Genomic DNA, 144,179 nt, shown 5'->3' on the forward strand with positions numbered 1-144,179 from the left:
TCACTAGGAAAAGATATAGGAAAACGTTACTGGTTTGTAGTAAAAAAGCTTGTCACCTTTTAGTTGGACCATACTATTCAGAAAATGCCTTATTTATATTCCTCTACGGCCTAAGCATGTTTATCTTTGTGTGTGTGACACTGATTTCAAACAAACAAACATATGAAATATTGTTTGCAAATAAAAGTTCCTTTCAAGTTTTATGTAACCAATGAATTAGTTATCATGAGGATTAGGCAATAATGCTCTTATAAATTCAGAGGTGGGAAGGGAAATCTAGTGAACCAAACACACCCTAATCATATTAGTTATTAATACTAGGGAAAATGATGCCAATCTTCCCTCACATTTTACCAATGTTAAATTTTAGTCTCTCACGTATAAATTAAATACAGCATTTTAGTCCCTTACAAACCCAAAATTTATACTTTTTTGTCCCTCCTCAACCATGCATACACCTCTCTCCAATCCCGTTTATAGAAATCCCTCCACCACTCTACCCTCCCCTTCCCTCTTTGTACCACTTCCAACCCTTTCCTAAACACCCCTTCTCCTCCTCCTCTTTCTTTCGAGATTTTAGGGAAAAAGATGAGGAAAGATGAAGAAGATTTTCAAAAAATATATATATAAGCAAATATGAAGAAGATTTGTAAATAAAGAATTTTTTTATTTATCAAACTTGTCATTACTATTCATTTTGAATTTTGATTGATAAGTTAAAAGCTCTTCAATATGGGCTTGTTTAGATTAAATAAATTTATGAGGAGCTTTATTAGTTTCATGAGACTTTTTGTGATCATGGTTTTGATTTGTTTTCTTAGGTTTTGTTAAGAAAGGTATTAAAAATATTTGTGGAGCATTTCTAAATTTTTATGAAGAAAAAACTGTGATAAACACAGTTGAAAGGAGCTGTGGAATAATAAAGACAAAGTGGATAATGAGATAAAATACCAATTTTGTCCTTTAAATTTTTGGAGTCTGGTTTGCGAGCACCATTTTCTGCTTTGTTCGGTTAATCAAATCATCTATTTATAAATTAAGCTTCAACTGCACCATAATCACCCAAAAAATATCATCTTGATTCTTATACTGCTTTTTTTTTTTTTTTTCTCTTAGCAGCCGGAGCTTCAATTAGGCATCAACATGAATCTGTCTCCATGCATGTGGACAATTACGTATACATAGCCGGACAAATTTTTTTACCAAAGCTTTCTTATCTCAAAACCATTATTCTATCTGAGGAATATAATGAAAATAAAAAAGCCGCCATCAGACGTTAATCCTGATTAGAGTTCATTGTTTTTTCAGTTTCTTTTAATTAAAAGAACACCAGATCTCAATGTCGCTTTTGAAACTTTGTTTTGTTCCTTAGTCAAATATCGTCTATTTGATGGCCAAATTTAATATGCAAAATGGAACTATTAATTACTTTGAACAATAAAAAATCAACCCAAGAAATTCCCCTCAAAGTTGAAATTCAAGGTCAACGCAGCATACCACAGGATAGTCTCGAGGGTGTGTAGAAAAACAATTAGCTGCTAATTTGTTAGTTTAAGAAAGAACCGACAGATGCTTTCGACCCTTCCAAGTTTGTGTGACATATGAGGCTGCGCTAGACGATTTTGATCAGGGTTCACTGGTTCAGTATTCATTTGATCGTTGGACAAGGAGGGAGAATATATACAAGGATGTCAAGAAGAAAGTAAATCTATGTTGAACCACAAATACATGTTTGCTATGGTCGAGGAGTCGAATCCCACCTCAACATGAAATTTGTGCCGGTCCAAGTATGAGGATATATTCAAATGAATGGCCCTTTAACTGATTCTAGATTTAGATTCTAGTAATGGATTTTAAATGATAAACTGATTTTGCTACTAACCAATGCTATATAAGTTCAATTTCACCATTAAATGAATGACAAAGTATGCCGAACATCTGAGTTTCCCTTTTGGCTTCCTTGTACATTGAACTATTGGTTTTGCTCGCATATCTGACAATTTGCTCGCATACTACAAATCTGTACATTTGCGTGACAAATCGAATTAATATCTGAACAGATGTTTTCCATCGGACGGTAAATACTACCTGTCCACATTAATTTTGTGTCATTATACTTGGACAATCAGAATCAAATCAAGGGTCCAAGGTTCGCCAAGTGTATGTTAAACAGGGAGGTTTGAATTACAGCTCATTCTACCTCTAATGTATGATACATTTTAGCAATGAATTTTAATTTTTAGACAAAACCCTGATCACATATTATATAAATACTAGTGGAGTTGACAATAATGTAATGATTAAACAAGGGTTTAGAGATAGCAGCTTTATTTGAGTATAATATTCTTTCTTAATCCTCAAAATGTGCCTAGAAATCAGAAGTGTCTGATCGATCCCAAGTCGTACAAAGGCATTAAATGTGAAAAAAAGAAAGGTTAAAAGGGCTGCTACAGGATAGATAAATAGGGGTAGTCAACGTTGAATTATAGTAGTGGGTAGAGGATTCTATGAGAAGTAGTAAAATTACAATGCATGCATGCAGCATGTAAGTGAAGTGACAACTATTGTTGGGATGGAAACCGTGTTGCATTTTGGATTAGTGTGGGATTGCCGGTTAAAATTGGCTGGCAACCAACAAGCATTCAACCCATTCACTTGCACTTAACCCTAGAAGCAGGAAATAAGAAAAAAAAAAAAAAAAAGTGGGGGGGGGGGGGGTAGGGTAGGGGGTATTTGTGTTTGTGCTTGAAGAATTTCAATTGGACAGATGAATTTGGATTCGAGAAAGGATTTTAAATGAATAAATTTGAATAAGTTTTATTTTTAGAATTAGGAATGTAACTAAGCCTAATCAAGTAAAATACTCTAATTTTTAGGTTTATTTGTTTACAATACGGGCTTGAAATTGCATTCAATTTATAATTTGGTTGTTTACTAAGCTGAACTTTTAGACAAGTTATCAAATCGCGCAGTTAAAATTATTACGTATCTGTATGTTTGAGATTTTTACATATACGTATTACATTTTATCCTTATTGAGTCAAACTCCAGTCTAGTTAAAATTATTACAAATACTAAATATTTTTTATGTTTGAGTTGATTGTTTGTTAACTAAAATCGATTGAGCTTTTAACAAATCAAATTCGTTTGAATATCAAATAGTTTGATTTCAACCCTACACAAAAGCACATGTACTTTAATGTATTCAATTTGATAAAGATATCAAATTTTATATTAATGTAGGTAAACACTACCAAATTTTGCTTGTCTCTAAACAATATGGATTGTTAGTAGGTGATTAAGTTAATCTTTATATTCCTTATTGGAAATGACAGATACCCTTGATGTCTAGTCTCCACATAATATTTGGCCAGTAATGTTTGCAAGGAATAGTGTGAGACAGTGCAAGGAAGTTAGTCATCCCTTCAAATATGCATGATTGTCAAGAAAGTTTGAAAGTTCTCTTCACCTTTCAGCAACTTCTGTCCAACAACATTTGCATGTTCCATAGGAAAATAATTGATCAGATACAAAAATGTTAACCATAGACTACAAATTTTCTTTTATGGATACAAAAATTTTAGTTCCCATTTTATTTCAACTCTTTCTTGGAAAACAAACATGCACGACAAATGATTTTGACTTCCTTTTATCTCACTTTCTTGCACGAAACTTTCTCATACAACTTTCCTTCCCTATTCAGACAAAGAGGCAGAATCATAAATGGGACAAACAAAAGATTGTATTCAAGAGACAAAGAGGCAGAATTGTAAAAGAGCCAAACAAAAGATTGTACTTAAGATACAAAGAAACCCTTCAAATCCTTTTGACACACTTAAAATTGCTTCATATATTATCCATTTTGATATGCTTCATATATGATCCAAATAATTTTGATACTGTGAAAAATTAAGGTCTCATACAATTTTCTAAAGCAGCTACAAAAGAACACAATTTTCTAGTTTCCCTTATTCATACAATTGTCAGAGTCATAGCTAGCAGTTAGTCAATTTCTCTTAACACTTTGCAGAAATTAAGAGACCCTCAGTTATGCTTTCCTTAGTCATTGCAATATTGCCAAGTGTCAAACAAGTTCAAGCATCATGTAATGCAAGTGACTAAGTAACCAATAATTGAGTTTAAGACATGCAATCACCTAAGGGAGAATGCTTCTGTTGTGGGCTAGCCATAATACCTCATGAAACATTGACCTCAATTAATAATTCTAAAAAGAAAATATTGTGTCACCGTCCATTACCTTATTCTAACATCCACACGATCATGAAGTTATAAACAAGTAATTATAGTTATCAAGAGTTTTTTTTTTAAGGCATAGTTATCAAGAGTTGACATCCAAGATGGTGGAAAGAATTGAAGTTTCTATAAATAGCTAGCTTAATGCAACACTTTTATCACAAAACAGCGTGAACTCTGATTACCAATAGCCAAAAAAGGGTCACTATTATACCTTTCATCTTTTGTCACTCCTTTGCTTCTTCTTTGCAATGGCTATCCCTGTAATTGATTTCTCAAAGCTTAGTGGAGAGGAAAGAGCCAAAATTATGGCACAAATTGCTAATGGATGTGAAGAATGGGGTTTTTTTCAGGTACTTTTTTTTTCTTGTTTAACATTACTTCTTTGATTATTTTTTGCTTTCATAGAATAAAGTTAAAGTGTATCAGAACAAGATTAATTTCTTCAGCAAAACCATCTCTCCTACTCTGTCAATCAACATCTTCATCGACTGAGTGACATTTTTTCTTATTTATACAACAGGTTTCTAGATTAATGGTTGATTATCACATTTATAATTGTTTGAAAATATTAACATTTACTTTCTGTACCTTTTGTTTTCGGCCATAGTTGGTGAACCATGGGATTTCTGAGGAGCTTCTTGAGAAGGTAAAGAGGGTGGCATCTGAATGCTATAAGCTGGAAAGAGAAGATGGTTTCAGGAATTCAGCTAAAGTTAAGATGCTGAACGAATTAGTGGAGAAGAAGAGCAGTGATAGACTGGAGAATGTGGACTGGGAGGATGTCTTCCTTCTCTCCGATGACAATGAAAATGAATGGCCATCCAAAACAGCCCAATTCAAGTAAGGATAAGAAATTCACCAGAATCACCACTACATACATATTCTGTTAAAAGATGTAAACCAAAGTCGGCATTTTCCTTTCTCCAATATTTCTTGTATACACAGGTGCTGCAAATTGATGAAAGCGTGAAAACGAGTTAATGGCTGTGGAATTGGACAATTGAAGCTAGAAATTAAAGTTCTATCCAAGGAAAATAGAAGTATTGTAGTTTATACTTCAAGTTATGTGTTATGGATAGTCAATTGTTTCACTCACGACATGACCTATAAATTTGAGACATTTACAATGATATATAATTTTCACTTAGCACTTGGCAATCACCTCTTTGGTCCGATTACGATTCTTGAGATGGGCTAGCAGAATTAATTTCAATAAATTTAGAAGAAAAAAAAAAGATAAGAATTTTTTCCCCCTTTTTCTGGGTTTATCTGACTTAGTGTTGATTCAAATCCACAGGGAAACCATGAAGGAATATAGGACAGAACTAAAGAAACTGGCAGAGAAACTCATGGAAATAATGGATGAAAATTTAGGCTTACCAAAAGGATACATCAAAAAGGCTTTCAGAGGTGGAGAGGACGAAAATGCATTTTTCGGCACTAAGGTCAGCCATTATCCACCATGCCCAAATCCTGAAAAAGTCATTGGCCTCCGAGCTCACACTGATGCTGGAGGTGTCATCTTGCTCTTCCAAGATGATAAAGTTGGAGGCCTGCAAATCCTGAAAGATGGTGAATGGATCGATGTTCAACCTCTTCCAAATTCTATTGTCATCAATACTGGAGATCAAATCGAAGTCCTGAGCAACGGGCGATATAAGAGCGTTTGGCACCGTGTCTTGGCCATGCCAGATGGAAATAGAAGATCCATTGCTTCATTTTACAATCCATCACTCAAGGCAACAATATATCCTGCTCCTGAGTTGGTGGAAAAAGCTGTGGATAAAGAAGTCAATCAAGAAAGTGCTTATCCTAAGTTCGTGTTTGGTGATTACATGTCCGTTTATGTTCAGCAGAAGTTTCTTCCTAAACAACCAAGATTTCAAGCTGTGAAAGCTCTGTGATTGCTCAGGCAATGAAGCTGAACTCTATAAGAACTGATCAAGAAGTAAATTCTTGTTTCTTCTTTTTTTTTTTTTTTTGGGTCTTTTCTTCTCTTGGTTATGGTAAAGCTGATAATCAAAGCCAACTAGTGCATCGGCTTCTGATAATCAGTGCATATGCGTGCTTCTGATTCCTGCTCTTTTGCTATAATTTAATTTGGTCGTTAACGTATTTGTTGAAAAAGAACTGTAAATTAATTATTGTTCCATTTCCACCTTCTTATTTGCAACGTTATTTCTTTAGCTTATAAATGCAAGTTCATTTTTCAAAAAAAGAAGGGCAAACTCCACTTTACCCCTGTGGTTTAGCATTTTTTCACATAACCTCCTGTGGTTTCAAAAGCTATACATAACCCCCTCATGGTTTGGATTAAAGTGTCAAAGTAACGGAAATGGTCACTCGTAACGGCGTCACCTAAAATGTCAAAAATACCCTTATGTAAGGTTGAAATTTATGTATTAACCAAGGGGGGTTATGTGTATATTTTGAAAAGCATAAGGGGGTTATATGGTAAAGTATTAAACCATAAGGGGGTTATATGGTAAAATATAAAAATCATAGGGGGTTAATGTGTCATGTATTTATAAGGGTAATTTCGACATTTTTAGAAGTTCCGTTACGAGTGACTATTTCTGTTACTTTGACACTGTAATCCAAACCATGAGGGGGTTATGTATAGCTTTTGAAACCATAGGGGGGTTATGTGAAAAAACGCTAAACTACAGGGGGGTAAAGTGGAATTTACCCAAAAAAGAAAAGAAAGGAAAAGTATCTATGAATGGTTTTTTCTCCTTTAATTGGTGAAGACACTTGCTGCCTTGAATTTCAGACAATTAATCTCTCAAGGAATCCAATAGAAGCAAGCTTAGAATAGATTTTTAGAGTTAAATGAGAAAATTAGATTTGAAAATATAAATATATCGAGCACAGTGATCTTTCATAATAGCCATACTTCTATCACTAATTATGACTTCTTTTTTTTTTTTTTTTTCCATTAGCTATGACTTTATGTGGCAAACTATATATGGTTTCCAGCCAACAATTTTATTTTTGTAAGTTACAGAAGAATTATATACTCTACCGTTGAGTCCAAGATTGATGTGGAAAATGTTCTAGGGCTATGCATGAACTCCAATTGCCAACTTCTAAGGGTTTCATTGTCTTAAGAAGTGAGTAATGTATTTTATGCAAAATTATGGGTAGAATTTCCATTTGCTGTTTGTTTTATATATGCTAGCTCTTTTTAATTGAAGATGATGGAGAGCCAAATTCTTGCTATTTTATAATTCTACCATGAAGTCAAATCTTGTTTTTTTTTCTTTGTTTGATTCCTTTTTTTTTTTTTCTGTTGGTTTTGGTGATGGTTACAATCAAAGTTAGGCCAACAAATGCAAAATAGTGTGTCGGGTTCAGGTTATTAGCTGCACTAGTAAAAGAAAGACAGCAGAAAGATTTAATTGCAGACTATCAATTCCTGCTTTTCTTGTTTTCTTTAGATCTAATTTAATTGGCTGTTGATCTCTGTAAATTACAATTGCCTTGCAATTCTAACAAAGTGCAGGACTTCTAAATCCATCAAAAGAACATTCGAAATGTAACTAACTGCTCTGCTCTGCTCTGCTCTGCTCGTGTGTTTCCAATTGAAGTTGAATCTAATAAATTTGAGTGCATATCAATTCAGTGATAAACGAAAGCATATCACTTAATTTTGGAAGCAAGTTTTGCCTAGAAAATTCAGTACCACTTAATTAATTCAGATGTTCAATGTTTGGTTATCAAACAATCTAAATATATTGAGATCTAAATCTATTAAGTTTAAATGCTGAATTGAGTTATCAAACAAAGCCTAAGTTATTGAATTTGTTCTGGCAACCATTTTTCTTAATTCTTTCCTTTATTTTTTTTTTTTGGCTAAACTATTCAACTACATCTCAATTCTCACTTTGACTCTTAAATCATAAATATGGATACTCTAGTCCTTAAACTAGTAAGACCATTCCATTTAAGTACTTGCGTTAATGGAATCTCCAAAATTAAAGGCAAGAAAGGATTTTGGGACTCCAAAATAGGAGTCGAGTATAATTTAGGGATTGAAATAATTCGTTTTAGAGTTTAGTGACCAAAGTGGGAATCAGAATATAGTTTCTGAACTAAAGTGCTTGAATTTAGAGTTCAGAGATCAAAATAAAAATCAAAGTATACTTGAAAGCTGCGAGGTTCTTTAAGAAAGCAAGAGGATGATTTATTATTGGGTTAGCAGTTAGCAGTGACAATGCACAATCTACTTCTGGAACCTGACTCTAATGACTCTGTATAATTGAAAATGACTCTGTATAAGCTTTCACTGGACTGTACTAGTATACATATATATACAGTCCTGTTACCTTCTAATATGTACAGTGATTTACAAAAAAACACAGGAACAGCAGAGGATTCAAAGAGCCTTCTGGTCAAGTCTCTCATTCCAGTTCAAGCAACGAATTAAGCTATGAAACCAGTCACCAGTCTGGTCACACTTGTTCACAGTTGGAAGTGGATGCTGGCTCATTGATATTCGGACAGAATCTCCTCTTGATAATTGTTGCCTTCTCTTTCCATCAAAAGAAACCCAAGCATTACTACGTGCATCCTCAGGAATCTGCAAGATGGAAAGAAGATTTTAAAGGAATTGTTCAGAAACCGAAACCAGAATCAAGTTTCACAAAGAAGGGCTATCCCAAACATCTGGTAACTTCTACACTTTGTTCTTCCTAACAAGTGACACTCTTCAATTCTTTTTTTTTTTTTTTATTTGGGCCTCTGACAGTTGCTGGATTTGAAGATTTTGCTGACTGGTACTCCCTAATAACTACAGGAATTCAAGCGAAGCATCCCAGTTCAAGAAGGTGACTGTGTTACATGTCAGATCTAAAGGACCACTTACTGCTGTCCATTTACCAGACTTTACATTTCTGATGACACATAGACTTGCAGCTGAAATTTCAAATGTACAATGAACACACTAAGACAGTCCCCTTTTTGTAGCACTTCTAAAGCTCTTAAAGACCAAAGAAGCTATTCAAGCCAACATCATCAGATCTGTTTTGGAAGAATATAATGTCAAAGCAATTGATACAACTCCTTTGGCACATTGAACGTTGATAATGTCGCTAAAACTCCCTTCTCTAAAACTTATTTCTAGAGCTCCCAGACCAACAAACATGAAGACCCAAGAGAGCCGAACTATTATAATTGCATTCCATCATCCAAACTAGGAATTAACCACATTCAACAGAGAATCAATAAAGAATAAATCTGTTTTCCACCAGCTATTGAATTTTTCATAAAAACTAAAAGTTATAAATATCACCTTTAGTTCAAGCCGGGCAGAGTCTGGAAGTATGACAGGTCTAAATGAGAGGGAGTGGGGGCAAATTGGAGTGAAAAGCATGCATGGAACATTTGGATGCACCTGCAATGGAAGCACCATTTGTTACAGGCAATGGTCTATCATGTGTTGAGCAGAATAATCAAAATTAGGAAACAGCATGAGATTAAAAAATCTCAGTTTCATCACTTGTGGTTTATCTTTCCATCATTGATTGTATGATTATCACTCACACATCACAAATCGGATGACATAAAAACCAAGGAAAATATACAAGACCATTAATAGATATCCTCAAAGAAAGTAGATCAAAGAAAACTTGGAAGAATAGACATCAGCATATGAGGAAAAAACCATAGGTTATGATTACAAGGTAAAATCACAGTCGACCATGGAGACTGAGTGTTCACTGGTAGTTACTCTTTTACTGCTCGCCGCTGTGGTCTAAGCTCTCATCTCTCATGTTCATTGTTTGTGATGATGCAATTAGCCAGCCTTCCTAAGAAGATGTTAGAAGTCTAACTTGTTGACATCAACCCAAAAGAAAACTATATATTCTGATATTTCGAATATATTTCTCTGCTTCTTGCTTCAAGTTTCTTGTAGCAGGGAAATCTATTCACACGTACTGTGTCCTTGAGATATTGAAGCATTCCATATTCTGTCTGTTTCTAGTGTCTTTTTGTTGATTTGTCATTTAAAGCTCTGCATTTTTTTTCCCAAACATAAAGTTAAGAAATTTGTTTGACACTCATGCTTCTGCTAAGAATTGTGCCTCTCAGAATGTAATTATCTCACATGCCAAAAAATGAAAAAGGAATTTGGATGATGAAAATCCTACTCTGCTTCTAAGGAAGATGCACACATACACTGATATTACAATCATTGAACATAAACAACATAGTCAAGTAAAGACAACTTGACAAAGGCTAGGGAATACGAAAACTAGTACAAATTTGATGCTCAAATTGATTGGCCTTGCAGGTCATAGACAGCATAATTTGTGAACTCCATGCAAAGTATGATTCCAGTCACAACAATCTAATCATTTGAACAACTGATACAAGCAGACTGCTCAAATTGGCCCCTTAATTCAACTTTACATATCAAAGCCAACTTGCAGTTTTTGACGTTATTGCAGATCTCAAAAAGTTTCCACAGCAACCCCCTCCCCCCCCCCCCCCCTCTCTAAAGCCCAAAATAAAAGGTGAAGACCCCTGCTCTAGGTAATGGCCTGAATAAGATAAGAACCTTAAAAGTCTGTAGGGTTACCGCTCCTGCACTTGCTCTTAGTCTGCAAACTGTTTCCCAGGAAGAATAGCAAATTTGAGCAAATCAGCTAGCTAAGAAATCCTTGCATTTTCAACTTTCATACAAAACCTAGTAATCATCAAACCTTCTAAGATCCCTTCCAATCGTCAGATTAACCTCAAACATCTAGTAAAACCTTTCAGAAACCCCATCCCTTGGAAAATTCTTACAGAAAGTCTGTCCTCAAGTGTAATTTTGTTAATCTTGTATTAGCTCATTTGTAATTTCCCAGAATTGTAAACCAGCATCAGTTGATCATTCAAATCAAAATAGGCTGTCCAAACACACCAGAAGTTAACATACAACATGTAAGAAAGGACCCCGAGTGTAGGGAGGCAACTGCTTTGGTAGGTTAGGGGCAGCAGTAAGCGCTTTAACGTTATTTTACTCAGCTTCAAAGCCCTTGAAACTCTTTTTCAAAATTTTTTTTTTTAAGTTTCTCAATTAGTTTAGTGGAAAAAAATTGTATTTATTTAAACCAAGGAATTGAGGGAAATTTAAAACATTTGTGGGTTCTGGCTCCACCCTCCTTCAGACTAACAATCAGCATTGTAATTCTTTGACTTGAAGATGATGTGCACCGGTACAATAATTGTCATTTTCAAATATCCTAAGTTTAACGACAATTGCACCCGCAAAACTTTCACATTACAAAGTTTGACCTTGATTTCAACCATTGGGGACATATATTTACTCATTCTGTACCGACATATATGCACTCATTCTGTACCTAGATGATTTTAAGTTCTCAAGCAAATCTCCCTTGGTGTTCCCCCCTCCCCCCCAAAGGGCCATCTTCCAGTCCCACCTCTGAAACCATTTCTTTTGAATTTCTACATCAACAGGTTCATATCTTTGCATTCAAGTACAAGCAAGCCTTACCATTGAACCCCCAGCAGCTGTAGAGTAAGCAGTACTTCCTGTCGGTGTGGCCACTATAACCCCATCACCTTGCACCTATCGAATTAGTAGACAACATCAAAGTTTTCAAGAATTTCTGGCCTCAAAAATCACTCAGTACTGAAGTTCTTAGAAAATGTACCTTTGTTATAAGCCGGTCATGTTCATAGCATTCAATTTTTGATAGATATGGATTAGAACCACGATCAACTACCACTTCATTGAGGACATCGAACAGTTTTCCTGGCATTGCTTTTCCATTTCGAAAAATCTCACAGCGAAGACGCATTCGAAGAGTTATATAAACACCATCCACTGTGTTGTTACCATTAATGACTTGTCTTAGGTCCTTCTTACAATCTTCAAACTGAATAAAATGAATAAGGAATCACATAAAAGCTCCCATGCAGAAGATTATATTGAAAAGATAAGTCAAGAGACGTACAGTATGAGAAGTAAGAAATCCAAGAGACCCAAGATTAAATGAGACGACAGGAGGAACGGCATCTCTGAATATATTTGATGCATGAAGAATAACACCATCTCCTCCCAAACAGGCAACAAAATCAACCCTCTCATGAAGATCACTGAAAGAAAAATTCCATGTAAGGATAGCACACCTCTAAATGTAGAATTTGATTGCATTTATTGAAAACATATGCATCTCTACTAAACATAAATAAATGCACAAAATAAAAGCCATAGCATCAATAGTCAGTTCTTGTACCTTGTATCTTGGCTATAGAAAGTCTGAACAAACCCAAAACCAGGGATTCGAGCGAAAATGTCATGCACCTCAGGTTCAACAAGAACATTCATTTCTTCTTGGTAATACAAGAAACGGGCAACCTGCAGTAAAAACATATAATACTGCTGAAAAGGCTGCAGACTAAAGAAATGAAATTACACACGTGCAAGTAAACCCTCCCCCCCCCCCTCTTCTTCCGATAGAGGAGTGGAAGGAAAAAAGAAAATGTGACCCTCGGTTGCCAAAGGAAGTCAGATGTGTAATATTCAATATGCAAAACCATGTTTTGACGTTTTAGTACATCCAACAAGAAATCATTCTCTGCAATCTGCAAGGGCAACACGCATGCATACATGCAGCAAATATGAAGAATCATGTATGATATCAGAAGCAGTCAAGCTAGAATCAAGGCCAGTAGAAGAGAAACAAAAATGCACTTGGGTCTCACTATCTTTGCTGCAGATGGTAGACAGAGAATTGAATTTCTCATGACTACTTTCTATAAAGCTAACAACCCAAGAGATGTGGAAAAGCTAACAACCCAAGAGATGTGGAACAGTAAGAATCCACAAATTTGATGTATAAAATCTCACGGCAATATTAGGAGCAAAAGTAGCATAAACAAATAATTAAATCAGTTTTAGCTACATAATCCATATTGAATGTGGTAACGAGTACCTAAAAATGCTTACTGCAATTATGCTCTCCTGAGACTTACGAAATACCCAAGAATTGTAAGACTAAAAGACTCTAAAGACCTGATACTCCTCAAATTACTGAAAAGACCTAAAAGAAAATATTAATGCATATACAAATTATAACAAGACGATTGAAATTCTTGATGACCTGACAACCATAAGTTTAGCACACCGATATAAGAGTTACTATTGAAAATCATGGTACTAACAGAAACTCATCACAAAGCTTTACTAATTTTTATTCCAGAATTTGAAGTGAATTTGGGACAAACTGCAGAGCAGGCATGAGATTTCCTCTCTCTTTACTACCTTGTACAGTGATCTTGACCTCTACAAGCATCAAGGAGGTCTCAAAGACAATGAACAACTATTAAAATCATTGTACCTACATGAAGACTAAAAGATGAGCATCAGACCACCCTCAAGTATAAGAAGCAGGCTCAGAGCTGAAAGTAATGAATATGCACGTTAACGGACCCTAAACTTAGAATTGATCAGTATTGCAGCTTGCTAAATCTAGCTAGATGACAAAACTTACAATAACAGAGAAGATACTAATCCAAAGTAAAACTAGCCCATACAAATATTTCATTTTACCATATATGTGACACTAAAATTAACCAAAGCATGCATGATGCCCCCTTTAAGGTATCTACCGCACTAACAGCTGCACCAAAGATAAACTATTAGAAGATACACATTGTAAAAGGAGGAAGATGGATAGGACAACATAATCCACATACCTACTATCATAAACTTTTAAGCTATTAAATAAGACTAAGGCAGACTACCTCTTTAGCTTCTTCCATGAGTTCTTGTCCCAGCTTCTTCAACAATAATACAGTCTTTGGGGGAGATTTCCACAATAGCATCTGCTGTTGCGTGCTAGGGTGAGTGAAGGCCAATGAAGATTCTGTAACCTTCTCTCTGGCACAAGAGAATCCATCTGTGCGTACCAAGAACATCTCTGCTTTTTTCCTAGATTGCACTCTCACAACACCAGTTGCAGAAGCACACATGTTTCCTTCAATGACCTCCAAACCATCATCACCCACAGATACAGAAGCAACAGGATTGCTCCTCTGCTCTGTAACGTTTGCTGATGGAACCTTCTTATCCAACTCATATCTTGAATTCACAAACCCATTTTTTTGACTAGCAGAAGACCCATTATCATTGCTCAATTCATTCATAAAGGAGGAGGAGGAAGAATTATTACCATTGAGATATGTTCCATCACTACCAGCGGAAGCCGCAATCTCTGCAGATGAATTATTGCTTCGAAATGAACCATTTGAAGTTTGGGCTTCAGAAAGTCTGATTCCAGAGTATCCAGCATAATTTTCATTATTTTCATTTCTCCAAGATGTCTTATTCAAGTTATACATTGAAGAAGACAGCTTCTCAAGTCTATTCCTTTCATAATTAAAATATGTCAATGGTGCAAGTTTCCTATTTATAAAGAATCCAGACATCTCTTTTTTGGAGAAGATGTTAGAAGGAGGCAGCTGAGACTCAAGAGGGTTCACATTACTATCAAAGTCCATTGGTAACTCAGCTCCTTGTTCATTTATAGAAAACTCCAAATCTCGATGGGATACTATTGTACTATTATTTCCATTGTTGCTGGAGTGTTGCTTATCCGTAGTAAGATATTCCCCTGAAGAACTACTAGTCTCATTCAATTTACTGGGTCTAGAACCATTTTGATCGTCATACTCCATTCCTCCTTCAGACTTTTGAGAAATGCAATATTTTTCCATGCCTTTAGTATCAAGGGACTGGACATCCATGGAAGTAACTGCTATACGCGGAACAGTTTGAGATCTACTGCGAGCCATGTAATGTCTCCACCTTGACACCAAAGCTGATGTTCTCCATACTCCTTCCTTACTGTGGAGATATATGGGCCTTTTGCTTGAATCTGACAGCAAAGCTGCAAACTCTTCGACCTGCTTCATTGAAGGAGCGGTACCAACTTCAACAGGAAGTTTGACAAATTCAATCCTCCCAGACAAGGTAGCCTCATGTAGCTTTGTTTCATAAAAGATGTCCTTCACCGTCTCTGCTCTAAGATCCACAATGGTTTTGAATCCTCTCTCCAGAAGCCATTCTAGACCTTCTTCTGTTACCTGGCCACCCCTCCAAAAAGCAACCTCAGAATCTGACGCTGTATCTTCTTTTGAAGTCGACAAATAAACAGGATTCCAGTTTGCAAATAATGTCTGGCAGGGATCATCACCCCGACGGGGAAATCCAGAGTCATAACATGCATTTTTCAGTTTTTGCAATTTCCGCCATACATCCACACTTCGAGCATCATCAGGTGTTAAATAGCCTTCAAGAGCAACATGCAAGCTCTCACAGTACCTTTTCATTTCACCCCTAAAACTGGCAAGGGGTGGAAGTGTACCTTCCATTAGATTTACATCTGATTCACGAAATGAATTCACGGCTGATGCTCTTCCAGATAGAACATCCTCTCTTCCTTTATTTAAGAGACATACCATGCAACCAAGAACAGAAACCATTTTCTCTTCCAGTAAGGATTTATCCTCTGATGGTATATCATATGAAATGTTGCATTCTCCAGTCAATGGGTTGCATAATGTGTCCATTAATGCGTTATGAAACAATTCAGCAGCTCTAAAGATCCTGCAATAAGCTTCCACTTCAGCAATATCCCCAGGAAGTGGGCCAACCAAACGTGATAGTGATAACTCACGGGTCTGGATAGCCTGCAAGTCCAAAAAATTGTTAGTCCTCAATATAAATTGATGACTCTCACTCTGTTTTGCAAAAAATATTAAGCAGTATTAACAGAAACTAGACAGCTAAGGAAGGAAAACAATATTTAGCAAAGCTTTCGGTATATCAAGTACAGAATCTAATAAAATCAATAATACCATCACAGGTTAAAAGCTCGAGCAACTCAAATACGTTTCTGAGATGATACAAATTGCTGAAGTAGCACATTGCTGACACAACTCATTTCAAACAGGGTAGAGACTTTAGGAAACTAAGCTCAACAGATAGTATTTTGGCGAGATTAAAGATTAACTGTCGTAATCATGTGAATTTTCAACGAGATAAGGAAAGTCATGTTGTTGTATAACAAGGAACTCTACCATTGAGAAGGATCATGTTCCACTTTTGTGTATTAATCGACTACGTTAACCAATATATCTTTAGATCTACGAGAATAAACTAAAGCTCAAAACCCATCATTGCAAATGATTTAGTACATAAACAATCTTAAAGAATACTTAAGCGAATTTACAGCGAACTCTCATTTAATCCATGATCCTCAAATTCGCAAACTCAGCTGGTCATCCAAATGGCCACAAAATTAAGCCTGTAAAAAGATTTAAAAAGCATGGCTTGCCTCCTCCAATCTTCTCACCCGTCTTTTACTTTTCTGGGATGCTAAAATTTCAACCTTTCACTTATTTTGCATGAACAGAAAAACAAGGAAAAAAAAAGTGACTGCTTTTGACTTAATTTAAGCACAGAAAATAAACCATCGCGTTAATCAGAAACTTACTAATCTTTTCCAAGCCACTTGATCATCAATTCCAATAACCAAGCTCTATCATTTTCACTAACACTCCAAAAGAATATTTTAAAACAAAATTTAAATCATGAAACCTCTTGTTCTATCACTCATTTTACCCGAACCCATTTTTTCACAACTATAAATATATATATATATATCATAATTCGATATTGTGGCAAAATATATACAATTGAAAAAAAAGAGCTATGAAAACATATAGGCTAAATAAAAATAACCCAGATGAAGATTTCAAAAACTAAAGAAAATGGCAAAAGTTCACCTGAGAATTGAAGCCACTGTTGAGAGAAAAGGAATTGGAGAGCTGGGAAGCTGCTAAGACCCTCAAACGGCGTCGTCCAGCTGCACCCTTGTTCTTCCTCTGCAACAGAAACCCAAACCCAAACCCGGAAATCTTGGTCCATTTCAGCTGCTGGTAGTGAAACAGAGGATGGTTATGAATATGGGTTCGGGTTGGCCCGCCAACAATGACCCGATTCATGTGCAAGTGAAGAATCAACAGATGTTGCTGCTGCTGCCATACCACCATTAAACTGAGGAGGAAATGTTTTTTTTTATAGTCTGAATATTTTTTGTTATTTGGGTGTGAATGTGCATGTGTTGAGTGCGTGAAGTGCGTGTGTATATTTTTTAATATTTAATGGATGGTTATGAGAAGTGTTTGGATTTTGGATATTGGAAGAGAGGGAAAGGGAATAAGACTCTGGATAATATGGATAGGGATTGTGGTGGGGCTAACTACAATAATGTGGTATGTTCTGTTCCAATAATTTTGAGTTGGATGAAATTTTTGTGTACCAGGATGGGGTTTGAATTGAATTTTGTGGTTGTGCATATCCATTTTTTGGATTTGATTTTGTTATTGTTATGGAAGTTTGGGGAACTTTGGGTATTGACAATTTTGATGTGATGTTGGTGCAAATGCATGGTGGAAAAATAGTTTTGAGGATGAGGAGGAGCGTGCTTCTAATGTTTATTTTGGATAATGATGCAAAGTCACAAAATGAATTTTTGAATATGATGTACACATAAGTATTTAATAATGAAAATATATATCTAGACTCAGTTTAGCGATGACAATGGATAGGATAAAATATGGATACTCGATTTAATGATTAATCTATGACGAATGGGTAATTCATTAAGAATTTGGTATTTGATGGGAAGTTATGGATGAATAATCCGACAAGATTTGGTGAGAGAACCTTAAAAACTTGATACTCCATACCTTTTATGTATATAAATTCTCTTTAGTTTGTATTCAGCTTGCACACATATTTGTCTTGTAGACTATTATTTATTATATTTTATGTACAACCCCTTGTTAGAAAAATATGGAATTCAAACAATTCAAACAACTATTACTTATCATGTTTTACGTATAAATCTTCGTTGAAAAATATGAGATAGTTGTTTGAATCTTCTTTTGGAAGATTATTAAATTTATCTTTCAATAACTGTTAAATTTTTCTATATCGCTATCCAACTTTAAAATTCAATGTAGTATGTTAATTTAACATGATATGTATTGATTTTAGTTTGATAAAAATTAATTCCTTTTTTTTTTTGAACCATTTAAAGGCATGCCATGAATGCATGTAATGTTCTTTTAATTACTTTTAATTTATAGTACATACCAATTAAGTACATAATAATCCCTACTCTAAAATGGTTTTTTTGCTAAGAACGCGATTCTAGAGTCAAGAATTTTAACTAAGTGGAAACCACCCTAATGAATGGTTGATTTCCAAGAACATTCATCTTTCTAAAATCAATGCAAATAAGTGGAAAAATACATCAAACTTTATTTACTTGATAGGTGATGGAAATCTATTTTACAGATTAAACATGGAATTGTTAGAAAAGAACCCGAATCAAAAGCAAGAAATCCCAAAATTACACTAGTGAGGCATCACGTCTCTTAGCTCAAACTCACAATTAAATTGTACACCAAATTGATTTTTGCCACATGGAAACACTAAATACCTTTGAAGCTTAATCTTTTTATGAAAAAGTGTTGAGAAGTGGGCTAATCAAAGGGCATGTGTTGTAGAAATAGATCTACCCCGTTTGGATTGCTATTTTTAAAAGTTCCTGTAGAAAAATATACTATAACGATTTGATGTATATGAAATTAAAAAGTAATTGAAAAATCTGTTCATGTAAAACGTAAAAAATATTTTTTTTAACAGAAAATCACAATCCAAACAACGCAACGCAACAGAAAATGTAAATTAAACAATAAAATTAGCTATAATCATGGGAGTGAAACTCCCCTAAAATCCTAAAAATAAACACTATAACAACTTGAGGGATTTGATTATACAACATGTAGACCCTCTCCTTTGCCAAAACATTCACGTACTTCTTGCAATCTTGCCCGTAACTCCCACCAATCATTGATGACAAATTGATAATTGATAGGACAAGAAGTATGAGATTTTATTTTATTTTTTTTGAAGCATGAAAATTAGGACAACCATGCATAAGTAGGTGTAAAATGGCTTTTGCATCAACAGCCTGAATTATAAAATGACAAATATTATTATGCAATGGAAATTAAAATCCATCCCTTATCGCCCAAGCATCTGCCACTGAATTTGAGGCTCATCTTAAATTCCTACCAAAAAATCTCCAGCATTGGCTTTTTAGTGACACCAAGTGAAGCCCCGTGTTTCTGTTGAGTTTGGCAACTGGGGCTATAGGATAGGAACAATTGACTAGAATTCCTATTTTTTTTCAAAGTTCTTAGCAGATTAGCAAGTCCAACATAGCAAAATTCACAAGCAAACAAATGAAGAAGGATACATCACCTCCTTAGGCCTTGATGTATATTGGCAAAAGGAAAACGATGGATCAAGGAACTTGATGCAGATTAGCACAAAAAGATGTCCAAAATACTTTAAGCCAATAACGAAGATAAACGTTAGCCATATCAGGATGGTTACATGAAAAAAAGACAGAAAACTCTAGAACTGAAGTGCTTGAGGAGATTTCAATAACTAGAAAACTACACATTGATCTTTTTTGTAGAGCTTTCAGAAGAATGGCCCTCTGGTCTTGGCAAACAAACAATCCCCTAATAAAACCTTTGTGTGGCAAACACTAGCGAAAATATACCACCCATAGAACAATGAAGCAGTAAGATGCTATTGCTTTACTTAAGTTCATGTATAACTGATAAGATATCTATAGGTGACAATCATTTAATTTGGTTTACAAATATTTTTGCTCAAATTTTCAAACTATTTATGTAGTACCAACTTTCCTCTCAGGCACAAGTATCTTTCCTAAATCTTATGCAACACCTAAAAGGGCACTTGGTTTATGCTTTGGAATTGGAATTGGATACAAAATGGCATAATGCATATAAATCTTAAGGCATGAGAAATTAAGAATGAATAATATAAAAAATAAATATGCAAAAAAGATGGAAATTGGTTAAAATTGCAATTGAATATTGAAGATCAAAATAGAATTGATATTGTTTTAACCAAAATTTAATTGAAATCAAATTCACAAAAATTGATGGAGCAAATTTGCTTTAATTCGGTCAAAAGTTTGATTAAATCAAAATTGAAATTTTTCTTAACTTAAAGGATGCTAAGTGATATTGTCAATAACTTTAGAAGAGGTTTCTGAAATTATCCCTTATACTGTTTGAATGGTAAGCTTTTTTAGTATTTGTATAAAATTTTACTGTAACTTATTATAAAATTTGTAGAAAAACTTTTGTGGAGATATTGAAAAACTTTTTTATTTTTTCTTTTCCTTTTATGTTTCTTTCTTTTTTCTTTTCTTTTCTCTTTTTTCCTTCGTCCCTCCCACCACCCATTAGGAGTGGGCAAAATTATCCGCTAACCCGAAAACCCGTCATATTCGGTCCAATCCGAAAATTAGGATATCCGATTTTTATTATTTGATCGGGTCAAAAGAGGGTCGGGTACCCGTTAAGATGCGGGGTGAGTTAGAGTCACATAATTAAAAACCCGCGAATACCCAATCCACCCCGCATATATATTTTTTATTTTTATTTTTATACACACTATAAAATAATAAGTTAAAACTAAATAAGTAATTTTATTGAACAAATTGCATTACAAATATGGGAGACTATAGTTTATTTACAAGATTCATTTGTAGAGGTCATGATCTTATATTTTATAGAAAAAAGTTTAATTAATGTGGAACATATATATTAAAAATTATGCTACTTATTTCAAACTTTTATTGATTTTCAATTCTTTTAATTTTTTTTCCTTTATCTTATATTCTCTTCACATGCTTATTTCTTGGTGGGAAACCATTTTTTAGAAAAAAAAATTATTAAATCTTAGATGAATGTGTAAAATATAAAATTAAATTGGTATAAATCATTTTTTTTTAAAATTAAATGATAAATGGGACGAGACAGGTACTTACTGACCCGACCCTATCTCAACGAGTACCCGATTATCAGTACCCGCTGATATGCGAAGTGGGTAAGGGTCAAAAAATGGCTAACCCGCAAGGTGTGGGTCGGGTCAACCAAATGATGAATGGGGCAGATACCCGACCCGCGCCCACCCTTACCACCTGTACTCCAACCGCCAAGGGCCTAACACCTCTTCCAGTGCCAGTGCCATTACTACTTCTCCTCTTCTCTCTCTCTTCCTTCTTTTTCCCCCCTTCCTTTGGATTTGGTCTGGATTCGGCAGGGGAGGGGAAACGGGAGTCGCGGAGGATGAGGAAGAAGAAGGGGGAGGGAGCGGCAAGGGCCCAACACCCATATTCCAGCCACCAATGGCCCAACACCTCTCCCAGTGCCAGTGCCATCACCACTTCTCCTCTTTTTGTGTGTGTGTGTGTATGTCTCTCTCTCTCTCTCTCTCCCTTCCTTTGGATTTGGTAGGAGAAGGGAAACGGGAGTCACAGAAGATGAGGAAGAAGAAGGGGGAGAGAGAGAGGGAGTGGCAAGGGAAGGGGGAAATGGAAGGAGGGGAAAGAAAGGCAATGATGTTAAACATGGATCTCATAATGATTCAGCTAAACTATTGAATCAGGAGTTAACTGGTCGGATTAGGCGAACCATATTTTTAAACTCATTGACATTGGCATAACATCACAATGATTTTATATTTTTATAAGTTTCAGAAATATTGAAATTAAGTTCTTGGTTATATTCGATCAACCATACAAAATGTTACAAAAATGTTACGCTTGCAATCAAATATACACCTAAAAATTATATATAAAATTGTGAAATTATGTCTAAAATATGTTCATTCTCCAAAATTACTTTAAAAACTAAATTAAAAAAAACTATATCTAATTCGAGATCTTTTTGGTGGGAATATGGCTTTTATAACGCAAGTTGAAATCACTGATGATAAATTGATAAGATAATAGGGATGAAAATTCTTGATTTAGAGATTATTTATGGAAATGAGTGATTTTGATGTTTTTACAAAGTAGTTGGCATTTTTTTTATTCCTATTAATAAATAAAAATTTTACAATTTAGATAACCCAAATTATGTTTCGGGAAAACAAGAAAGAAATACTTGAGAACCGGGTCACTTGTATGCCCGATTTTTTACATTTTTTACTGATTTTTTTTTATCAAAATGATTACGCGTTACTAATCAATTCAGAAAGAAAACCGGTTCACAGTCGGACAAATCGAACTAGCCAGTCTGGTCCAGATCTAACAACACTAGAGAAAGGAAAATAGGAGAAAGGAAGAAAGAGAGTGTGTGTGTGTGTGAGAAAAATAGAGGAATTGAAGCGGCGGGGGCAAAAAACTGAGGCAAGAGGGTTGAGGAGGGAGGGTAGTGATAGAAGAGAGGGATGGGTGTATATTTTTTAGTATTATGGGATGTGTACTTCGAAAATTTTGTGGCTCTTTGAGGTTACTATAGACAAAATTAGAAAATTTTTGGCTCCATATGAATTAGATGTTTTTTAGTGTGTTCTTCAAAAGCTTTACTATAGTAGTATTTATGAAAAACTTTTATATAATAAACTGGGGAATGGGATGGGACAGGGGAAGAGGAGAAAGGAGGGGAATGAAAAGGGAGAGGGAGAGGCAATAGTGGTAGTGACAATGGAGGAGAGAGGAGGAGAGGAGCGGTGGCAATGGTGGATGAGGTAGTATGTGATGAATGGAAACAAAATGTGATAGTATTTATGAAAAACTTTTATATAATAAACTGGGGAATGGGATGGGACAGGGGAAGAGGAGAAAGGAGGGGAATGAAAAGGGAGAGGGACAATGGAGGAGAGAGGAGGAGAGGAGCGGTGGCAATGGTGGATGAGGTAGTATGTGATGAATGGAAACAAAATGTGATAGGATTTTTAAAAGTATTTTTATAAATTGTATTTGAAATTGTGTACATTTTTTGAGTTTTTTTGGGAATTATTTTTGGAGTTATTACTGTAGACTTTACAAACAAAAACAGTTTTTTTAAGGAAAAATTGCAAAAACCTCCCCTGAGATTTCTGACATTTGCACTGACCTCCCCTATCAATTTTGAAATAGCATTAACCTCTCCTAGAAAAAGTTGGAGCCAATTTAAAAGGTAAAAGTGTGTGAATTTACTAGAGTACCCCTAATTGTATTTGACTTTACCAGATTAAAGGTTTGAGTACTTTCATCAAAACCAACGTTTAATTTATTAAACAAATTAAACTAATCAAACTATTTCTGCATAGTTAAATTAATTAACTAATTAACTAATTAAATAATTTCTATTTATCTAATTAACTAATTAACTAATTATCTAATTAACTAATTAACTAATCAAACTATTTCTGCATAGTTAAACTAATTAACTATTAACTAATTATCTAATTAACTATTAACTAATTAACTAATTATCTAATTAATTAATTAACTAATTAACTAATTTCTGTTTATCTAATTATCTAATTAACTAAAGCTGTTGTCTGTCCGAAACTAACAAATTATTTGCATGTTAAACTAATAAACTAAATAACTACTTAACTAATTAACTAATTAACTAATTTCTATTTATGTAATTATGTAATTAACTAATCAAACTATTTCTGCATAGTTAAACTAATTAACTAATTATCTAATTAACTATTAACTAATTAACTAATTATCTAATTAATTAATTAACTAATTAACTAATTTTTGTTTATCTAATTAACTAATTAACTAATTAGTTAATGCGCTAATTGGTTAATTAGGTCCACAGGCCAACGAAATTGGTTAAATAGCGCATGAAATATAAAACCTGCCAGTTTCCCATAAAGAGCTGGTATGTTATGGGCAAATTTTTTTTTTAACTTTCACATATTTAATTTATGTTAAATACAAAACATACTAGTTTTCCTTTGGGCGCTATTTAACCAATTTTTCCCATAAAGAGCTGGTATGTTTTTCATAAAGAGCTGGTATAAAACATATTACAAAACCTGCCAGTTTCCCATAAAGAGCTGGTATGTTATGCGTTATTTAACAAATTTTTCATATTTAAACAAATTTATGAAAATTAAAATAACGTATTTGAAAGTTGTATTTTTATTTGGAAGAATGCATTCCTTCGATGCGTTTTTCACCCTTTGGGAAGAGACTAAAAAATCGCCACCCTTTAGAAAGTTAGTTTAAAAACTCTCTTTTTTTTTGGAAATTTACTCCTTATTAATACAGCCACTATATTTATTTTCTAGTATTAATTTTTGTTGTGGTTTATAATTTTCTTATATTTTATCAAAAAAGGTAATAACTATTGTAGTTACAATTATGGAGATATTAATTTGTCGTATGTGTAATTCTTTTGTTTTTATAAGAATTGTTATATCATGGGTAAATTTGAAATTTAATTGCATTTAATTTCGAAACACTCATCAAACCAAGTTAGGTATTGGAATGAAAAATATGTTACATTTATACCCCCTGAACTTGCTTGATCCTTAATGCCTATGCCTCTCCCTTGTTAATACTAATTGTCAAGCAAGATCAGGGCAAAATTGGAAGAAACTTCTTATCTCACTTCTACAAATAATTTTTTAATGGGATATCAAGCCTCAGGGGAGGTTTCTGCAACGAATTGTTCCTGTTCAGGGGTGCTGAATGCCATTTCTAAACCTAGAGGGGAGGTCAGTGCAAGTGTCAGAAACCTCAGGGGAGGTTTCTGCAATTATCCCTTTTTTTAATCTATTAAAAGCTAGCAAAAACTCAAGGATCCAAATAGACTCCTAAGGTGGTTTTCGAAGTTGGACATTAAAAAGTGAGATCATCTAAGAATGTTGGGCTGGCTCATTGAAGATCACATCACAAACTCGCGACCAATAAATCATTAAAGTCCACTTACGGTCCATTTAGGCCCATTTCTTCACATGCCCATATAAATGCTCTCATTCTCGGCAGCTCTTCAGTGGAAGCCCTAAAACCCTAGAGGGAGAGAGATCCGTGTCCGCCATCAACGCAACCATGGGTACGGCGCCGTTTCACCATTTCTCTCTTGCATTCAAGAAATCGTCCATTTTCCGGATTATTTCTGATTAATTAACATATATTTCTGTGTAAAATCAGGGGCTTATACCTACGTTTCGGAGCTATGGAGGAAGAAGCAATCGGATGTGATGAGGTTTCTGCTGAGGGTTCGTTGCTGGGAGTATCGTCAGCTTCCTTCCATTGTCCGGGTTACCAGGCCTACCCGACCCGACAAGGCCCGCCGCCTCGGGTACAAGGCCAAGCAGGTCCGTGGAATAGTCATTTTTTTTTTATAAAAAGTTTCTGTGATGTGAATTTTTTGTTGCTAGGATTTTAGTTTGCAATTGTTGTTTAGATTTTGTACTAATGCAGCTGATTTTGATTTATTATTGATCCTCATAGACTTACTGCTTATGTTACAAGATGTTTGGAAATGGTTGGCTAATTATGATTTTTCGTTGGGTTTTGTACGTAATTATCTGCTTAAGCATTATTTTGTTGGGATTCATTTTGAAAGATTATAAGATGCTCATTTGCATTTTTTCTTGCACCATTTCTTGGTTTAAGTGATAATCTCTGTGTTTTCTTTAAAGTTGATTAGTATTTTAAGAATTGAGGGCTTACTTGTAGGAACTAAGGGATGAAATTGTAATTGGTCCAACTTTTCGGAATTGCATAAATAGCTGTAGCTATATGATATTACGACTGTATATAGAATGTGGTTAATTTTTTGTGGGATACTTTCGAGAAAGGAATCTCTACAGTTGACATCTCCTTACCGAGCTCGTTGCGTTATTTTAGTTCAAGTAGATAGACTGGAACTACTACAAAAGTTGATCTGTTTGAGAATGTATCTTATCCTGCTACCTTGATGCTTTGCATTTCTTTTCTATTCCTTCTTTTGTGCTTGGAACAATATGACTGTAGATTCATCTCTTTTGGGGCTAAAATTCCTTAAAGTTGCAATTTTGGTTTATATGAATTGTGTGATGTGTGGAAATGATCTTAATGATTTTGAATAATAGACGAAATTGTGATGTGCTCGTATGTTTCTTCTGTTGTGCTTACCATCATTACTCAATTTGTTAAGGGTTTCAGTCTATCCCAACTTTTAATATGCAGTAAGTGATTGATTTACTTTTCAGGGTTATGTGGTTTACCGTGTACGGGTGAGACGCGGTGGAAGGAAGAGGCCAGTTCCCAAGGGTATTGTTTATGGGAAACCCACAAACCAGGGTGTTACTCAGCTGAAGTTTCAGAGAAGCAAGCGCTCAGTTGCAGAGGAGCGAGCTGGAAGAAAACTGGGTGGTCTCAGGGTTCTCAATTCTTATTGGATCAATGAGGTGTGTCCTGAGAGTTTGTTCATTAATTCACTTAATCAAGAATACCTTCTATTAGGACTTCAATGAATTCGATGTATATGAGTAGTTGAAGTAGACTTGTCAGAGCTTTTTTCTCAAGTATATGAAGATAAGGCTTCAAATTTTCCGTGCCTTGCACTCTCAATTGCAGGACTCTACCTACAAATACTATGAGGTAATCTTGGTTGATCCTGCCCATGCTGCCATCCGCAATGACCCTAGGATCAACTGGTTGTGCCAGCCAGTCCACAAGCACAGAGAACTTCGTGGACTTACTTCAGCAGGGAAGAAATACAGGGGTCTTCGTGGAAGGGGGCACTTGCACCACAAAGCACGACCATCAAGAAGGGCTACTTGGAAGAGAAACCAGACTCTCTCCCTTCGTCGTTATCGCTAATCATAGTTGTGTTTTCTTGGTGTGTTCCCTAATTCTGGTCAGCAATTGTTTGCTGAACATGCTTATTAGTTTGTCCGCGATCGGAATGTTGAGTTGTTATGTTTAGCACCTTGGGAAAGATCACAATTTTGTTATGGCTGACGTTTTAAAATATACTTCTCTTGCATATTGATGGTTTAAAGTTCTTCAGTCCTATTTTGAGCCTTTGTGGCTGAATTCTTTTCTTAAATCGACCTTTCTGATAGAGCAAGTTAATTTTGAATGGTATCTTCTGTTTTAGTGTCAGCGTTTTTTAATGAGCTTCTGTAGGATTATGTTATGTCCTATTCCAGCTCAGTCGTGCACAACATCCAGTAGTTGGAATTTTTAGGGGATAGAACGCAATGAAGTGTATTGCGTATGAATTTTTAGGGGATTCATGTAATCTAAGCTAACTAGGATAGAATGCAAACTTAAATTTTAAGTAAAAATTCCTCACTGACTTGTGTCTGAAAAGTTCTTTTGCATCACTAGTACACAGCCGAACATGATGTTCAACAGTTCAAGTGACTAATCTGGGATGTAGAACGCGGAATGGACCAGCAAGATGGATAGAAATCTTGGCTTTCACAGGTCCTAATATGGAGAGGAATTCAGAGAAGTAAAAGCAGCACATCATAATGTCTTGGTAATTATAAGCACCCTATCATTTGTGCATAACCTGTGAATCAAGTCTAACTGATATATGATATACCTCAACCACACTAGGAATCCAGGACATCCAAGAGCAAGTAAAATGAACATTTGCTCTACTATAAAACACAAACTTAGAACTACTACTGATTTATCCACAACTTTCCGCTTCTTTGGGTGGAGGTCTCCAGAGCTTCGACAAAGGAGTTGAGGAAGCCTAGCTAGTTTCCTGAAAAGGATGAAGCATCAGTATGACCTGTCTCATCGACAACAATACATATTTAATACTCCGTTTAGAACGATTGACTAATTTCAGACAGTAATTAACGTATAATTAAGAATTCTTCATGACTGTTGGCCAGCTTCATAATGAACCACAAATTGCAAAAATAGCATGGCAGTCAAGAACAAGTTATCAGAGTGGCAAAACAGAGGCTATTAGTCAGTTTAGCTTCTATTTAAGACGCCAAAGACAATTTTTTCAACAAAAGTTATATTTGACTGAAGTATCCCATCATCCATGACAAGTTTGCCATGAAGTTGCTATGAATAATCTGCCAAAAATGATAGCAAAATTCTTTGGAAGAGAGACACACACCCTATATAATTGACAGTATGGCTACTCAGGCATTTCTGTCACACTGCAACATAATGCTAAACATCCTAGTAAAAATTTAACACTCAGCACGCAGCAGGTAAGTTATTAGTGATAAGCAAACAGGAGTATTACGCCCCAGAACGGTAACGCAATCTTAAGTTAAAACATGAACTTTTGTATATGGATGATGGCGGCGATGGGTACCATAGCTGCAGCCTGGTTGACCATAATCCTGGAGATTAGGCTGAATAGGCTGGAGGCGATATTGGTGAATGTTTAGAGGTAGGTTAGCAAGTTGAAGCACTTCACTTGGCTGCTCTTCTCCAGAAAATGGGAATTGATCCAGTATAGCATGCTGTCCTACTAGCTTCAATTCAGTCATTGCCTGTTGATGGCTATGCTCTAGTTCCACACGTTGCTTCTGATAGTAATTACTCATCAACTGCTCAAGAAACACACGTTTAATGAAGTAAAAATTGACCAAGAATGAAACAGGTGCTCCTGCTAAGATTTAATTAATTTCTTAATTGAAAATTGAGATGTGAAACTTTGTATAGACTATTGATCAAAAGCCATCATGATAAAATAGAAAGATAAGCATTTCTCTAATTGCTTTTGTTGATAAAAGCCGTCATGAATAACTTTTGTTGAGAATTTCTCGAAGAAAAGGACTGATGTTAAAACATTTTATAGAACTGATGATCATTCAGATAAGCAGGTAGCATTTTAGTGACAGTAGGCTTCCTTCTGTATTAAAAACTTACCCAGGTGCACATTTCTTGGTTTTCTTTCTCCAGAAGCTTTTCCTAAAAAATCGAAAAGAAAGAGGGATTTAATTCAGCGCTGGTTCCTAAACGCATACATAGTAGCTGAAACTGATAAAAGAAAGAAACATTGAGAGAAGTAGGATTAGAATGCCACATCTATTACCGTTCGCTTCAGATTTTCCAGTTGCTGATCTAAGAGTTCAAACTGCAAAAGTAGATAATATTAGCTGCTGTAAGTGCTATAGTGACTTGCCTCCATCTAATAGCAGTTCAACAGCACAACAACAAGAATAGAAAACTATGCAAAGAGTGCACGATCTCATGATAAGAAAATGAAGATGGAAATTTTAACAAGAAAATCAAGATTCCTTGTTTATGTATTATGAAAATTGAAGAAACAAAAATACCTTTCTTGCTCGGACTTTGGTCACGGAGAGTTCAAGCTGCTGCTCGAGTTGATTGAGCTCATCATAGTGAGCAGAACTCAAGTCATCACCTTTGTAGCGCTGGAGGCTTAACTGAAGATTAAGGGTCTCACTTTTCATCCTTTTCAGCTCACCAAAAACCCTTTCCTGCAAGTTGTAAGGCCAAAGGAATAGGATCATCATGGAGGGCTACTGAGATTTGAGGAGCAGCACAAAGCAAAAAGCATGATATAGTACTTACATTGTGTGATTTTGCAAGGTCTTCGTGGTCTGGAATGGATGTTCCTTTAGTCTTCAAGTACCTTTCTATGATTTGGTCAATACTGAGCAATATAACAAGTGTTCCAAGTCATTCCTGGAAATGTGTTATCAATCCAATGCGTTTTGCATATCTAGATCCTAGAAAGAGTTTGCAGAAGACTAAAGATTTGAATTTTATATTTCCATTTGAAATTTTTGATAGCATTATTTCTAATATTTGGCTGATTTTATACCCGACATAAGTAAAGTAAATCAAAATGAACTGGTCTTTCTGATCCTGCTGACACTAAACCCACCCTCAAGAGAAAATATTAACTCACAAAATAAAACTGGACATAAGCTATACAAGCAGAAAAACTTTACCCAAGAACACAAAAAAAAAAAAAAATTATCCAAGAAAATGGGAATATTTCTGTTTCCGAATTTTAGCCTAAAATGAAGTGAAAAAAAAATGAATTGCTTTCCATGAAAACAAGAAAGAAAAGAAAAATCTCAAGAAAATTTACCTTAGTATGTCAAGTGCATCTTCCAGCATGCGAAAAACAAAATAAGAGTTAAATTTTTGGTCAAATTTTTGAAGTGTTTTCCCAAGAATGATGTATAGTTTGAAGGATTTGGTACAAGAGCAAAGTAATTTATTCTCAATTATCAAATCACAAATAGTTTAATCATGCATCTTGGTGAGATTATAGTGTTAAGATGTTCATCAGGTATAAGAATTGAAGTGGCCAACCAAAATTCACATCTTGATAACAAAACCCTAACTTTTTCCAGAAGTTGGAAACATGTTAGTCAAACCAGTCAAGGTTCTCAACTTAGTCTCTTTTAGCCCTTTTGGTAGTGTTTGTTGGAGAAGCATGAAAGCCATCATTATTAAGCAGAAGAGCAGGGGGTGCATGTGTTGCATGTACTCCAACATAAGTAAAAGCTGAGATCTTTGCACATGGAGAGAGCAGTTTTCGAGTTTAGACCACCAAAAATAGGGGTCAAATTACCTTGTTCATGCATTATATTTTGATACATGCAAAAATTATTCTTTAACTCCAAGAAATAATAAGAAGATTAGATGCCCAGAAAAGAAGCTTTAACCACTTGGAAAACAAAAAGGTTGTTTTCTTGCATGCAAACCTGAAAAATTAAGCTACAGAAAAAGAAAAAGCTAGGGATTGCCTAAAGATGCAAGAAATATCATGGGATCACCTCAGGGGGTGAGAGCAGTACTCAAACAACTTTCCTTTGTTTGAAAAGATGATGAGGCCGATCTGAGCATCACAAAGCACTGAAAGTTCATGGGTTTTCTTGAGCAGCCCGGATCTTCGCTTGGAGAAGGTGACTTGCCTGCTAGTGTTGTTTTCAATCCTCTTCAGCTCTATTTTACCTCTACCCATCCTTACCAATCTTTAAGGAGTAATATTATTGTCTTCCCTCTAATTGGAGTTATTAAAAAAAACCCCCACTTCACCTGTTGAATTTTCTGGATTAGGGAAAACAAAATTATGAAAAGGATTGACTCAAAAAGAAATTGGAGAATGACAAGGATGCATATAGTTCAAATTAGATGTTAAAAAATTTAAAATATGTCTTAATAAAGACTATGCTGAAGATGAAAAAGATTGGGAGATCAAGAAAATTTCAGCTTAATCGGAAACATATACAAGTTCAAAAATGATGACTTACTTTGTTATTTGTCTATAATTCTCAAACAGGAGATGGATGAAGAAGGGGATATGGTTGAGAGAGAAGATATTGATAAGAAAGAAGGTTAAGCTTCTAAGATGAACTTACCTAGGTATTATTATTATTATTATTTTTTTGCTTTCTTGTTGGATCTTTTTGAAGTTTTTGGTAGACTCGTGAAATAGAAGCAAACCCACTTTTGTAGTTATATAAACATACTAGTTTTAGATCATAGCTCCTATTTTTTCCCAAAACCACAATTTGGTGAGGACACGAGGGATTAAATGTTGATCTTGGTCTTCCTTTTACTATCTCCCCCCCCCCTCCCCTCAATTTGTTTCTTTAGAACGTGATAAAAAACAATTATACACACACATATATAGCAGAAACAATTATGAAGAGTTATAATGTACCCAAAAAAGAAAAAAAAATGATGAAGAGTTATATTCGAAAATTGACATGCATGAAGTGTTTGGCAAAGTTGTAATGCATTGGAAGGACAATGAGGTTATGTTCCAATCCTTTTGAGGTGCATGGCAAACTTGTAGCAAAAGTCCATGTGCTACTTTCATTTTTTTCATTCACATTTTGAGGCTTGTTACTATTTTCATTTACCATCTCAATGCAATCCGGACATTGAATTCTTAGTTGATTATCAAGGAAAAGAAGAAAATGATTACCATTCATTGTTGAAAATACTCCTAGGAAGATGAGGACCGCCATGATTTAGGTAATCAAAATTTGTGGTATGATATGAATTCTTTTCAATAGGATAATATAGAGCCTATAATTGTAAAATGAAGATAAAAATCTTATGATTAATCAAGATTATAACTAATCGATGCTTGATCAGGTAAATACTAAGCTGAAGCTAAAAGAAGGTCATACTTACATGTGTTGCCAATAGATTGACAGAAATGAAACTTCTTTAACATACACCACTAATATCAAATAGCTTAAAACTTATGCATCCATCCTGTGGTCCAAGCTAGATCAGAAAATAAATGTTCATTGTTTCGTTTGTTTGCCTAACTGCAATGAATGTAAAATTTCTATATGTTCTTGGAGTTTTTGCTGCAAATTCATTCAGCAGCTTGTGTTGCAATCTCCTCTAACAAAAATGTCGTTGTTGACATATAACCACCAATATTGTTTCATAATAACATGTACCAATTCTGGCATCTTTGTAAAATGACCAAGTGATTCGACTCCTATATATGTTTTCCAATCACTCTTTGACCAACACAAAAAAACTCCAAATTACTCTCCAAGGACTAGCTATATAGTATTACTTTCCACATGAATTTTCCCCACCCAACCATAAAAATGCATGCATGGTGAGTTCATAAAAGAGAGAAAGAAAAAAAGAAGAATGACAATTATATATCACAAGAGTAGCTCAACAATTCCTCGTTAATCATAAGGCAATTAACCATGATTACAAATCCTTGGAGACTGAACAACTCTCTTTGACAAGTTAATTATTAGCATCATCCCACATGGATATAGACAGGAGGAGTTTCTACTTGGGGAGGATGCACTTGCATGCATGCTCGACATGAATAGGGATATGACAAAGTTGAACGTTATGTCATTGATCAATTCAAGAGAAAGAATTTTAGTGGACAGGGATTGAATAATGAGATCATGATTTTTCCCAAAAAGAGAAACTGCCATCTAGATAGGAATTTTGACCCCTTTTCCATCCTCCTCCTAACCACTCCACAAGGACCACTTTCAGTTTCACATGGCATTTCCAGGCCTTCTTCAATAGTTTGATAAGCAAGATTCCCCAAATGTATTAATTGCAATTTGTTGTTTTAGAACACTAATTTCCTAGTCTATCATCATCAAACCAAGAGATTTATAATAGTTTCTATCATAATTCGCCAACAATCAGCTTTCTCATAAGTGCATATTAGAAGAAAAACCCTTCAGCATTGGATTAAATTTGTTGTGACTAAGCTCTCTTATCCTTCCCAATACAAAGATTGTCACCAACTCCTCCCCATGCATATAGTTTTAGAAAGAAAAACTTGACAGACACCAGGCCGTAGTACAAGCAGGGTCGGAACTAGGGGTCGGCGGGGAGGGCCCCGCCCCAAGCTTCGGAAAATTATTCCTTCTTGTTTGGATTGTGATTTTTTGTAAAAAAAAATTTTACGTTTTCACGAACACATTTTTCAATCACCTTTTTATCTCATACATATCAAAATCGTTACAATTTTTTACAAAAACTCTTAAAGAAAGCAATCCTTAAAAGTTTTATAAATTTAACTTTTTCCCATTCAAAAAATTAAAAATATTTTAAACTACATACTAATGATTTAATTGAATCAAAGTTTGCTCCCTCAAAAGAAATTTTCTGGTTCCATTTACTGAGCACAAGAATGATTTTGTGTTGAGTTGCAGAACGGTTTGTTTAACGAGTGTCCTATTAAAATATATTTTAGGTGTCACATTTTAAAAAATATGAGATTAATTAGGGAAAGTAAATAAATATAAGGAAGTGTATATAAGATTAAATAAGGAAGTATATAAATGCAAGAGAGAATAATAATTGTTAGTATGTGTATAAATATATTAGATTAGGTGAATGTTAAGTGTATTAATGAATATGCTATGGACACCTGGTAGAAAAATCCGTTACAGAATGATATAACGAATAGATAGCCTATGGATATTTGAAATTTTGGTGAAGCAATTTTACAAACTGTTACTACAGTGGTTTTAATCTCGTGTCAAGAGCATCTCACATAAGACAAAATTTCAACATCGACATCAATGGATGGGGTGCCTTTTCCAGAAATAAAACATGGGAAAGATTTGTAGGTTCTTTAGATCTATTATGCAGAATCTAAACTCGGACATCTTTAAGACATAAGAAGCATTTGTAGGTACTTTTAGATCTGTTATTTTTAGGCACCAGCCCTAAACTTTCATCATTCAAATTCATATAGGTTGCATTTGGATTGAAGGATTTGAAGTCCCTTCAAATTGCTCTAATTGTTTAGATTATTTAGGAGATATTTGAATTTGTAAATCACACATTGTTACAATATTTTAAATGTATTTTGATAACTGGTGAATTGTGAATTCAAACGCTTCTTAAATAATCCAGACGCCTCGAGCTATTTGGACGAATTTCAAATTTTTCATCAAATTCCTCAATCCAAATAAGGATTTTTCTAACCATCGCCTAGTAGGTAGGTAATAAGTAGTACAACTTAATTAACATTTAAACACATTCAAATTTATTACCTTTCACATTCCAAATAATTTTTTAATTTAACTTGCATTTTGTTTACCCAAAAAAGAAAAAAGAAAAAGAAATAGCAACAACAACCACCAACACTAGTGGCCATCGGGTGCCAATTTGTGACCCGTTGTACAAAGCTATTCTTCCCTTGGGTCACTTTCTACTGATTCACTTAGGAAGTGTGGAATCAATTCAAGACACCAATGCACACTTAGGAAGAGTCGAATTAATGCAAGACACTGATGAATAAGTTTGCACTCCTTCTGTTCTAATGTTAGAGTCGTTGCTTGAAAAATTAAACTTTTTATGGAGACATAGTTAATTGTTATATTTAGATGAGATGGCACTGATAAACTTATGTATATATTATTTGAATTCAAAATATTCTTTTATTAAATGCGTATTGAGACTTTAAAAAATATATTGTTTTTTCTAATAATAAGATTAGAAAACATGTGTTAAATTTAAAATAATAATTTTTATTTTGAGACATTAATAAAGTGAAACATAGCATTAACAATGAGACGAAAGGATTACTCGATCAAATATTAGATACTATTAGATGTTTGATATACACCATTTGGTACTACTGCACATATTGCATTAGTACTAATAATCTAGTCAAACAATAGTTGTAGATCATTTCTTATCTACTGTCAACTTAAAAAAAATATATGGTCAGGTTCACCACACAATTGATACTAATGACCCAGGTGGGGCATACAATATCTTCTCGTCCCCACACTCCTGCTCTGTGCAACTACCGCTGTAAACATGGTCAAAATTAGAATTATGGACTATAGCTATTTGGCAGAGCGATGAGTTTCCTGAGTAACTTTTGTATAAATAAGATACCTAATTTAGTGCTTGTTGAGTATTGTCTCAGAAGCATATTCTCATAAACTTTGGGTTGGAATACACAAGAATGCTCTGTCATCCTAGCATTGTTGCCAACGTAGTCTCAAAAGTTTCTCTGCAAAATTTCCATAATCCTCACATTTCATAGAACTTCAAATAACCCCTCTCCTCCATTGAAAAGATAGGAAAGTAGGCACGAATGTTCAAAGCTAAAGTGGTCTCTTTTACATACTAAATTAAAGAAACACTATATTAAGAGGCAAGCTCCAAACCAAGTCCAGAACACATGATATTCTCAAGCGTGTTCAGTCAGCATCACCGAGTCCATCACTTCCATCACCTCTCTTGGATATAGGAGCAAAATTAGAACTAGGCTTTTTCTTTTGTGAAGCAATTTCAGCATTTTTCCGCAGGACTGCTCCAGGAGATGGGTAAGGACGTTGCTGAAAGAGAGGACCCTGAATTCAAAAAGTACCAGAAAAAATTCATTGGAATGAAGCGAGAGACAAACAATAACAGGTGAGCTGTGAAGTTTTGCATGAGAGACTGTATAAACCTGACAAATATAACTACCTACCATTGATGTGATGAAAACAAGCAACTGACTAAATGAAACAAACATACTCGCACACAAGTTCGACCGCACCAATTCTTACAGTTGTACTAATAATACCTTACTTTATCCTCGACTGCTTAAAGCAATCAGAGAAATACTTACTAAATCAGATATGTATATTCCTTTAAACATTTACGACAAGATATTTCCAAATGACACTAACAATTTCATTCTAACAAAAGAGTGAACAAAATCTAGGAATTTTTTTCCTCCCACCTCCACCCATCTGATTTCCAATCCCACCAAAGGACAAGTCATTCATGTCAAAAGCCAGGCTACTGTTTAGCAGGAATACCCACTGCTTCCCCATAAAAGAAACAGGCAAGTATGAAAAATATAATTCCGGAATTAAATACACAATGTATACCGTGGCAGTGGTGTCTGCAGCCCGTGGTTGTACTCCTTTCAGGCCTACAACCCTGCATAGGAGCAATAACTAAAGTTGGTAATAACTTCTTGCAAGTTTTGATTTGTCTAAATAAACTAACTAGTAAGATAATAAGTAACAGAGAAATGTCCATGAAGGAAAGAACAGACAGAGCAGAGAAAGAGTTTACAGGGTCAATTACTTGAATTAAACAAGGAAAAAAACATACCAACCACCACGCGGAGCATCAGAATACGAGCTTGGATCCATGGGATCCAACTCATCATCCTCAGAATATGAACGTTTTTTAGTATCTCTTTTATGTCCTCTTCCCATTGGTGGTTTCATGTTAGACCTGCAACCCAGAAGGTCAGTTAATTCTGCAGGGATGGACTCTAAACAACTTTCCATGTTTCATATTAAACTAACTGTGGACAGGTGAATACTCTGCTTAATATGGAGCCAATTACAGAAACATCAACTATATTCATTTTTTTGCATGAGAACACCACCCTTGTGCCTTCCCACAAATTGGTATATAAATGTGACAAAAATCACTGTTCCAATTCAAAATATCCTTTCACAAATGCCTATTGGACCAAGCAAATAAGCAAGTAAAACCAATTCCAAAGCCCTAAGACACTCCAATGCACCTGTGCAGTCTATTCCAAGGAGAACACTGCTTTAACTACCTAAACGTAATTAACCAAGGACATTTGATTATAATAATCTACAAGTGTGTTTGCTTATATGGCACACGCATTAAGCAACAAAGGTATTTCAAGTGCCGTACCTGTATGGCAACATAAAATCATAATTTCAAGGTGAACAATTACAAGTCGATGGTACAGTTACAATCATCTCCAGATCAGTGATTCAAGTTTCCAGATATAGTAGCCTACCTTGGCTTGGAAAATCCCTTGTCTGAAATTTCTCCAGTTTTCACAGCATTGGAGCCATGCTGCCTGGTTTCCGGCTGTGTCGACAAGTATTGGCTTTGAGGAAGATTCAGAACCCTAAGTAAAGACAGCAGTTTATATTTGTAGAACAGAAAAATACTTGCAAGAAGCTAATCACTATAATTTTCATTAGTTGAAAAGAAAATCATAAAAAGCTGTAGTGGACTTCTATGAAAAGCCGAAGCTCAACTGTCACACATGAGCTATATCTATAGTTAGCATTTTCAAATGAATAAGCATCCATCTATGATCACCTACTGAAATATATTTCAAATAAAACCTTCCACAAATATTGTCTTTACTCCACAGTTTTTTCAGGGATCATGCATAATCACCAGGGCATCAAATTCATTACAACATGAACATGACGAAAGCGATGTGAGTGAATATGAAATATAGGATGAAAAAAGGGTATTATGTATCAGCAGAAGCAATTTGTAGAACAAATATATCTAGCCAATACCAATGAAAAAAATTTCAAGTCTTTAATCACAGGGTAGACATGATAAATGGACACTTGAAAACAGCATTAACAAAAGAAACCAATTCTTGGCACTACTCCCGATTCTTAAATCCCATCCCTCCCATGCCTTTTTTTTTTTTTCTTGTTTTTAAGGGCACATTTTACTATCAAAAATCTGTCTAGTATACTTGGCAGGTCACACCTTGCCACTCATACAGATTTGAATTATTTTCCCTCCATATATGCAATTAGTTTTACTATCAAAGAACCTGAATTAATGGGTCTCAACACCCCAGCTATTGAAGCTGCATGAAAGGCCCTTTTAAGTAGTAACACTCAAATACACGAGTGTAAAAATTAAATAAAGCAACAAAGGAAAGGAACATTACAAATATTAAACAGAAACAGAACCTAATATTAGTCATTTTCTTCTGTCAAACATTTACATCACCTAAAACAAATTATGTAAGTAGCAGTACAACAAAAAAACAATGAGCTCAACCAATGACCATACCGAGTGCAATGATTGCAATAACCCCATGTCTGTACGAGGCCTACACCCCATCCACCACATCCCATGCATTTATTTGATATTGATGATTTATCACCCTGAGGATGAGAGGAGATTTTAGGTGATGTTCCTGGGCGCTCCCACTGTGATGCATTGGTCATCCTGTTGTAATAATAAGTTTGACCTGTGAAGACACATGAATCATGAAAAGGATAAGTGAGAGTGTTATGTCATCCTCAAAGGTTCCAGTAAGCATTACCTAAGTGAAAACTAAAACTATTAGAACTTCAGCATAATTTGAGAAGAATCATCCCGAAACTAATGTAACCAAAAGAGGAATCTACAGGTGAGCAGCCATCACATAGACCATACCAGTCGTTTCATCCACCGCCTCTTGCCAATCTTCTGGAAGTTCTGAATGTGATGCTGCTGGAAACATGGGTGCAGCATCTGTTGGTCTTTCCCACTGACTTGTCCCAGAATTTTCATTATAATAATATAAAGAGCCACTTGCAGGATCGCTTGCCTCAATCTGATGGATATTTCACTAAGTTAAACATCAAATAAGAAAATGGAATATATCTTAATTTAGTAGGGAGAAACAGAGCATAACTTTGTATGAACCGCATGAGGAGTTCCTAAGAATTTTAAAGAAACCTCAAATGACGAACTGAGCTTCATTTAAGAAGAGATAATCAATGGGAAAGACTTTGCAGTATTGGCCTCCCAAGCAGACTTCCACTCAAGTAACCTTTCAAATTTCCTAGTTTGAACTTTGCCCAACTCCAAGAGAGTTGGGATGGGTATTTACAAACAATTAGGGCAATGTGAAGCCAGAAAATACTTTTCTATTCTAAACCAGTGGAGACTATATTGTCAGTTGGATCATTCTCAGTCCTTGTTTTACCAAAATGACTTAAGACGAACCATTTTGTTACAGACATTAAGCATATGTTTAGGCCATGTTTCCTGACATTATTCCCCATGTAAAATAGCTGGTTCTTAGTTACAAAGAACATAGCATAACCACATAGAACAGCTGTTTAACTGTATGTCATCCTCCACCATCCATTAAAATCCAATTTCATTCAATCCATAAATCAGGGATGCATATAGAAATTACTCAGAAATACATTAAGAAAAAGAATTTAAAAAAATCGGGAAAAGGAATTAATGCTCACCCATCCTGGAGGAAGCTTCCCAATTGCCATGTTCTGAGATGACACAGCTTCTGTACTCTAGAAAGAAAAGTACAAAGGAACATTTAACTGGACGAGCAAATAAAAGGTAAAACCAAATATACCAAGATAAGAAAACACATTTGACACCTTTGAGAGAACCATACAAAAAGATATATAGACACATATGACAGGTATATCACTTAATGGCAAAACTATTAACAAATGTTATTGTTGCATCCTCAAGATTTATCGCTTCCATAAGAGCATGTTACATCTTACAAGGTGTACATATCCAAAAAAAAAAGAAAAAGAAAAAAAAAAGACGAGGGGAAGATGCACTTGCATTATCAGGTAGGGCTTGATTATTAATTTTTGGATCATCTTTCAATATGCCTCTGGCTCTCAATTTCTGCTTGAGGTATTCAGGCAACTCCTTACCCACAGGCTTCAACCTGGATTCAGCACCATGCTCTGTATTTCTTTGGCTTGTTTGATGATCATCAACATTATTGACTTCAGATACATACACGGATATTAGACTTTGACCAGCTTCATAAGATAAAAATTAATGACCAAGGAAGATAATTTTACCGGTGGCAGTGATATTGGCCTTTGAAGTAACATGATAAGCACCTCCACCCGGAACACCGTATCCATTTCCAATTTCCAAGTTACCTAACACAAAGATCAACATTCATTAGCTGTTCACCCAAATTTTGCTAAATTGCATTTTCTAATAGTCAACCCTTTCTTTAAACTAGAGAATATCTGACTGCAATAAAAACTGGCATTTTGATACTTTTCAGGAAAAAAAATTGTCTTCCTCTTACATTGCTTACCACACCCGAAGGTAGAGGAGAGGGCAGCGTACGTAATGTAAATAAATTATAATTAATCTCTCATGTAAACCAAGTAACTAGATAAAAACACCTTAAAAAATCCAAATTAATATTTACATAGAAAAAAAGGAACAAAATGACCTTATGCAGTTGAAAGGAAAAACAGAGCAAATAATTGCAGTATTAAAATAAATCGTTCTATGGTACAAAATCATGAGTGTAACCTTTATAAGGTGGAAAACATAGCTAAGGGATCATACAATAACAAATGTGGAAGAATTAGATGCACTTCAATCAACTTTATCCTCAAGTCTTTTTTATCTGAATTCCTTAAAGTAGTTTCAATTCATTAAAGTAGTTTTATCTGAATTCCTTAACGTAGTTTCATTCTAGACTGCAACTGAGCCTCCATGTTAGCAAGGTTAAGTATGCCAAAAAGAAGGGTCATAAAACATTCTTGGTGGCAAAACAATGTGAAGGAAAGATCTCGCTATTTGATGTGTTTGTAAGTCTAAGAAATCATGCGCATTCTAAACCACTTCATTAGCTCTCGATTTAACTAGCAAAACCTTCAACCATGATAGCAGAAAAATGAACATTTGCATGTTTAATTCCAAAAAAGTGAGTGACTCAACTAAGATAGACAAGTGGACCAACCTTCCTCAGCTAAGGTAGATTTTCCACGCTTTAGAGCCATTTGAGTACGATGCTCATTAGTCATTTTAAGTAGATGCTCCTGTAGATTCAGAGTTCAAAATGAACCTTAGAACATCCAAATGGAATATAGAAGGCTGTGATTCACATGAAATGCCAAAATAAATAAAAGGAAAAGAAGGGAAAAGACATAGCAGAACATAGCAGACTCAAGACCTAAGACACCTTTATAGCATTTGGGTCATGACGTCCTGAGAGAATGTCTCTCTGCTCTTCCGAAGTTCCATTTCCATACCCTGCATCTCTGAACTTACAAAATAACATGAAATTATTCATCATGTTTCCACCTCTATTTGCACAGCTTCTAGGGTAAGTAAAAAATGAAACAAAAACAAAACAAACCTCTGACTCTGTATAATTTGTTGAGTGGCAATTTCCTGGAACAATACAGGCAACCATGTGATTAATCAACAAGTGAAAAAGAATGGTCACTTCAATGCCTGTCTTAAGACGAGAACATACTTGCTCATGTAGCACAGCATTCTGAGCAGCAATTTCAATATCATTTTGATTTTCTGCTTGCAGTTGAGAAGAGCTAAATTCCAGATAAGTCTGCATCCTCGAGGTCGGCTATTCCAAGCCCACTTCACTAAAGTCAAATGCAAAAGTTCTTGAATTTTAGTTAAGAGGCATATTAAGTAAACATTCAAAAACAAAAAGGTACAGGAAAGGAGGCAGAAAGAGCAATCTCTATATGTTTTCATGATAATCACATTTTCTGATTTACGTAATCCATCCCTTCCCCTTCCAAGAACTTCAATAGGTGGTATCGTTAAAAAATTAAAAACAAAAAAAAACACACACACACACACAAACATACACACATCTGAAATTTGAAATTGGTCCATTCTTCGTTCCTCTTGAAAACTCATCCGCTCTACTGCTACACATAAACCTTCAGAACTTACAATAATCTCATTCTGATTCAGTAAGTTGTTACAGATATCTTCTACATCTATTTTCAACAAATTGAAAATCATATTATCCTTACATCATCAAGTGTTTCAAAATTGCCAGACTACCTGTATGACCTGTCCATTGTACTGTCTCCTGAAGCTTTTTAGCCCACATTCGCATTATATACAGGTCAAACTTTAATCAACACTAGAGTATTTACATTCTTCAGCCAATCTTTGTGACTAACTGAACCTTAAGAGAGAATATTAACTAAAAAATGCACACCGTTAGTGCCAATCACTTATGCTTCAACCTGAATAGCAAGCACAGAAGCCAATCTAAAGCCAATCCAGTGACAGGATTTAGACGGAAGGTACATTTAACCACGACAAACTATCTTTAAGTCTCTAAAATGCACAACATTTGATCCTTTATGAACTCAAAAATACTTTTTTCCCAAAACCCTTTACTAATTTGATTGCACAATGCAGATAAACTAACTAAAATTCCTAATAACACACTCCCTGTTTAACCCTTAACAACTTGTTCATAACCTAGCTAATTTTTGGACCATTATCATTTACATATTCTTAACTTTTCCTAAATTCCAAGTTTCTATAGCATAACCTTTGGTGAAATTTCCAACATATTGTTCAATCATATTTTTCAAAACTAAATAAATCAATAAAACTTACCGAGTCTAAACCAGCAAGGCCTGACATGAGTAAGTAAAACTAGTAAAATTTAATTGAGTTTCAATGGAAATAAAGATTTTATCCAAGTTATTTAACATCATCTTTTCATTCTAAAATTTATGATTTTCAATACAAACCCCCACCTATACCCACGAAAGAAAAAGGAAAACAAGAAATCCACACAACACTTATTTTCAATTGAACCAGCTAGCAAAATCTGGTAATATCCAATTACTTCCAATTTTCCCAAAATTCAAAAAAAAAAAAAGTAGCAAATTTACCAAAGCCGTATGAACAATTTCGAATTTCCCAGCTCAAGTCACTGCATACGAAATTTAATAACAAAATTGTATCAATATTAGCTAAGTATACATAGAATCATATTACAGGTAATTTAAGAAAATCATTGAAATCTGCACTAAAATTAAACGAACCCGGAATTCGGAATTGTTTAGCGAAATTTTTATGGTCATCTGTTGGAAGATTCTTCCGTTTACAGGAGTCGGTCGATGGTTTTAAACGTTGTCACCGAAGATAGAAAACTCCAGGCAAAACGACGTCGGAGTAAGGGAAGTAAAGCAAGTGTATATTGCCGAAATAGTCCAAAAGTTTCCGAGAATTGAGTGTTTGACCATTTAAACTTGAAAAGGGATCAATTTCATTGTTAATCAATTGTCCTACGGTGCGCAAGTAGTCATTCAAAATTCTGTAGATGCTACCCTTCCATTGCTAGGATACAGCCTTGTTGTCGGTTGATTACTTGATTATAAATTTGACTAAGAATATATAATCAGTTTCTTTATTGTTTTCGTTTGTTTTTTATTTTAGATTACAAATTTTTTTTTAATAGCTAAATAAGATAAAATAAGTAATCTATCAAAAATGTAATTTTACTAATTCTGATTATTCTTTATAACCACTTTCTGTAATTAACTTATACAAGATCTAAATCAAACGAGAAAAAAAATATTAAAATTGATTTTATAAGATATTAATTTATAGTTAAAAATTGATGATTAATTTATAGTTAATAAGAAAGGGATTTAGGGATAGAACAGCAAGTCACTAACGTAGCATAAAGTTGGAAAACTTTTATTTGAAAATCAATTAAACGATCACCAAGTACACTCAATATATGAAAAAATTGATTTTTGTATGCAGATAATGAAAGGTAGAAATGCAATTTTAGTCCTTGATGTTTGGTATGTGCCCTAAACTGGTCTCTAATCTTTGTATCAAAACAAAATGATTTTCAATGTTTTTGGTTTTAGCACATTTAGGACTAATAATCATAATTAAATTAGCGTTAGTCAACAATTACAATTTTGCATTGTCATCCCCAATGTTTAGAGTTTGAATCACTATGGTCCATTAAGTTTTAAATAAGGATATTGTTTCATGATGAAATGAGATGCAAATTAGATCAGCATTGTGTTAGATTCTATTATTTAAAAATGTGGAAAAGCTAACTAAACTTCATTTTATCCTTTTTTTATTTTAATTTCATTCATGCATGCCACTAACTTCTTGTAAGCTTATTCTTTTTTGGCATTATTGGTTTCGAAATTCGTTTTGCACCATGAATAATTAATTGATGATGATTTTAATCGTTTGTTCTCTTATATTGACAATTAAACACTCCATCAAAAATTTCAACGTTTTAAATTAAATTGATCATCTTCTTTTTTTTCTTTTGCATTACAACAAGTTATCAATTGAGTTTAATATAAAGTACATATCTAAAACATACATTTTAGCCACAAAAAATAAATCAAATCTACTCACACACACACACACTCTTGTCTAATTGTTCTCAATCCTAAGATATATATATATATATATATATATATATATATATATATATATATATATATATATATATATATGTATATACAATGTTCAATTTGATTTCAATAAGATGGACTAAGTTTGAATTGAAAAGGGGAATTTAGTGGAAAAAATCTTGAAAAAAATAAGTGTTGAAAAAGAACGGTATAAAGTGCCAAAACTTTATTTAGGAGAATACACCAAGATATGCTGAGTTTAGTGACATAATTAAATTCCTTCAGACTACAATTTTACAACATATGTTAAATTAAAGGCTATTGGTGACAAAACTTGGCAAGAAAAATATAACAAATTGTTTAGTAGTTACAACTTACAACTTCAAACATTTTGCTAGGGAAAAGTATAAACATGTCACGGAGTTCATAGCAAAATAAGAGTAAAAGAGAAGGAAAGAAAATACAAACAAGGGCTTCGTTTGGCAAATGAATTTTTTGGATGTTTGTATAAAACTTTACTGTAACTTACTGTAGAAGTTGTAGGAAAAATTTTTGAAGTTTATAAATTTTTAAATATTTTGAAATATATAATTTTAAAATTTTAAATTTTTTTTTGAAATTACTATAATTAAAGTTGTTAAAAAATTTGTAACAGATAAACTTGACATAGTTTGCCAAATAGGCCCAAGCTCCGAGGTTAATCATGATTGGTCAGATTTGTTATTCACCACCTGGCAGCATACTACACACTCTTTTGAGATTTACTGGAGTTAAAAACAGAAGGACAAAGGTCACATTTTTGTTCCCGAAGATAATAGGAGAAATTAATTATCCTAGAATCAAGAGTTCTTCGTTTCCTAATATCAACAAAGGTTATCTTTTTGTGTTTTTTCCCACTAAACATATGCAGCAAATATTCACATAGTTTATAATTGTCTAATAACTAAGTTAAACCAATTTACTTTTTGGGTTTGGGACAAAAAAATCTTATTATAATTTTGTATGTAATTATATCCTTAAATAAGTCCACCTGAGAAAGCGAAAGTCTTAAGTAAAACATGTTAATTTCCTGTTAATAAGACACTAAAATGTTAAATGTATATTGAGACAGTAAAATGACACTCTAATAGTGTAACTTGTGTTGAATTATATCCCAAATTAATTTTCCAAAATTCCAAAGTCATGGATCCAACTAGTACTGACGAATTATGCTAAAATGACAAAACTACCTGCCCAAGTCCAAATGCAATTTGGACTTGGAAAAAGTAATTTTGGCATTTTATTCAAAAAAATGGCTCTAGAAGTAAAATATAGATTGTGACATTAATAGTACAATAATTAATTTCCAAATTATCTTCATTCTTTAGCAGATAATTAAGTAGATGATAATTAAGTTGAAAACAAAATCTCCCACTTACCAAAAAATTTTTTTTTTAAAAGTTGAAAACTTTCCTTATCTAGTCTCCCATGTCACTACGTTTTATCTGTCTTCTCTCTAAACCCTACTACCCACCAAACTCATCTACCGGCTATAAATATCAAAAAAGCTCTAACTACCCAGAGTTCCAAACCCTAATCTAGTCGCATTAAAAAAAAAAAAAAGAGGAAAGCTAAGCTTCACTTGTCTTCTTCAACGAGGCCATGAAACGTTGTCAAAACAAAGCTGACAAGAAAATTCTTCAGACCGTCAAGAAAGGATTCAAGAAAAGTCACCCCAACCCCATCAAGGAACGTTGTTCTGGGTCTAAGAAACCGCGGATGCGAGTGATAATGCCAAGGGAAAAGTTCCAGTTCTCCGTTGTAGATTGGGCTCTTGTAAATTGGGATAATTTAGAGGAGACTTTTGTCAATATGGATTCCCTCTATGAAACCGATGCCCCATGCATGATACTGCTACTATGATAGATTCCGATTCCGATTCCGATTCTGATTCCGGCACTGGTGTTAGTCATGGAAAAGAATGTAAGTTTGTTCGTGTCCAAATTCAATCCAGTTGTTCTGGGAATACCACAAAAGTACATAATATTGGTTACTTTGGTTTAGTAATTCGAACGTTAATTTCTAGTAGATGTTAGTAGTATTTGTGAGCCTTTTGTAAGTATCTGTGAGTAGTATTTCGAACGTCAATTGAATTGTCCATCGAATCTTGGTACATCTACGGAAGTTTTTTGGTGGATCTTTTTTTTTTTGGTTTTTATTTTACTTGATCATTATTTTTATTTTGCCAATTTTGTTTTGGTTGTGTGATTTGGAAACCTAAAAATTGGGTTCCCAAAACTGAAGCTAGATGTAATGTGTAAAGCTTTCAGATTTTAGTTAGCAGTTCGAGATGATGTTGATCCATGGAGTTTTTTTTTTTTTTTTTTAAATATATACATCCCATAATTGGGTATAAATTTGGACCAAAATTCATAATTGGGTTTTTTTTTTATTGTACTTAAAGAAGATAAGCAGTTTCAATTTAAGCCATTGTTTTGATTTCTATGTCCTGCTCGTGTTTTTAAGGAAAACTTGTAATTAAATGGCTTCTTATTTGTACAAGAATTGACAAAATTAAAATCCTATGTAGTTTAAAGTAATTGAAAATTACTGAGGAGCTTGGCTAAAATTGGTTTGTAAAGGCAAATTAGTTCATTGTTGAAGTATTTGGCAGAAATTATTTGCACAATAAGAACTTGCAATATATATATATATATATATATATATATATATATATATATATATATATATATATATATATCCAAGTTTCACATGTTAATTTTCATCCCATTATGGGTGAGTTATCAGTTGTAATATTGTTCAATTATTCAGTATGCTTTGATTCCAACAATTTCTTTTACTTGTATTCCAAAATGCCCTCAAAATGACATTTTGTTTCTTTTTCCACAAAATTCAAAAAAGACTGTGGCAAAATTTTCTTTTCTTTTCTTTTCTTTGCACTTGTGGTAGTATCAAAGATATATCCGGACATATTTGGGCTTTCATTTTGAACGAAAATATTAATTCTTTTAAACCTACAAATACGTATTTATACTTTTGAGATTGAATAATATCTTGTACTGATGCAATACGAAATGCATATATATGTTAAATGGAACTCCATTTGGAATTATTTTGATGGATTCATAGCTATAAATCGTCTATCAATAAATTATACCAACTAAGCTTGTTTGAATAAACCATGCAACTAAACTGCTTTTATATATTACACACAAAACTAAACTTAACAGTCACGTACAGATACAAAATTCATAATTTTGAACATCATGCAAAAGCCATAGGATAAACTTCATGTCTTGAAACTCACGAAGAAATGACATTTACTTTTTTTCTTTTTTTTTTATTTTACAAGTAAGAAACAAGCTTTTATCTAAGTTGCTTCATGCCATGACTAAAAACAAAAGTTGATCAAGTTCAAAAGATAATATGATTTTTTATGTTAGCCAACTAAATGATTGGTTCTTGCTAAAGGTAAAAAATGTAAATAACCACCATATTAACGCTGTTGGGTGAAAAAAATTTACCTCTATGGGAGGTCACAGCAATTTACCCAAAATATAATAAAGGGTTGTTAGCATGTAACACTTTTAGTAAACACACTCCTAATTTAAGGACGAAGAAATTACTTTTTTTTCTATTTCAAAGTTCACATTGGTGTTTCTTCGAAAGGCAATTCACATGTACCAAAAGGGATTTTATCAACCCTAGATAAGATAACAAATTTAATATAATTTTTCTCATGATAAAAAACAGCCACCAGTAAGGTACTTGTAGTACTCTATGCTTGCTCAGTTAGGCTCAATATACCTTTTTATTTATGTTCAAGCTGGCTCAATTAGGCTTAATAGACCATTATATGTATGAATATGAAGTGTACGTACTATTGGATCTTTAGCAGGGTGGTTTGCTATGTTGCAGCCCATTGAAAAAACTATTCGAACCACCCACCTGTTTGGCCAGACGATTTAATCCTACCCCTTAATGGTGTCAAAAGTATTCATAATAGTATAACTTGCTCGAAATTATATCCCAAATTAATTTTCCAAAATTCCAAAGTGATGGATCCGACTAGTACTGGCGTATTATGCTAAAATGATAAAAACTACCCCGCCTAAGTCCAAATTGCATTTGGACTTGGAAAAAGTAATTTTGGCATTTTATTCCAAAATGGCTCTAGAGCAAAAAAATAGATTGTGACATTAATACTACAATAATTAATTTCCAAATTATCTTCGTTCTTTAGTAGATAATTTAAGTTGAAAACAAAACCTCTCACTTAGCAAAAATATATTTTAAAAAAAAAGTTGAAAACTTTACTTATTTAGTCTCCCATGTCACTCCATTTTATACTTTTATCTATCTTCTCCCTAAATCCTAGTACCCACCAAAATCATCCACCGACTATAAAGATCAAAAAATCTCTACCACCCAGAGTTTCAAACCCTAATCCAATCGCTTTAAAAAAAGAAAGCTAAGCTTCACTTGTCTTCTTCAACGAAGCCATGAAACGTTGTCAAAACAAAGATGACAAGAAAGTTCTTCAAACCGTTAAGAAAGGGTTCAAGAAAAATCACCCCAACCCCATCAAGGAACGTTGTTTTTGGTCTAAGAAACCGCGGATGCGAGTGATAATGCCAAGGAAAAAGTTCCAATTCTCCGTTGTAGATTGGGATAATTTAGAGCAGACTTTTGTCCATATGGATTCCCTCTATGAAACCAATACCCATGCATGATACTGCTATATGATAGATTCCGATTCATTTTGCTATTTTCAGCTTCATTTTGCCTTCGTGTAATATAACTAGCCTTTAGATAGGCAGTTGATTTAGATCTGGAATTTGAAATGGTGTGCTTGATTTTTTTTCAAATTTTTAGAATTTGCAAACTGTTTTAATATTCCATATGCAACTGGCTTCACTTTCTCTTTGAAATGATAGATGCACCGCCAGCAGCTCATTTGGATCAGCACTACTGGAGACATTCTATTTCTACGAAACCTTTCAGATCACCGCACCCCTCTCCCCAAAAAAAACATCCATCTTCTCTGTCATGGCAGCCATTGCTCACAATAATCTCAATGCCAAACTCACAAGGCCAAAACCCAAATAATCCATTTCCATAGTTTATAACCGATTTCTTTCTTACCACTATTTATTTGAAATTTTTTGTTTTTGGAATATGTGGAAATAAGTATATTCTATAAAACTTTCTACATGCCAACTACATAGTTTGTAATATTATTTACTATACTATAAATGTTCCTAGCATTGTACACTTAATTTCCAATGAAAGTTATCAAAAATAAGATAAATGGTTTAGATTGATTAAAAAAATCTAAAACTGAAATCATTGAAATATCCTCTAATTTTATTAAATATAAACATAAATCACAAATTTTAGAACTCCAATTAACATTCTAGAAAGATTAGTACTAGTAATTTTGGCAAATTCCTCCAACATTTCTTCTGGTGACCCTCAGCAAATCTATGGCAAATTTTTTGTGAAAATTTTTCCCCAAGCAACTATTGTTCTACTATAGCAATACCTGTGAAATCATATTTCTTCTCTTCCTTGTAAATACATTTGTTCAATTGCTGATTTTTTTCATCTTTTACCCCATGTATCTGAAGATATTTGTTAGTTTTTCCGACCCATTCCTCAAGAATAGTACTGTTAATCGAGCCGAGTCGAGTCAAGTATTTGGCTGTTGAGCGAGCAGACGAGCTTTGAAATGTGTTCGAACTCGACTCGCCAAATGGAACATATGGCTCGAGCTCGACTTGTTTATCACAAACGAGCCGAACTTACACGAGTTCGAGCTCAAACTCGTGCAAATTGACCCCAATAAAAGTCTATAATTTTCAATTTTTATACTTTTGAATTGTAAAATGACATGTATACCCTTCCTTATCGAGCCTAATCGAGCTACTCGAATAACAAACGAGTCAAGCTTACTCGACTTGTTAATTAAACGAGCATATCTCGAGTTCGAGCTCGACTCATTTACCACAATTAATGAGTCAAGCGCGAGCCTTATCGAGTCAAGCTCAATCGAGCTTTCGAGCTGTTCGTTCCATTTAACAGCTCTACACAGGACCATCACCTTCAATCAAAGAGCAATTAGCTTTTGGAATTTGATTAGTTATTTTCTTTTCATATTTACCCTCTTGTTCTTTTCAATTGTCTCCTTCATTCTTCATGAGTATGAGCTATGAATTCTCCATTCTAGCAAAACTCTACACCTTCATTTTTTGTCAAGCCAGTTGTGTCACTACCACATTGAGCTATTCTAACCTTGATACTTTGACATTTAAGATCCTGATTCTTCATAGATTTCTCCACACATTCATGCCTATTCTTTGACACTCTTAGAGTTCGTTCAAGCCCTTTAGTTCATTTAGTTAATTGTAATACCCCACAAATTATCACAGACAAATAATAATTGTAGACGGTAGGATATAATTTTTGTACTTCATCAAATAGAGTTTCTAGAAATATTAGATAAAAATATCATAATTATTATTAAATAGTTACAAAGGAAGTTAGACAAAATATTGACAATTAACGAATGAAAGAACTAACTATTAGAACTTAGAAGCACATTTAATATGTTTTATCTACTACATCATAAAATTGGACACTTGTTATATTCTATGTAATCGATAACTTGAAGTTAAAACTTTGAGCATGTTTTAGATTAAGTAATAACTAGAATTTTGCCCATGCCTTAGCACGGTCTATTTTTATTTATTATGAATTTATACAAATAAGAAAATTTAAATACAAAAATTAACAACAATCCTTCATATTCATTCACTTTAACTTTAAAAAATTAATGTATTCTAAATGTTCAATTATTTACTAATTTTTAAAAATTTGTTTACATACTTTTACTATAATATGATAGTATATATCAAATAATGTATCCCATATCCAAAACTTGATAGATATTCTTTTTTTTTTATAAATATTATTTTAGATAATTTAAATTTTTATAATGACCATAAACCTAGAACTATATATTCACATTTAATTAAATAGAAAAAATCTAGCAATCCACTTTTTTCCACTAATAAATATTTAGTTTCCAACAATATTGGTAATTTTATCTTTGTAACAGTTAATTCTCTTTTTTTTGCATTGAGTTAATTCAAAATTAAGGGAAGAGATGATGAACAATTTGAATACTAATCAATGATATGGTGATGAAAGGAACTAATTTATGAAATATGTAAGATTTTGATAATTGTAATTTTAAAAAGGTTTTACTATAGTTCCATGTAATAATTTGATAGAAGTTAGATATCATTAAGATAAGATTAGTTTTTTTTTAAAGTTATTTTAGATATTATTAAGATAAGATTAGTTATTTTTTAAATTTATTTTAAAATTAGGGATAATTTTTAAATATATAATATAATATTCAATATGGATGAAACCCAAATAATCCATAATCCGTTAATTCTCTTCAATTAGACATGCCATATAGGAGTGAGAAACATAATGGCTTCTAATTCTAGATGATTTAACTAATGAGTCACTATCAAAATTAAGTGATAAATTATACTCCCCTCACTTCTACCTTTATGCCACTCCAAGCTCCCTCCTGCCACTCCAACTCTCCTTTACCGCCTCCTTCCCTCTCTTTCCTGCTCTTGTCCCTTCCCACCCCATTGCCACCCCTTCTCATTTTCCTTTGCCCTCAACAACCTCCTGTTTTGCTTTAGCTAACAACCCCATCACCCCTCCTTTCACCTTCAACCTAATTTTCCCTCCCTTTTTGATGATTAGATTTAGTCAAAATGAACATAAGTTATGGCTATTAATTAATAAATTAAAGAAATATGTTGATCTATACGTATTCATGCCTTTTTTTAAATTAACCTAATCCCTATGTCATCTTCAAAGCTTAATTCAATTGGCATAAATATTAAGCATATAACCAAAAAATTCCTGTTCTAGTAATGTGGAGTTTAGAAGTAAAAACTATGATAGAAAAAGTGAGGAGCAAAATAGTAAATTTGTTAATGTATCAAATTGAATATTATTTGCTTCAGAAAAGATAAGAATTTAGATGTATTTGATAAGTTTTTCTTTTCCTTTTATGAAATAAATATAGTGTATGAAAACTTAATCCAGTGATTTTTCTTGGTTAAAAGTTTATATTAGGTAATATGATCACATTTAAGTAGGATTACCATATGACGGGTAGGATTATTCTTTTTCTATTTTAAAGTTGAAAACTTTCCAATTTTAAGTGATTTATTTATGTTATTATCCATTCAAAGTGCTTAAAAGCACTTATTATGAATAAAATAATTCAAAATTCTACAAAGAGCTTTGATGAGAGTTCTAGTCTAAAAATCCCTCCTGCAATACACGTATATATAGATTGTATGTGGAGTATTTTTGACGGCAACATATTATAGCACTCAAAGATTGAAGACGTAGAGCAGCCTCAGCTTCCCGAAGTACCACAGAGGCGTCTAGGGTTTTAGAGAGAAAGAGAGGTCGGCGAAATGGTTGAGACGGGAAATAAGCCCAGGAAGGAGGAGGTTGTCACCAGGGAGTACACCATCAACCTCCACAAACGCCTCCATGGATGCACATTTAAGAAGAAAGCTCCAAAAGCCATCAAGGAAATCAGGAAGTTTGCCCAGAAGGCCATGGGAACAACTGATGTTAGAGTTGATGTGAAGCTGAACAAGTTCGTTTGGAGCCGTGGGATCCGCGGTGTGCCAAGAAGAGTCCGAGTCCGTTGCAAGAGAAATGCAGATGAAGATGCCAAGGAGGAGCTTTACTCCTTGGTTACTGTAACTGAAGTTCCCGAGGGATTCAAGGGGTTGGGTACTAAAGTTATTGATGATGATGATGAGTGATAATTTTCTCAGTTTCTATGCCATTGCAATTTTGGCTGTATTATTACATCATTTTGATGTTAGTTCAGTTTTGACTCCCTTACTACAGGAGAATGACTTGAATAGGCAAAACTGATCCACCAAACTTGGATCTGAGATAGCCAATATTGCTCAAGGATCAAAGGCTAATTGCTTAGATTATAGGTAAAAAAAAAAAACATCCGTCAAATGCACCTCTGACACGGAGTTGTTCTTGTTCTATACGTGCCGTGCTGACTCAGCACGGCCCAAAATAAATTTCGCAGAAGTCAGAAAAATGTCAGTCTGTGCAGGCTTGTGTCAGTCCGGGCCGCGCTGACTGTGCACGGCCCGGAATGACTAAAGACTGACAGATACTGCTTTTGTCAGTATGGGCCGTGCACATTCAGCACGGCTCCTTTGAAAAAAATTTAAACCATTGGTCTTGTAGCAGGTGAGAATGCCGTAGGAGTGATCCTTTGTGGAATCTTGTAAGTTTCCTCGCTCCTCGTTCTTTCTTGGGAAGGGGGATGTTTTTGTTGGTTAAGCAAAATATTTATAGGGCTAATGCTTAATGACACCTCAAGTGCCAAAAGAAAAATCAAGTCTTGGGATTCTATTATCTTTATAAATTATGCATTTATAATAATATACACTTATACATTTAAATATTGTATTTATAATACATTTATAAATATTTATAAATAAATGTATTTATATATTTATATGAAAATATATAAATGTATTATATTATATATAATACATAATATAAATATATTTTTAAATGTATAAGTGTATATTATTATAAATGCATAATTTATAAATGAATATTATATAAATGTATAAATTAATATATATTAATATTATGTGTAAATGTATTAATATAATTAATATAAATGCAAAAATGTATTAATATTATGTATAAATGTAAAATTAATATTATGTATATTAATATAATTTATATAATATATAATATTTATATAAATATATTATAAATATATAAAAATATTTTTTAAATAAAATAAAATATTTATAATATGTATAAATAAATATTGTACATATTAAATAAATAAATAAATATACATTAATATTAATTATAAATATTGTAATATTATAAATATGGTGTTTATATAATATTTCAATTTGTAATATTTATTGTACATTTCATTATATAAATATTTGTATAATACATAATATATAATTTTCAATAATACATAAAATTGTGTTGAAATATCAACAATGCATATTCGGTCAACATTCAAATTCAAAAAATAATTTCAAAGTTGACAAAATATTGATAGACCGTACAATTGTCTGTAGCTAGCACCATGATCCCATTTGTGTCATGAGCAGTCGAAGACTAGGAATTCTAAACGGCTTCACAATTAACTCCAATCAGGGCCCCATTAGTTTATCATTTCTTTACTTTGCATTATTGGCATATGTAGTCCTCAGAAGCTGCTGCGAGCCAAATTGGAAATGGCAAGGAGAAATCCCGTGCTTAATTTTTTTCAAAGGAGCCGTGCTGAATGTGTACGGCCCGGACTGACAAAAGCAGTATCTGTCAGTCTTTAGTCATTCCGGGCCGTGCACAGTCGGCACGGCTTGGACTGACACAAACCTGCACAGGCTGACATTTTTCTGACTTCTGCGAAATTTATTTTGGGGCCGTGCTGAGTCAGCACGGCACGTATAGAACAAGAACGATCCCGTGTCAGAGGTGCATTTGACGGATATTTTTTTTTTTACCTATAATCTAAGCAATTAGCCAGGATCAAAGAAGTTGGGAAAACATGGCCATCAATCAAACAAGCAAGATAACAATTTCACATTTTTGCCACAGTTAATTAATTGTTAACTTTCATCAATAAAGTACCTTAAGTCGAGTTTTGTTTTTTTTGTTAGAATTGCTATTTCTAATTGATCATTCGAATCAATTCTAGATGTATAGGATCTTTTTTTTTTTTTGCTACCTGTAGAGGTTCTTATTTTAATTAGTGGAAGTTTCAAGCGAATGCTTACCAAAATGGTTCGACAATTCAGTTACATTTTGTATATTTAATTGCCATTTAAAAATATTTTCTTTTTAAGTTTGTTTATCACATTAATTCATTTTCTTGTCTTCTTCCGGTCCGTTCATTTTCACTTAGTGTAGTAGTTGGTCGAAAAGCAATTTCAGTCCTCTTAGGTGAGGCTTGGGCACATCTGTAAGAACTTCTGATCACTATATTTATTTTCTTGTCTACGTTATGATTGTAATTCTTTTAGGCATAATTTAGAACAAATAAATTTGGCGACTACAGTGGGAGGCTTACAGGATATACTTTATGGAATTGAAAAAAAAAAATAAAAGAGACATTGTAGAACATCGAGAAAGATTTCTATGAAAGTTAGTGAAAGAGATGAAAGATCAAATTATACTGAAGTTAGAAAAGAAGTGAGAACAAACGAATTAGATCAGTAAAGAGATTCGATGTGGTGTAATGGCATGGCCAAGTATTAAATTCTTCCATGCATCAAGAAACATTCAACTATGTGATGAACTGATTATGTTATTTTTAGTCACTTTGGCTATATTATTGGAAGAAAATAGATCATTTTGGCTATAATTGGTGTGAAATGATCTTAAGTGATTAAATGATTAAATGAGATTTATGTCACTTTTTACTTGCATTTTGTTCATAATTTGTATAGGAGTTGGAAATATATTTCATTTGGATGACAAAATGAAATTGACAGCTTTGACACATCTTCGTATCTCGGCTATAACTTAAGCTACAATGATAGGATTGAGATGATTCTTGAACCACTTTGAAGATAAGAGATAGATCTACAATTCATGTGAAGACATCAAAATCCATTTTGAAGGTTTTCCAGGTCAAAAAGCTGAATTACAGTAGCTAATTTTCTATTGTCGAAGCTGAGACAAAGCAGTGAGCAGTCAAGGGTATTTCAGTCATTTCTCGGCCTACACAAATCCAAATGAGGTCATTCTTGATGCATTTGAAAGCTAACTCAAACGGCTACGAGTTTCATGTTTTGGTCAAGAGTTAATTCAGCTTCCATCATCAAGAAAAGTTCAATTGAATTTGAAGTAGAATTGGAGCAACATTGAAGACTTGACAGAAATTGCAAAGAATGGCAGGGGAGTAATCCCGCCGGATTATGGCCGGATTCTGGTCAGAAAAGGCTGCTCCCCACTTGCATAACTTGTTTCCTCCTCCAATAATTCATAGCTACTGATGGACGTGTGACACCAACTTTGCAGCTGTAAAAGTGATGTTTGAAGCCTCATTTCTTGACTAGAGTCCTCTATATATAGCCATGGACTTGCAAGATTCAAGAGAGCTTGGCGAGTACAAGAAACACCACAAAATGTAGTTTCTTGGTTCTTTAGTGTAAAGTAGTATAGGATAGTTTAGTTTTAGATAATTTATCCTTTCTTGTATGTTAGCTACATGAAGATGAAGATGGAGATGAAGAAGGCAAGGAAAGAGCTCATGTGACAAGGGTTACTTTACCTTTCCAACTCTTATCTTTTGTATTGGAATCTAAGTTTAATTAATATACAAGTTTTGGATTTTATGTTTATTATGTGTCTTTAAAAGTTTATGCCTTGGATTTAGTTGAACTTTCTATGATTGTTAGCATTTATTCTTTGGCTATTTGATGCTATTATTTTGAGCAAGTTATTTAGCACTTTAGCTCTTTAAATCATGATTAATTTGGCACCATTAATTGTGATTATCTAAAGGTGTTGCTTCTTCAATGAAAATTGAGATTTAACACTAGTTCAAGAAATGCTAAACCTAGGGAGTACACTCATGAGAGTAGAGGTGCACCTATGTGGTTTTAGTGATTCATTTCATGTAATTTCATAGAATAAATGAACTTGTAGCTAATTTCATAACCATGAGAGTAGGTATGGATTAGTTATAAGTATAGTTGATTCACTACAAAAGTAGGTTTCACAAACCTAAGGAAATTACGCATAACTAGCCAAAATAGTAGTACTCATTGATCCAAATATAGCACTTGCATGAGTAGTTAGGGACACCATAACCTAAGGAGCTTTTATTTACCATTTCCTTGCATAAGTTTAGCATAGTTTTATTTCTTTAATTTATTGATCGTCTAAATAATAGAGAAGGTTTAGTAGTGCCAGTAATTGTCCAATCTTTCTCGTGGATCGACCGATATAGGCCCTAAACTACTAGTTGACCTGTATACTTGCAGTCAAAACGGGTATAAATTGGATTTAAACTTGTACTCATATCAAAATTCCGCCATATTTATTTTTGATGATGTTCTGCAAATCTATGTATAAATTACATGTTATAAAATAGGAATATTTTTTCTTTTTAGACTTCTATCTTTTATAATTTTAAGCAGCATATTAATTTTACTTAAATTTTTAAGCGGATGTAAATGTATACCATGTAATATAAATTTAAATTTGAAATTCATTTTTCGCTTAGAAGACATACATCTACACTTGTTAGTGTAAAATATCATCTACATCAACTGTGTATGAAAACTTAATCCATTGAAAACTCATAAGCGTTAATCACTTATAAAGGAAACTCAATTTAATCCTAGATACAATGTCTAATCTTGAATTTAATGAGTCAAAATAAATCATTTTAGTGATTGTGGCATTATGCTAAATTCATGCTAAAGGAAGATAGTGCAAATCTCAACTTACGGATCTTAAAAAGTGCTTGAACTGGCAGGGCCTCAAATCTTGTCCATCTTCTCTAACAGACTAGCTATAAAGAACTTTTCACTAATGCGGTAGAGTCAATAAATTAATATATATATGCGGGCGGCATTAATGTTTTGTCTCCCGGAAACATTAGTTACCACCTTTTTTTGAACCCCAAAAAGAAAAAAAGACAATGGAATTGCTTTTTCTTTTGTTTTTTTTTTTTGTGTATATATAAAATTCACAAGAAGCCTTTTCTCAAGTAGTCTTCCACTCTTCCCTGTTTGGGAACTGCACACAAATAGAGCTAGCTTTAAGTTTCTTTAAACGAAGTCGATTTGTAATACATATTTTTAGCATTATTTGCAGAAACCACTTATGAAAAGTTGCAACAGGATTGGGACGCAGACGAGAAGTTATACAAATACTGGGAACAAATCAAAAGGGTGATAAAATATCACCACGTAGACAATAGGGAGTTCATGTTGATTGATACTTGATGGTGATCATTGGGGACTCTTCCTGGGACACCTATCAATCAAGCGGCAAGGCCTGCCTGGACGCCCACCAGGAATGCAATTCGCGTACCTTAACAGATTGCAAATTGGCTTTGTCGTCCCTGATGCACGGTAAACAATAGGTCTGCGGCCTGGGGGATCGGCGAGAACATTGCCAAACTGAGAATCCATAAGGAATTCTTGGTCGCCCGCTACAACAGTACTGCCGACCGTGGAATCGCCCCACTCCCAGCTAATGCTGCCATTAACACTTTGAATACTTGTTGCGCTGATGAGAACTATCGTAGTAAGCAGCAGCCATGCCACCACTGGGAAGATGCACAGGCTCTTTGATGCTGATTTCTCCATCTCTCCCTGCTATCTCTTGCTCTCTTGGAGACCTGAATAGCTTTCTCTATTTGTACTAATAGACCTCGTACCTAGTTTACTTGATAATCGTATTAATGAACGTATGGTTGTAGTTGGGACTGAGTTAATTACTTTAATTAGAGCTCCTCCATGTTAGGTGGCCGTCAGCTTTGTTATCTTCCTAGTTTCTCAAGATTCTTTACTTTTTTTTTCGTTTCTTTCTTTAAAAAACAAAAAAAAAAAAAGGTGTTACATGAAGCTATTATATTTTAATTATATTTCAGCCATGCCATGTTACGTGGGACACTTTCTTCTGCCGACGATCGTGATCAGGACCCCAACATTTACGTCCTATTTCTGTTCGGAATGATACTCTCTGTGACTGATAAAGACAGTGGTAAGGAGGGAAAGCATTAAAGTTAAAGGGGATGAAGAAGAATGTACAACTTCTACTGCTACAGCAACGTAGTTGATTGCAGAATCCATGGCACAAAAAAAAAAGTGATAGAATATGCCTAAAAGAATTACAATCATAAGGTAGACAAGAAAATAAATATAGAGATTGAAAGCTCGTACAGATGTGCCCAAGCTCGACTTGAACCGATTTTGACCAACTACACTGTCCTCTCGTTTGGTACATACATCGGAATGTCTCGAATGAAAAGGTCGTTCCACCTAGAATGCCTTTCCAGTCAAAACAATATATATGAAAAAAAAAAAAATTTCATTCCAATATTTGGTATTGCATTTCAAAATAGAATTATGTCTATCCCATTTCCAGTACAATCAATTTTTACATGTCAGAATGGAATAAAAATGCGTATAAAATAGACTTAATTACCTTGAAATCTATTATTTAGCATTACATATTTTTACATTTTTTTATTTATTTGTGCTATGCTATTTGTTACCTCATACGAGGAATTTTGACTTTTTTTCTTGGTACATTATGAATAACTTATGTACTTATTGAAAAAATTCCATTGTAATATTTATTATTTTGGAAATATCAATATTTATTTTAATTTGTTTTTATTTTAGATAATATTATAATTACTAGCTTACACCCAAAAAAAAATCACATGAAGCTAAACATTCATATTCTCTCTTTATTATTTTTTTCATTATCTATGTCAAGTGCAAAAAAAAACTTATACATTTGCACAGAAGTTTAAATGAACAACATCTTAAAATTAGCAAAGAAAAAATATCTTAAAAATAACTAGAATAGTTTGTTAAAAAAATTTATGGTCAATTATTGGTTATACTACCGAAAAGCCTACTAATTGGTAAAAGAATGAAGAGATTTATGAGGATAAATTTGACCCAATAATTTTGTACATTGCAAAATAAAAGTGGAAAAAACTTTCCTTAGAATTTTGCGAGGGATGAGTCTCTAGGAAAAACAAAAAAAGTTGGAATGACATTTCAAGGGGAAAAGGCCTTTTCAACTTAAAAGCTCTATACCAAACATTAAAATTGAATGGACAAGTTGGAAAGACCTTTCCATTCTAAACGATTCCTATGCACTAAATAAAGGATAAGCGAACATGAACAGAAGAAAAAAAGGAAAATGAATTAAGGTGATAAAAAAACTTAAAAATAAATAATTTTGAATGACAATTAAATACATAAAATGTAACAGACTTGTCGAACCATTTTGGCAAGCAATATCTTGAAATTTTCAGTAATTAAAATAAGTTCCTATGCATCTAGAATTGATTCCAGTGATCAATTAGAAGTAACAAGGCTAACAAAAATCAGAACTCGATTGAAGGTACTTTATTGACAAGTGAGCTATGAACTATGACAAAAATATGATTTATGGCCATGCTTTCTGAAGAAGCGCTGAGATTCCCCGGACTGAACTGAACTGATGAGCTCGGGGTGCTGATGGAAGAGCTGGCTCCAAGCCTGCAAAACAGATAAGAATGAACTAACAACGGGGGGCCCGAGGTTGGTCCCCGAGGGCGCTCCGACGACCAAGTTAGTTTTCCGGTGAGAGGAGTTCACGGGAAGTATAAACAGCCGGGAGCAATTTGCCAATAGTGAGCGTATCTTGTACAGTCGACGTGTGCTACTACTTATACCTGTGAGAAAGGCCGACCTCCGTACGTTTCGGGACCTGCCCAGAATAGTCCCTATCCCGCACTCAGGGGGATCGTCCCCGACCTCTTCGGGATGGATGTTCGCCCCCTCCAGGAGCCCTAGCAGCGCGGCCCAGGACGGCTGCCAGAGGCCTGGGGCCAAGGCCCAGTTCGGCCGCACCTGGGCTGCCACGTGTCCAGGCCCAGGACGGGACCTCTGCACTAGCCCCCTAGATTAGGTAAGGTTGTCAGGCAGACCTAATCTACCTCTTCCACGTGGGAGGTCAAGGCCGCGCACTACCCTGCCAAGGTCACCTCTGGTACAGTGCTGTCACAGGGACGCTGCGCCCGCGTCCTTTCAGTTGTCACGCCTCTTCGGTTTTCGTACCAGCATTAAATGCGTTCACATGAGGGTCGGTTCAAATCCACGCAACCGTTTTTCCCCCATTTCTCCTCTTATAAATGGGAGTTATCAGTTTAATGGACTCCATTTGCCATTTTATCCTCCCTTTGTGCATTTCGCATCCCCATCTTGTGCATTTGCATTTCCATTTTCCAGCAACCTCCGGTGTCCCGCGCCCAGATTCCGGCGAGTCTTCCATCCTCTCTCTGCCTTGACCGTCATCAGTAAGTCCCTTTGTGATTCCCTTTTCCTTTCCCTTTCCTTCAGTGTTCCCTCCTCCTCCTGCTATCTCCTGACTTTTATGTCGGGTCACTCCGACGTTACCTCCACCGCATCCCCGTCTCCGGCCCGTCGCAGAGCCACCAGAATCTTCATTTCTTCCTCATCTTCGTCCTCACCCTCGCCGTCGCCTTCCCCTCCTCCTCCTTACTCTTCCTCCGCTTCTAACCCTGACCTGCTTGACCCCATAGTCATTATGAGTTCTCCCTCCAACCATTCTCCCTCCGCTTATTCCCCTTCAGCCCGGGAGCTGGAGGAGACAGCCAAGCTCGATGCCTACCTCGAGCGGCAGTCTGACTCCATCCCTTCCCCCAGGTCTCCCCTTGACTCACCTGGCGGAGTCCAGGAAGGAGTTGGGGAGGACAGGGACCCCTCCGAGGGGACCCCTGACAATCCGCAGGGGGACGCTCCTGAATTCAGTTTCGGCTACCCTGACCACGAGGAGGTCACCATCTCCCCCGAGGCGGTGGCCGGACTGGTCAGGACCTACTCCATTCCTCCAGGCTTTGAGCCAAGGGCTGCCGGGTCCGACGACCGAGCCTGCCGACCTCCCCCTGGCTTCGTAGCCATCTACAAGGAGCAACTGATCGGGGGGCTCCGCCTTCCGGTTCCTCCAGCCTGGCCGAGGTCCTGAGCTACTTTGGGCTCAGGATCACCCAAGCTCATCCCAACTCGATCAGGATCGTCATAGGATTCCTGATCTACTGCCAGCTCTGCTCCATTCCCTACTCCCTCTCCCTCTTCCGAGCTGCTTTCGTCCTCAAGGCAGCCCTTCCTGGTTGGTATTACTTCTGCCGCCGGACCGGGAACCAAGGTCGGGGGGACAAGGGCTGCCAGGACTTGTTCTCTAAGTACCCCTCTTCCGTCAAGAATTGGAAAGGGGACTTCTTCTTTATCAAATCCATCGGCCTTGACGCCACTGTGTGGAGGGTCGGGGAGGTCAAGACTGACCCCTACCCGAAGGACCTGGACTCTGAAACCCTCTTCCAGCTGCTGAACTCTAAGGTGAAGCTCACTGCCACCAAGTTCTCCAGCGAGCAGATCTCTGCGGCCGGACTGATGGGAACATTGTCCGGGTCCGCTGGCGAGGTAGAGGCCTCCCCTGTCGACCTCGACGCCTGTAACGCTGGCCCTAACCCTGTAGCCCGTTGCCTTTGCATATATGTATACCTTCTTTCCGCCCGACTTTGACTGATCCCGCGATTTTTCTTGCAGTGAGGAAGCTGTCCAAGCTGCTAGGCGCGTCCACTGAAGCGGCCACCGCCACTCCCCAGCCGAAAGCTGCCCAGGAGGTCCCTGGGGCGACCCCAACCGTGGGGGGCGACCAAGCCCCCCAGAAGGAAACGCAGGGAACCCCCTCCCCCACCAAGAAGGCTGCCAACAACAAGAAAAAGGCGGCCGGACAGAAGAGGGGTCGAGGGGACGAACCCTCCCAGCCCGCGAAGAAACTCGCGCTGGTCCCCGTACAGCCTCCTCCTCTCACGCTGGTCTCCGGGGGGCCAGTCCACCTGGGCGTGGGCTCTACCGAGGAGCATGCCCAGGAGTCAACTCCCCCGAGCTTGTGGCACTTCCGCCACGTAACTCCCCTGAAGCCGGGCCAAACCCCCACGATGCACGACTCCCGCCACTTCTGCCCGTCCTGGGCGCTCTCCATCAATGACCGAGCCCAGTTTCCCGAGGTGGCTCGCGAGCTGATGGTGGGCTCGATCCTTCCTCGCGACAGGAGGTGGATGAAGCTGGCTGACCCTTCCGAGCTCTTGGACGCGTATTACACCGCCCAGGTTCAAGTAAGTCTAACCCGTGGGTTAGTTTTGCCTCCGTGTCTCGGTTAAGTAGTGTGACGTGCTGACCTGTTCTCTTTCCCCTCCAGGCCAACGCCGCTGGTGCCGCCCTGGCGACCCGCTTTTCCGAGCTGTCTCCCGACCTGGAGAAATTGCGGAAGAAGAGTCTGGAGGCAGAGAAGAAGCTTTTCCAGGCCCTTAAGGAGACCAGCTCCCTCAAGGCCAAACTGGGCAAGGCCGAAAAGGAGCTGGACACCGCTCAGGTTCAGTTCGCCTCCACCAGGTCGGAGCTCGACCAGGAGAGGGCCGGCGTGGCCAAGCTGAAGGAGGAGCATGCCATCGAGCTCTCCGGCACCGTCAGTCGGGAGCGGAAGAAGGCTGTTCGGGAGTTCTTTACTTCCGAGCAGTTTGAGGAGGACATCGCTCACCTCAACCTGCCCATCGTCCAGGTCGGCTGCACACGGGCCCTGGATCAGGTGAAGAAACTCGATCCTCCCGGCCTCGACTTGGCGAGATTCAAAGACTACAACCCCGCGGCCGAGGAGAGACTGGACTGGCTCTTTGACGGGTACCGCAAGGGGCATGCCCTGAAGGAGTTGGTAGGCCGAACCGACGTTGGGGCCGATCTGGCGGAGGTCCCCTTGGAGGAGAGCGAGTCCCCCGGCAGAGCTGCCGGGAAGGAGCCGGTGGTCTAGGGCGGCGGCCACCCCAGAAACCCTTTCCATTTTCTTATAAGGATGTGACCATGCTCCAGTTGAAAATGCTCTTGGAGGTCCATCTGAGACGGAAAGGTTCCCCCGCCTGGAAAGCCTTCACCATACGCCTCTCATCATGTTTAAGGTGTACTCTCAACTCCTGCTCCAGACGAACTACCAGCAAGAAGAAGGGGGTCCGAGCTGTATTCTCCTCATGGCTCAGCACATTTTGTAGCAGATAGGCAACTCGGAAACTTTGTAATAGATAGGCGGCTCAGAGATTTTGTGAGATTTGTAATAGATAGGTTTTGAATGCATATATAAAACTCGAGGAGACTTATTTCGCATTTCTTGCCTGCTTCCAACTCTGTCGTGCCGACCTCTCGGGGTCGAGCATCACCTGTCATCCAAGCTCTCGATCGCGCTGACCTCTTGGGTCGAGCACTAACTTGAAAGCCTTGGAGGCTTTACCCCATGCCGACCTCTCGGGGTCGAGCATCAGCTTCCATCCAAGTTCTCGATCGTGCCGACCTTCTGGGTCGAGCACTGACTTGGAAGCCTTGGAGGCTTTAACCCATGCCGACCTCTCGGGGTCGAGCATCAGGCTTCGAATTCCTTCCCGCCGACTTCCTGGGCCGAGCGCGGAGTTTTCAGAACCCCTCCAAGTTTCCCAGTTTTTTCCAGCCGTGCCGACCTCCTGGGGCGAACACTTCACCTTGATGTGTTGACCTCCTGGGCCGAACACTTCACCCTGATCTCCCTCACTCTAGCCCCCCACTAGGACACTTAGCGAGGGAACGCTAAGTGTGCTAGTGCAAGGTGCAAACTTGAAAAACTTTGAAATTAAACAGGAACAAGGGAAATTTAATTTTTAAAGTCAAACTTTTATTGAATGATAAAAACAAAAATTCGGATTCCAGAGAACAGACACTTGACCACCCTGGTCTACCCTACGCTACAAACAGCCGTAGATTGGAGAAGTGCCAAGTACGGGGTACCTCAGATCCATTCATGTCAGCGAGCTTGCAGTAGCCAGTTTGGCTCATCTCAAGGACCTGGTATGGGCCCTCCCAGTTTGGGTCGAGCTTGTTGGATCCGTGAGCTCGGCTAATCGAGTTCTTCCTTAGGACGAGGTCACCCGGCTGGTACCGTATAGTCCTCACTTTGGCATTATGATAGCGGGCGAGCTGGCTTTTGTACCTAGCCATTCGAACTGCCGCTTCTTCACGCTTAACCTCGAGCATGTCTAAGTTGCACCGCAGCTCTTCATCGTTGGATGTCGCCACGAAGTTCTGTGTTCTGGGCGAGGGGAGATCGATCTCTGCGGGGACCACTGCTTCTACCCCGTAAGTGAGGGAGAACGGATTCTCGTGGGTGGCCGTCCTGGGCGTGGTGCGATAAGCCCAGAGGACACTAGGGAGCTCTTCCAGCCAGTTGGATTGGGCCAGCTCCAGCCTGGTTTTCAGTCCTTGGAGGATGGTTCAGTTGGCATTCTCCACCTGGCCGTTAGCCTGGGGATGGCCGACTGACGTAAAGTGCTGGTCGATCCCGAGCTCAGCGCACCAGCTCTTGAATGGGTTCTCTGCGAATTGACGCCCGTTGTCAGATATCAGGACGTGCGGAATCCCAAAGCGACAAACTATGTTCCTCCAGAAGAACTTCTGAATTGCCCTCCCGGAGATAGAGACCAGGGGCTCCGCTTCCACCCACTTTTGTGAAGTAGTCTATGGCCACCACGAGGTGCTCATACCTCCCCGGGTCTCGGGGGAAGGGACCCAGGAGGTCTATCCTCCATTGAGCAAAGGGCCAAGGACTATGGATGGGGATCATCTCCCGAGTTGGCTGATGGCACAGCGAGGCGTGCACCTGGCAAGCTCGGCATTTCTGTACCAGATCTGCGGCATTTCGGAAGACGGAGGGCCAGTAGTAGCTCAAGAGGAGGCACTTCTTGGCCAACACTCGGGACCCCACATGTGCCGCGCATATACCTTCATGGATTTCGCGCAGAACGTAGTCACCTTCCTCGGGAGTCACGCACTTTAGTCAGGGGGACAAGTACGACCTCCTGTAGAGGGTTCCCCCGTCGTAGGCGTATTTGGCAGCTCGGAGCTGGATTCGGCGAGCCTCGGTTTTGTTCTCAGGGAGGGCACCCGAGCTGAGGAAGTCAATGAGGGGAACCATCCAGGTGGCCGAGCTGTCTATCGCCAGGACCTGGACCTGGTCGATACTTTTCTGCTTCACCACCTCTACCAAGACCTCCTTGCTCAGGTGGGCACACGAGGAGGATGCCAGCTTTGACAGGGCGTCCGCGCGCTTGTTCTGGGACCTTGGCACCTGCTCGATTTCAAAAGTTCCGAACAGGGCTACTGCCTCCCGTACCTTAGCCAGGTACTTCTTCATTACATCGTCCTTGGCCTCATACTCCCCACGGATCTGGAGGACGACGAGCTGAGAGTCGCTCCGAACCCGGATCGCGGTGATGCCCATCTGGTGGGCTATCCGCAACCCTGTCAGCAGGGTCTCATATTCCACCTCGTTGTTGGATGCCGGGAAGTCGAACCTAAGGGCGTAGGTCAGCTCTTCCCCGGTGGGCGAGGTGAGGAGCAGGCCAGCTCCGCTCCCCACCTTGCTCGAGGCGCCGTCCACGAACAGCACCCACGGCTCCTCCGTCGAGGTGTCCTTGGGTGTGGGGACTAGATCGGTCAGGGTCAACCTAGCCCCCTCGGTAAGGAAGTCCGCCAAGGCTTAAGCCTTGATCGCGGTACGAGACTGATAACTAAGGTCGTGCTCGGCCAGCTCGACGGCCCACCTGGTCATCCTGCTCGAGACCTCGGACTTGGTGAGTATCTGACGCAAGGACTGGTCGGTCAGGACTACAATGCTGTGAGCCTGGAAGTAAGGGCGGAACTTGCGAGTAGCATGCACCAAGGCAAGAACCAGCTTCTCGGCCGGCGTGTGTAGACACCAAATTTTGAATAATTTTATGTGGCATCTATTTCATGATTTTCATTTTAGATTGCTTGCATTCGTTGTTTACTTTTAGTTTTAATTTTTAGTTTTAGCTTTTAATTTTAAAATTAGCATAGAGCTTTTAGAAAAAAGAAAAGGAAGACATCAAAAATATGTTTTAGTCATTTTGTTTTTATTCAATGCTTTCTTGAAAGAGAAATGAAAATGAAAAATCACAAAAAAGGAGAAAAGAGAAAAAAAGGGGGAATTTCGTTCACAAAAATATGTTTATTTCTTTAAATTCAATCTTTGGGCACTTTAGTTATTTTTATTTTGGGAAAAAGAAAATGATGAAAAATGGAAAATTGGAAATTAAAAATGGCCATTTTTGTTTAGTTTTTTGTTTAAAATTATTTTTGTTTTGTTATTATTATTATTACCTGGTTTGTGTAACTTTGTTATTATTATTATTTATACTTTTATTTTATTATTTCTGTAATTGTCAAATTGAGTTGAAAAAAAAAAAAAAAGGAAATTTATTCGCGGCATGCAAGTTGCCGCGACTTGCAAAGTGAAGACTCGGATGAGTACTTGGGTTGCAAAAACAGCAGAAAGGACGAAGTTTTAAGGTTGTTTTTGGCCTCCATATAAATAAAAAAAAAAAGGAGAGCCGCAAGGGAGGATAGAAAGGATAGAAAATAGACGGCAAAAGGTTGGAGAAGGAAGGAACTTGGACAAAAAAATCTGGGGGTAGGGAGAGAGCTTAGGAGCTGAAGGGAAAAGAGAGCCGGGAACGGCTAGGGCCTTAGAGGCAGGAAACAAAAGGGCAGAAACATGGAGTGACGGCTGGAGATCTGGAAAAAGAAAAGAAAACCAGAGAGCAAGAGAGAGGCGGCGAAAAAAGATCTGAGGGGGAGGAACCACCGTGAAAGAGAAAGTTTATCGAGGGTTGAAGGAAAACAACTGAGTTTGAGGCAAATCAGGGGGGAGCTACGGAAACTTGGTGAGTTCAGACCAAGCTCAAGTTTTTGCCATCGCTAACTCTACCGAAACAGCAAGGTAAGGTCCCTTTTAGTCTTGTCCTATAGTCAATCTCTGTTAATAAATCTTTGTCCATGAGAGTTAGGAATTTACTTGATGTTTCTGATCATTTCTCTTGGCTTTGAGTCCGCAAGTATGAAAAATCTGGTCGCAGTAGTTATTTCTTTACCGTTAGTGGCAAAGCTGCGGTCTTTTGCTGTTATGCTACATAAATAAACTTTGTTAGGGTTCCAAATCTGTTTTGGTGTTGTTAATTTCATTCTCAAGCTGTAGTCTAGTAGTAAAGATGTTAACTTTGAAAAGAGAATAACATTTCCATGGCTGGTTCATTCGAACCTGCGTCTGAAGCCACAGTAAAATTCTGTTCCAGCATGAATTTCAACCGTGCTGAATTTTTGTTGTTGTTAATTGTCCTGGCTGCATTTGTTTAAAACTGGAAAGTTCCCAGTTAAAGTCTTTTAGAAGAAGAGAGTTTTGCTGGAATCTGTTTTTGAATCTGTGAGCATGTTTGCCGTGAACGGTAGTACCTCTGCCGCAATCTTACATTCAGTTGCGTATTGGCGCTAATGATTTTTATAGTTTTTCTTGATGCATGAAATCTGGGGTCCCTCCTGTTGCTCTGTGCTTTGGGTCATTTTTATTGCCTTAATCCAGCCCGTGAAGTGTTTTATCATTGGATTCTGTTAAAGTAAGAGTTTGGAGTCTTTGGTTGAATGAAAGAAAGCTGCATTTCATGCTCTTGTTTTGGTTGTTTTCTTTCCCGTAGCAGCCCACCAAATGAGTTCCATTACCTACTTGATGAGAGAAAATTGGATGAGTGAGTGGAGTATGCCTGTGTAGGTCTAAAACTTTTGAATCATGTTAGAATATTTGTTGAAAATAAGCAACCAGTTTTGTCGAACCAGTTTTGCATGTTTCCAGATTTTTCTTGCACTAGATTTTGCTGAGTTTTCTGCTTGTTTGAATGGTGGTGACTATGACACTGGTTGCTTAGTATGAATCTATGATGTTGGTTTGGAGACATCTAATCAAAGTTGTGCTCAAAAAAAAAAAATCTGGGTTTGAGGAAAGAAGGCAGCAGATTTTCTTTCTTAGTTGCTAGAGTATATGAAGTAGTTGCAGAAGCTTTCTCACTTTTTTTTTATGAAGCTGCATTAGTTTCATGTTTCTTTATTCCCGCAACAGCTCACAAGTTGGTTTCATCATTTTGTTTGTACATTTGAATCTTGTGTTAATGATGGTTGCTATTTCTCTGGTTTGCTCATTAACTGCAAATTCGCAGCAGAAAATGATAGAAGAAAGCTTCAGATGCCTGAAGTTTTGCTTATATAAAGTGGCTTGAACTGTCCAGATTTTGCATGTTCTTTGGTCAGACTTTTGGTGTTTAAATCTACAAATTTCATGTTGCAAAGTGAGAGGATTGTGTGGGAGTTTTGTTTGGATTTGATGGCATTTGAAAGCTGGATTTTATGAATTGCAGCAAGTGCCGAATTGCAGAAAACTTTCAGCAGAAATGTTTGTTGTAAAATGTCTTCCCACGTTAATTTGCATGGGTTGCATGAAAAAGTTCCCAAAAATTGCCCTTTAACCCCTCAAGATCCCCCTTATTCCACTAGGACCCAATCAATTGAATAATCTCCTCAATTTAGTCCTTGGTAGTTTTAATTTTGAAACTTCATTGCTTGCTTTGCTTCAAATTAACTACTATGCTTTGTCAATTGCACTTAAGTCATGACTTTAGGGGTTTATGACCGAATGAGCTCGTGTTTGCCTATTTTCTTTAATTTCCCTGAATAAGATGTGGTTTGACCTTTTCTTGGCTCTTGGGACCTTTGGAGTGCTTAAATGTTTCGATTGAATTCGAATGGTTGACTAAGGTTTGCAATTGGGTCTTTAGTTGGTAATTGGGTCCTTGGTGGGTCCTTTTCTTGAAACTTATGCATTATTTGATTTCATTTAAATTGCAATTAGGAGAGATTTGGTGACTTTGTTATACTTTACTATTTGAGGTACCTTAATCTTTTTATTGTTTTGAAGCCATTTTTCTTTCATTTGGACACCATTCAAAGGGGCGGTATAATTTCTTTTATCCCTTTTGTTTCTCTCCTATGTGACCCAACGTGTTAAGTGAATTGCATGCCTACTTTGCTTTCTTTACATTTCTTTAATTCCTTTCATTTACTTTTGCTTTATTTAGTTTTTTCTTTATGGGGTATGTGTACACCTCTTGGCTTGTAATAGATAGGACTTGGAGGAGCATCCGATGAAGACCTATTGAAGACGTGTGCCTAGCTAGCAAATGTAATAAGTTCATTAGTTTGGTTGCTTGCTATATGTTATGTGTTAAATGCTTTATTAGGATTTTTGCATCTAGTCGAGCATGCTAAGTGTTACGTGCTACGTGTTTTAGGTGATTCGCATGTCTACTCGCTTTTCATAGTGTAGATGAATGGAATGAATGAATGTACGTCACCACACTAGTCCAACGCTAGTTGTGATTTTTTTTATCGTTTCCACTAGTCCAACGCTAGTCGGAATTCATAGAATGGGCTAGTCCAACGCTAGATCCTTAGGGATTTTCCCTTGTTAGTACGTCATTTGCTTGTTCACCACATATCATGCATTCTTTCTAGTTTTATCATTTTGCATGCCCCTCAAACCCCTTTTCCCTCCATTTTTAGGATTTTTGCATTTCATGCTAGCTATAGGGTTCATTTTGCTTGAGTGTCCCCTTCCGATAAGGAAAACGAGCGAGTGTGGCTACTCGATAGCCTTAGCACGCTAGTTTCGCCTTCTAATCAAAAGGAAAATCGAAGTCGAAAAGTTAGGAGTCAACCCCCGTACCCGACTTGTTGCATTCCTCTAGGGTCATACTTTCATTTTTATCACCTACATATTCTTTTAACCACATTTTTTCACATTTCTCAAAACCATACTTTCTCACTACATTTCACCTATCACTCGCTTATTTTCACTTCACAAATGAAATTCCGCTTTACCTTATTTATCTATTATTCTATTTTCACACACTTGCACACAAAAAACACTTGAACTTTATACAATTTCACACAATCACCTTTTTATACGTTCGCACACTTGCACTTACATTTTCTTGCATCTTGCATACACTTTCACACTTGCACGCTTGAAATTGAACTCTCATTTGCATTAATCGACCTCTATGAGGTTTTCCTTTGTTGGCCGCCACAATTCATGTGGTTTGGGACCAAAAGCCTCACAAGAGACATCGTAGAATTTAGGATTGCATTTTCCTTTCCGTTTTGCATTCATATAGTCATATCCAACGTGCGATACATATATTGGGTAGGAAATTAGGAAAGGTAAGGTTAAGTCGCGCAACTAGCCTTGGTTAGGTCAAAGGGGTGCCTTGGATTCTATCCTTGCCTTCCCCTTTGTCAAACGTGACTCCCGAACCTTTTTCTTTGGCTTACGTGGACTAGGAGTCGTTTTTAAAAGGGTTTTACTACTTTGTCTTTAAAAATTTATTTTAGGTGACTTGGTACACCTTAATCATTACCAAGTGGCGACTCCAATTTCTCATTCAAAAACCCTTTTGAAAACTATTTTTTTGGGTCAAATCGTCGCTTTTTCAAAAGTCCCATTTAGACCCATTTTTATTTTTATCAAAAAATTCACTTTTTCCAAACCAATAAAATCACAAAAACAATCATTTTATTTTTCCAAGAAATGGGGCGCGACAGTTGGCGACTCCACTGGGGACTTCCTAAGTGGATCCAAGCATTTTGACTTAACCATTCGTTTCCTCTTTCTACCCTTTCTATGCATGGCATGTGGATATTAGGATTGCATTTTGCATTTTTAGGACCTTTTGTCTTATGTACGTAATCAAACCAATCCCTCGACTCACGAATGTATGTTTGAATGAATGTTTATTTGTTATCTCGCGCTTGCATTGCATTTTGGGAGGTATGGGTCACCCTAGAGCCTCGTGTTGGTTCTTGACCCCTCCCCTCCAAACGAGCACTAGCATACGTGCATACGCTTTAATTTTTCACCCTCCATTTATTTTTCTTTTAGTGGCTTGTCACGCCACTCCACCCTGTTAGGATTTTAGGCGACCTACTTGGACGTGTGATCGTGACACGACGTGTGCGTAGCACGATCCGAGGGGTCACTTAATCTTCCGCTTTAAGCTTTGGGTTAATAGCCTATAGCTTTTAGTCGAAGATTGAGGATTTTGATAGATTCACTCAGACATGTGGCCGTGACACGACGTGTGCGTAGCAATGTCTGGGGAATCGCTCGAGCCACCGACAAGGAACCTTGGGAGTGATGACCTTTGGTTTCTAAGTCTGAAGGCTCGGGGACCTATGACCTATCGAGTCTAGATGCATTAGTGAGCCCTAACCTCATACATCCATGATAGAATTGCCTAGGGTAGAGTCGGCTTTATCCTGAACTAGGGACACTATTCACGAGGGGAGGGGTCCAACCCCTTTCTCCTTTTTATTGCTTTATTTCCTTGTGTTGATTTCGTTGCTACAATGTGTTATATGTATTTATCTGGCTGGGCTAACTTTTCTTGGTTTTGTGCCCCATTGCATTCACAAACATTAGCAAATAAGAGGTCTGGCATGACTTTCTTTTATGGCCTACCCGTGTAGATAGGACATTACACGTTTAAAAGTTTTGGTATAATTCACTCATAAGTTAATAATGTCATATCATTCTAGGCCTACCCTGGCAGATAAAGGGTTCCTTAGGTCACGTTTCATTTCAAATTGCATTTTTTTTCCTGCTTTAATAACTGGCATCATGCACTAAACCCTAGAAAGGGAATGCCACTTAGGGGATCTCGTGTTAGGAATAAACCACATTGCGTCTCGGATACTTAATCCAATGAGACTTGCACGTTTACATTTTGTACCATCCAAAGGGGTAGTGCACAAGGTAAGGTAGGATCCGATCATTTTCATGGAGTGATCTTTGGAATATGAGCATCTAATAATCACTTTTTGGCCATTTTATCAAAAATTGGTAAAAATCCCTTGCGTGAAGGACATTAATTTGAAGAAATTCACAAATGATTCCTCCTTTTGAGACGATAAATAAATTAAGGCCAAAATTTGATTTTTAGAAGGTCATAGACTAATGTACCTCAATGATTTTGAAATAACTAATGGCCGGACAATTCAACCAATCCATTTTGCCGATTCATTCAATAAATCGTCAATTCATTTTGACCAATTTACCCTTTTTAGGGTCATCTGGTCGATTTTCAATAAATCATCAATTCATTTGACCAATTTACCTTTTTTAGGGTCATTTGACCAACTCACCATTTTTAGGGTCACTTGGTCGATTTTGAATAAATCGTCAATTCATTTAACCAATTTACCCTTTTTAGGGTCATTTGACCAATTTATCCCTTTTAGGGTCACCTGGTCGATTTTGAATAAATTGTTAATTTATTTGATCAATTTACCCTTTTTAGGGTCATTCGGCCGATTCTTTGAATAAATCACTAATTCAATTTCATTCATTTGGCCAAAATTTTCAAATTATTTTTCACTCGATAAGTTGGTTGGATCCGTCAGGTATTGTATAGTGCATGCTCTGGAGGACTGCATTTTCATTCTAGGCCTACCCTTGGCACAAAAAGGGCTCCCTCAATAGGACATGCATCCGAATTTTTTGGATATTTACTAACTCTTGTCTTTTTCTTTTTTCTTTTTCTTTTTTCTTTATTCTTTTGGAAAAAGCTAAGCGAGGGCTAAAATCTAAAAGCAAGTCATCTCATATTTTCAGGTAATATTTAAATATAGCTACCCGAAAAAGCCCCGTTATCACTCGATCACGTAGCCGAGCTTCAAGAGATAGTGTAAACATGAGTACCCATCCAGAGTCATCTGATAGGCCTGCAACCACATCACCGTTTGACTTGGTGAATCTGGGAGCTCAGCTGAGTGAAGTTTTCAGCCGATTTAATGAGTTGAGCGTTGAAATGATGACCCAACGGCGCGTAATCGATCAATTGGTCACTGGAGGGGCTAGCGGTGAGCAGCAACATGAATCCTTACCCCTGGCCCAATCTGAACCAATACTTTTACCTTATGCTCAAATCTCTGTTACTTCACAAGCTATGAATCCACCTGAAGAAGCCTTTACATATCCCACTCATGGCCCACCACCTATTTATGCACCCAACATCCAAATTAACCCTCCTCATGTCCAAATTCCCCAAAATTATCCGCCAATTACTATGAGCATGCCATTCGAATCACAGGGACCTCATTATTATCCCACCGCTGAGCCATTCATCCTCAATACCGCCGCTCAAGGAAAAGTTGAAGTTGGGGAGTCATCTGTACCGATGGACAAGAACTTGCTAAAGAGATTAGATCGATTTGAAGAGTTTATAAGGAAAAGCCAAGGTGTGAGCAAGCAAGGAGGTCTAGACTACAGCGAATTATGCTTGTTTCCGGATATGCAATTGCCGGTGGGTTTCAAAGCGCCCAAATTTAGCAAGTACGATGGAAATGGCAATCCCAAAACACACCTTCGGATGTTTGCAAACAAGCTAGGGAAGCCGATAGATGATGAGAATCTACCTGTGCGCCTATTTCCCGAGAGTCTAGAAGGTGACGCGTTGGATTGGTACTCCAATTTGAAGCCTGAGGATATGAAATCTTGGATGGATTTGTCAACCGCTTTTATGAGGCAGTATGAATACAATTGCGAGCTTGCTCCAACGAGGTCCACACTTGAGGGAACCAAAAGGAAGCCATCGGAGGACCACAAGACGTATGCAAAAAGATGGAGAAAATTGGCTGCCAAAGTAGAGCCTTCCATGACTGAAAATGAGATTATTCGCACGTTCATCAAAGCTCATGACCCGCCCTATTTTGAGGAAATTTTTCGAATGACTGGGTGTTCCTTTGCAGAGGTTGTCAATAAATTGGAAGAATATGACGAGTTTATAAAAGCAGGGAAAATTGTTAATGTTTTAGCTTTGAAGTCACAAGTGGAAGCAATGCAAAGTCAAGATAGCAATAACAAGAAATCCCAGTTCAAAAAGAGAGAAGAGGAAGCTTCGTTTGTCTCGAGTCGAGGCCCTGCTTTCCGACCTAGATTCCAGCAATCTCCCACCTATTCACCTCATTATCCACACCGACCATACCTTCAACCTGCTTATCATACCACTATTAACCATCCTCGACCTCGGCCAAATTACCCAAATATACCCACTACACCATATCATACTTTTCCACCTAACTTTCAAACCAGACCTCGCCCTCCTTATCATCCAAAATCCACTTTACCCGTCAACCCGAACTACAACTATCATCAAGCCACTGGCACCCAAGACCCGGCCCGATATAGAACTTTTACCAATTTAGGTCGGCCCCTTGATCAACTATATGAGCAGCTCGAGGCCGCGGGGAAAATTGGTGCAATACCTCCCAAAGTTTATACAAAAGGAGTTCCCCCCAGTTATGATCCCCAATCTTTTTGTGCCTATCATTCTGGAGCTCCTGGACATTCTACTGCCAATTGTTGGGTTCTTAAACATAAAATCCAAGACATGATTGAGGCCGGAGACGTAATTTTGAGAGGGAGAGGAGAACAAGGCCCAAGTGTTAGCAAAAACCCTTTTCCTGCGTACAAAGATACTGCAGAGACTATTATCACTGATGAAGAGTTTTGAGAAATATATCAAGTACACTGTGAGGGAGAATGGAATAATCCAGAAGCCTTTTCGCGCTTGGAAGTTATCTAAAAGTGGATTGCAAGTTACATTCCCTTCTGAAGGGAATTTTGGTAAATCTAGGGGATTGCCATTGATTATGAATTATGGGAGAAATCATTTTGCATTGTTCATGTTGCATTTTCATTTTTGTAAATAGTTTTAACTCCAACGTCTTTTTAATGCAAATTTTTATGATCAAATAGCGTGTTTTTTGTCCTTATGACGTTTTGTCATTCTTTTGAAAATACACAGTTTCATATATACTGTATTACTTACCCATTCTTTTCAGATGGCCGAGAATAAAATCCTCTGACTCTTTGGATATCACTGTTCCGAAGTTTGATTTCAAAATGAGGGGAATAGCAAAAAGACATCAGTGAATGTTTCAAAGGAACACAAATGGTATAAAGAGAAACTCAAGCTGAAATGGGATAACGATTTCAATAGTCACTTGATAAGAAACATCTGAATGCCATTTGCTATTGTCAGTGCTATCAAAAGAGAATGGCCCAAAGAAATAAAGCATTGAGGTAATTTGTGTCGGTATGAGAAAAAAAAAAGAAAAAAGAAAAAGAAAAGAAAAAGGAGAGGTTTCACCGTGAATGAGCAAGGTTCTTTTACCATCAAGAAGGTGTCGCATGGCAGAGTACTAGTTCTCACGTGAAGTGGAGTGGGCAAATTTTCCCTCAGCCGATCAATTCGGATATGTGTAAGAAATTCTTCATCTGAAAAACGAAAGTTTCCTTTCAAGGGTTAATGCAAAGAACGGAATAAAAGTCAGGCCCTCTTCTTTTCCCTTTGAGACATTTTATCCTTAGTTATCCCTTTTGAGCCTTCAGAATAAAATATTTCGTTTGGCAACCCCTGAGAATCGCAAACCCCACACTGGGGCAAGTTTGAGTTGAAAAAGGAAAGAAAAGACCCAAGAGGTGAAAAGTGCTAAAACAACAGAAAGCAAAAGACAGAAAAGAAAGAACCTCGGTTAAACATAAACTGGGGCAAATTTTCAAAAATTTCAAAGGAATGGCAAAAAACCAAAGGAAAAATCAATCAAAAAAGAGAAAAAAAAGAGAGCCTCAAATTGAGAATAACTGGGGCGAATTTGGTTTAACCCTAAAAAAAGGGGGTTTGCAATAATGCGATCTCAGGTCATTTAAACCACTTTGAAAAATCCGCTTTCAAGCCTTAACTTTTCTAAGCACCTCACCAGACCCCATTACAAAAGCCAAAAAAGTCCTGGCTTCCGTTCTTTGACATCACCTCTTTTAAGGAAATTTTCTAAGTCACATGGCAAATGAGGTCAGTACGCCTTCACTTATTTTGTAAGGGAAGGGTTGTCGCACTGATGCCATTATTTCTTAAAACACATTTTTTGAGTTGATAAAGGCTATTGGCAAGATTTGTTCATCAGGTGGAAATTCGAAAAGGGGCACTTTTGAAAAAAAAAAAAAGAGAAAAAAAAAAGGAAAAAAGAAAAAATGAAAAGAAAAAAAGTGGAAGTAGCCTTAGTGAAAACCTGAAAGGGCGCTAAGGTAGAATTTCATGAGGAAAAGTGAGGTTGGGTTTAGAAAGCTGGTGATTCGGTTCATTTGGGATTCCTCCTCGCGTGGCAATTTTTCCTATTGCCGACATTGAACTCCAGGCGGATGATATCTAAAGGGTCAAACGTGGCATTTTTATTTGAAGTCGGAACACTTTGGTTTCTCAAGCATAAATTGTCAAATTCATAGATTCATTGCTTTAAAATAAATTTTCTTTCAAAATAAATGATTGTTTTCATGTTACAGAAGTTTTTATCATGTTGTTGTGTAAATAGAATATTCTTTCATGAGTTTCATACTTTTATTTATCTCTTTGGGTTCATTAGATGGCAATCCCCCTGATTTATTGAAAATCCCTGGATACTAAGGGCCTTATTAGCGTGCGAAGTCAATGGAATTTGATTAGATCGCAAAGCAAAGTTGAGATTCGGAATATCAAGGGCAAAACATCAAAGTACTCATGTTTACACATTTCTTGAAGGAGGAATTGATCGGATGGCGGTGGCATTATTTGTTTATTTCTTTTGCAGGTCCATGTTCGTTTCAAATAACGAAACCGGGGCAAATTTGGAGCTATGAGATGTCATTCAAGAATTCAATATGCGTGGTTTGAGCTGAAGAAAAGGGACTGAATCAAAATTTTGAGGAAAACAATAATACCCTAAAACAGATCGGAAGATCGGTGACACAATATTTGAAATTGGGGCAAATTTTTTTTTTAGAAATTTTTCAAAAATAAAGAAAATCAGGAAAAATCAGGAAAAATCAAGCAGAAAAATCAGAGAAAGAAAAAGAGAGAGAGAGAGAAAGAAGAAGAAGAAAAATCAATTAATCAAATCAAGCTCATTTCGGCAGGACCGGGTCTTATCCCGCTGACCGCCAATCACGGCAGGACCGGGTCTAATCCCGCTGACCAATGAATGGCAGGACCGGGTCTAATCCCGCTGACCAAATGAATGGCAGGACCGGGTCTAATCCCGCTGACCAATGAATGGCAGGACCGGGTCTAATCCCGCTGACCAATGAACGGCAGGACCGGGTCTAATCCCGCTGACCAAATGAATGGCAGGACCGGGTCTAATCCCGCTGACCAATGAGCTTTTGGGACCGGGTTTCATCCCGCTAACCTCGTCAGGACCGGGTTTTATCCCGCTGACCATGCTTTTATACCACTGATCGATTCCCACTGACCATTTCATTATACCGGGGCAAATTATCTTTGGAAAGTTTCTCAAATCAAAAAGAAAAAAAAAATCAATCAAAAAATCAAAAAAAAAATTATTATTAAATCAAATCAAGTTCATCACGGAAGGCTCGGGTTTGATCCCACTGTCCGATTGTCAAGACATTTCATTTTCACAACCACTGGAGCGTGAGGTTAGTCCCGCCAGTGAGCATTTCATCGTCACTAGCCGTGGGTCGGTCCCACTAGGGAACATTTCATTTGCATCACTAACAAACATGGTTCAGTCCCATTAACACTTCATTTCACTTCTTTCATTTGCATCACTAAACATGGGTCAGTCCCATTAACACTTCATTTCACTTCTTTCATTTTCATCACCAATAAATATGGGTCAATCCCACCAACACTCCATCTCACTTCAATTCATCTGATTTTTATTCTGTTCGGGTCAGTCCCGTTTAAATTCTGTTCGGGTCAGTCCCGTTTAAATTCCTGTTCGGGTCAGTCCCGTTTAAAATTCTGTTCGGGTCAGTCCCGTCTAAATTCCTTTTCGGGTCAGTCCCGTTTAAAATTCTGTTCGGGTCAGTCCCGTCTAAATTCCTTTTCGGGTCAGTCCCGTTTAAATTTCTGTTTGAGGTCAATCCCATTTCTCAACATTTTGATAAAGAGGTCAGTTCTCGTTTCAAGGGCAGCAATCGTTGGAATCATTCGCAGCCAAATAATGCAGGTAAGTATTTGGTGTCTACTTCTTTGTCTCAAGTTTTTTCAAAACTCAGACAAAGAGGGGCAAACTGTAGACACCAAATTTTGAATAATTTTATGTGGCATCTATTTCATGATTTTCATTTTAGATTGCTTGCATTCGTTGTTTACTTTTAGTTTTAATTTTTAGTTTTAGCTTTTAATTTTAAAATTAGCATAGAGTTTTTAGAAAAAAGAAAAGGAAGACATCAAAAATATGTTTTAGTCATTTTGTTTTTATTCAATGCTTTCTTGAAAGAGAAATGAAAATGAAAAATCACAAAAAAGGAGAAAAGAGAAAAAAAAGGGGGAATTTCGTTCACAAAAATATGTTTATTTCTTTAAATTCAATCTTTGGGCACTTTAGTTATTTTTATTTTGGGAAAAAGAAAATGATGAAAAATGGAAAATTGGAAATTAAAAATGGCCATTTTTGTTTAGTTTTTTGTTTAAAATTATTTTTGTTTTGTTATTATTATTATTACCTGGTTTGTGTAACTTTGTTATTATTATTATTTATACTTTTATTTTATTATTTCTGTAATTGTCAAATTGAGTTGAAAAAAAAAAAAAAAAAAAGGAAATTGATTCGCGGCATGCAAGTTGCCGCGACTTGCAAAGTGAAGACTCGGATGAGTACTTGGGTTGCAAAAACAGCAGAAAGGACGAAGTTTTAGGGTTGTTTTTGGCCTCCATATAAATAAAAAAAAAAAGAGAGCCGCAAGGGAGGATAGAAAGGATAGAAAATAGACGGCAAAAGGTTGGAGAAGGAAGGAACTTGGACAAAAAAATCTGGGGGTAGGGAGAGAGCTTAGGAGCTGAAGGGAAAAGAGAGCCGGGAACGGCTAGGGCCTTAGAGGCAGGAAACAAAAGGGCAGAAACATGGAGTGACGGCTGGAGATCTGGAAAAAGAAAAGAAAACCAGAGAGCAAGAGAGAGGCGGCGAAAAAAGATCTGAGGGGGAGGAACCACCGTGAAAGAGAAAGTTTATCGAGGGTTGAAGGAAAACAACTGAGTTTGAGGCAAATCAGGGGGGAGCTACGGAAACTTGGTGAGTTCAGACCAAGCTCAAGTTTTTGCCATCGCTAACTCTACCGAAACAGCAAGGTAAGGTCCCTTTTAGTCTTGTCCTATAGTCAATCTCTGTTAATAAATCTTTGTCCATGAGAGTTAGGAATTTACTTGATGTTTCTGATCATTTCTCTTGGCTTTGAGTCCGCAAGTATGAAAAATCTGGTCGCAGTAGTTATTTCTTTACCGTTAGTGGCAAAGCTGCGGTCTTTTGCTGTTATGCTACATAAATAAACTTTGTTAGGGTTCCAAATCTGTTTTGGTGTTGTTAATTTCATTCTCAAGCTGTAGTCTAGTAGTAAAGATGTTAACTTTGAAAAGAGAATAACATTTCCATGGCTGGTTCATTCGAACCTGCGTCTGAAGCCACAGTAAAATTCTGTTCCAGCATGAATTTCAACCGTGCTGAATTTTTGTTGTTGTTAATTGTCCTGGCTGCATTTGTTTAAAACTGGAAAGTTCCCAGTTAAAGTCTTTTAGAAGAAGAGAGTTTTGCTGGAATCTGTTTTTGAATCTGTGAGCATGTTTGCCGTGAACGGTAGTACCTCTGCCGCAATCTTACATTCAGTTGCGTATTGGCGCTAATGATTTTTATAGTTTTTCTTGATGCATGAAATCTGGGGTCCCTCCTGTTGCTCTGTGCTTTGGGTCATTTTTATTGCCTTAATCCAGCCCGTGAAGTGTTTTATCATTGGATTCTGTTAAAGTAAGAGTTTGGAGTCTTTGGTTGAATGAAAGAAAGCTGCATTTCATGCTCTTGTTTTGGTTGTTTTCTTTCCCGTAGCAGCCCACCAAATGAGTTCCATTACCTACTTGATGAGAGAAAATTGGATGAGTGAGTGGAGTATGCCTGTGTAGGTCTAAAACTTTTGAATCATGTTAGAATATTTGTTGAAAATAAGCAACCAGTTTTGTCGAACCAGTTTTGCATGTTTCCAGATTTTTCTTGCACTAGATTTTGCTGAGTTTTCTGCTTGTTTGAATGGTGGTGACTATGACACTGGTTGCTTAGTATGAATCTATGATGTTGGTTTGGAGACATCTAATCAAAGTTGTGCTCAAAAAAAAAAAATCTGGGTTTGAGGAAAGAAGGCAGCAGATTTTCTTTCTTAGTTGCTAGAGTATATGAAGTAGTTGCAGAAGCTTTCTCACTTTTTTTTTATGAAGCTGCATTAGTTTCATGTTTCTTTATTCCCGCAACAGCTCACAAGTTGGTTTCATCATTTTGTTTGTACATTTGAATCTTGTGTTAATGATGGTTGCTATTTCTCTGGTTTGCTCATTAACTGCAAATTCGCAGCAGAAAATGATAGAAGAAAGCTTCAGATGCCTGAAGTTTTGCTTATATAAAGTGGCTTGAACTGTCCAGATTTTGCATGTTCTTTGGTCAGACTTTTGGTGTTTAAATCTACAAATTTCATGTTGCAAAGTGAGAGGATTGTGTGGGAGTTTTGTTTGGATTTGATGGCATTTGAAAGCTGGATTTTATGAATTGCAGCAAGTGCCGAATTGCAGAAAACTTTCAGCAGAAATGTTTGTTGTAAAATGTCTTCCCACGTTAATTTGCATGGGTTGCATGAAAAAGTTCCCAAAAATTGCCCTTTAACCCCTCAAGATCCCCCTTATTCCACTAGGACCCAATCAATTGAATAATCTCCTCAATTTAGTCCTTGGTAGTTTTAATTTTGAAACTTCATTGCTTGCTTTGCTTCAAATTAACTACTATGCTTTGTCAATTGCACTTAAGTCATGACTTTAGGGGTTTATGACCGAATGAGCTCGTGTTTGCCTATTTTCTTTAATTTCCCTGAATAAGATGTGGTTTGACCTTTTCTTGGCTCTTGGGACCTTTGGAGTGCTTAAATGTTTCGATTGAATTCGAATGGTTGACTAAGGTTTGCAATTGGGTCTTTAGTTGGTAATTGGGTCCTTGGTGGGTCCTTTTCTTGAAACTTATGCATTATTTGATTTCATTTAAATTGCAATTAGGAGAGATTTGGTGACTTTGTTATACTTTACTATTTGAGGTACCTTAATCTTTTTATTGTTTTGAAGCCATTTTTCTTTCATTTGGACACCATTCAAAGGGGCGGTATAATTTCTTTTATCCCTTTTGTTTCTCTCCTATGTGACCCAACGTGTTAAGTGAATTGCATGCCTACTTTGCTTTCTTTACATTTCTTTAATTCCTTTCATTTACTTTTGCTTTATTAAGTTTTTTCTTTATGGGGTATGTGTACACCTCTTGGCTTGTAATAGATAGGACTTGGAGGAGCATCCGATGAAGACCTATTGAAGACGTGTGCCTAGCTAGCAAATGTAATAAGTTCATTAGTTTGGTTGCTTGCTATATGTTATGTGTTAAATGCTTTATTAGGATTTTTGCATCTAGTCGAGCATGCTAAGTGTTACGTGCTACGTGTTTTAGGTGATTCGCATGTCTACTCGCTTTTCATAGTGTAGATGAATGGAATGAATGAATGTACGTCACCACACTAGTCCAACGCTAGTTGTGATTTTTTTTATCGTTTCCACTAGTCCAACGCTAGTCGGAATTCATAGAATGGGCTAGTCCAACGCTAGATCCTTAGGGATTTTCCCTTGTTAGTACGTCATTTGCTTGTTCACCACATATCATGCATTCTTTCTAGTTTTATCATTTTGCATGCCCCTCAAACCCCTTTTCCCTCCATTTTTAGGATTTTTGCATTTCATGCTAGCTATAGGGTTCATTTTGCTTGAGTGTCCCCTTCCGATAAGGAAAACGAGCGAGTGTGGCTACTCGATAGCCTTAGCACGCTAGTTTCGCCTTCTAATCAAAAGGAAAATCGAAGTCGAAAAGTTAGGAGTCAACCCCCGTACCCGACTTGTTGCATTCCTCTAGGGTCATACTTTCATTTTTATCACCTACATATTCTTTTAACCACATTTTTTCACATTTCTCAAAACCATACTTTCTCACTACATTTCACCTATCACTCGCTTATTTTCACTTCACAAATGAAATTCCGCTTTACCTTATTTATCTATTATTCTATTTTCACACACTTGCACACAAAAAACACTTGAACTTTATACAATTTCACACAATCACCTTTTTATACGTTCGCACACTTGCACTTACATTTTCTTGCATCTTGCATACACTTTCACACTTGCACGCTTGAAATTGAACTCTCATTTGCATTAATCGACCTCTATGAGGTTTTCCTTTGTTGGCCGCCACAATTCATGTGGTTTGGGACCAAAAGCCTCACAAGAGACATCGTAGAATTTAGGATTGCATTTTCCTTTCCGTTTTGCATTCATATAGTCATATCCAACGTGCGATACATATATTGGGTAGGAAATTAGGAAAGGTAAGGTTAAGTCGCGCAACTAGCCTTGGCTAGGTCAAAGGGGTGCCTTGGATTCTATCCTTGCCTTCCCCTTTGTCAAACGTGACTCCCGAACCTTTTTCTTTGGTTTACGTGGACTAGGAGTCGTTTTTAAAAGGGTTTTACTACTTTGTCTTTAAAAATTTATTTTAGGTGACTTGGTACACCTTAATCATTACCAAGTGGCGACTCCAATTTCTCATTCAAAAACCCTTTTGAAAACTATTTTTTTGGGTCAAATCGTCGCTTTTTCAAAAGTCCCATTTAGACCCATTTTTATTTTTATCAAAAAATTCACTTTTTCCAAACCAATAAAATCACAAAAACAATCATTTTATTTTTCCAAAAAATGGGGCGCGACAGCGTGTATCGCGTCTCTGGCCTTTGTAAAGCTCGGCTGACGTAGTACACCAGTCTTTGAGTCCCCCCGTCTTCCCGCACCAAGACCGCACTGACGGCCTCGTTGCAGGCGGACAGGTATAGGAATAGGGTCTCCCCCAACTCTGGGGCGGTCAGAGTGGGCAGCTCAGCCAAATAGGTCTTCAGGTCGGCGAAAGCTTTCTGGCATTTCTCAATCTAGTGAAAATCCTTCGGCGCTTTCAAGACCCGAAAGAAGGGTAGCCCCCGAACCGCGGAACGCGAGAGGAACCTGCTCAATGCGGCCATCCTCCCGGTGAGCCGCTGAACCTCCTTCACATTCCTTGGAGGGGCCATGTCCATTATAGTTTGGAGCTTGTCCGGGTTGGCCCGGATCCCTTCTCGGGACACCAAGAACCCCAAGAACCTTCCTGACCTGACCCCGAAGGTGCACTTCTTCGGGTTCAACCGCATCCTGCTCTCTCGAAGGATATCTAGGATCTCCCTCAGGTTGGGGACGAGCTGCTGATCAGTTCGGCTTTTAACGATCATGTCATCCACGTACACCTCCATACTCCGGCCGATCTGATTTTGGAATAGCCTGTTTACCAAGCGCAGGTAGGTAGCTCCAGCGTTCTTCAGCCCGAATGGCATGGTCTGGTAGCAGTAAGTTCCTTCCTCCGTGATGAAGGAGGTCTTCTCCCTATCATCCTCCGTCATCTCGATCTGGTGGTACCCCTTAAAAGCATCCAGAAAACACAAGACGTCAAAACCCACATTAGAGTCCACTAACCTGTCGATCCTTGGCAGGGGGAAGCAGTCTTTTTCGGGCAGGCCTTGTTGAGGTTCGTGAAGTCAACGCACATCCTCCAGGTCTGGTCCTCCTTTTTCACCAGGACGGGATTGGCCAGCCAGGTCGGGTAGTAGACCTCCATAATGATCCTGGACTCCAGCAATTTGCCGACCTCCGCCCTGATCACCTCATTCCTTTCGGGGGCGAAGCTCCTCTTCTTCTGCTTTACCGGTTTGAAATGAGGATACACATTGAGATGGTGGACTGTCAGGTCTGTCGGAATCCCGGGCATGTCATCCACCGACCAAGCGAAGACCTGGGAGTATTCCCTTAGCAGAGCCTTCAAGTCCTCCTTCTCCTTGGCGGGCAACAAGGCTCCAATGCGGAGAACCTAGTCGGGCCGATCCTCCCTTAGGGGGAACTCCTCAACCTTATCTTGGGTGCCCAGCTGCTGGGTCTCATCCCCCGGGATGTAGGGCTCCAAACTGGTTGTCTGGGCGACCACCTTTTCCTGCCCGCGGAGCGTGGTCAGGTAGCAAGCTCTGGCTATTTCTGGATCGCCGTGCACCTCGGTTATCCCTCCAGGGGTGGGGAACTTGACGCTGAGGTGGAAAGTGGAGGGAATAGCTCGGAGGGCGTTCAAAGCAGGTCTCCCAAGGAACACATTGTACGGGGACGACTGCTTGACCAACACAAAGTTAACAGGAACGTTCCGACATTTGGGAGCCTGTCCTACCGTGACCATCAGGGTGATCATCCCCTCCGAGCTGATGGGTGGTCCAGTGAAGCCCACCAGAGGTGTCCAAACCGGGGTCAGCTGGTCATCCTTCAGTCCGAACTCTTTGAACACCCGATAGAACATAATGTCAACCGCGCTATCTTGGTCGACATACACCTTCTTCACTCGATAGTTGTTGGTGACAATGTCTATCACAATGGCCTCGTGGTTCCCGGAAGCCAGGGGAACCGCATCCCTTGGTCCGAAGGTAATCTCCTCGTCCATGCGCAAGCATTTCAAGGAGTCGTCCCCTTCGGGGGGCGGTCGCTTGCTCTTCCGAGATGTATGGCTGTCCCCCCCGTGGGGCCTCCGGCAATGGTGTTGATCACCCCCGTCAAGTTCTGGATGCCCTGGTCTGGAGAGTGGCCCCGAGGAGCGTCACGCCGCTCAGGGCGGTCGCGGCGCTGTCCCTCACGCCGGTCTCCATAATAATGGCGCCCGAACTCCTGGCCCGACCTGCCATGGCGTACGAACCGTCCCAGAAAACCTCGCTGGATCAGATCCTCGATCTCCTTCCGTAGGGCCCAGCATCCCTCCGTGTCATGTCCCACGTCACGGTGAAAGGCACAGTACCGGTCCTGGTTCCTCTTGTTCCGAGGTGTCCCCATCTTAGGCGGCCGATCTCCCAGCCCTTCCGCCTCCATAACAGCCAAGATCTGAGCTCTAGGCCGTGTCAGAGGGGTGTAGCTCTTCTCTGGGAGTGGCGGCGGAGCAGGCGCCTTCTCTTTCGAGAGCCGATCAAACACATTCTTCTTGGCCGGAATGTCCTTGCCCTCTTGGGGGTTCGCCCGACCCTTCCGATTTCCGAGCTCCCGATCTGACTCCTTCTTCAGGCGGCCTGCCTCCTCCGCGTTGGCGGCCGCGTGTGCCCGGGTTAGGAGCTCCTCCAGGTTTACGGGAGGCTTCTTGGCCAGCTCGTAGAAGAGCTCCTCTACCCTGAGCCCGTTCGTGAAGGCGGCCATTACCACTTTTTCATCCTTGTCCCTGACCTGCAAGCTCTCCGCGTTGAAGCAGGTCATGAAGTTTCTCAGCGACTCATCGGGCTTCTGCCTGATAGACATCAGGTGGGTGGCGTTCTTCGCGTAGGTTTTCGAGGAGACGAATTGGGCGACGAACTGTCTAGCCAGCTCGGGGAAACTCCGAATAGACCCTGGTGCCAAGCCCTGGAACCAGAGCCGAGCTTTCCCCTTCAGGAACATAGGGAAGGTCTTGCAACGGATCTCATCCGCTGCGGTTTGCAGACGCATGTGCGTCAGGAAGACCGAGAGGTGGTCTTCCGGGTCAGTGGAAGCATCATACATCTCGATGCTTGGGATCTTGAACCTCCGGGGCAGGGGGTAATCCTCTATCTCCCGGGGGAAGGCGAGGTGGAGTAGTTGTCCGCGTACAGCTGCGGGCGCAAGATCTGCTCGAGTTCGTCTTGGACAGGCTTCAAGTGAAGAGGGTTGCGCGGTCGGCTCTTGGCAGACCGGGCTGGGGAGCGGGCAAGACCGTTCCTCGCAGGCCTCCTCGGCGAGGGACCCCTCGGCCTGCTCCCCGTGGACCTGTAGCGGGAGTACCTTTCGCTGTCTCCGACTTCCGAGGCTCGCGGGCGAGGCGGCGTCCGTGTCCGTTTCCTCCTGGGGGGTTGGTCGCGCGACTCATCCTCCGAGGGTTCGGGGAGCGGCTCCTTCTCCTTCCCCTTCGCCTTGGAGGTCTGCGCGCCTCCAGCCTCCTCCCCCTCCTTCGCCTGCCGGATGATGTCTTCCAGCATGGGGAGGTTCTCCGTCACGAACTGGAGGATCTGCTGCCTCCTTTCTCCTGAAAGGGCTGAGCCCCCGGCGCCCCGGGATGCCTCAGCCTCTCTTCGTTGGGACCCCTCACCGCCTCCAGGACCGGTGCTCTTTACCGCTCGCTTGGATCGCGTCCTTGCCATCAGCACAACTGCACTTACCTCTTCCGGTTCCCACAGACGGCGCCAACTGAAGAAGCGCTGAGCTTCCCCGGACCGAGCTGAACTGATGAGCTCGGGGTGCTGATGGAAGAGCTGGCTCCAAGCCTGCAAAACAGATAAGAATGAGCTAACAACGGGGGGCCCGAGGTTGGTCCCCGAGGGCGCTCCGACGACCAAGTTAGTTTTCTGGTGAGAGGAGTTCACGGGAAGTATAAACAGCCGGGAGCAATTTGCCAATAGTGAGCGTACCTTGTACAGTCGACGTGTGCTACTACTTATACCTGTGAGGAAGGCCGACCTCCGTACGTTTCGGGACCTGCCCAGAATAGCCCCTATCCCACACTCAGGGGGATCGTCCCCGACCTCTTCGGGATGGATGCTCGCCCCCTCCAGGAGCCCTAGCGGCGCGGCCCAGGACGGCTGCCAGAGGCCTGGGGCCAAGGCCCAGTTCGGCCGCACCTGGGCTGCCACGTGTCCAGATCCAGGACGGGGCCTCTGCACTTTCCCATCTTGGTCGTCGGCTACAATACTGCTGATCGTGGAATTGTCCCAATCCTAGCTAATGCTAACATTAACACTTTGAATACTAATTGCACTAAGCAGAGCTGTCGTAGTCAGCAACAGCCAAGCCACCGCTGGGAAGATGCACTGGCTATTGCTCTTGCTCCTGCTCTTGCTCTTGGATGATGATCTCTCCATCTCTCCCTTGCTTTTGAAGACTTGAGTAGCTTTCTGCTTTTGTATCCACTTAATGCATGTTAATGAGTTGACAGCTTTAGGTCTTCCTTATGGACTTGAATCCTTTCCAGTGAATTCTCTTTACATTTTCCGCAATACATATATTTAGATGCATCGCACGTATCTTCATTTATTATCAAGGGTAGAGTTAGTAAAATTTAAAATTATCATATTCTTTTCTAACAAATGAAGACACGACATGCATCCAAATGTATATTGCACGAAATGGAGAAAGAATCCATCATAGAAGAGCCAAACCATTCAGTTTTTCCAAACCATTGATTGGTACTTCACCATGTTAGGTGATCCTCAGCTACGTTATCCTTCTAGTTTCTTAAAATTCTTTATTTATTTTTTTCATTTCTTTCTTTAAAAAACCAAAAGAAAATTGTTTCATGAAACAATTAATTTTTTGACCGGAAATTTTTAATAAGAAACGGCTTCTCTCTCGAGGACATATGTGGAGTAATTTTCATGATTAATTTTAAAATGTAAAGCAAACTAAATCAAAGTTTCAAACGTTAGGGAAAAACACTTCAAACAAATTTTTATTACTAATTAAAAAAAAAACTAGATTCACCTGATAAGGACCCCCATATAAGAAAATGATGGATCAGCCATGGCATGTTAGGTGGGACATTTTCTTCTACAGACGCTCGTGGCCAGGACCCCAACAATTACTTCTTATTTCTATTCGGACTGATAAAGAGTTAAAAAGACTCTTTGTGACTGATAATGATAGTAGAAAGGAGGGAAAGCACTAAGAACAAGCTAGTTGATTGCAGAATCCATAGTACCCCAAAAAAAAAAAAACGCCACACTAGTGCAACCATGGTTCGCTATCACGAGTCGCGGTTGTTCCACATTTGTCGCGATATATCAATTGAATATCGGATGACACGCGCATTATAGCACATAAAAGTTTGCAAAATTTTTGAAAAAATTACTAAAATTGAAAAATACCAAAAAAGACACAATTTAAAAAAAAATATTTGAGTCGACTCCAAATTAACTCAGATATATCAGCCAAGATCATGTATCACGGGTTCAAATCGGTCAATATCGACCGAGTCAAAGCGAATCCTCACGAATATGGTAATATTCGCGATTCGGGAATCGGTATTATACCGGTCCCCTCCGTTCCGATTACGACTCGGCCGATATTACGAACTGCAACTAACAAACTTGGGAATAAGAAATGCCAAAATCAGTTCATCACATAGTTGAATGTTTCTTGATGCATGGGAGAATTTAATACTTGGCCATGCCATTACACCTGATATAGATTAACCAGAGCCAATATTAAATCTCTTGGTTGATCTAATTCTTTTGTTCTCACTTCTGTTCTAGCTTCAGTTTAGTTTGAGTTTTCATCTTTTGCACTGACTTTCATGGAAATATATCTCCATGTTCTTCAATGTCTCTTTTAGTTGATCGAATCTCGATCTTTCATTTTAGCCATTTTCATTTTTGCTTTGTCAATTACACAGAGTATGTCCTGCAAGCCTCCCACTGCAGTCGCCAAATTTGTTTGTGCTAAGAAAATAAATATGGAGATGAAAAGTTCGTACAGATGTGCCCAAGCCTCACCTAAGAGGACTAAAATTGCTTTTCGACCAGCTAAAGTGACAATGAAACGAAGAAGAAAAGAAAATGAATTAAGGTGACAGACAAAGTTAAAAAGAAATAATAAAGCTGACTTGTCGAACCCATTTGGTAAGCAATCGCTTGAAACTTTCAATAATTGAAATAAGATCCTATACGTATAGAATTGATTCCAATGATCAAGTAGAAATAACAAGACTCAAAAAAAAAAAAAGGATCAAAACTCGACCAAAGGTACTTTATTGATGAAAGTTAATTAACTACTATTAACTATGACAAAAATATGAAATTGGTATCTTGCTTGTTTGATCCTTGAGCAATATTTGCGTTCTCATATCCAATTTTGGTGGATTAGTTTTGCCTATTTGATCTTTATCGCCCCAACTTCTATTCAGTCAACTAAGCTCTCTCTCTTTTCCTTTGCTTCAATCCCTGTCTTTGCCAATTTGCGGTTTCTTTTTAACAAGGAATAAGGATCCTTATTAACTGGAAAAGTTGTAAGGAAGTTATGTTAATTAACCGCTAATTGGGTCAAGCCACCTGTCCTCTGGTTCAAACTTAATGCCCATGGGACTTCAGCAAACAATCCTGTCTGTCAGTGACAGAGTCGACTGCAATAATTTCATGTTAAATGTATAACATATAGCTTGCGGACTTTAAGTGCAACTAATAAATGTTTTTCATAAGTTTAAAAGGTAGGAATCAATTTATTGTCAAGGTGGTCTTAATATGATAACTAAAGTTAAAATTTTAAAAATTAGAGATTCTGAATTTAATTTCTCTTTTCCCCTCCATACTTCTTAAATTCCAACCGTCCGTGTGCACGTAATTGGATACTTCAGTTTTAGAAGGATATTTAGATACTAGTTAGATTACAAATAAACATGACAACTCGCCTACACGTAATTGGATTTTTATGCTAGAAGTTAGGGTGAATTCTTTGGATTCTAAGAAACAAACATGCATAACCGATCCTATAGTGGCTACTACATTTATAACTCTATCCTCGGTTAGCAAAGAAGCACTATCGCGCCCCATTTTTTAAAATAAAAAGGAAATGGTGTTTTCAAAAATGATTTTTGATTTTTATAAAATATATGAAGAAAAAGGCCTAAAATGGGACATATAAAGTGCAACGGTTTGGATCCAAAATTTAGTCTAAAAAGGATTTTTTAAGAAAAATAGGAGTCGTCACTTGATATTGAGTTTAAGTGTACCAAGTTATCCAAAATATATTTTTAAGTGAAAACAAATAAAAACCCTTTTAGACGACTCCAAATCTTTAAAAATAAAATAAAAAATTTTGGAAGTCACGGTTGAAGTAAGGAAATGCAGAGATTTGATATGGTCAAACCTTAGGCACCCTTTCAATCTAACCAAGGTTAGTTGCGAGATTTAGTTAAAAATCTTTCTAATCTAACCTATAAAACTTATCACATTTGGATATTTTTATATGGATGCAAATCTAGACCTAAAAGATATCGAAAGGGTCGAAATGTCTCTTCAAAATTTAATTGGTGCAAGTCACATTAATTATGAAATCCAAATATGATTCTTTGAAAAGGTCACGAATATGCAAAACATGATATTCAAAAAATTAGAAAATATAGATAAATATACATGACCTAAAAGAGAGGAATGCAACATAACGGATACGGGAAACTAAAATTCGTGACATAATTTTCCTTCTTATAGAGGGGGAAAGAGCGTGCTAAGGTTAAAAAATCACACTCGTTCATTTCCCATATTTGAAAGGTGACTCGTCTAACTTACGCAAACAAATGGACTAACCTATTTCTAATTTTCTAAAATGAGATGCAATTATAAATGATATGATCTAAACATCTAGAGAGTAAGAGAATAATAGTAGAAAAAATATTATACAAATTAAAATAACTTAGAAATAGGAAAAATTGCATGAAATGCAATAAGTGTCACATAAGGTATGAACCTAATGCAAAAACGGTCTAAAGATCTAACATTGAACTAACCCATTTCTACAAGTTCTCACTAGCATTGGACTAGTGAGAAATCAAGGAGAAAGACCACGACTAACATTGGACTAGTGTGGTGACGTTATGCATTTATTATAAATAAATGAATCATGTAAAGTATAATTAAAGCAAATAAACACATAAAGCACTTGGAACACATAATACATAGGTATAACATCTAGATGCAAAACCCTATAAAAAGCAAATAAATACATAAATACACAAGCACACAAGCATGTAAGTAAATAAAAACTAACTATTATATTAAGAGCCATAACTACAATCTAGAAAGGAAATTTTTGGAAATAATAAACCTATCTATTACATTTATCTAATGAATTATATTTTGGCAAAAATAAAATCTATCTATTACATGGCCTAACTAAATACAATTCTTGGGCACCTGTCTATTACAACTTGGCATTTAAATGCCTCCTAAATAATTATAAAAAATTAAATAGAACTAATTAAAGCTTAAAGTGAATAAAATGAGTAAATAAAGGATAAAGCACTCAAGACATGCAATCACACATAAAACACATAAGAGCATATAAAAGAACTAAAGTAGTGGCCAAATAAAGCAGAGTTTGTCCTACTTATACTCCAAAATCAACAAAATAGTCAAGACACCAATTTAATTAACCATTCAAAAAAAATATAATTATTCCAAAAAAATATGAATAAATATAAAATCCCTAAAATTCACCAATTTAATGCATCTAAATGAAGCATGATTAACAATTAAAGAAGATAAACAAATTATACTTAAGGAATCAAAACTATTAGGGATCCAATTATAAAAATTGAAAAGCTTTTGTGGTTAAATTATAATTCTTAAAAAAATTAGGGGTAAAATTGAATAAAAGATAAAGACTAGGGATCAAATTGCCATTAAAGTAAGGACCTAATTAAAATAAATCCAAAGTTTTTGAGAGCCATAGTGAAATTACTTAAAAGATCAAGGATTTAATTGCAAATGTTTTCTGATTTCCCAAGGCCAGTAGGCCTTTGGGCTATCTTATTGTTTTTTCGGGGCCGTAACCTCCTTGGCCCAAAGAAAAACCCGAAAAGAAAAGATGGACTAATCCATTTATTTGACTAAAACAAGTGGAGCCAAAAACGTTGGGTTTTGGCTCCAAAACCCGAGTGCAAACCAAACAAAAAATTAGTCTCGGCCTAATTTTTTAATCCCATAACCATTTCATTAAACATTTATGGCCCAAATCGGATCAAATCTAACAAAACAAAACAAGAAAAATCGGAGGAAAAATAGAAAAAAGAGAAATCAATAACATTCCGGCGGGTTTGAATTTTCTGGCAAGTCGACCCATTGAAAACTAAAAAAATTCTGGCCAAAGTGGCACGGAACCCCATTTTTCGAGTTTTAAGCACGGATCTTTACATATACACGAAGCTCATGTCATTTTGGACCAAAATCAATATCCAACAAGGGCTAAAAACAGTGTGATTCTAGAAGAAATGTGGATCTAAGTTCTTGAACATGAACTTTCATAAACCCCATCAAATCTTTTGCATTAATGTCGAATAGCATAAGGAAAGGTCATAGAAATACTTGGAGATGATTTTTGGACAAGATTGAAGTCGGTAAAGTGCCAAGGAATACGATTTGTTAAATCTCCAAGAAATTTGCAGCAGCACCAGTGGAGTTGAGGCAGCGAGTTTGTGGCCAAATACGATGGACTTCCGGTCATTCTTTCCACCAGGTTTCTAAACAAAAGTTACTCTCCTGATTCCGAAGATTGCGCAGAAGTCTAAATCTCCTCAAAGGGATCTGTTTTGAAGGTGTAAATTGAGTCACAACAGGGCCAAAAAGTTAGCCTGCTCTGCAAAAAAAAATTCCAGCAACTTTTCTCTCTTTTTTCTCTTTTTCTCTCTTTCTTTCTTCCTGCCGCCCTCTCTTACTGTTTTCTCCACCCTACAGCTACGTTCTCAACTATTTAAATGGAACAAAAGCTTGGGGAAAAATAAAAGGAAGAAAAATGCGAATTTGATGCCTCCAAATTTCTAACTGCATTTTCGTGCTTGTTGCTCTGGTTCTGGTAGAAGAAGGAGGATATAACGCGCTAGGATTTTTTTTTTTAGGAAAACTGCATTTTTTAATTATTCATTTTTATCATATTTTTTATTTCTTTTATTTCTTTTCCCTTTTGATTTTCCTACAAAAACAATTAAATAAAAATCAAACAAGGTAAAAAAATGACTTTTATTAGGAAAAATGAAAAATAAAATAAAACAAAATGAAATAAAGAAAATGATAAAATTTTGGGGTCTATAAGCACAATGGACTAAATCAGTTTTCATGAAACATGAAATTCTTTTATCGCCAAAATCAGTTTTCTATACATTGTGCTAATGCTGCAACACTTGCTAAAGTTTAAGCAAGTGTATATGGCAGGCCAGACATATTGGACTGAGACATATTTATGTAAAGAACTTGAATAGAGTCAAACTTTGTAAAGTCTAGTCAAAATTTGAGTGATCATTCAACGAAAGGATTATCAAGTGATTTAGTGTACAAAATATCAAGAGGGATGGGATTGAAAACCCGTAAACGTTAATCACTCATAAAAAAAACTCAATTTAACGTTGGATATAATGTCTAATCTTGAATTCAATGAGTCAAAATGAATCATTCTAGTGATTGTAGCATTATGCTAAATTCAAGAGAGTGCAAAATACAGCCGCTAGAATAAGGGATGGTCGAATTTGTAACTCTCAACGTACGGATCTTAAAAAAGTGCATGAACAGGCAGGGCCACTATGTGAATGTGAAACTTTGGGCAATTCACAAAACATTAAGGGTTCATCTTTGAAACATTCATGAAGAGAATATGCAAACAAGGCCTCAAAAAATATATTGTTACTTGAACAAACAACGGTGAATAAAATCTATGTGCGATTAGTTCATTAATCTTGTCATATGTTTGAGTGGTTCAAATCTTGTCTATCTTTTCTTGTCTATCTTGTGATATAAAGAACTTTTCACTAATGCAGTAGAGTCAATAAATTAATATCTATGTGGGCGGCGTTAATGTTTTGTCTCCCAGAAACATTTAGTTACCACCTTTTTTAGAACCCCCAAAAAGAAAAAAAGACACTGGAATTCCTTTTTCTTTTTTTTTTTTTGTGTATATATAAAATACACAGGAAGCCTTTTCTCAAGTAGTCTCCCCTGTTTGGGAACTGCGCACAAATAGAGCTAGCTTTAAGTTTCTTTAAACGAAGTCGATTTGTAATACATATTTTTAGCTTCATTTGCAGAAACCACTTATGAAAAGTTACAACAGGATTGGGACGCAGACGAGAAGTTGTACAAATACAGGGAACAAATCAAAAGGGTGATAAAATATCAGCCCATAGACGATAGGGAGTTCATGTTGATAGATACTTGATGGTGATCATGGGGTACTATATATGCCTGGCACACCTATTGTGCAAGTCGCAAGGTCTCTGGTTAGCCCCAGGCTGAATGCAATTCGCGTACCTTGTTCTATCGCAAATTGGCGGTGGCTGTAATACGCGGCGAGTAACATATCTCTGCTGGGGAACAGCGAGAACATTGCCAAACTGAGAATCCACAAGGAATTCTTGGTCGTCGGCTACAGTACTGCCGACCGTGGAATTGTCCCAATCCCAGCTAACGCTGGCATTGACACTTTGAATACTAGTTGCGCTGAGGAGAACTGTCGTGATAAGCAGCAGCCATGCCACCACTGGGAAGATGCACAGGCTCTTTGATGCTGATTTCTCCATCTCTCCCTGCTATCTCTTGCTCTCTTGGAGACCTGAATAGCTTTCTCTATTTGTACTAATAGACCTCGTACCTAGTTTACTTGATAATCGTATTAATGAACGTATGGTTGTAGTTGGGACTGAGTTAATTACTTTAATTAGAGCTCCTCCATGTTAGGTGGCCGTCCTAGTTTCTCAAGACTCTTTATTTTTTTTTCGTTTCTTTCTTCGAAAAAAAAAAAAATAAATAAAGTGTTTCATGAAACAATTATTATATTTTAATTAGAGAAAATCGTTCAAAACGTTTCTCACATTTTACAAGATGACTTTTTTCGTCACTTACTTTTAAAAGTGTAATTTTATGTCCCTTACAAATTCATATTGACCAAATATGGTCCCTACCTAGGTTTCCGACTAGTTTTTCACCGGAATCCACCACGTGACTTGCATGTGATCATTTTTTAAGGGTAAAATTGTCAAATCAAATTTTTACATAACCTGATTCATAGTCCCTCACATTTCACAAAATGAATTTTTTCCTCCCTAACATTTTACAAAATAAGTTATTTCATTCCTCACATTTGAAAAAATGAATTTTTCCATCTCTCATATTTTTCAAAATGAATTTTTTCATCTCTCATTGATCATGTATACGAATAACTTTTTTTCTATAAACCCACGTATATATCTATTTGATTTTACCTAAACAGTATGAATAACATGTAATTTATCTCTATTGGATTCCATCTAAACATGCTAATCGTAGTTATACACATGCTATTCAATAGATATATATATATGAGTTTAAAATTAATAATTTTGTTTGAAACCCATGTATATATTTATATGATTTCACCATTTGAACCTATTCAATATTTGTGACATTTCTCTTTTGGTAATAATTTATTTATTAAGTTGTATAATAAGATCATCTAATTAATGGGTCCTAACTCGAATTCTATAATTATGCTAACAAATTTCAATTTAAATCTGAAATTTCTACTCGACACTTTTAAGATCAACAATTGAATTACTTGCCTTGTGATTTTGTTAAAATTTGAAAGTGCCAATCAGTTATTTCTTTTTGTCATAGTTTTCTTTTGTTTACTTTTTCTATCCAAATTTAATTCGATATAAACACTCGATAATATTTAGGATTAAATGTCTTCTTTATTTTCAAATTTCGAGTAAAAGAAAATAAATATAAGTGAAAAACTAACAATTTTTTAAACCCATGTATATATTTATTTGATTTCACTTGAACAATACGAATAGTGTGTAATATATCTCTATTTGATTTCACATACTATTCATAATGTTCAGTGAAATCAAATAAATATATACATGGATTTTAAAAAAAATTATTCACACACATGAGCAATCAAAGATAAAAAAAATTCATTTTAAAAATGTGAAAGATGAAAAAATTCATTTTGTGAAATGTTAGGGACGAAAAAATTTATGTTATGAAATGTGAGAGATTATGAATCGAATTATATAACATTTGATTTGACAAATTTGCCCTTAAAATATGATCATGTGCAAGGCACCTGATGAATTCCAACAAAAAAACTAGTCGAAAATCTAAGTAGGGACCAAATTTAACCAATGTGAATTTGTAAGGGCCGTAAAATTACATTTTTAAAAGCGAGGGACGCAAAAAATTATTTTATAAAATGTGATGGACGTTTTGGACGGTTTTCCTTTTTAATTATATTTCAGCCATGCCATGTTACATGGGACACTTTCTTCTGCCGACGATCGTGATCGCGACCCCAACACTTACTTCTTACTTCTGTTCGGAATGATACTCTTCGTGACTGATAAAGAGAGTGGTAAGGAGGGAAGGCATTAAAGGGGATGAAGAAGAATGTACAACTTCTACTGCTACAGCAACCTTGTTGATTGCAGAATCCATGGCACAAAAAAAGCCACACTAATGCTTCTTGATTCATGGGAGAATTTAATGCTTGGGCATGCCAATTACACCAACTACAGATTAACCACAGCCAAGACCGAATCAATGAAAGAGAAAGACGTATTGTTAAATATGGACAAATCATAATGAGTGCAAAACTATTTTAATTAGAAAATTATGAGAATTTAGAGCATCATTTGAGGCATCGAGTTGAAATATTTCTCTTTGTGTAATAAAAATGACATCAATAAAGTTGATAGTCATGATCGCCAATTCAAATAACGCATGTTATTTTGCGTTTATTTTTGATAATGTTCTGCAAATCTATGTATAAATTACTATGTTATAAATAGGAATATAAATTACAAGTCAAGGATTAAGGCAGTAAGGATTCTGGATATTGACCTCGACTTGTTTTCGGTTTTCGATGGTGGCAAAAGTAACTCTTAATTTATATCCAAATTTTGAAGTAATTCATTTTTATGCTCAGTCCATCCAGAATTTAGTAGGGAATTATTGGTAAGAGGAGAGGTCAATACGATGAAGGGAGAGGTGAGGAGAAAGCTGACACTGGAGGATGGCGAAGAGTTGAGCAGTAATTTTTTTGGGGTCACGTATAAATTAGCAACGCTAAAGGGACTCTTTGTAATGTTCCAAAAACACCTGGCAATGGATGACCGTGAATGTGAATATTACGATGTTTATTATTTATTATTTAGGTAGGAGTCTACGTGGATGATTTATTTATTTTTTCCAACAATCGGTAACAAGATTTATATTAACACTTGAAAATACAAAAGTTAATTACAAAAAGAGGCAACTGCCCTCAAGATTTATATTAACACGATTTATTTGGATGATATATTTAAGATAATTACTATAATACTTTTTGTGATACGATGTATATGACATAAAAAAATGATTGAAAAAATAAAAATATGATCGAAATTTATGAAATAAATTATTTTATCTCAAATCATCTCAATCCAAACACACTTAGTGTGTGTGTGATCTAAGTATGACTGATAGATTTATATTTAGGAAAATAGCACCATCACGGTCCATAACTTGATTTTGAGTTACAGAAGCCTTACAGCCGTGCGATCACTTTAAAATAAAGTGTGTACTAGCTTGTCCAGTTATATAAGCAAAGCATATCAATTTATATACTCCCCTCCATAGTTCCAAATTTTGCCAATAGCCCTCAGGCTCCTTGCCTCGTCAATCTCCTGTATTCATATGGAACCTTAATCAGCTCCTCCGCCTTGTATTCAGGGGTGGGCGCAGGTAGGTACCTGTCTCGTCTACCAGTAGGCTGATCTAATCTGCACCTTGCGGGTCAGCTATTTTCTGACCTTTATCCGCCTTCCAATCCTAGCAGGAAAGGGATACTCAATTTAAATTGAGTAAACAGAATTCCATATTCGATCTCATAAATACATATAGAATTTTGCGGAAAGCCGTATTCGATGAAAGTCGTATGTACGGCTTGAAGGGAGATCTTTCATATCTTTCGAGATCCACCCTACAATATGGGGTAAAAAAGCCAAAATAAGTGATTTTAGTCCTTATAAAAAGAAAACTGATTCTTGAACCCCTTCACGCTCATGTCACGTCCCTTTCAAAGAGGTAAGATCCGGTGAATCGGAAACAATTAATTAATAAATTAAGAAATGAAAACTTCATTCTCGAATCTACGAGAATTTTTATGAAAGCCTTTCATTTGCTTCTCTTCGATGGAAGTTTGATTTTCCCAGAATGTATCCTAATTTTTGGCCTAATTCTTCTTCTAATGATCGATTCATCCTCGGATCAAAAAGATATACCTTGGTTATATTTCATCTCTTCAACAAGTTTAGTAATGAGCATAACGGCCCTATTGTTCCGATGGAGAGAAGAACCTATGATTAGCTTTTCGGAAAATTTCCAAACGAACAATTTCAACGAAATCTTTCAATTTCTTATGAAATCTTCGATTTTTCCTCTTCTTCTATCCCTATCCCATAGGTACAATGTTTGAATCAATAGAGAATCTTTTCTTCTGTATGAATCCTTATTATTCCATTCCAATTCTTTCACGATACCTCCCAAGGAAAATCTCGAATTGGATCCCAAATTGACGGGTTAGTGTGAGCTTATCCATGCGGTTATGCACTCTTCGAATAGGAATCCGTTTTCTGAAAGATCCTGGCTTTCGTACTTTGGTGGGTCTCCGAGATCCTTTCGATGACCTATGATGAAGGGATCAGCGGGTTCCCAATTATAGGGTACCCATTGAAATAAAGTCGGATCAACGGATACTCTTTCCGCCCTCCTTATTATTTATTTTTTTAAAAAAAGATTTATACTAATTTAATTTTGTATTTTACATATTCATCTAAAATTTAATAAAGATTTTTTTTCAAAAAAAGTCTCCCACTAAGAAACAAGCATGCGAAGAGAATACAAGAAAAAGGAAAAAAATTAAAAGAATTCAAAATCAATAAAAATTTGAAATAAGTAGCACATTTTTTTAAATATATGTTCCACATTAATTAAACTCTTTTCTATAAAACATAAGATCATGACTTCTGCAAATAAATCTTGTAAATAAACTACAGTTTCTTATATTTGTAATACAATTTGTTCAATAAAATTGTTTATTTAGCTTTAAAAATATTATTTTATAGCATGTGTATAAAAATAAAAAATAATTTATATATATATGTGTGTGTGTGTGGCGGATCGAGTACCCGCGAATTTTTAATTATGTGATTGTAACCCACCCTACATCTTAGCGGGTACCCAACCCTCTTTTGATTCAATCAAATAATACAGATCGAATATCCTAATTTTCGGATCGGGTCGAATCAAGTATGTCGGGTTTTCGAGTTTGCGGGTAATTTTGCCCACCTTACTTGTATGAACAAAGGCTCCTATCGTCTGTCATGACTTCTGTGACATTTTTTGCTTTCACAAATCACGATTAGTAAAAGAAAAGTTCAAAATCTCACAAATCAATATACTTTCTTCTGCCGACCATCGGGATCAGGACCCCAACATTTACGTCCTATTTCTGTTCGGAATGATACTTTCTGTGCCTGATAAAGACACTGGTAAGGAGGGAAGCCATTAAAGGGGATGAAGAAGAATGTACAACTTCTACTGTTACAGCAACGTATTTTTGTGTCAGAATCCCTGGCACAAAAAAATATATACCTAAAATATATTTTTGTGTGATAAAATATACCTAAAAGAATTACAATCATAAGGTAGACAAGAAAATGAATGTAGAGATTGAAAGCTCGTACAGATGTGCCCAAGCCTCAACTAAAACCGATTTTGACCAACTACACTGTCCTCTCGTTTGGTACATACATCGGAATGTCTCGAATGAAAAGGTCGTTCCACCTAGAATACCTTTCCAGTCAAAATGATACGGAAAAAAAATTTTTGTATTCCAATATTTGTATTACACATATATATACAACTAAACTTAACAGTCACGTACAGATACAAAATTCATAAGTTTGAAGATCATGCAAAAGCCATAGGATAAACGTCATGTCCTGAAACTTACAAAGAAATGACATTTACTTTTTATTTTTTATCTTACAAGTAAGAAACAAGCTTTTATCTAATTTGCTTCATGCCATGACGAAAATCAAAAGTTGATCAAGCTCAAAAGACAATATGATTTTTTATGTTAGCCAACTAAATGATTGGATCTTGCTAAAGGTTAAAAATGTAAATAACCACCATATTAATGCTGTTGGCTGGCCAAAAAAAAAATTGACCAGGGAGGTCCCTGCAATTTTAAAATAAAGAAGAGAAGTCTGTGACATTTATCAAAACTATATGGGAGGTCAGTGCAATTTACCCAAAATATAATAAAAGGTTGTTAGCATGTAACACTTTTAGTGAACAGACTCCTGATTTAGGGAAGAAGAAGTTACTTTTTTTTTTTTTATTTCAGACTTCACATTGGTATTTCTTCAAGAGGCAATTCGCATGTACCAAAAGAGATTTTATCAACCCTAGATAAGATAACAATTTTAATATAATTTTCCTCATGGCAAAAAACAACCACCAGTAAGGTACTTTAGTACTCTAAGTTTGCTCAGTTAGACTTAACATACCTTTTATTTATGTTCAAGCTTGCTTAGTTAGGCTTAATAGACCTTTATATGTATGAATATGAAGTGTACTATTAGATCTTTAGCAGGGTGGTTTGCTATGTTGCAGCCGATTGAAAAAGCGACTCGAACCACCCACCTGTTTGGCTAGACGATTTAATCCCCACCCCTTAATGGTATCAAAAGTGTTCATACCCATAGTTGATGTTCGGTACACTTCAATGATAATCAATCAATTATTATCAGAAAAATTCAAAAGCAGGCAATGGTCATTACGGATCAAATTGTGGAAATCAACTCATTGATGACTTTGAGACAAACTATAAGGAAAAAATAGAAAAAAAATCTCATTGACCTCATGAGACCAGCGGCAAACACATAAAGCTCATATGTGCTTCAACGAGATTCGAATTCGTGATCTTCAGATCATGAGGCCAACATGGCTACCAACTATGACCCAACAAAGCTCGAATTCACGACCTTCGGATCATAAGACCAACATTGCAACCAACTCAAGTACGAGTCCTTAACATCTCGAATACTATTATGGTAAGTATAAATATTATATAAAAATTTTAATTATTTTTCTTTTATCATTCAATTATGTCTAACTTGGGGGTTGCTATATTGCCCATCTAAGCTTCCTACCCATGCTCCAAATAAAAGCCAACCCTTTTGCTACATAGTTAGGCAAATGGAGAAAGTTTAAAAAAATATATATATAGAAGTGAAAGATACGGAGTTAAAATTCTTCACGCAGCTTGACTCTCAAAAATATAAGGAGGCTGTCATTCAATTCAAGCAACATAAATTTTGCCATTTTAGTGCCAGGGCTAGCATCATTTCGAAAGATTATTCAGCAACATAGATTCTGTTTGCTAAAACCACATTCATAGTTCTTTGTCTTTTTTCATGGCTACTTTGGTATTATGGCCGCCTATTCAGTTTTGTTGTGATTCCTTAAAGTGGAACCGGTGTATATATTTTGAGTAAATCTTTCCTACACTGACGGTGTATACACTATCATCGTTGGATTCATGACATGTGTACAAAAGTTGAATTTCAATTTTAAATTTTGTATAGTTGTCATTCATCCAACGCTAATAGTGTATACACTGTCAGTGTAGTGTAGAAAAGATTAATCCATATATTTTTAGCTAAGATATCAACAGCTTTCCTCAGATAATGATTTCAAGACAAATATCTTTATTTGTGTGATTTGTGTGTATAAGATAGTAGTAATTCTATAGCTTTGAACATATCCTGATTTGGTTTTTTAGTCCCCTATAAATTTTTTTTTTAGTTTACAGGTGTAAAAATATTGATTTACTATGTCAAAGGATGTCAGGTCTGTATCTACAAATTCATTGGTCAATCTAGCCCATGTACAGTTTTAACTTTATGAAACTTGAGATGTGGTTGATTATGATAATTCAAGAGAAAAAATGATTTGATCTAATTCAATTGGAGCAATATCGTCTTATCGATGTTTCCTTGAAAGACAAAAGACAAATTTTAAAGAACATCCTTCTATATCGAGTACATATACCTTATTGGGATTTGAAAACTCTTATAAGTTTATTGTCTACTTTAATATGACTTTCAATAATTTTTAATCCTCATCCACATGTCATATGCAAGAAGAACAAGAAGAAAATCTTATTACAAGTCGGGGATCGATCAGTTACAGTTGATGATGTTATTAAAATAAACTTCTTAATTTGCATTATGTAATTCACACATTGGATACACTAGACATGGGCTTCCACTAGCTTTAATAATTTAAACAAAAACACCGCATTCACATTTAAAAAAAATTCCCAAATCTATGTAACCTTACTTTGTTAATGGGTCCAAAAATTTCAACCCAAATAATCTCAATGCCAAACTCGCAAGGCCAATACCCAAATAATCCATTTCCATAGTTTATAACCGACTTCTTTCTTGTCACTATTTATTTGAAAATTTTTGTTTCAGGAATATGCGGAAATAAGTATATTCTATAAAGTTTCTACATGCCAACTGCATAGTTTGTAATATTATGTACTATACTGTAAATGTTCTTAGCATTGTACACTTATTTCCAATGAAATTTACCAAAAATAAGAAAGATGGTTTAGATTGATCAAAAAAATCTAAAAACGAAATCATCAAAATATCCTCTTATTTTATAAAATATTAACATAAATCACAAATTTTAGAACTCCAATTAACACTCCAGAGAAATTAGTATTAGTAATTTTAGTAAATTCCTCCAACATTTCTTCTTGTGACCCTCAGCAAATCTATGGCGAATTTTTGTGAAAAATTTTACCCATGTAACTATTGCTCTACCATAGCAATACCTATGAAACCATACTTCTTCTCTTCCTTGTAAATACATGCATGCAATTACTGATTTTTTCATCTTTTACCCCGTGTATCTGAAGATAATTGTTAGTTTTTCGGACCCATTCCCTAGGACCATCACCTTCAATCAAAGAGAAATTAGCTTTTGGAATTTGATTAGTTATTTTCTTTTCTGATTTACCCTCTTGCTCTTTTCAATTGTCTCCTTCATTCTTCATGAGTATGAGCTATGAATCCTCCATTCTAGCAAAACTCTGCACCTTCATTTTTTGTCAAGCCAGTTGTGTCACTACTACATTGAACCATTCTAACCTTGATACTTTGACATTTAAGATCCTGATTCTTCATAGATTTCTCCACACATTCATGCCCATTCTTTAACACTCTTACAGTTCATTCAAGCCCTTTAGTTCATTTAGTTAATGGAAAAATCGTTCAAAATGTCCCTCACTTTTTGTAAAATGACTTTTTTGGTCCATCACTTTTAAAAGTGTAATTTTACATCCCTTATAAATTCACATTGGTCAAATTTCATCCCTACATAGGTTTCCGACTAGTTTTTGATCGGAATTCATCATGTACCTGCATGCAATCATTTTTTAGGAGGCAAAATTGTCAAATCAAAATTTACATAATCCATCTATAGTCCTTCATATTTCACAAAATGAATTGTTTCGTCTCTCATATTTTACAAAATAAATTTTTTCATCCCTCACATTTCACAAAATAAATTTTTTCATCCTTCATTGACCATGTGTATGAATAGTTTTCTTTCTAAATCCATGTATATATTTATTTGATTTTACCTGAACAGTATGAATAATATATAATCTATCTCTATTTGATTGCACATAAATAGACTAATTGTAGTTGTACATATGCTATTGAATAGATATATTTATGGGTTTAAATCTAACAATATTATTTTATATCCATATATATATATATTTGATTTTATCATGTGAATCTATTCAATATTTCTACTCATTTATTGAGTTGTGTAATAAGGCTATGTAATTAATCGATCCTAACTCGAATTCTATAGTCATGCTAATAAATTATAGTTTAAATCTGAAATATTTACTAGCTACATTTAACACTAATAATTGAATTTCTTACCATGTGATTATCTTAAAATTTGAAAGTGTTAATCACTTAATTCTTTTTGTTATACTTTTTCTTTTTTTATTTTTTCTATCCAAATTTAATTCGATATAAATAATTAATAATGTTTAGGATTAATTGCCTTCTTTGTTTTCAATTTTCAAGTAAAAGAAAATGAATATGAGTGAAAAACTAATAATTTTTTTAACCCCTATATATATCTATTTTAATTTCACTTGAATAGTATGTTTAGACAAAATCAAATAAAGATCTATTACATGCTATTTGTATCATTTAAGAGAAATCAAATAGATATACATGAGTTTTAAAAAAAGTTATTCGTACACATAATCAATGAGGGATGAAAAAATTATTTTATAAAATGTGAGGGACGAAACAATTCATTTTGTGAAATGTGAGGGATGAAATACTTCATTTTGTGAAATGTAAGAAACTATGGATAGGATTATGTAAATTTTAATTTGACAATTTTGCCATTCAAAAATGATCACGTGCAAGACACGTGATGGATTCTGACCAATATCTAGTTGAAAACTTAGATAGTAACCAAATTTGACCAATATAAATTTGTAAGGGACGTAAAAGTCACTTTTAAAAATGAGGGAAAAGTCATTTTGCAAGATGTGAGAGATGTTTTGAATGATTTTTCCTTAGTTAATTGTAGTACCCCAAAAAGTATCATAGACAAATAATAATTGTAGACAGTATGATATAATTTTTGTACTTCATCAAATAGAGTTTCTAGAAATATTAGATAAAAGTATCATAATTATTATTAAATAGTTACAAAGGAAGCTAGACAAAATATTAACAATTAATGAATGAGAGAACTAACTATTAGAACTTAGAATCACATTTAATATGTTTTATCTACAAGAGCATAAAATTGGACACTTGTTGTTCTATGTTGTTAGGCCCGAAAATAACCAATGAGACAATTAAGAAAGCAAGACTGTTTGGGAGTAGAAGAGATAATCAATTTAAAAAACACAAACGTAACAAAAAGTAAATAAAAAGGAAAGAATTGCAAACCAATTAACTACACAGCTCCTCTTGAGCTTGTAAATTAATTCAACCAATCTATTTCAAATTGATGAATTACAATCACTCTTGTGTACAAAAGAAGGTTCACCTCCTCCTTGCCCCGAACTCCACTCGGTCAAGTTAGAACGTTTTACTATCCCTCAGGACAACCCTCACAGAGCTACACTCATGAAATATTCACTCACAAATGAAAAGCTTACAATGAACCTCACACCACTCAAACTACAAATCTTTTTTGAAGAGTATTTTCTCACTAAAATCACTCTAGATCTTTTGTATCTTCAGTGTGTCAAAATTGTTTGAAATATCTGACCAACCACTATTTATATAGGATTAAGAAAGTGCCTCATTAATGCTTTCAATAGATAGAAAGTAGCTGAAGAATCAACTAACCGTTGGAGTGTCGGACGTCCGATAGCCTTGTTTTATTCGTCCGATAGCAGGCAGTGAGTTTAAGAGATTTTCTTCAATTCTTTTGGACGTCCGATGCAAGCTTTTTGTGCGCCTGACAGCAAACAAAGAGATTTGAAAAATTATCTTGTTTCTATCTGACGTCCGATAGAGACATATTCAGCGTCCGATAGTTTCGTCGACTTCGAAAGATCCTATCGAACGTCTAAAACATGCGTCCGAAGTTGTGCAATGATTATCGGACGTCCGGTACTGTCTTCTTGAGCGTCCGACAGATTCAACATACTCTGTCTTTTTCAAATGTGCTTAATTTTTGAATCTGATTTGTTTCATTTATGAAAAAACCTTTGAGAAGATGTTAGCAACATCCATTTATTTTGTAATCATCAAAAGCTAGGGACCAAGGTCAACATTCTCCCCCTTTTTGATGATAACAAAACAATGAATGAAAGAAGAAAAAAAATGAGCATATAAGCATAAGCTCCCCCTCATACAATGCATCTAAACTTATGAATACAGAATAACTCCCTCTTACACATAGCATCCATTTCTCCCCCTTTTAGTCATCATAAGATGAGAGTGAAAATATCATACCGTAATTCAGCAACAATAACAGAAAATCCAATATTGCAAACAAAGACAGAGAAATGATACAAGAATTCAGTAATCACCAACATACCAATATATCAAAGCAAATCATCATTAGATCAGAATTGTTCTTTTCTCTCCCTTTTTGACATCATATAAATTCAGTAATATTCAAAAACATCAAGAAAAAACTCAGTTCTAAGCATTAGAAACTTCAAAAAAGAATTATAGAAAGGCATTATGAACAAGAATCTCATCAATCTTACCAATATCTCTTACTTGTTAGAGTTAGCATCATATCTAACTATCCACATGCATTTCGTGTTTCTTTTCATGTTTTTCCTCACATAACAATCACTTTTCATGTGATCTTTTTGACAACAAAAATTACACATAACCAAAGAGTTATTCACATGAACGGGTTTAATAAATCTGACTTGCCTTTTCCTATGGATAGCAAACTCATTTGCATTTTGATTCAGTCTTATCTGATAAGTGCCAAATTGAGGTTTTCATTTATTATTTTGAAAACAGTCTTGTTTTTTATATTGGAGCAACTCATTTAAATTATCCATTTTTCTTTTCAAATCACCTTGTTCCTTTTTTAACATTTCACAAAATCTTGTTTTTCTATCAAGCTCAAAATGTAAAACAGTCTCACTCTTTTTTAAGAAATAACTTTCAGTTTTCAGCTTTTTATTTTCTTGAAAAAGACGTGCATTGTCCTGAAGAAAAAAGTCAATTTTATGTTTTAATTCCTTATTTCTATCATAAGATTCTTTCAAACTATCATGCAATTTTATAATGAAAGATTTAAAATCATCATCAGTTTCATCATCACTTTCAAATTGAGAGTTAGAAGATGTAACCTCATCATTTCCAATGGTCATAAAAGCTAATTGAGCAGATTCTTTTTCATCTTCAACTTCACCATCGGAATTGCATTCATTCCATATGAACTGAAAGTTGTTGAATCTTGATTTTCTTCCTTCATTCTTCTTCATCATTGGACACTTACATGCGTAATGTCCAAGTTGGCCGCATTCACAGCACTGATCAGTGTGTTTTTTGTTGAATTCTAGCTTCCATTTGTTTCTCGAGTTGTGGAACTGATTTGGGAATGAATTCCTAGGTCCACTTTTTTTAAATCTCCTTTTGTTGAGTATTCGTTTGAAACTTCTTGTGATGAGTGCAATATCACTGTCATCACCTTCTATGTCATCTCCATCTAAGGAGACTGTATCATCTTCATCTTGTGAGGTTTTTAGAGCAATATTCTTTCGCGCTTTTGCATCCTCTTTCTCTTGCATCTTAGTCTTAAGTTTCACCTCATAAGAGATTAGAGAATTAATAAGAGATTCAATAGTCATAGTATTCAAATCTTTAGCCTCCTCAATAGCAGTCACTTTATTTTCCTAATCATTGGACAAGGCATTCAGGATTTTTCTATTTTTCTCATCTAGAGAATATTCTTTTTCCAGCACCTCTAAATCTTTAATAACATCATTGAATCTATAGTACATCTCATCAATGTTTTCATGAGGTTCCATCTTGAACGATTTATACTTGGTAACCAGAATGGACATCTTTTGTTCTCTAATATTCTCACTACCTTTATGAATTTCTCTCAGTTTGTCCCAAATTTCCTTGGCTGACTTGCAGCCTTTAACTCTAACAGATTCGTTTGAATCTAAAGCACAATATAACACATTCATGAATTTTGCATTTAAGGTGAGATGAGCTCTATCCACAGCAGTCAGTTCACTTCTTATTTGTTGTCTAGATGTATGAGTATTTTCATCTATAACAGAGGCATCATATGGACATTCACTAATAATAAATTACAATTCGATATCAATAGATTGCAAAAAGATAATCATTCTTTCTTTCCAACTCACATAATATGACCCATTAAATATAGGTGGTCTAATGACAGAATGTCCTTCAAAAAACATAGCATTGTTGGTTGTCATCTTTACTCCAAACCAATTGAGCTTAATCTCTAGGAGACCAAACTCTGATACCAATTGTTAGGTCCGAAAACAACCAATGAGACAATTAAGAAAGCAAGACTGCTTGGGAGTAGAAGAGAAAATCAATTTAAAGAACACAAACGTAACAAAAAGTAAATAAAAAAGAAAGAATTGCAAACCAATTAACTACACAACTCCTCTTGAGCTTGTAGATTAATTCAATCAAACTATTTCAAGTTGATGAATTACAATCACTCTTGTGTACAAAGAAAGGTTCACCTCCTCCTTATCCCGAACTCCACTCGGTCAAGTTAGGACGTTTTACTATCCCTCAGGACAACTCTCACAGAGCTACACTCATGAAGTATTCACTCACAAATGAAAAGCTTACAATGAACCTCACACCACTAAAACTACAAATTTTCTTTGAAAAGTATTTTCTCACTAAAATCACTCTAGGTCTTTTGTATCTTCAGTGTGTCAAAGTTGTTTGAAGTATCTGACCAACCACTATTTATATAGGATCAAGAAAGTGCCTCATTAATGCTTTCAACGGATAAAAAGTAGCTGAAGAGTCAACTAACTGTTGGAGTGTCGGACATCCGATAGCCCTGTTTTATACGTCCGACAGCAGGCAGTGAGTTTAAGAGATTTTCTTCAATTCTTTTGGACGTCCGGTGCAAGCTTTTTGTGCGTCCGACAGCAAACAAAGAGATTTGAGAAATCATCTTGTTTCTATCATATGTCCGATAGAGACATATTCAGCGTTCGATAGTTTCGTCGACTTCGAAGATCCTATCGGACGTCCGAAGCATGCATCTGAAGTTGTGCAATGCTTGAGCGTCCGACAGGTTCAGCATACTCTGTCTTTTTCAAACGTGCTTAATCTTTGAACCTAATTTGTTTCATTTCTGAAAAAACTTTTGAGGAGATGTTAGCAACATCCATTTATTTTGTAATCATCAAAAGTTAGGGACCAAAATCAACATATGTAATCGATAACTCGAAGTTAAAACTTTGAGCATGTTTTAGATTAAGCAATAATTAGGAATGGTTTCTAATTCTAGATGATTTAACTAATGAGTCACTGTCAAAATTAAGTGATAAATTATACTGCCCTTACTTCTACCTTTATGCCACTCCTAGCTCCCACCTGCCACTCCTACTCTTCTCTATTGCCCTCTTCTCTCTCTTTCCTACTCTTGTCCCTTCTCCACCCCTTCTCATTTTCCTATGCCCTCAACAACCTCCTATTTCTCTTCAGCTGACAGCCCCATCACCCCTCCTTTCACCTACAACCTAATTTTCCCTCATTTTTGATGACTAGATTTAGTCCAAATGAACATAAGTTATGGCTATTAATTAATTAATGAAAGAAATATGTCGATCTATACATATTTTATGCCTTTTTTAATTAAACTAATCCCTACGTCATCTTCAAAGCTTAATTCAATTGGCATAAATATTAATCATATAACCAAAAAATTCTTGTTTTAGTAATGTGGAGTTTAGACGTAAAAACTATGATAGAAAAAGTGAGGAGCAAAATAATAATTTTGTTAATGTATCAAATTGAATATTATTTGTTTCAGAAAAGATTAGAATTTAGATGTATTTGATAAGTTTTTCTTTTCCTTTTATGAAATAAATATAGTTTAGGAGCTCATTTGTAATATTCAGTTTAAAGAAAGATATTTACTTAATGGGGACATATCATAATCAGTTCAAAACTATTTTCTTTTTAAAAAATCGATTTGAGCATTGTTCGAGAAGTTAGGCAGATGATTTCTTTCTAATATATATCAATAGATGTGGATATATGATATGGGGTTTAAAATCAAGAATTGTGATAGAGTAAAGTTAAAAATCAAATAAGTTTACTCATATAGTGTTCTATGTATTTTTGTCAAGGTTTGCAAATCATGCTTATTATTTTGAATATTAGTTGTTTCAAAAACAATAAAAGTTTTGATGTATTTTTTTCAATTTATAAACTAAAGTCTATGATCAAATTTGAGAACACTCAGGATCAATGAAAGAAAGACATATTGTTAAACATGGACAAATCATACTGAGTACAAAAATATTTTAATTAGAAAATTATGAGATTTAGAGCATCATTTGAGTCATCGAGTTGAAATATTTATCTTTCTATAATAAAAATGATATCAATATGTGAAAATTTGATAAATTGGTTAATGTAGTTTGCTTTATATTTTGTTATATATAGTTAATAATCATGATTGCCAAATTCAATGAAGGCATGTTATTTTGTGTTTATTTTGATAATGTTCAGCAAATCTATGTAGAGATTACTATGTTATAAAATAGGAATATATATTTTCTTTTTAGACTTCTATCTTTTATAATTTTAAGCAGTATATTAATTTTACGTAAATTTTTAAGCAGGTATAGATGTATACCATGTAATCTAAATTCAAATTTGAAATTCATTTTTCCCTTGGGTGACGTACATCTACACTTGTTAGTGTAAAACATCATTTACATTGGCAGTGTATAAAAACATAATCCATTGATTTTTCTCGGTCAAAAGTTTATATTAAGTAATAGTATCACATTTAAGTAGGATTACAATATGATGGGTAGGATTATTCTTTTTCTATTTTAAATTTGAAAACTTTCCAATTTGAAGTGATTTATTTATGTTGTTATCCATTCAAAGTGTTTAAAAGCACTTATTATGAATAAAATAATTCAAAATTCTACAAAGAGCTTTGATGAGAGTTCTAGTCTAAAAATCCCTCCTGCAATGCACCAATATGTACAGATTGTATGTGGAGCAATTTTGACGGCAACATATTATAACACTCAAAGATTGAAGGCGCGCGCAAACGAGCAAGGAAACACTAGCAGCTTCAATGAATTAACAGTTGGAACTTCCCCACTTTGGATGTGCCCAATAGTTGACTGCTCATGGTTAGCAAAACCTTTGTAATCTTGAGATTACAAAAACCTCATCCCAATGGTGTTGCCTTAGAAGACGGTGGAATACGGCCTCAAATATCCTCGAATTTCCTTGTCAATCTTTTTCACATTCATCCTTTTCATAAATTATCCTTTTGAACCCAATTTCATTGTTTGGTTCCCATTTGCGATTCCATAGTATGGATTTAACCAATTTGCATCTCGCAATGCTCCAACTTAACATTTTTGCAAATGTTGCTGGTCAATGGAAAACTTGGCTCTGTAAAAACCAAAAAGGTGTCTGATTGAATCAGTTCATTCCGCTTGTCATTAGTTTTTGAAAGGGGAAGGATCGATGCCAAGATCAGTTTGTCGCAAAGTTGAATGTTTCTTGATGCATGGGAGAATTTAATACTTGGCCTTTCATGTTTTTCTTGATGTAGTCGCCAAATTTATTTGTGCTAAAATATGCCTAAAAGAATTACAATCATAACGTAGACAAGAAAATAAATATAGTGATCAGAAGTTCTTACAGATGTGCCCAAGCCTCACCTAAGAGGACTGAAATTGCTTTTCGACCAACTACTACACTAAGCGAAAATGAACGGAAGAAGACAAGAAAATGAATTAATGTGATAAAGAAACTTAAAAAGAAATAATTTTGAATGGCAATCAAATATACAAAATGTAACTGACTTGTCGAACCATTTTGGTAAGCATTCGCTTGAAACTTCCACTAATTAAAATAAGAACCTCTACAGGTAGCCAAAAAAAAAAAAAGATCATATACATCTAGAATTGATTCGAATGATCAATTAGAAATAGCAAGACTAACAAAAAAACCAAAACTCGACTTAAGGTACTTTATTGATCAAAGTTAACTATTAATTAACTGTGGCAAAAATGTGAAATTGTTATCTTGCTTGTTTGGTTGATGGCCATGTTTTCCCAACTTCTTTGATCCTTCAACAATATTGATTTTCTCAGGTCCAAGTTTGGTGGATCAGTTTTGCCTATTTGATCTTTCAGTTTTGCCTATCAATATGTGAAAAATTGATAAATTGGTTAATGTAGTTTGCTTTATATTTTGTGTAATATATAGTTGAAAATCATGATCGCCCAAATTCAAAGATCGCATGTTATTTTGTGTTTATTTTTGATGATGTTCTGCAAATCTATGTATAAATTACTATGTTACAAAATAGGAATATATATATATATATATATATATATATATATATATATATATATATATATATATATATTTTTTTTTTCTTTTTAGACTTCTATCTTTAACAATTTTAAGCAGCATATTAATTTTACGTAAATTTTTAAGCGGATGTAGATGTGCCCCAACTTCCATGCAAATTTGATCTTTATCTGTCAAAAAAGTTTTGCCTATTTGGTCTTTATCTTGGAAAAAAGTTTTGTTGGAATAAAAATCAAGGGAAAATTTGACCCTTGATTGTTCCATTTCCTGTGAATATTAGATTTTAAAGCCGTAGACAAGTCAAGCATTAAGGCAGCAACGGGGACCAGCTGGTGTAAGGAATCTGGATATAGACCTCGATTTGTTTTCGGTTTTCGGTGTTGGCAAACGTAACTCTTAAGCTAAACCCAAATTTCGTAGTGATTCATTTTTATGTTCTATCCACCCAGAATTTAGTAGGGAATTATTGGTAAGAAAATAGGTAAATACAATGAAGGGATGGCGAAGAGTTGAGCAGTAATTTTGATTTTGCGATCACGTAAAAATTAGCAGTGCTAAAGGGACTCTTTTTACGTAATATTGCAAAAACCCGCGACAATGGGTGACCGTGAATTTGAAGAACACAGTGCACTAATGATTTGTCTCCCTAAAACATACCACCTTTTTTAGAACCCAAAAAAGAAAAAGAAAAAGACAAGGAATTGCTTGTTCTTTTGTTCTCTTTTTTTTTTGTGTATATATAAAATTCACAAGAAGCCTTTTCTCAAGTAGGCTTGCCCTGTTTGGGAACTGCACACATATTGTAATACATATTTTTAGCTTTATTTGCAGAAACCACTTATGAAAAGTTACAACAGGATTGGGACGCAGACGAGAAGTTGTACAAATACAGGGAACAAATCAAAAGGGTGACAAAATATCAGCCCATAGACGATAGGGAGTTCATGTTGATTGATACTTGATGGTGATCATTAGTGGCGACAATAATCTTTGTAGAGGCATGGCCTGTTTTGAGTATTACCCCCACCCATCTGAATGCAGTCCTTGTAGTATTTTTCTCCGCAAATTGGCCCTTTCTGTAATGCCCCGTAAACAGTACTTCCTCCAGAAGCAAGAAGATTGCCAAACTGAGAATCGACAAGGAATTCTTGGCCGTCGGCTACAACAGTACTGCCGACCGTGGAATCGCCCCAATCCCAGCTAACGCTAGCATTGACACTTCGAATACTAGTTGCGCTGAGGAGAACTGTCGTGGTAAGCAGCAGCCATGCCACCGCTGGGAAGATGCACAGGCTCTTTGATGCTGATTTCTCCATCTCTCCCTGATATCTCTTGCTCTCTTGGAGACCTGAACAGCTTTCTCTATTTGTACTAATAGACCTCGTCAGCTTTGTTATCTTCCCAGTTCTCAAGATTCTTTTTTTTTTTTTGTCGTTTCTTTCTTTAAAAAACAAAAAAAAAAGCAATAAAGTGTTTCATGAAACAATTATATTTCAGCCATGCCATGTTACGTGGGACACTTTCTTCTGCCGACGATCGTGATCGCCACCCCAACATTTACTTCTTACTTCTGTTCGGAATGATACTCTCCGTGACTGATAAAGAGAGTGGTAAGGAGGGAAAGCATTAAAGGGGATGAAGAAGAATGTACAACTTCTACTGCTACAGCAACCTAGTTGATTGCAGAATCCATGGCACAAAAATATATATATATATATATATATATATATATATATATATATATATATATATATATATATATGTGATAAAATATAACTAAAAGAATTACAATCATAATGTAGACAAGAAAATAAATATAGAGATTGAAAGCTCGTACAGATGTGCCCAAGCCTCAACTAAGAGGGCTCAAACGGGTTTTTGAGCAACTACACTGTCCTCTCGTTTGGTACATACATCGGAATGTCTCGAATGAAAAGGTCGTTCCACCTAGAATGCCTTTCCAGTCAAAATGATATGGAAAAAAAAATTTTCATTCCAATATTTGTATTGCATTTCAAAATAGAATGTCTTTCCCATTTCCAGTACAATCAATTTTTACATGTCAGAATGGAATAAAAATGTGTATAAAATAGACTTAATTACCTTGAAATTTATTATTTAGCATTACATATTTTTACATTTTTTATTTATTTGTGCTGTGCTTTTTGTTACCTCATACGAGAAACTTTGACTTTTTTTTTTTGGTACATTATGAATAACTTATGTACTTATTGAAAAAATTCCATTTTAATATTTATTATTTTGGAAATATCAATATTTTTTTATTTTTTTATTTTATATAATATTATAATTACTAGCTTACACAAAAAAAAAAAAAAAATCACATGAAGCTAAACATTCATATTCTCTCTTTATTATTTTTTTCATTGTCTATGCCAAGTGCAAAAAAAAAAACCTTATACATTTGCACAGAAGTTTAAATGAACAACATCTTAAAATTAGCAAAGAGAAAATATCTTAAAAATAACTAGAATAGTTTGTTAAAAAAATTATGGTCAATTATCAGTTATACTAACAAAAAGCCTACTAATTGGTAAAAGAACGAAGATACGTATGAGGATAAATTTGACCCCAGTAATTTTGTACATTCCAAAATAAAATAAAGGTGGAAAAAACTTTCCTTAGAATATTGTGAGGGATGAGTTTCCGAGAAAAAGTTGGAATGACTTTTTAACTTTTTCAAGAGGAAAGGCCTTTTCAACTCAGAAGGTCTATACCAAACATTAAAATTGAATGGACAAGTTGAAAAAAACCTTTCCATTCTAGGCGATTCCTGTGCACCAAATGAGGGATAATTGAAAATGAATAGAAGAAGAAAAGAAAATGAATTAAGGTGATACAAAAACTTAAAAATAAATAATTTTGAATGACAATTAAATACATAAAATGTAAGAGATTTGTCGAACCATTTTGGCAAGCAATATCTTGAAATTTTCAGTAATTAAAATAAGTTCCCATGCATCAGAACTCGATTGAAGGTACTTTATTGAAAAGTGAGCTATGAACTATGACAAAAATATGCAATTAGTATCTTGCTTGTTTGATTTATGGCCATGCTTTCCCATCTTGGTCGTCGGCTACAGTAATGCCGATCGTGGAATTGTCCCCATCCTAGCTAGCGCTACCATTAACACTTTGAATACTAGTTGGGCTGAGGAGAGCTGTCGACTGTCGTAGTCAGCAACAGCCAAGCCACCGCTGGGAAGATGCACAGGCTCTTGCTCTTGGATGATGATCTCTCCATCTCTCCCTTGCTTTTGAAGACTTGAGTAGCTTTCTCCTTTTGTATCCACTTTACATAATGCATGATAATGAGTTGACAGCTTTAGGTCTTCCTTACGGACTTGGCTCCTTTCCAATGAATTCTCTTTACATTTTCCGCAATACATATATTTAGATGCATCGCACGTATCTTCATTTATTACCAAGAGTAGAATTAGTTAAACTTAAAATAATCATATCATTTCCTAGCAAATGAAGACACATCATGCATCCAAATGTATATTGCACGAAATGGAGAAAGAATCCATTGGAGAAGAGCCAAACCATTCAGTTTTTCCAAACCTTTGATTGGTACTTCACCATGTTAGGTGGCCCTCAGCTATCTTATCTCTCTAGTTTCTTAAAATGCTTTATTCATTTTTTTCATTTCTTTCTTTAAAAAACTAAAAGAAAGTTGTTTCATGATGTAAAGGAACTAAATCAAAGTTTCAAAAGTTAGGGAAAACACTTCAAACACATTTCTATTACAGATAAAAAAAAAAAAAACTAGATTCATTTGATAAGGACCCCCATATAAGAAAATGATGGATCAGCCATGGCATGTTACGTGGGACATTTTCTTCTACGGACGCTCGTGGTCAGGACCCAACAATTACTTCTTATTTCTATTCGGACTGATAAAGAGTTGAAAAGACTCTTCTTATTTCCAGCGCAACTAACAAACTTGGGAATAAGGAATGCCAAAATCAGTTCATCACATAGTTGAATGTTTCTTGATGCATGGGAGAATTTAATACTTGGCCAAGCCATTACACCGGATATAGATTAACCAGAGCCAATATTGAATCTCTTGGTTGATCTGATTCTTTTGTTCTCACTTCTGTTCTAGCTTCAGTTTAGTTCGAGTTTTCATCTTTTGCACTAACTTTCATGGAAATATATCTCCATGTTCTTCAATATCTCTTTTAGTTGATCGAACCTCGATCTTTCATTTTAGCCATTTTCATTTTTGCTTTGTCAATTACAGAGACTATGTCCTGCAAGCCTCCCACTGCAGTCGCCAAATTTGTTTGTGCTAAGAAAATAAATATGGAGATGAAAAGTTCGTACAGATGTGCCCAAGCCTCACCTAAGAGGACTAGAATTGCTTTTCGACCAGCTAAAGTGACAATGAAGGGAAGAAGAAAAGAAAATGAATTAAGGTGACAGACACAGTTAAAAAGAAATAATAAAGCTGACTTGTCGAACCAATTTGGTAAGCAATCGCTTGAAACTTTCAATAATTGAAATAAGATCCTATACATATAGAATTGATTCCAATGATCAAGTAGAAATAACAAGACTCAAAAACAAAAAAAAAAAAAAAGATCAAAACTCGACTGAAGGTACTTTAATTAACTCGACTGAAGGCTACTGCAGTTATAACCCTATCCTCGGTTAGCAAAGAAGCACTATCGCGCCCCATTTTTTAAAATAAAAAAGAAATGGTGTTTTAAAAAATAATTTTTGATTTTTATAAAATAAATGAAGAAAAAGGCCTAAAATGGGACATATAAAGTGTGACGGTTTGGACCCAAAATTTAGTCTAAAAAGGGCTTTTTAAGAAAAATAGGAGTCGTCACTTGGTATTAAGTTTAAGTGTACCAAATTATCCAAAATATATTTTTAAATGAAAACAAATAAAACCCTTTTAGACGACTCCAAATCTTTAAAAATAAGATTAAAAAAATTTGGAAGTCACGGTTGAAGTAAGGGAATGCAGAGATTTGATATGGTCAAACCTTAGGCACCCTTTCAATCTAACCAAGGTTAGTTGCGAGATTTAGTTAAAAATTTTCCTAGTCTAACCTATAAAACTTATCACATTTGGATATTTTTATATGGATGCAAATCTAGACCTAAAAGATATCGGGAGGGTCGAAATGTCTCTTCAAAATTTAATTAGTGCAAGTCACATTAATTGTGAAATTCAAAAATGATTCTTTGAAAAAGTCACGAATATGCAAAAGATGAGATTTGAAAAAAAAATATATATATATATATAATATATAGATAAATATACATGACCTAAAAGAGAGCAATACAACATAACGGGTACGGAAAACTAAAATTCGTGACATAATTTTCCTTCTCATAGAGGGGGAAGAGCGTGCTACGGTTAAAAAATCATACTCGTTCATTTCCCATATTTGAAAGGTGATTCTTCTAACTTACGCAAACAAATGGACTAACCTATTTTTAATTTCCTAAAATAAGATGCAATTATAAATGATATGATCTAAACATCTAGAGAGTAAGAGAATAATAGTAGAAAAAATATCATACAAATTAAAATAACTTAGAAATAGGAAAAATGCATGAAATGCAATAAGTGTCACATAAGGTATGAACCTAATGCAAAATCGGTCTAAAGGATCTAACATTGAACTAACCTATTTCTACAAGTTCTCACTAGCATTGGACTAGTGAGAAATCGAGAAGAAAGGCCACGACTAACATTGGACTAGTGTGGTGACGTTATACATTTATTATAAATAAATGAAGCATGTAAAGTATAATTAAAGCAAATAAATACATAAAGCACTTGGAACACATAATACATAGGTATAATATCTAGATGCAAAACCCTAGAAAAAGCAAATAAATACATAAATGCACAAGCACACAAGCATGTAAGTGAATAAAAACTAACTATTATATTAAGAGCCATAACTACAATCTAGAAAGGAAATTTTTGGAAATAATAAACCTATCTATTACATTTATCTAATTAATTATATTTTGGCAAAAATAAAATCTATCTATTACATGGCCTAACTAAATACAATTCTTGGGCACCTGTCTATTACAACTTGGCATTTAAATGCCTCCTAAATAATTATCAAAAATTAAATAAAACTAATTAAAACTTAAAGTGAATAAAATGAGTAAATAAAGGATAAAGCACTCAAGACATGCAATCACACATAAAACACATAGGAGCACATAAAAGAACTAAAGTAGTGGCCAAATAAAGCAAAGTTTGTCCTATTTATACTCCAAAATCAACAAAATAGTCAAGGCACCAATTTAATTAACAATTCAAAAGAAAATGTAATTATTCCAAAAAAATATGAATAAATATAAAATCCCTAAAATTCACCAATTAAATACATCTAAATGAAGCATGATTAACAATTAAAGAAGATAAACAAATTATACTTAAGGAATCAAAACTATTAGGGATCCAATTATAAAAATTGAAAAGCTATTGGGATTAAATTATTATTATTTAAAAAATTAGGGGTCAAAATTGAATAAAAGATAAAGATTAGGGATCAAATTGACATTAAAGTAAGGACCTAATTGAAATAAATCCAAAGTTTTTGATAGCCATAGTGAAATTACTTAAAAGATCAGGGACTTAATTGCACATATGTTCTCTGATTTCCCAAGGCAGAAGGCCTTTGGGCTATCTTATTGCTTTTTCTGGGCCGTAACCTCCTTGGCTCAAAGGAAAACCCGAAAAGAAAAGATGGACTAATCCATTTATTTGACTAAAACAAGTGGAGCCAAAAACGTTGGGTTTTGGCTCCAGAACCCCAGTGCAAACCCAAACAAAAAATAAGTCTCGGCCTAATTTTTTTATTCTATAACACATTTCATTAAACATTTATGGCCCAAATCGGATCAAATCTAACAAAACAAAACAAGAAAAATCGGAGGAAAAATAGAAAAAAGAGAAATTAAGAACATTCCGACGGTTTGAATTTTCTGGCGAGTCGACCTACTGAAATCTGAAAAAATTCTGGCCAAAGTGGCCGGAATCCTGCTGGAACCCCATTTTTCAAGTTTAAGCACGGATCTTTACATATACACGAAGCTCATGTCATTTTGGACCAAAATCAATATCCAACAAGGCCTAAAAACCGTGTGATTCTAGAAGAAATGTGGATCTAAGTTCTTGAACATGAACTTTAATAAACCCCATCAAATCTTTTGCATTAATGTCGAATAGGGTAAGGAAAGGTCATAGAAATACCTGGGGATGATTTTTGGACAAGATTGAAGTCGGTAAAGTGCGAAGGAATACGATTTGTTAAATCTCCAAGAAATTTGCAGCAGCACCAGTGGAGTTGAGGCAGCGAGTTTGTGGCCAAACACGATGGACTTCCGGTCATTCTTTCCACGAGGTTTCTAAACAAAAGTTACTCTCCTGATTCCGAAGATTGCGCGAAGTCGATATCTCCTCAAAGGGAGCTGTTTTGAAAGTGGAAATTGGGTCACAACAGGGCTAAAAAGTCAGCCTGCTCTGCAAAAAAATTCCAGCAACTTTTCTCTCTTTTTTCTCTTTTTCTCTCTTTCTTTCTTTCTGCCGCCCTCTCTTACTGTTTTCTCCACCCTACAGCTACGTTCTCAACTATTTAAATGGAACAAAAGCTTGGGGAAAAATGCGAATTTGATGCCTCCAAATTTCCAACTGCATTTTCGTGCTTGTTGCTTTGGTTCTGCTAGAAGGAGGAGGATATAACGCGCTAGGATTTTTTTTTTTTAGGAAAACTGCATTTTTTAATTATTCATTTTTATCATACTTTTGCTTTCTTTCTTTTCTTTTCCCTTTTGATTTTCCTACAAAAACAATTAAATAAAAATCAAACAAGGTAAAAAAATGACTTTTCTTAGGAAAAATGAAAATAAAATAAAACAAAATGAAATAAAGAAGATAATAAAATATTGGGGTCTATAAGCACAATGGACTCGAAACATGTTTCATGAAATTCTTTTATGGTCAAAATCAGTTTTCTATACATTGTGCTAATGCTGCAACACTTGCTAAAGTTTAAGCCAAGCGTATATGACAGGCCAGACATATTGCACTGAGACATATTTATGCGAAGAACTTGAATAGAGTCAAACTTTGTAAAGTCTAGTCAAAATTTGAGTGATCATTCAACGAAAGGATTATCAAGAGATTTAGTGTACAAAATATCAAGAGGGATGGAATTGAAAACCCGTAAACATTAATCACTCATAAAGGAAACTCAATTTAACGTTAGATACAATGTCTAATCTTGAATTCAATGAGTCAAAATGAATCATTCTGGTGATTGTAGCATTATGCTAAATTCAAGAGAGTGCAAAATACAGCCACTAGAATAAGGGATGGTCGAATATGTAACTCTCAACGTACGGATTTTAAAAAAGTGCTTGAACAGGCAGGGCCACTATGTGAATGTGAAACTTGGGCAATTCACAAAACTTTAAGGGTTCAAATCTTGTCTATCTTTTCTTACGGACTTGATATATAGAACTTTTCACTAATGCAGTAGAGTCAATAAATTAATATCTATGTGGGCGGCGTTAATGTTTTGTCTCCCAGAAACATTTAGTTACCACCTTTTTTAGAACCCCAAAAAAGAAAAAAAGACAATGGAATTGCTTTTTCTTTTTTTTTTGTGCATATATAAAATTCACAAGAAGCCTTTTCTCAAGTTTGGGAACTGCACACAAATAGAGCTAGCTTTAAGTTTCTTTAAACGAAGTCGATTTGTAATCCATATTTTTAGCTTTATTTGTTGAAACCACTTATGAAAAGTTGCAACAGGATTGGGACGCAGACGAGAAGTTGTACAAATACAGGGAACAAATCAAAAGGGTGATAAAATATCAGCACATAGACGATAGGGAGTTTATGTTGATAGATACTTGATGGTGATCACGGGGGACTCTGCCTGTTACAAAAATTTCCGAAGCTGCATGGCCTGGTTTTAAGATTACCCCCGCCACTCTCAAGGCATCTCCTGTAGAATGGACCACTGCAAATTGGCTTTCGTCCCCGTTCTATGGGGTAAGTAATACTCCTCCCTCCAGAAGCAAGAACATTGCCAAACTGAGAATCCATAAGGAATTCTTGATCGTCGGCTACAACAGTACTGCCGACCGTGGAATCGCCCCAATCCCAGCTAACGCTGGCATTGACACTTTGAATACTAGTTGCGCTGAGGAGAAGTGTCGTGGTAAGCTGCAGCCATGCCACCACTGGGAAGATGCAGAGGCTCTTTGATGCTGATTTCTCCATCTCTCCCTGCTGTCTCTTGCTCTCTTGGAGACCTGAATAGCTTTCTCCTTTTGTACCTACTTTACATAATGCAAGATAATGAACATATATGGTTGTAGTTGGCACTGAGTTGACGACTTTAGGTCTTCCTTTCCAGTACAAACCTTTAACTAGTGCACGGCCATGTTAGGTGACCCTCAGCAATGTTTTTTTTTTTTTTTCTTTGAAAAAAAAAGTGTTTCGTGAAACAATTAATTTTTTTGACTGGCAATAGGTGTGTAAACTAATCAAACTACTTGACTCAAGCTTGCTAGTAGTTCAGCCAAAGGCTCAACACAAATTCGGCGTTACTTGAATTCGAGTCGAGTTCGAGTTGAAAAAATCAAGATTCAAGGACTCGTCAAGCCTTATCGAGTAATATATTTACAATATAATTTTTAATTATTTATTATAAAAATATGAAATTTACTAAAAAATCAAATTTGAAAACTCTATGGAGCTCAAATTGGTCTAGTTCGAGTGAGGTAAAACAAACTCAAGGTTGAGCTCGAGCTCAACTTTGAAAAACTCGACAGGTTCGAGCTTAAGCTGAGTTCAAGTATTTTTACTCGGGTCAAATTTGAACAGTGCATTACTCGAATCGATATTAGCCCTAATTGCAAATTCTTAAAAAGAAAAGGTTTTTCTCTTGACAACATATGTGGGGTAATTCTAACAATTAATGTTAAAACTTAAAGGAAACTAAATCAAAATTTCAAAAGTTAAGGAAATGCAATTCAAACAAATTTTTATTATTAAGAAGAAAAAAAAAACCAGATTCATCTAATAATTAAGGACCCCCACATAAGAAAATGATGGATCAGCCAAGCCCTGCTACTGGGGGCACTTTCTTCTGCCGACGCTCGTGATGAGGTGAGGACCCCAGCATCTACCTCTTATTTCTGTTCGAAATGATGAAGAGTTAAAACGACTCCTTGCGACAGATAAGATAAAGATAGCCTAGAAAGGAGGGAAAGCATTAAAAGGGACCAAGAAGAATGCATGACTTCTACCGTCACAACGAGCTAGTTGGCTGCAGAAAAAGCCACATTAGCACAACTAATAAATTTGTGAATAAGGAATCTGCCAGTTTGGAGTTTGAGGTGTACAGTTTTGGATTTAGCCCAAAGGTTCTTTTCAAAATAATTGAACTTTTAGCTGGAATGAAAGCAAATTGCAAACGCCTTTTCTGGTCCAGCACCTTGTACATTTGCTTTGAAGATGGCGGTAGCTCTGGACAACGATTATTCAAACGAATGAAAGGAAACGACATCGCTGCCAGTTGCATGACCTTTTACTTCTTCTTCATAATCTAGTCTCTTTTGCCAAGCCTAAGTTGCCTGATATGCCCGCAGTTTGTTGAGTGGGCAAATAGTCAAACTCATGATTAATAAGACAATAATGATATTGGAGCAAGTAAAGTATAATAAACTTAAAATAAAAGTTTTAAAAGATTAGGTATAGAAATTAGATTCTTTAGTCATTTTATTTCCCAACAATGCAAGAGATGTGAGCCTGTGTTTTATGATCAAATACATCAATTATTGAATTAACATCATTAGTTTTTTGAATTATTCCTTTCTCAATGTTGTATGATCAATGTATAAGCAGCAACATCATCATTAAAAGGCTCAATAGAGCCGGCGATGATGAACACATTGTAACAGATTAAAATACCGCTACGTTTTGTGTTTCTTTTTGACTAATACACCTTTTTTTTTTTTCCTTAAATCCAATCCAATCTTACATCTAGTTTTCTAACCTTTTTAATTAAGGGCCTGTCTAATGAGTGCTGTATGGGCATTCGTTAAAATATATTTCAAGTATTATATTTTTTAAAATATAAGATTAATTAGAAAAATAAATAAATATAAGGGAGGATAATAATTGTTAGTATGTGTATATACATGCTAGGTTAGATTTTTTTTTTTTTTTAAAATGGTAGGTTAGGTAAATGTTAGGTGTATTAACAGGTGCCGTATAGAAAAGCCCTTTAATTAAAGTCAATCTTACATTAGGAGTAGATTTAGTATAGACTTACATAAAGACAAATTCGCATTTCCTTAATTAGTTGCTATTTAAAAGCAATACTAGCTACTAATGATTGTTTACTAACATTAATGTTAAAAATTAATCTTCTATACACTAACTTATACTGTATATATTTTTATCATTAGTTGCATGACACATAATCATAATTTGAATTTGAAACTTAAATTTTGCATATATATCGTATATCCAACCGTTATAGTATATATACTATCAGTATATATAAGATTTACTCGTTAAGAATTCTTATACGATAAATAGCAATCATAAATAAAAGTTAGATTCTTATGCGATACTTTTTACGTAGAAAATTTGAAGGATACAAAAACTAACTTATCATAAAGTTGGGAGAGGGAAATGTGATATTATTTTCTTGTTGGGGGATTGGCTGCTCCTGCACGGTGCCCACCCGCTCCGTCCGGCTATTGGTTGGGCAGTAGAACACATTAGTGTTTTTGGAAGCTGCAGTTACGTCTAAAAGTTGAGTGAAGCATACAATCCCGTAAATACAAAGTTATACAACAACAGAGAGTAAATCCCTTTATTGCTTGACTAAATACAACATTAGCGATTGAAAGGCAGCAAAGCGCAGGAGAGCAGAGGCCAGCAATCAATTAGGATTTTTACGCTTGCATCGATTGTAGTCAGTACAGCGCCCATTAACAGAATTAACTTGGACTATGCAATTGCTGTATTGAGCCGCACCACAAACTCGCTTCTTCTGAAGACCATTGTACCCAATTGTATTGTGTTGCTGGGATTGCAGCCATCTCCCAGGTGCAGCATAGGGCCTGAGAAACTCCTCACCTTCAGATTCCATGCTGCCGTCCAAGAAGCACTCGGAAAAGGTACCATTGCACGGTAAACCAGCACCCTTTATTGGGGAAGAAACTGAAGCTCCTGCCAAGTCGCCCCACAGGATGAGGAACAAAACGAGGAAAAGAAGACCAGTATTCTTCTTCCTCTTCAAGCTGAAGCTCATGATGTCTGTTGTTGTTAACTCCCTTGTGATATCTTCTTCTTCCTCAATCAGGAATCTTTGGAGGTTATCAGCAAAGCGGAGAAATGGTGCTATGGGGGAGGCCTGAAGGGGGTATTTAATTCACTGATTGCTGTTTGCTACTAATATCAAACTGTGCGATTGCAGAAGTCGTAGGATGTGCACCGACAGCAGCACTGCTACTGATAGTGATTTTGTGAAAAAGTAGTGATCGGCATGTGTCGTGGGCCAATACAAGTTTGGCTATAACGCTTCAATAATATCCAAATAATAGCACCTTCTGCTAGAATCCAAGCAGGAAACAACACATCGTTTTCCAGTCATGAATGAATGAAAATAGGGTAAAAAATAAAAAAGCTCCCGGTGATAAAGCTAATACACATAAAAGTGTCTCGTAGTTTCAAAACGTACAACGTGAAACCTCATATTTTGAATTAAATTGTAAAGTGACGGAATCAATTAAATTTAACGGAAATGACTTATTGGAATCCCAAAAAAAAAAATTTATACCTAATTTTTAACAAATATACCTGTTCTGCCCTTTAACCCCCAATTCTCTTTCTCTCTCTCTAGAGAATAAAATAAATGATTTTATTGAGTTGTCTTTTGTTTAATTATATCAGGACATTTTTGTCATTTTGTCTATTTTCATTAAGTTTAACAGATTCCATCACCTTTATAATTTAATTCAAAATATGACATGTCGTGTTATACATTTTAAAATCAGGAAAAACTTTTCTGTATATTAGATTTATCACTATGACTTTTTTATTTTTTACCCATGAAAATATGTCGTACTTGCAAGTTGCAACAATTCCTGTGTATAAACAGTGTCGTGTACGAGAAAAGACTTAAAGGAAGGACTGCTCTAACGAAGGTTTGAGCCATGAAAGGATTAGGAAAGGAAACTAAGAAAACATTTTTCAGTGGTTGAAGAAGTACTCCAACCAAGCTAACGTCCATTATTCCTACCTACTGTTATTAGTTTTCTTTTTTTGACTAGTACGTAGTCTTAATCGCACTTGCGTAATGTATGCAGAGATTTTGACTGTGTGACCTATAAAACAGAACAAATAGCAGTAGTTCAGCTATCGTTAGGAGTTCCCACGGGATAGCTCGAACGGTTCGCTCCCTCCTTAAGGTATAACGATCTTCCTGACTTATCCAGGGTTCGAGTCCCGTTGTTATTGCTTCCTACTTTAAAATGATCAGAATAATAGTAGTAAAACTTCATTAAGTAGAGTTCTACGTTTATTTCTTGTCACAATTTAGCACATTTATCCTATGGTTTTTGCTTTTTTGGAGAATACACGCAAAATTTAAGGGTGGTATTAAGTACAACAATGGAAAATTTTAAACCCAAAAAACATTTTTGTACTAATTAATCTTCTTTTTTTTTTTTAGAAAAAATTTGAACACAAAAATCATTAGTGTACTAAATGTCAGAATATAAGTTTGAGGTACTACATGTAATGCCGTGCAACATACGCACGGTAGAATTTAGCGTAGCATTATATTGGACTTGGCTGCTCTCTCGTGGATTCTCTGTCAATGTCCTCGGCATTGCACATTTGGATGTATGATAGTGTCTTTATTTATTAATAAAAGTTAGGATTAGTTAAATTTAAAATAATTATATTCCTTCCTAATAAATAAAGACACGTGACATGGATTCAGATGTATATTGTGAGAAATGAAGAAAGAATCCACTAAAAATGAGTTAAATCTGCATTATACTACCCCTTTTTGAGAATTGTCAATAGATACAAGTCATTTTGAACTATTGTTATTAAACCGACCAGGTCATGGGTTCAACTAGGGCTGCAAACGAATCGAATCGCTTGCGAGCGGCTCGAGTCAAACTCGATTAATATCGAGCTTGAGTCAAAATCGAGCTCGAACTCGAGCTCAAAATATTAAACTCGTTAGCCGGCTCGGCTCGCAAGCTCGAGTATATATATATAATATTTTTTATTTTTTTTATTTTAAGTATATATATATTTTTTTTTATTTTAAGTATATATTTTTTTTATTTTCTTATTTTAATAGTAAAATTACATATATATCCTTAATATTTTATTATTTATTAAGAAAAAATATTATTTTATTTATTTTTAAAAAAATAAAATAATTATTTTTTATTTTTTTTCGAGCTCGAGCTTGACTCGAATCGATTCGATTCAAGCTCGAGCTTTAAATTTGCTGACTCGTCGAACTCGGGTTTGATAAAATTTAATCGAAACTCGACTCGATTAGCCCAAAATTTGACTCGACTCGTCTCGTTTGCAGCCATAGATTCAACAAGTTAGTAGCTTAATCGGCGCACCACTAGAATTGTACACTAGACTCCAATTCTAAAATTCCACATTAATTTCTTCAATTTAATATCCCGACATGTTCTGAAAATTCAGTTGCCCCATGGAAGACTAGTAAGCAATCGGATTAAGCAATGGTACTCACATCAACAGAGATCCCTTGGTCCTTGGTAACAGAGATGTAACGATCACAACTCAATTATATTGATCCATTTAAACTAGTCATTAATAACCCACCCAGACCTGTCCATTATTTTTGAATCGGTCTAAATGGGCATTCAATTAAATCCATTTAATTGGCGAGCAGTGAGTTAACCCGACTCACTCATTTATATTTATATGCATTTAAAAATAATTATTCATTTAAATTCAAGTTTTAGTGAGTGTTAAGCAAGTGCATTTGAATTTCTTACCAATCTAATAACAATAAAATACAATTTTTTCTTGTCCAACAACATGTGAAAAATAAAAGAAAATGAGTAGAATTTTAAGTGACTCAAAAATAGGTAATTGGATATATGTATATTCATTTGTTAAATGGATATAAATGGATTGACCTAATTATTTACTAGTCTCCTATGAGGTTTCTGACAATTTCATTGGCCTCCTCTCCAAGTTTTAAAAATTACACTAACCTCTCTGGAGATTTATTTAACATCTAAATCCAACAAACAATTAAAAAGTGATATTAGGAGAGAAAAGATAATATGATTCCATCTACTAAATTGTTTAATTAATCTAATACCAGTCCAAATATTAAAGAAAATATTAAAATTTGTTGTTTATCATCGGCATTAAAAATAGTGTATCATTCTATATATTTCACTTACTATAGGATCCAACCTATTGTCAAACATGATTAATAACAATTAATCAAAATATTACAAAGATCGAACTTTAATACCATAAAAATCTCAACAACTAACCTTAATATGTTGAAAATAATATTTATGATGTTAAAGTTTGTTCTCTGTAATATTTTGGTTGCAAATGTTTTGATTATTTATTGTTGATCATATTTGACAGTGGGTATGTAACTGAAGAGAGTAATTTGGATCTTATATTAAATGAAAAATATAAAATAATATATATATATTTTTTTTATGTTATATGTGATTTGATCCCTAATAATAAACAGCAAATTTTAGTATTTTTCTTTAACATGCATGTTGGTATTAAATTAATTAAATAATGTAGCAGATGAGGAGCAATGACGAAATCATATTATGTTCTCTCTCCTAATATCACTTTTTTAATTATTGATTGGCTCTAAATATTACAAGATAAGTAACCTCAAGGGAGGTTAGTGTAATTTTAAAAATTTGAAAGGAAGCCAATAAAATAACCAGAAACCTCAAGCGAAGTTTCTGAAATTATCCCTACTTTCTAAATCATTTATCCAGAAGAAAATGACAAAAGCCCAAGAGCCACAAACAAAATCAACAACAGTTTGGGACATGGACTCCATAGTTTTGGGCCTAGATTAATATGCTGCACTAAAATAGTCTAAGACATATTAATAAGTTCACTCCAAGAAATAAGATCAAGGCAGCTGGCATTCATTATTTTTGTGTTAATCAAATATGTATATCGACACATGCACTAATACACATTATAGTGTTGAATACATGTTGCATTTGAAAATTTTTAATTTTAACTTTAAATTATAATTATTTATTATGCATGGAAGGATGAAAGTGCCATCCTTTGAAGATTAACCCCTTATTTTTAACTATTCATGTGTTATTCTATTTCCTTGTTGTTTAGTTTTTTGCTTGTTATTTAGTTGTTGACTTGTTATTACTAGTAGGTTTATTTCGTCTATAAACACCTCTCATAGTAGAATAGCCCTAATCAATCAATGAAAAGATTTTGAGCTTAATGAAACTTTTGTCTTGACTGTGCTCAAATCTGTTCAATTTTACTTTCTTTTTTTGAACAAGATTGCTGTGTCTTCTACTTTTTGGTTCATTTCGTGCTTTAAATCACCAAAATTGGTGCATAACAAAATTGTTGTGTCTTCTACTATTTGGTTCATTTCGCACATCAATCACCAAAATTTGTGCATGTATAGCAAAAGGAGTAGATCAATCAATTTCTTTAGGGCAATATGGAATCCGATGTGTGGACTTTGCTATATGTATAGGGCAATATTGGATGTTTTGCTCTTTCTTAGCGAATATATGTCAAAAAATTCCGTTGTAATTTCCTTTTTCAATTCGCCTTGTGTCTTGATTTCAAGGGATTGCTATTTGAAAATTAATTTTGGCAGAAAAAAAAGGTAAGAAAATTTGAAGAGGTTGAAAGGACTAAAGTTAGGATTAATCTTTTCTGCATTACCAATGTATACACTATCAGCGTTGGATGAATGATAACTATGCAAAATTTAAATTTAAAATTTAATTTTTGTATCTTTATTATAAATTCAACGATGATAGTTTATACACTACCAAATATTTACTGATAAAACTAAACTAAAATTACCAAGCAATTCCGGCTCCAAAGCATACACAATGAGAAATTTAAAATTCAATTTTTGTATCTTTATTATAAATCCAACGATGATAGTTTATACACTACCAAATATTCACCGATAAAACTGAACTAAAATTACCAAGCAATTCCGGCTCCAAAGCATACACAATGAGAGGACGTAGAAGTTTTTTAATTGAAAAATATGAAATCACTAAATTACCCTTGAATTTGTTCTTTCCACTTTTATTATTTTTTTCTCCAAGTCCCATCTAACCAGACATTAATTTCAGTGGCGGCGTAAATATATTTCTTCCCCTCCTGCGATTACCCAAGCGACGGCAATTCCTTTTCACGATATAATAATCCGTTCCTAAATTCTAGGAATCAGATTATTGAAACCCGATTTGGGATTTCCCGGTTCCGGTACTACTCAATCTAACTGACTATTTCCCAAAAATCCCTAGCAATTCATTTTCTATTTTAAAAACCCTAACACATTTCCCCCAAAATTCCCTAGAACTTTGTAGAGAACAATTTTTCACTTGCCGGCGGCGACGGTGATGAAGCGAGCGGCGGACGACGGGTTGACTAAGCCGGACGGCGCGAAGAAGCCTGTCTTCCTCACCAAAGCCCAGCGGGAACAGTTAGCTCTTCAGAAGCGGGAGGAAGAAGTCGCCGAACAAAAACGCCGTGCTGAGCAACTGCTGCTTCAAACCCATCGCCCTTCTTCCGCTGATGGCTCTAAACCCTCCTCCGATAGGGATAGGGATCGGGATAGGGATAAGGATCGTGAGAGGGAGAGAGATAGAGAAAGAGAGCACCGTGAACGGCGGGAGAGAGATCGAGAGCGGGAACGGGAACGGGAAAGAGAGAGGGAACGAGAAAGGGATTACCGCGACTCGGAGCGGCGGAACCGGGAGAGGGAGCGGGAGGAAGAGCAGAAAGCAAGGGAGCAGAAGACTCGGGACAGAGAGAAGGAGAAGGAGTTGGACGCGATTAAGGAACAGTATTTGGGGTCGAAGAAGCCGAAGAAACGGGTGATTAAGCCGAGTGAGAAGTTTCGTTTCTCGTTTGACTGGGAGAATACAGAGGACACTTCTCGGGATATGAATATTCTGTACCAAAACCCTCATGAGGCTAGATTGCTGTTTGGCAGGGGTTTTCGGGCTGGGATGGATAGGAGGGAGCAGAAGAAGCTTGCTGCCAAGAATGAGAAGGAGCTGAGGGAAGAAATTCGGAAAAAGGAGGGTGTAGAGGAGACTCCTGGAGAGGCTGCGGCTCAAAAGTTGAAGGAGCAGGCTGCTGATTTGTATGATACCTTTGATATGAGGGTTGATCGGCATTGGTCCGAGAAGAAGCTTGAGGAGATGTCTGAGAGGGATTGGAGAATTTTCAGGGAAGATTTCAACATCTCGTATAAAGGTTCCAGAATCCCTCGACCTATGAGGAGTTGGACTGAGAGCAAGCTTAGTTCTGAATTGCTTAAGGCTGTGGAGAGGGCTGGTTACAAGACCCCATCTCCTATTCAGATGGCGGCTATCCCACTTGGCCTCCAGCAACGTGATGTTATTGGTATTGCTGAGACTGGTTCAGGTAAGACTGCTGCTTTTGTTCTTCCCATGTTGACTTACATAACTAGGCTTCCTCCTATGAGTGAAGAGAACGAGGCCGAGGGGCCATATGCAGTTGTTATGGCGCCAACTCGAGAACTTGCACAGCAAATTGAGGATGAGACTGTTAAATTCGCTCACTACTTGGGTATTAAAGTTGTTTCTATAGTGGGGGGTCAGTCCATAGAAGAACAGGGGTTTAAGGTTAGACAAGGGTGTGAAGTTGTTATTGCCACTCCTGGGCGCCTTCTGGATTGTTTAGAGAGGCGGTATGTTGTTCTTAACCAGTGTAATTATGTTGTTCTTGATGAAGCTGACCGCATGATTGATATGGGTTTTGAACCCCAAGTTGTGGGGGTGCTAGAGGCTATGCCTTCGAGTAATATGAAACCAGAGAATGAGGACGAAGAATTAGATGACAAGAGGATCTACAGAACGACATACATGTTCAGTGCTACCATGCCACCTGCTGTAGAGCGGCTTGCTAGGAAGTATTTGCGAAATCCTGTAGTCGTGAACATTGGAACTGCAGGTAAGGCAACAGACCTCATCACTCAGAATGTGATGATGGTGAAGGAATCAGAGAAACCAGGCAGATTGCAGAGGTTGCTGGATGAGCTTGGAGATAAGACTGCTATAGTGTTTGTTAACACAAAGAAAAATGCAGATACAGTTGCTAAGAATTTGGACAGGGCAGGGTATCGTGTTACCACTTTGCATGGTGGGAAGTCCCAGGATCAGAGAGAAATCAGCCTTGAAGGTTTTAGGACCAAGAGATACAATGTGTTGGTTGCAACGGATGTAGTAGGACGTGGGATTGATATACCTGATGTTGCCCATGTCATTAATTATGAAATGCCCAGTAATATTGAATCATACACCCATCGCATTGGACGTACAGGTCGTGCTGGGAAGACCGGTGTAGCCACTACATTTTTAACTCTTAGCGACTCTGATGTCTTCTATGATCTCAAGCAAATGCTTACTCAAAGCAATAGTCCTGTGCCTCCAGAACTTGCTAGGCACGAGGCATCAAAGTTCAAGCCAGGGAGCATTCCTGATAGACCACCTAGACGGAATGATACAGTATTTGCTCATTGAGTCTATTGTCCCCAGATTATGTTCTGCTTTGGTGCTCTAGTGATGTGGGATCAAATACTATGATTGCTTTATGGGCAAAGCAAAGATTTTATCTGGAGATTGTGCATCTAAATTTGAGGAACCAGTTGTGCTTAAAATGGTAAACTATGTAACGAATCCTTTTCAATATTGCTTTTCTTTTACTAGTACTCTTTTATTACCGTCTGTTAACTGCTGTAGCATATTTTTGATTATGGTTCTGAGGAATTTGTAATTGCCTCTACATTTTCCTGGATCTAAGGAAGAATACTTGAGGTTAATGGTTTGTCTCATTTTGTTTTTTAATTTTCTCTGTAGTCATATCATAGTTTTGGTTGTTTTTTAGCATTTTTTTTCTTGTGTTTAATTTGACAACAGCAAAGAAGGGAAAGATGTGGCTACTTTAGTGATTATAACACGTTGACAGTTTAAGACTCATGAAGTTCCTCAATGTGGCAGAGCTCTTGAATTATTTTGGATGAAAAATAACTTGTGACCCAGCTAGTCTTACAGTAGTAGTTCAATTTTTACAGGTTTGAAGTAATATCATTTTGGGTAAACTGCCCAAAATTGCCAGTATGTTATTTATATTAGATAGTGTGGTTCTATTTTTGTTTCCAATTCACCTGCTAAACTTTTAAAATGGTGTAGTCATTGCATTTGATTTTGGGGTTAGCTCTAAAGGACATGGCATATAATCTTAAGTATGATATCAGGTCATTTCTTTTTTATCTGATTACAAAGTTAGACGAAATGGACAGAGATTACCATGTAGAAGTTGAGTTGGTGATTTGGAAATGAATACGGTTTAGTGGCCAAAAGTAGGCGTTGCAAATTTAGTGATCATATAGTGTAATTGAGTTTACAAATATGTCCTAGGGAATTGAGTATGTTGCCAAAGCTATCTGTTGTTTCATTGATTGACAATAAATTCTCGTTGCACTATGAGGTTAGATACTTTGGATTTTAGTAATCTTGAAACTTCTTATTTAGGTTTACTTTGGCCTTGTTCTGCGCATCCTGATTTTCTATTTTGGGGTTTGGTTTGGGGGTGGGGGGACAGGAAAGAGGGAAATTGGAGGAGAGAAATATGTTGAGTCCATGTGGGGATATGTTGAAGATAGGTGCAAAATCGGAAGCTAATCACTATTCACCAGTCAATGTCACATTTTTAATAAGAGTGGCTCCTAGCATTTACCCTTCTTTTGAATTTAACTGCATGAACGAATCAAATACCTAACTGGAATCAAGAAACTTCAATGAACTTGATGTATAGGATCATGTTGAACAAGGGAGTTGGGACTGACAATGTCATGATCTAGAACAAGAAATGCTTAAAAGCAAGTTGAACTTTTTTGGAGCTTTTCGAGTTTTAAGAGACGAAGTTTTGAGCATTTCCTGCCTTAATTGATGTCATATTTTCCTTTAATGTGAATTAGCAGTAGTTTCATTTAAAATCTTGTTTTGTAGGAGAGAGACATTTATTAATTGGACATAGATCTTAGTTTGTCATCTAGGGATAGCCTGTGTACTTTTGATGTCTGTTTGCTTTGATGTGAACTTGAGACCTTTAGAACTTGCAATATGGAATGTGGTCTGCAAGAATGTATAAAATGCTTGAAATTTCGAATGGTAGAACATGCCTGAAAATGATCCTTGATTGAGTGAGAGTTTTCGAATTTAAGCTGTTATAGCTGTGTAAGACTTCAGTTAGTCAACTGGCTGAGCTTTTTGATATAACTTCTTGTTCTGTAATATTTTCTAGAAGAAATAGGGTGTGCTTTAATGTTAAATGGCCTTGATTGTTTGGCTTGATGGTCCGCTGTTACAGCTAATTATTTGCCTGGAGATTATGTTCAATTAGCTCCCTAAGTTGGAGTAGGAGATGACCAGTTGAAGAGTTTGGTTTGGCCCACCTTTTCTTGTTTCTTTTTTTTTTTTTTAAGCTAGACTAGATAGTTTAATTGAGAATTAGCTGTGAAAAAGTCAGATGGATCTGTTTTCTGTTCAAAAAAATTAGTTCCATAAAACCTTGTGTTAATATTTCCTTTCATCTCTTCCTCATATTCTTTTTTTTCTTTTTTGGTTTTTCTGATTTTTTCTTCTTCATCCTTCACGTCCCTACGTTGGTGTCGCTCTTAGTCCTTCACTGAAAAGATCCAAGAAGTCAGTTCATTATGACGAATACTGACTTCAAAACGTGTTATTATTGTACGTGCATGTGATGTTAGACTTGACTGGGCTAAGATGGGTTTAAGGAAGGAATGAATTCGGGGCGGGACTAGGTGTTTGTTACATGGGCCTGTAAGTTTTGGTGTTATGTGAGAAATTTGGAGAGGCTGTTGGGTTATCACAAACATTAAACATAAGTATGTTGTCCTTGTAGCTGGAGGAAGGGAAGGTATTGTAGTTGCTGGATTAGTATTTTTCTTATTCATTTTTTCGTCGTTTTATTGGAATAGTATGTTGAGATGAATATTTATGTTTGTGCTCTTTGGTCATTATGAGTTCATCTCTGCCCACTGAAATCTTCTCTGGTTAACGTTTACCCTTTCCCTCCCACAGCCCCCCTTTGTCCCTCGCCTGTTAACTAAATTGCATTTGGGTAAGATGGTCACATAACGTGATCTGAATTGTTCATATTTTTTTGGTCTATCAAATGTTCTTGAATTTTTGACATTTAGATGAAAGATGAAGGCAATATTTGCTACTTACAGGTTCATCAGTGTGTGTTGTTGTCTTCACAATCCAAGCAGTCACCGCACAGTTTTTGGATGAAGAGGTAATTTTAATCGAAGTGGAATTCTTAGATGGTATGAACTTGGATTAGGACTAGGCAGTTCTGAAATCTTAGCTTTTGTCAGGGTTTTCAATCATCCAGCAGTCTTGATAACGAATACCGAACTCGTCTTCTTTTTTAGGCGGGACCCAGGTCTGAATCCGATCTTGTGATTCTCTTGCTACAGATCTAAGTGGTATAATTTGGTTTCTCACAGAAAGCTGTTTTCTCTTTTTCTTTTTTGGTGGCTTTTGTTTAGATCAAGTTTCTCAGCATCCAAACTAATTGCACAGGCTGAGGGTGGGGGATCTGTCCAACTCCTTGTACCACTAGTCTCATTTGTGCTCAAACAGATTCCACTCCAGGACACCTTGAATTTGTATTTGCTTTTTGGTTATATATAGGAAGGAAAATTCTAAATTAGTCTATTATAACTTTTTAGTTTTTTTTTTCTAAAAAACACAGACGAGAGTAAAAAAATAAATTTCTTTGTTTCACTTTCTCACACTTTTCCTTTGAAATGATAGGTGTCTAAAAAAATTATTTTATCATGCAATGTAGTTTTGGGTTGTAAATTATGGATGCTATTTACACTATAAGAATTTTCCGTGTATCGTCGTAAGAATGGATATGTAAAATGAAAGTGCACTCGTAATTCTCATGTTGCGTTTGAGGTAGAAGCAAATTTTCTCGATATTTTCTTGAGTGGGTGGTGTTAATATCAAGATTTCTATCTACCTATTATATAAAAAGACATGGGTGTTTAATGTAACACTTCCATTTTTTAACACGTGGTATAGCTCTTCTTTGAAGAAGTTAAATTTTTCTTGCTTTTTTTTATGTTCCCCTTTTTTTACTTTGATGGACCAAAACAAAAGATCTATTATATAGCTGCGAACGGCAGATTTTTATTGCAAGTCATTTTGCTTCATTGCATGGATTTCTATTGTTTTTATATGTTGTCTAATTTATGACCATAGGATCAAGTGTTACAAATCAATGAAAAAATTTTGGTCCTTGGATATTGATTTATTATGTTTAGGGATAATTTGAAAAACCTGCCTTGAGGGTTCTGATTATGTCGTTGCCCCTCCTTTCAGATTACAAAAATTACACTAAATGGGTTATAAAATAACAAATTTTTAAGGGAGGTTAGTGTAATTTTTAAAATCTAGAGTGAGGTTAGTGAAATAGTTGGAAACCTCGGGAGAGATTTCTGAAATTATTCCTTATATTTGATTAGTATCTATCCAACTCTTACATTTAATCGATTGAAGTCTCTTTTCCTCTTTCTCTGTAAATCGTTTCTTAGAGTTGCATGGGAAAATCAGCTTTCTTCCTTCCTAGTTGTAGTTAACTGTGCACTTCACTGTCTGCTCTCATTAACCTTCCTAATTGTACTCAACCGTGCGCTTACTTCATTGCCTTCCTTCATTAATCTCAAGATTAGTGATGGATCCTATGTTTGTTGCCTCCTTGATTTAGAAGAGCTAACTTTGTAGATGAAATTTTCCTTCACGGTAAATTTTAATTGCTCCGATGCTCAATTTTTCACTTGTATTTTTTTTTTTTTTGTTTATTATGTACCAAAAAGATTTGATGCTGTGCGTTCGACTAGGATATTAGGGGGTCCACGCTGTGCCTTACACAGCTAAGGTACCTCTAGTGTATTTGTAGTAATTTTCTGATGAGATGACAAGACTCAAGATGGTTTGTCAACCACATCAGTCGAAGACTGTTCATATCAAAAAGGCTAAATTTGTCATTTTAGAGGAAAATTGATCTCGCATGGCTTGGCTTTGGTGTCTAAATTTTTCTTGAAAAACAAAAAAGAATAGTTAAATTATTAATAGATGAGTGGCATGGACAGAAGGAACTTGGCTAAATCATGTGAATTATAATCGAGTTGTTAATCGGTGGACATTTTCTAAGATGTCATTTTTGCAAGAGAGTCAAGAGTCACGACCGCCACGATCTCAATTGATGGATTTGGGCCAAAAACGTCATTTTAGCCAGATTCAGCTAGCACTAGTCAAGAAGTAGCTATGACAAGAAATGAATCAAATGCTGCGGCAACTTTAATATTCGCTGCATGTAAACATATCTTCTATCTCAGCAATTAGATTTCAAAGATGCTACATTCCAATTAAAACAGTAATTAATAAAGAATAATATATATATATGTATGTATATAGTATAAGTAGGAAGGTTCTAACTCAAGTACATGTATTATAGAAGCATTAGTATCAATTCAAAACCAAAAGAAATACTACATGGAATAGATGGTAGAAAATTAGATATTAATTGCAAACTTTCAAATGTACATGCTTGTAAGCAAGGATTTTGTTTTCAAAACACTTTTGTAGCAGTCAAAGATTTAAAGCAAAATATCATTTTACAAACTCCATTTTATCTCAAATTTTCCCTTTTTATGTAAACAAACAAGGAATAACAATAAAAGTACCCTTCTAGTCAAAGAAGTTAATTTCATTCAAATAACTGAAAATTGAAAAGAAAAATCTATAAAAGAATAAAACAAAACAAATAAACTATTTAAAGGAAGAAATTAAATGTAAAAAAAAAAGAGAAGAAAGTATTCACTCTAAACAAGTACAAGACAAGGTAAAAGAAATTGAACGAAAATTTGAAAAAGAGATTTGCTCAAACTTACCAAAGGCATTTTGAAATAAAAAGAAACATATAGTCCATCAACCTTATAACCTAGGATTTGATGAGAAAAATAGCCTAAGGCTAGACTAATCCAAATGAGTTTTGATTTATTAGAATATTGTAAAAAACAAATTCGAACTTTATTAGAACAAGACTTAATCGAACCATCAAAATCACCATGGAGTTATTCATCTTTTTATGTGCAAAAAACAATGCAAAATTAGAAAGAGGAGCTCTAAGGCTAGTTATAAATTACAAACTTTTAAATAAAATTTTACAATGGATTAGATATCCAATTCCAAATAAACGAGACTTAAAAGAATTTTTAACTCTATCATTTACTCAAATTTTGAGTAAATGATAGCCATTGAAGACTCAAAATTTTGGCAGATTCAAATAGCCATTGAAGATAAATACAAGATAGCTTTCAATGTCCTTTTAGCCAATATCAATGGAAAGTTATGCCGTTGGAATTAAAAATACCCCTTCAAAATTTCAAAATGTTATGAATGATATTTTTAATCCTTATCATAGCTTTTTATATTGATGGTGTATTAATTTTTCATATTCAAATAAGAAACATTTCAATCATTTAGAAATTTTTTTTATATTATTAAATGAAATGGTTTGGTAGTATTAGAATAAAAAATGAAGTTATTCCAAACTAAAGTAAGGTTTTTAGGACATGAGATTGATCAACAAAACTACTAACCAATTTGTAGATCATTAGAAATGGCTAATAAGTTTTCGAATGAAATAAAAGATAAGAAACAATTACAGCATTTTCTAGGATGTCTTAATTACATTTAGATTTTGTCAAAAATTTAAGACAAATATGTGAACCATTATATAAAAGACTTAGGAAAAATTCTCTAGCCTAGACTAAAGATCAAACGAAAATGGTACAAAGAATTAAGAAATTAGTTCAGCATCTTCCATTTTTAGCAATTCGTCATCCAAATGTATATATGATAGTTGCGACAGATGTATCAAAATTAGGATATAGAGACATATATATATATATATATATATATATATGTATGTATATCTGTGTGTGTCACACACACATGCACATATATATATATATATATATATATATATCTAGTTAATTGGAGCCTCACACATTGTGCGAGGTTGTCCAGTCATGTATGAAGTTGTTACGTGGAAAGTCCTCGCCCAAAAAAAGGGAAAAAGGAACAACATTTGCAAAAGAGGAGTATTCTAAAAATCCTGCATGAAATCCTATAATTGATAAAACCCAAGCCACATGTAAAGATATACAAAAACAATTTCTAAAAAATAGAATAGTGAAAGAGGATGATTTTAAAAGTAAGTACTGACCTCTACCTTAGTTTGTGTGTAGATTTTAAGGAAAGAAAATGGGGCAAAATGTGATACCCAGCAATTTTTTTCATCTAAATCATATATAATTTACTTTTCAAAAAAAGTAAAATAAATAATAAGTAAATAAAATAATTAAAGCATTTTCACTAAAAAATATTATCCTCCATAATAGATATTATCAAAAAAAACATCAAACTACCAAGATTAGTAGGTTGTTATTGGATAAATCAATATGTTCTCTAGTAGGTGGCTGTTGACTATCAAGCAACCACTTGAACAGTTTCTAACACTATTTACTCCCTCCGTTCCTTATTAGATGGCCTGAATAACTAATTCTCTTAGATTAAGAAAGTTGGTTATTTTCTAAAAGTCAACAAAAGTTTAACTTTACTTCTCAAAATTACCCTTTATCTCTCTTCATCTCTTCAACTACTTTTATTGTTAATGCTACAAATACTGCATTTAATTATTTAGAGTTCCAATTCAAGAAAGTTGAAAGGGTAAGCAAGGGTAAATTTGGAAAAAAGTTCATAAATGCTTTTTTGATATCATAAAATGACAGATAAAAAGAAACAATGGATTAGGACATCTAATAAGGAACGGAGGGAGTATTTGACAAACTCCGACACACTTTTTTTTTCTCACTTATTTCATCCACCAAACACGGAATACATGAGAGAGAAGTAGCAAAAGAGTGCAATAAGGAAATAAAGAGACAGCAATGACAGAGATGTTCCTTAGAATTATTTCTGACTCTGATATGGTTTTTCATGGTTTTAAAATAGAGTAAATCTTATATATACAAATAATTTATACACTATTATGATCGAATGCACGACACATCTGCAAAATTTGGATTTCAAATTCAAGTTCGGATTATGTGTCATGCATTCATTGATAAAAGTGTATAAAGTGGAGCAAAGTTGGAACAATAATGTGGACCTGCTGGAGAATGTGAAAATATTTACGGAAAAAATTGGAAACTGGAATAGGGAGGTTTTTGGTAATATTCTTAGAAGGAAGAAAAGATGTCAGGCTAGAATTAATGGAATCCAGAGGAGCCTTTCCCGTGAGCCATCTACTCGCCTGCTAGTACTGGAAAAGAAGTTAATTGCTGAGTTTAATACTATCCTGGAGCAAGAAGAGATAATGTGGCACCAACGAGCAAAGGTGGAGTGGTTGAAATACGGGGATGGAAACACAACATTCTTCCACTTGTCAACTACTATTCGAAGACGAAAGAACACAATCCAAAGTCTGAGGGATAAACAAGGAAGGTGGCAGGAGGACCCCGACACGGTGAGAAGTATTGTGATAGATTTCTTCAAGGAGTTGTATAGTGATGGAGAACAACATAAAATGGTCAGTCAGTTTCACTGCTTTGCAACCCTGTCATCTAGAGAAAGGGGACGACTGACCAGATCAGTGGATGCAGAGGAGATAAAAAGGGCGTTGTTCGAGATAAAGGGGGATAAATCACCAGGGCCAGACGGGATACCTGCGAGCTTCTACCAAAGATGCTGGAACCAGGTGAGTGGCTCCTTTATTAAGTGCATTCAAAAAGTTTTTAGCGAAAAACACTTCCCGCCAGGCATGAACACCACTTACATTGCCTTGATACCTAAGGTGCCAAATCCTGATACGGTAGCAAAGTTGAGACCAATATCCTTGTGTAATGTATGCTACAAAGTAATTACCAAGATTATAGTGAATCGTTTGCGACCTATGTTGAAAGATCTGGTTGGCCCTAATCAGGCGAGCTTTTGTCCTGGACGATATACATCAGATAACATTATAATCATCCAGGAAATGATCCATACAATGAAGAGGAAAAAAGGAAAAAAAGGTTATGTTGCAATCAAGGTGGACCTGGAGAAAGCATATGATCGGGTGAGATGGGATTTTTTACAGCAAACTCTGGAATTTGTGGGAATTCCCCAAGATCTGGTAGTTCTTATCATGAATTGTGTACGGGCGGAAAGCATGGAGATCCTTTGGAATGGAAGAAGATCAGAACCATTCACTCCACAAAGAGGGATTAGGCAAGGGGACCCCATTTCCCCTTATTTATTTATCTTATGTATGGAAAGATTGAGCCATCTAATAAATAAAGCAGCTGGTGAGAGGAGATGGAAAGGGATGAAGGCATCAAGATCAGGACCACAAATTACACATCTCATGTTTGCGGATGACCTTTTTCTCTTCGCCGAAGCAAGTGTAGAACAAGCACGGGAAGTGGGAAAGATTTTGGAGGAGTTCTGTATGCTATCTGGACAGAAAGTGAATGTGAGCAAATCTAAACTGTTTGCATCTTCAAATGTCCCAAGACAAGTGGTAAGGGAAATGTGCAGGCTGACAGGAGTTAAAGAGACACACGACCTGGGGAAGTATTTAGGCATGCCTATTTTGCATAAAAGGGTGAATAAGGCGACCTACGCAGAATTGCTAGATAAGGTGAGAAGTAGATTGGCAGGATGGCAAAGCAAACACCTGTCATTTGCAGGCCGAGTAACTCTGATCAAGTCAGTGATTACAGCAATTCCGAATTATTCCATGCAAACGAGCTTGCTCCCATGCACAGTGGTGGAAGAGATAGAGAAGATAGCTAGGGGCTTCCTCTGGGGGGACAGCCCGACTGAGAGGAAACTTCACCATGTAGGGTGGGGGGAGGTGACACAACCAAAAGGAAGAGGAGGGCTAGGGATTCGGAGAATAAGCAGAGTGAATAAAGCGTTATTAGCAAAAGTAAGCTGGAGGCTAATGGAAAGTGAGGAGGCTTTGTGGAAGCAAGTTTTGAGAGAGAAGTATTGCGGAAGACAAGGAGACCTATTCTTGAAAAAGGTAGGCGAATCTCACACTTGGAAGAGCATACGCGCAGGAAGTAAGGTTATAGCTAGAGGCAGGAAGTGGAGACTCGGAAATGGCAAGTCTGCTCTATTCTGGACAGATAGGTGGTTGCTAGATACACCACTAGTTGAAGAAGCTGAAGTGGAATTGAACCCTGAGGTGTTGCAAAGGAAGGTTGGGGATTACTGGAGGGCAGGAGAGGGATGGAAATGGGAAGAATTAGAAGGCATATTAACACTGGACACGCTAGCTAAACTCAAAGGATACTGTGTGGTGCACGGGGAGGATACCCAGATGTAATGAGTTGGAGCCCAGAAGTAAGAGGGGATTTCACGACTGCTTCAGCGTATGAAATTCTTTTAGAAGAGGAACAACTGGGGCCAAAATCTAAAGAATGGGAGAGGATTTGGAAACAGAAAGGTCCTGAGAGGTGGCAATTTCTGTTGTGGATGGTCCGACATGGCAAGTTACTTACGCAAAAAGAGAAGAAGCGAAGACACTTGGCCTTGGAGGATAAATGCCCGACATGTTGCGAGCACGCTGAAACCGCACTCCATGCACTCAGAGACTGCGCCTGGATTAAACATATTTGGAGAAGCTTGGTGTTCCCACATTTTTGGGAGGAGTTTTTTAGTAAGAATACAATAGATTGGATTGACTGGAACCTAACGCAAGATGGCATAGGAGCTGGGGGGAAAGTGGTGTGGCAACTAATTTTCCAAATAACGGTGTACCATGCTTGGAGGGCTAGAAACAGATTTGCCTTTGAAGGCGAAAATGACTTCCTTAAGATGTCCCCAACAGCTTTGAGGCAATTGGCAGAGCAAGCGAAGCAACTACTTGTCAATGGAAGTGGCAGACGCCCTAAGAAAGAGTGTTTCATAAGATGGATCCCGCCAAGGGAAGGAGTGATCAAAGTCAATGTCGATGGTGCCTCAGAAAGGAATCCTGGAAGAGCTGGAGTTGGTGGGCTCATTCGGGATACGGCAGGAATATGGTTAGGAGGGTTTGCAGAGAGTATAGGGAGAGCAAGTAATATAGCGGCTGAGCTATGGGGAATTCTTAAAGGATTGCAGCTGGCTTGGGATAAAGGTTACAACGAAGTAATTGTAGAGTCGGACTCGAAAGTGGGGTTGGAGTTAATAGAGGATGAAGTGCTCACATCGCCTTA

The 144,179-nt window shown here is 36.1% G+C and overlaps 10 protein-coding genes across 17 annotated transcripts; 4 read left to right on the forward strand and 6 right to left on the reverse strand.

Moving 5' to 3' along the window:
* Positions 1 to 4,410: 4,410 nt before the first annotated feature.
* LOC113713679 (1-aminocyclopropane-1-carboxylate oxidase 5-like) lies at positions 4,411 to 6,415 on the forward strand. Its single transcript, XM_027237461.2, has 3 exons — positions 4,411 to 4,607; positions 4,865 to 5,097; positions 5,555 to 6,415. Exons 1-3 carry the CDS (start codon positions 4,506 to 4,508, stop codon positions 6,159 to 6,161), a joined length of 942 nt encoding a protein of 313 aa, XP_027093262.1. The 5' UTR covers positions 4,411 to 4,505; the 3' UTR covers positions 6,162 to 6,415.
* A 2,003-nt stretch (positions 6,416 to 8,418) lies between these two features.
* LOC113714459 (NAD kinase 2, chloroplastic-like) lies at positions 8,419 to 17,475 on the reverse strand. 2 transcript variants are annotated; one of them, XM_027238295.2, is made up of 8 exons: positions 17,062 to 17,475; positions 14,017 to 15,963; positions 12,507 to 12,628; positions 12,225 to 12,366; positions 11,922 to 12,146; positions 11,762 to 11,836; positions 9,551 to 9,652; positions 8,419 to 8,839 (listed from the first exon to the last, which is right to left on the reverse strand). In XM_027238295.2, the coding sequence occupies exons 1-8, from the start codon at positions 17,326 to 17,328 to the stop codon at positions 8,636 to 8,638; spliced, it is 3,084 nt and encodes a 1,027-aa protein (XP_027094096.1). In that variant the 5' UTR covers positions 17,329 to 17,475; the 3' UTR covers positions 8,419 to 8,635. The 2 variants fall into 2 exon arrangements, with proteins under 2 accessions (XP_027094096.1, XP_027094097.1); XM_027238296.2 differs by lacking the exon at positions 9,551 to 9,652.
* Positions 17,476 to 25,119: 7,644 nt separating this feature from the next.
* Positions 25,120 to 27,180, forward strand: LOC113715102 (large ribosomal subunit protein eL15). Its single transcript, XM_027239271.2, has 4 exons — positions 25,120 to 25,242; positions 25,341 to 25,507; positions 26,387 to 26,584; positions 26,754 to 27,180. The coding sequence occupies exons 1-4, from the start codon at positions 25,239 to 25,241 to the stop codon at positions 26,997 to 26,999; spliced, it is 615 nt and encodes a 204-aa protein (XP_027095072.1). The 5' UTR covers positions 25,120 to 25,238; the 3' UTR covers positions 27,000 to 27,180.
* A 1,243-nt stretch (positions 27,181 to 28,423) lies between these two features.
* LOC113713690 (MADS-box protein defh21-like) lies at positions 28,424 to 31,163 on the reverse strand. Its single transcript, XM_027237476.2, has 6 exons — positions 30,923 to 31,163; positions 29,703 to 29,784; positions 29,444 to 29,608; positions 29,200 to 29,241; positions 29,034 to 29,075; positions 28,424 to 28,711 (listed from the first exon to the last, which is right to left on the reverse strand). The coding sequence occupies exons 1-6, from the start codon at positions 31,108 to 31,110 to the stop codon at positions 28,424 to 28,426; spliced, it is 807 nt and encodes a 268-aa protein (XP_027093277.2). The 5' UTR covers positions 31,111 to 31,163.
* A 4,372-nt stretch (positions 31,164 to 35,535) lies between these two features.
* LOC113714866 (uncharacterized) lies at positions 35,536 to 43,308 on the reverse strand. Of its 7 annotated transcripts, none has more exons than XM_072069232.1 (15): positions 43,193 to 43,308; positions 43,040 to 43,080; positions 41,629 to 41,755; positions 41,509 to 41,543; positions 41,332 to 41,410; positions 41,110 to 41,188; positions 40,205 to 40,288; positions 39,957 to 40,126; positions 39,614 to 39,670; positions 38,805 to 38,964; positions 38,436 to 38,616; positions 37,402 to 37,515; positions 36,729 to 36,854; positions 36,500 to 36,551; positions 35,536 to 35,974 (listed from the first exon to the last, which is right to left on the reverse strand). In XM_072069232.1, exons 3-15 carry the CDS (start codon positions 41,722 to 41,724, stop codon positions 35,822 to 35,824), a joined length of 1,386 nt encoding a protein of 461 aa, XP_071925333.1. In that variant the 5' UTR covers positions 41,725 to 41,755; positions 43,040 to 43,080; positions 43,193 to 43,308; the 3' UTR covers positions 35,536 to 35,821. The 7 variants fall into 7 exon arrangements, with proteins under 7 accessions (XP_071925333.1, XP_071925336.1, XP_027094792.1 ...); XM_072069235.1 differs by having other exon boundaries at positions 41,629 to 41,750; positions 43,193 to 43,265; XM_027238991.2 differs by having other exon boundaries at positions 41,629 to 41,750; positions 43,040 to 43,304.
* A 9,716-nt stretch (positions 43,309 to 53,024) lies between these two features.
* LOC113714925 (large ribosomal subunit protein eL31-like) lies at positions 53,025 to 53,523 on the forward strand. Its single transcript, XM_027239070.2, has one exon. It carries the CDS (start codon positions 53,062 to 53,064, stop codon positions 53,419 to 53,421), a length of 360 nt encoding a protein of 119 aa, XP_027094871.1. The 5' UTR covers positions 53,025 to 53,061; the 3' UTR covers positions 53,422 to 53,523.
* Positions 53,524 to 66,277: 12,754 nt separating this feature from the next.
* On the reverse strand, positions 66,278 to 67,051 carry LOC140015987 (uncharacterized). The gene is made up of 2 exons (XM_072068825.1): positions 67,044 to 67,051; positions 66,278 to 66,947 (listed from the first exon to the last, which is right to left on the reverse strand). The coding sequence occupies exons 1-2, from the start codon at positions 67,049 to 67,051 to the stop codon at positions 66,278 to 66,280; spliced, it is 678 nt and encodes a 225-aa protein (XP_071924926.1).
* A 17,966-nt stretch (positions 67,052 to 85,017) lies between these two features.
* LOC113714173 (uncharacterized) lies at positions 85,018 to 86,025 on the reverse strand. The gene is made up of 2 exons (XM_027237966.1): positions 85,453 to 86,025; positions 85,018 to 85,338 (listed from the first exon to the last, which is right to left on the reverse strand). The coding sequence occupies exons 1-2, from the start codon at positions 86,023 to 86,025 to the stop codon at positions 85,018 to 85,020; spliced, it is 894 nt and encodes a 297-aa protein (XP_027093767.1).
* An 11-nt stretch (positions 86,026 to 86,036) lies between these two features.
* Positions 86,037 to 87,101, reverse strand: LOC113714174 (uncharacterized). Its single transcript, XM_027237967.1, has one exon. It carries the CDS (start codon positions 87,099 to 87,101, stop codon positions 86,037 to 86,039), a length of 1,065 nt encoding a protein of 354 aa, XP_027093768.1.
* Positions 87,102 to 130,907: 43,806 nt separating this feature from the next.
* On the forward strand, positions 130,908 to 133,649 carry LOC113714339 (DEAD-box ATP-dependent RNA helicase 21-like). Its single transcript, XM_027238141.2, has 2 exons — positions 130,908 to 131,062; positions 131,157 to 133,649. The coding sequence occupies exon 2, from the start codon at positions 131,200 to 131,202 to the stop codon at positions 133,348 to 133,350; it is 2,151 nt and encodes a 716-aa protein (XP_027093942.1). The 5' UTR covers positions 130,908 to 131,062; positions 131,157 to 131,199; the 3' UTR covers positions 133,351 to 133,649.
* The last annotated feature ends 10,530 nt before the right edge of the window (positions 133,650 to 144,179 follow it).

This window comes from Coffea arabica, chromosome 10c (genome assembly GCF_036785885.1).
Source record: "Coffea arabica cultivar ET-39 chromosome 10c, Coffea Arabica ET-39 HiFi, whole genome shotgun sequence".
NCBI classification, from domain to species: Eukaryota; Viridiplantae; Streptophyta; class Magnoliopsida; order Gentianales; family Rubiaceae; genus Coffea; species Coffea arabica.

What these genes read in the sequence shown, in the direction of transcription:
- LOC113713679 (XM_027237461.2), top strand. Translation starts at nt 4,506, where the DNA reads ATGGCTATCCCTGTAATTGATTTCTCAAAGCTTAGTGGAGAGGAAAGA. An exon ending in AAGAATGGGGTTTTTTTCAG is followed by an intron (nt 4,608 to 4,864) that starts GTACTTTTTTTT and finishes TTTCGGCCATAG; the next exon opens with TTGGTGAACCATGGGATTTC. An exon ending in TCCAAAACAGCCCAATTCAA is followed by an intron (nt 5,098 to 5,554) that starts GTAAGGATAAGA and finishes TCAAATCCACAG; the next exon opens with GGAAACCATGAAGGAATATA.
- LOC113714459 (XM_027238295.2), bottom strand. Translation starts at nt 17,328, where the DNA reads ATGGTGGTATGGCAGCAGCAGCAACATCTGTTGATTCTTCACTTGCAC. An exon ending in ACAGTGGCTTCAATTCTCAG is followed by an intron (nt 15,964 to 17,061) that starts GTGAACTTTTGC and finishes TTGGACTTGCAG; the next exon opens with GCTATCCAGACCCGTGAGTT. An exon ending in CTGCCCGGCTTGAACTAAAG is followed by an intron (nt 8,840 to 9,550) that starts GTGATATTTATA and finishes TCCATCTTGCAG; the next exon opens with ATTCCTGAGGATGCACGTAG.
- LOC113715102 (XM_027239271.2), top strand. An exon ending in TCGGGTACAAGGCCAAGCAG is followed by an intron (nt 25,508 to 26,386) that starts GTCCGTGGAATA and finishes TTTACTTTTCAG; the next exon opens with GGTTATGTGGTTTACCGTGT. An exon ending in ATTCTTATTGGATCAATGAG is followed by an intron (nt 26,585 to 26,753) that starts GTGTGTCCTGAG and finishes TCTCAATTGCAG; the next exon opens with GACTCTACCTACAAATACTA.
- LOC113713690 (XM_027237476.2), bottom strand. Translation starts at nt 31,110, where the DNA reads ATGGGTAGAGGTAAAATAGAGCTGAAGAGGATTGAAAACAACACTAGC. An exon ending in ACCTTGCAAAATCACACAAT is followed by an intron (nt 29,609 to 29,702) that starts GTAAGTACTATA and finishes TACAACTTGCAG; the next exon opens with GAAAGGGTTTTTGGTGAGCT. An exon ending in TGGAAAATCTGAAGCGAACG is followed by an intron (nt 29,076 to 29,199) that starts GTAATAGATGTG and finishes TCGATTTTTTAG; the next exon opens with GAAAAGCTTCTGGAGAAAGA.
- LOC113714866 (XM_072069232.1), bottom strand. Translation starts at nt 41,724, where the DNA reads ATGCAGACTTATCTGGAATTTAGCTCTTCTCAACTGCAAGCAGAAAAT. An exon ending in CAAATTATACAGAGTCAGAG is followed by an intron (nt 41,411 to 41,508) that starts GTTTGTTTTGTT and finishes TTGTAAGTTCAG; the next exon opens with AGATGCAGGGTATGGAAATG. An exon ending in GGAAGCTTCCTCCAGGATGG is followed by an intron (nt 38,965 to 39,613) that starts GTGAGCATTAAT and finishes AATATCCATCAG; the next exon opens with ATTGAGGCAAGCGATCCTGC.
- LOC113714925 (XM_027239070.2), top strand. Translation starts at nt 53,062, where the DNA reads ATGGTTGAGACGGGAAATAAGCCCAGGAAGGAGGAGGTTGTCACCAGG.
- LOC113714173 (XM_027237966.1), bottom strand. Translation starts at nt 86,025, where the DNA reads ATGGACGAGGAGATTACCTTCGGACCAAGGGATGCGGTTCCCCTGGCT. An exon ending in AGCTGGGCACCCAAGATAAG is followed by an intron (nt 85,339 to 85,452) that starts GTTGAGGAGTTC and finishes GAATACTCCCAG; the next exon opens with GTCTTCGCTTGGTCGGTGGA.
- LOC113714174 (XM_027237967.1), bottom strand. Translation starts at nt 87,101, where the DNA reads ATGTATGATGCTTCCACTGACCCGGAAGACCACCTCTCGGTCTTCCTG.
- LOC113714339 (XM_027238141.2), top strand. Translation starts at nt 131,200, where the DNA reads ATGAAGCGAGCGGCGGACGACGGGTTGACTAAGCCGGACGGCGCGAAG.